The 122,840-nt window shown below is 53.1% G+C and overlaps 10 protein-coding genes across 37 annotated transcripts; 5 read left to right on the top strand and 5 right to left on the bottom strand.

The window, feature by feature from the left end:
* Positions 1–2,635: 2,635 nt before the first annotated feature.
* Positions 2,636–6,189, bottom strand: Atf5 (activating transcription factor 5). 2 transcript variants are annotated; one of them, XM_021633957.2, is made up of 3 exons: positions 6,051–6,189; positions 4,664–4,957; positions 2,636–3,890 (listed from the first exon to the last, which is right to left on the bottom strand). In XM_021633957.2, the coding sequence occupies exons 2-3, from the start codon at positions 4,839–4,841 to the stop codon at positions 3,223–3,225; spliced, it is 846 nt and encodes a 281-aa protein (XP_021489632.1). In that variant the 5' UTR covers positions 4,842–4,957; positions 6,051–6,189; the 3' UTR covers positions 2,636–3,222. The 2 variants fall into 2 exon arrangements, with proteins under 2 accessions (XP_021489632.1, XP_060235788.1); XM_060379805.1 differs by lacking the exon at positions 6,051–6,189 and adding an exon at positions 5,254–5,409.
* Positions 5,993–21,753, top strand: Nup62 (nucleoporin 62). 2 transcript variants are annotated; one of them, XM_021633956.2, is made up of 2 exons: positions 5,993–6,132; positions 19,407–21,753. In XM_021633956.2, the coding sequence occupies exon 2, from the start codon at positions 19,483–19,485 to the stop codon at positions 21,046–21,048; it is 1,566 nt and encodes a 521-aa protein (XP_021489631.1). In that variant the 5' UTR covers positions 5,993–6,132; positions 19,407–19,482; the 3' UTR covers positions 21,049–21,753. The 2 variants fall into 2 exon arrangements, with proteins under 2 accessions (XP_021489631.1, XP_060235625.1); XM_060379642.1 differs by lacking the exon at positions 5,993–6,132 and adding an exon at positions 9,212–9,358.
* A 5,334-nt stretch (positions 21,754–27,087) lies between these two features.
* On the top strand, positions 27,088–31,527 carry Il4i1 (interleukin 4 induced 1). Its single transcript, XM_021633911.2, has 7 exons — positions 27,088–27,314; positions 27,405–27,619; positions 28,111–28,223; positions 28,750–28,951; positions 29,931–29,999; positions 30,101–30,237; positions 30,364–31,527. Exons 1-7 carry the CDS (start codon positions 27,302–27,304, stop codon positions 31,505–31,507), a joined length of 1,893 nt encoding a protein of 630 aa, XP_021489586.1. The 5' UTR covers positions 27,088–27,301; the 3' UTR covers positions 31,508–31,527.
* Positions 31,528–31,750: 223 nt separating this feature from the next.
* On the bottom strand, positions 31,751–39,361 carry Tbc1d17 (TBC1 domain family member 17). 2 transcript variants are annotated; one of them, XM_021633874.2, is made up of 17 exons: positions 39,200–39,361; positions 38,793–38,891; positions 38,625–38,699; positions 37,532–37,655; positions 36,598–36,805; positions 36,018–36,129; positions 35,767–35,928; positions 34,995–35,123; positions 34,811–34,914; positions 34,157–34,251; positions 33,719–33,835; positions 33,540–33,640; positions 33,354–33,453; positions 32,928–33,025; positions 32,708–32,824; positions 32,253–32,339; positions 31,751–32,135 (listed from the first exon to the last, which is right to left on the bottom strand). In XM_021633874.2, the coding sequence occupies exons 1-17, from the start codon at positions 39,269–39,271 to the stop codon at positions 31,938–31,940; spliced, it is 1,998 nt and encodes a 665-aa protein (XP_021489549.1). In that variant the 5' UTR covers positions 39,272–39,361; the 3' UTR covers positions 31,751–31,937. The 2 variants fall into 2 exon arrangements, with proteins under 2 accessions (XP_021489549.1, XP_060235590.1); XM_060379607.1 differs by lacking the exons at positions 38,625–38,699; positions 38,793–38,891; positions 39,200–39,361 and having other exon boundaries at positions 36,598–36,799; positions 37,528–37,597.
* Positions 39,362–39,544: 183 nt separating this feature from the next.
* Positions 39,545–45,649, top strand: Akt1s1 (AKT1 substrate 1). Of its 14 annotated transcripts, none has more exons than XM_021633877.2 (7): positions 39,577–39,697; positions 40,181–40,308; positions 41,019–41,111; positions 42,943–43,331; positions 44,097–44,174; positions 44,256–44,419; positions 44,847–45,649. In XM_021633877.2, the coding sequence occupies exons 2-7, from the start codon at positions 40,256–40,258 to the stop codon at positions 44,988–44,990; spliced, it is 921 nt and encodes a 306-aa protein (XP_021489552.1). In that variant the 5' UTR covers positions 39,577–39,697; positions 40,181–40,255; the 3' UTR covers positions 44,991–45,649. The 14 variants fall into 14 exon arrangements, with proteins under 14 accessions (XP_021489560.1, XP_021489552.1, XP_021489553.1 ...); XM_021633878.2 differs by having other exon boundaries at positions 39,579–39,697; positions 40,189–40,308; XM_060379773.1 differs by lacking the exon at positions 39,577–39,697 and adding an exon at positions 40,412–40,895 and having other exon boundaries at positions 39,720–40,308.
* A 1,335-nt stretch (positions 45,650–46,984) lies between these two features.
* On the top strand, positions 46,985–51,711 carry Pnkp (polynucleotide kinase 3'-phosphatase). The gene is made up of 16 exons (XM_021633895.2): positions 46,985–47,226; positions 47,926–47,972; positions 48,219–48,518; positions 49,191–49,270; positions 49,352–49,409; positions 49,547–49,654; positions 49,788–49,859; positions 50,217–50,265; positions 50,343–50,413; positions 50,506–50,598; positions 50,683–50,779; positions 50,865–50,926; positions 51,020–51,129; positions 51,205–51,292; positions 51,417–51,478; positions 51,557–51,711. The coding sequence occupies exons 1-16, from the start codon at positions 47,076–47,078 to the stop codon at positions 51,678–51,680; spliced, it is 1,572 nt and encodes a 523-aa protein (XP_021489570.1). The 5' UTR covers positions 46,985–47,075; the 3' UTR covers positions 51,681–51,711.
* Positions 51,712–52,114: 403 nt separating this feature from the next.
* Positions 52,115–58,634, bottom strand: Ptov1 (PTOV1 extended AT-hook containing adaptor protein). Of its 2 annotated transcripts, XR_009590655.1 has the most exons (13): positions 58,266–58,634; positions 56,345–56,482; positions 56,165–56,247; positions 56,032–56,089; positions 55,790–55,897; positions 54,489–54,644; positions 53,899–53,988; positions 53,749–53,822; positions 53,605–53,662; positions 53,380–53,484; positions 52,579–52,776; positions 52,427–52,491; positions 52,115–52,243 (listed from the first exon to the last, which is right to left on the bottom strand). XR_009590655.1 is itself a non-coding variant. In XM_021633860.2 (12 exons), the coding sequence occupies exons 1-12, from the start codon at positions 58,434–58,436 to the stop codon at positions 52,480–52,482; spliced, it is 1,251 nt and encodes a 416-aa protein (XP_021489535.1). In that variant the 5' UTR covers positions 58,437–58,634; the 3' UTR covers positions 52,115–52,479. The 2 variants fall into 2 exon arrangements, 1 of the variants encoding a protein (XP_021489535.1); XM_021633860.2 differs by having other exon boundaries at positions 52,115–52,491.
* A 4,477-nt stretch (positions 58,635–63,111) lies between these two features.
* Positions 63,112–79,977, bottom strand: Med25 (mediator complex subunit 25). Of its 9 annotated transcripts, none has more exons than XM_021633851.2 (18): positions 79,780–79,977; positions 79,657–79,702; positions 79,349–79,473; positions 72,637–72,735; positions 72,318–72,438; positions 71,873–72,035; positions 71,617–71,747; positions 71,308–71,395; positions 71,043–71,227; positions 70,592–70,723; positions 69,630–69,715; positions 69,501–69,558; positions 69,305–69,412; positions 67,396–67,584; positions 67,012–67,083; positions 66,693–66,911; positions 66,372–66,546; positions 63,112–64,662 (listed from the first exon to the last, which is right to left on the bottom strand). In XM_021633851.2, exons 1-18 carry the CDS (start codon positions 79,911–79,913, stop codon positions 64,397–64,399), a joined length of 2,397 nt encoding a protein of 798 aa, XP_021489526.1. In that variant the 5' UTR covers positions 79,914–79,977; the 3' UTR covers positions 63,112–64,396. The 9 variants fall into 9 exon arrangements, with proteins under 9 accessions (XP_021489526.1, XP_021489527.1, XP_021489528.1 ...); XM_021633852.2 differs by having other exon boundaries at positions 70,592–70,720; XM_060379569.1 differs by lacking the exon at positions 63,112–64,662 and adding an exon at positions 65,828–65,977.
* A 3,705-nt stretch (positions 79,978–83,682) lies between these two features.
* On the top strand, positions 83,683–88,051 carry Fuz (fuzzy planar cell polarity protein). Its single transcript, XM_021633905.2, has 11 exons — positions 83,683–84,112; positions 84,336–84,457; positions 84,704–84,788; positions 84,947–85,015; positions 85,192–85,296; positions 86,172–86,369; positions 86,447–86,542; positions 86,689–86,795; positions 86,875–86,939; positions 87,012–87,086; positions 87,804–88,051. The coding sequence occupies exons 1-11, from the start codon at positions 84,002–84,004 to the stop codon at positions 88,013–88,015; spliced, it is 1,245 nt and encodes a 414-aa protein (XP_021489580.1). The 5' UTR covers positions 83,683–84,001; the 3' UTR covers positions 88,016–88,051.
* Positions 88,052–88,108: 57 nt separating this feature from the next.
* On the bottom strand, positions 88,109–117,472 carry Ap2a1 (adaptor related protein complex 2 subunit alpha 1). Of its 3 annotated transcripts, XM_021633848.2 has the most exons (24): positions 117,270–117,472; positions 105,173–105,241; positions 104,933–105,075; positions 104,601–104,794; positions 97,670–97,799; positions 97,182–97,283; positions 95,574–95,682; positions 94,668–94,818; positions 94,075–94,243; positions 93,836–93,973; positions 93,381–93,563; positions 92,376–92,473; positions 91,950–92,181; positions 91,702–91,869; positions 91,454–91,614; positions 91,159–91,224; positions 90,834–90,890; positions 90,653–90,735; positions 90,433–90,522; positions 89,261–89,384; positions 89,051–89,167; positions 88,891–88,960; positions 88,626–88,760; positions 88,109–88,461 (listed from the first exon to the last, which is right to left on the bottom strand). In XM_021633848.2, the coding sequence occupies exons 1-24, from the start codon at positions 117,334–117,336 to the stop codon at positions 88,384–88,386; spliced, it is 2,934 nt and encodes a 977-aa protein (XP_021489523.1). In that variant the 5' UTR covers positions 117,337–117,472; the 3' UTR covers positions 88,109–88,383. The 3 variants fall into 3 exon arrangements, with proteins under 3 accessions (XP_021489523.1, XP_021489524.1, XP_060235527.1); XM_021633849.2 differs by lacking the exon at positions 91,159–91,224; XM_060379544.1 differs by lacking the exons at positions 88,109–88,461; positions 88,626–88,760; positions 88,891–88,960; ... (1 more) ...; positions 89,261–89,384; positions 91,159–91,224 and having other exon boundaries at positions 90,378–90,522.
* Positions 117,473–122,840: the final 5,368 nt, after the last annotated feature.

Here is a 122,840-nt window from a genome sequence, read left to right as displayed (position 1 = left end):
GTCAGAGGTTCACACAGGATCCCCTCTGGGGCGTGACTCTCCCACTGTCCTCCCAGAACTCACACAGTTGCCAAACATTCACATCCTGTAGCCCCTGGATTCTGGCCACGTGGAACCTGATGTGTGATGTGTTCCATGCTGGGGGCCTGCAAGCCCTTACCATCCCCTGGGGATCAGGGCTACCCTAACAGATATAGCCTAGGGCTTTAACATCCCAGAGTTTTGAACATCTGTAGGGAGCTCAGCAGTAGCCTCAGCCTCAGGTGTGAGCTGTGATGTCCACAGGGCTTAGAATGCCTGTTGTTAGGACGTATTGGAGGTTAAGGGTAGGCCCTGGGACAGTCCCTGACTTGGCTGCATGGGGAATGAAGAAGCTGAGGGATAAAGAGGGTGGTGAGGGATGGAGGACCTCACAAACTACTGCTCTTTTGCCTCAGGCCATGGGGTCAGCCAGGATGGCTGCTTTGGTTCCCCTCTCTCTCTCTGCCTCAGGTGAGTGTCATTCTGGCTCTCAGAATCCCACACAGCTCAGCTAGGGCACCACTCAAGGCAGAGCTGGCCAGCACTCAGCCTTGGGCCAGAGCAGCACGGCATCCTTCTTTGACCCCAGCCAGCAGGAAGTTCTAATATTTCTTTGCAAGTCACCTGGTTGATACATCCCTGTATCACAGCAGCTCCTGTTGGTTCTATGTGTGCGTGTGTGCTGGGGAGTGGGGGGTACCTCCTTTCTCAGTGTGCGGAGCTGCAGGGAGGCAGCTGTCATGAGGAATAACACACCCTCTGCTCTAGGGCCTTTCTGCAGGGTAAGGAGCCCGCCAGTCACATGCAGCCAAGGATGGCCTCAAATATCATTTACAACTGAAGATGAACTTTGGCTCTTGACTGTCCTGCATCACCTCCAGAGTGCTGGGATTACAGATGCCAGCAGGCCTGGTGTGTGCAGTGCTAGGGATAGAACCCAAGGCCTTGTGCCTGCTTAGCAAGCACTTTCCCAACTGAGCCACATCCCAGCTCTCCTAAGTGGATTTTGCTTCGGGACACATGAACACAGCCCTAAACCTGGTTGTCAGGATTTTTTTCCATAACCCTTAGGCAAAAGCCAGCCAGGCCAGTGATCCTTGCCAGGGCTTTGAGTCATGCTGACCTCTCCTGATGTTCCTCACTTTACTCTGGATCCTTGGCCCTTCCTCTCCTTCCTTCCTCTCTGCACACACAGTTCTGAGCATCCTGTAAATCATGACTGCTGCAGACAGGACCCAGACTCTCATGGACGCTGGCTATGCAGGGCTTCCCCAGGCCATGCTTGGGGTTCACACAGACAGTAGTTCTAGTGGATCTCATTTGTCACTTTGGGGAAGTTCAGAACAGAACCCGGGTAGAGTCAGGGAGTAGGGACCTGGTGGTAGGAGGTCCAATGAAAGTGATCAAGTCTCCTGCAGTCATGCTGACTCCACACAAAGGACCACTGTCAACCGTGATCCATAGCTGTACCCAGGGGAACCTGCTGCACATTCAAGTGTTGCTGCGTGTTGACCCCAGAACTCAGTCCTTAAGAGGACAAAGTGATGCTATGTGGCTCAGTGTGGCCACTAGAAACCACACTAACCCAACTCTACCTCTTGGCTGGCCAGTTACTGTGGGAAGAAAGATCCCACAGCAGACAGGACTTCGCAGGTACTTCCCCTAAACACTGGGTCCTTCCCAGAGCTGGGAGCTAAGGGTCAGACCTTGCTTTGGGGAACCCACTCTCAGGAATCTTTGTTTGGGCTCATAGCACCATGTGCAGAATCTGACTTCAGCTTCCTCAAGATAGTCCCAGTAGGACACAAATGTCCTTAGACTGTGACTTCACTGACCAGCAGTCTTTGGTCAGCTTCCACACTGCTTGGTCCAGGGCCATAAACCACCCAGTGTAGCTGCTATAGATCAAATTCAGGTCTTCTGGAAGTGCAGTACGTACTCACAGCTGATAGCTCTCTCTCTCTTTTTCAAGACACGGGTTCTCTGTGTAGCCCCAGCTGTTAGCACTCTGTAGACCACAATGGCCTTGATCTGCATGTCTCTGCTTCCCAAATGCTAGGATTTAAAGGCATGTGCCACCACCGCCTGGCAGCTGCTAGACTTCTCTTCAGGATCTATTCTGGAGACTGAAGTCAGGGTCTCATGCCTGCTGGACAAGCACTTACCAATGGAACTGTCTCCACAGCCCTCTGCCCACTCCTGCAGTGGTCTAGCCCTGCTTGAGATATCCTTCTTGGTGTATATATGCTTTAGTGCCTTTGGTTCGTCTTTCTTCTACTGCTGGTGTAAACAGTGACCAGCCGCAGTCTCAACGTGGTGCCATGTCTTCACCGATGGTCACATCTCACGTTCTTGCCAACTAGATGGACTTGACAGTGCACAAACACTACTACCTTTTGTTTGTCTTCACTGTTTTGGTTGAGGTGAGTTCACTCTGTAGCCCAGGCAGGCCTCCGACTCCCAAATGCTGAGACACCACACCCAACTTCTTTCTCTTGTACTAGGCACATGCTGCCCAGTGCAGCTTCAGCCCCAGCCCTTTGGTTTACTCTCGTCTCTGTGACTGCCCTGAGCCTCTCTCCCCAGTCTCCTCTCGAAGATAAGACACACAGGCCACGGGGAAGTCTGCCTTTTATTTGTTCTCATAGCTCCTGAAGGATCAGCCCCGCCAGATGAAGCCTTCCCCCGAAACTTCACAAGACACTGATTCTCTCCCAGAGCTAAAATGACCCCCTAGATACCAACTACAGCCACCCTTCCTATTCCTAGGCCAGTACCCTACTGTTCTGAGGACTTGGTTCCCTTCCTTTGGCTGGCTTCTCACTTATGTTCATATGCCCTCCTTAAAACCCACGCTCCCTGACTAGGTTCTTATCAGTACAAGTCACCCTGAATGGCTTCCTGCCTTACCCCCATGCCAGGCCTGGCAGCCCCCCCCCCCCCCACTCAACTAGGACTACCTGCAAAAACACACTTGTTTTAAGACTCCAGAAACCAGATATCAGGCTGGCTCTTCAAATTCCCTGAGGGCCTTGGTTCCTTAGTTGCACTGAAGGGGTACAGAAACTGACTAAGCCAAATAACCCATAATGGGGGTATGTGGGAGAAATCCAGACATGAATGGGATAGGAGAATGAAATAAAGGGTTAGAGTGAAGCTGAAGGCAGAGGTGCAGCACACCTCCCTCCTCTGGCCTGGACCCTAGGTGCTGCGGGTCCTCTGGCTTCGGGCCTTGTACACCTCAATTAGCAGGTCCTTCACATACTGGATCTCTCGCTCCACTGACTCAGCCCTCTCCCTCAGCTCCCGGTTCCGTGCCTCCAGCCCCTGGCACTCGCCCTCCAGGGCCTCGCCCTCTGCCCGCTTCCTCTGGCGGTACCTGAGAGCTGCTGACTTATTCTGATCTCTCTTCTTCTGCTTGCGGTCCCCTCGGGTGCTGGCAGGACTAGGATAGGGAGCTGGGCGGGATGGTGAAGGCTGAGGGGCCAGAGGGGTAGGAGGAGGTGGCTGCTGGGGGACAGGGAGGGTTGCCAAGCCTGAATCCCCTGGCCCAGTCTCACTGCGGCAGTAGACAGCTAGCAGATCCAGAGTATCCAGGGTAGGGGGCTGAGGAAGGTCAAAGGTGGGCAGGGGCAAAGGTAGGGGCAGAGAGGGTGCTGGAGGTGGTGGGGAGGGTGGTGGGAGGAGTGGGGCATCAAGGAAGAAGTCTTCCATCTGTTCTAGTTCCTTCTTGAGTAGGGATGTCATGGCTTCCAGGTCAGGGGGTGCTGGGGAGGGTGGGGGAAGAGTTCCTGGGGGGAGAGGTGCCTCCAGAGGTAGGAGGGCCGTGAAGTCAACCCGCTCTGTCATCCAATCAGAGAAGCCATCACCTGAGGATGAAGGGGAAGACATAAAGGTCCCTGGGGTCTGTGCTTTACCCACTTGGTGTTCACTCATGTCCCCATCACCCCACCACTGAATCTATAGACCTATCATCAGACCAGTAAGTCAGGAAGAAACCAGTGAACCAGGCAACCAACCAGTCAGCCCACTCATAATCAAGCAATCAGAAGACCAGCTAGTTTACCCACTAAGCTAGTAACCAATGAACTAACCAACCAACCAATCTACTACATAATGAATCAGGCAGCCAACCAGTCAGCCAGTCGCACAGTTCACCAGCCAACCTACCAACAAAATCATTAATCACTGAACAAGCCAGCCAATCAACCAACCAACCACAGCTGACAGCCAGCAGTGAATGAGCCAACCAGCCAGTCAGCCAACCATACAGGTCAGTAGCCAACCAAGTAACCCATGAAGTCAGCCATTGAACCAGTGACCCAGAGTGCTCACCAGCCAACAGTCAGCTAAAACACCATCTAACCAATGAACCAGCCAGTCAGCCACTCAGACAGTTCGACAGTCAGCCTGGGGGTGAACTAATCAACTTACTAACCAATCAATGATTCAGATCAGTCAACCAACCAGTTAATTTGCCAACTGAGCAATGAGCTAATCAGCCAGCCTCGATCTGAACCGTGCATACCTAGAACAGGCTGGGAACCCTGCAGGCCCTCGGTACCGATCTCGTGTACGAATTCTTTCTTTTCCGTCCCCTCCCCACCAGCTCAACCCGCCTCTACTCTTTAACTGTTCTTACCTGCCAGGGGCTCTCCCCCCCCTGGAAGCCCGCCCTCCAGGGCTCCCCCGAGGACCTCATAGGGGCCTAGGGGGGCAGGGGCCAGGGGGAGTTTCCCATAGTCTACGAGCCAGCCCAGGCCGCTAGCTGGGAGCAGGGCCCTGTCCAGCTCCAGCCCCAGGGTCGCCAGGAGTGACATGGCTGAGGCACAGGCGCAGGGCACCAGTGGCAATGGAGGCTGCACCAAGAGTCGGGAGGCAGCTTGGACGACTGTTCAGCTGGGTGAAGACAGGCACCAAGGCGATGGTGGAGGACCTGCAAGAGAGACAAGAGTGAGTGGGACTGGGGTCAAAGGCAGGCAGACTCAGACTTTCTCTCCCCAAATTCCATAGCTCCGCGCATTCCCAAGGGAATTCTTGGAAACTCCCAAGCCCCATGACCTCCCTCAACACAGAGACCTAGTGTTTTCCCATGGGAATCACCTCCAGCCCCTCCTACCCACCTCATCTTATTCTTCCTAAAGATTTCAATCCCAAGGGAATTTTCTTCTAGTCATGCCCCTTCCGCATCAATGTTTCTTTTAAGCTACGCTCCCTTTATTGTCCACTCACCCCACAGAGGTTCCCAGAGGAATTCTGCCATGCCTGGGCCCTTCATCAGTGTCACACACTCAATTCCCACTCTTCCCTTAGAATTTTAGGTGACTTCTACAAGCGCCTGCAGGAAGCCCCGCCCACTCGCCTGTCTGTCTCAGTCAGTTCCCGCCCTCAACGAGCGAGTCGTCACAGGCCCCGCCCCTGTAGCCCTACCGTCACCTATATCTAAAAGGGCTCGCTGAGACTTTCCTGTCAATCTAAAAGAGTCCCTGCCCCAGCAGGTGCCTGATTGGAGGGAAGCTGGGCCAGAGTGAGCCGCAGGGAACCCCGGCCGGTCTAAGCCCCGCCCTTTCGCGCACGGGCTCGCCAAGCGTCAAGGCGCATGCTCAGACCCTAGACAGCTCTCTTGTTACGCCACTAGCGTCCTGGGGACCAGAGCGCATGTTTAGTCAATTACTGGCCGCCCTTCGCAGTTCAGGCATCGGGATGGGCTAGTGCGCATGCGCGACAGGGTGTGGGCCACAGTCTCCAGCACGAAGGAGAAAAAGGAACTGGGAACTAGCGCGCAAGCGCACCGGCGCTCGAGCCGACCTTAAAAGCCCTCAAACTCCGGAACACCCTACCCTACGGCTCGAGCCCAGTACGCATGCCCAGCGGACGCGCCGGGACCGTCTTCTCACTTGTGCGCCTGCGCGACCGTGGTTCCTCGCTTCGTTTCCCCACCCCCCCACGAGATCGGCTCGTGAAGCCCCGCGAGCCCAGCGAAAGGGCGGGAAAGGCGGTTGGAGAGGGAGGGGCGAGCGGTTACTCACTCCATGGCTGCGGAAGGAAGAGGGGGCGACGGCAGCGGCGGCCTCGGCTGAAGAGACGGCGGGAGCGGAGAGTGCAGGCGCGGTGAGCGCGGAAACGGGGCCGGGGCACGACGGGAGCGCGGCTACAGGGCCATGGCGGGGGCTGCGCGGGCGGAAGCGGCGTGGCGGGAGCGCTGGGAGAGACTGCCTAGAGGACTGAGAATGAGGCGGCCCCGGGGCCGGGGGACAGATATACCGAGGCGGCGCAGCGCGGGCCGCCCGGATCCCTCCGCGCCCCGCCCCCGCGAGGCCCCGGCGGGGCGGTGGGGACCCGGGGCCGCCATGTCTCCCGGATCCTCTCTCGCTGCTTCAGGCTTGGTGCTCGCGGACCCGGGGCTCGGTCTGCTGCTTCGGTGGAACCCTGTTCCGTCGCTCATACCCGCAACCAGCTCATCTTTCCCTGCTACATGAATTTGCCATCAGTCCCCAACCGCTGTCGCCTCCGGAGAGCCCACGTGGGATGGCGAGTTCAACCTAGCTTAGGCTTCATAGTCGAGTTCGAGGCAGCTACTGCGAGATAATGTCCCCGAAATGTTTATAAATAGGTGTATACATTCACAAATATACCAGCTTTGGAAAGTGGGTCACGGGATCCTAATCACAGGGCTTCTGCGGTTTTTTTTTTTTTTTTAACATTTTAATTCACCATGTGGATTCCAGGGTTGGAACTCGGATCATCATGTTAGGCAGCCTTCACCCACTGGGTCATTTCACCTATTTATTCGGTGTGTTTTTAATTAAGAGCCCTGAGGTCCTGATTTCTCCACCCAGATCCATAGCCATCCAACATGTCCATTTGATCGTTCTGTGTGTCCCACCTCCAAGGTTTCTGTTTCTAGCCATCTCTCTTGTCCTCAACCTACGTGCTGGTGGTCATCCCCTGCTGATCTCCTCTAGGCTCTAATCTGATCAGATGGTTCATTGTTTTGCCCCTTGCTCTGGCTTCTTTGTGGTCCTTGCTTTCTTACTACCCCACTAGATAAGTGCTTCCTGATCCTGACCAAAATAGGATGTGTATGTTACACTTAGTAAAAGAAGGTGTCTTGGGGGCTAGAGAGATGGTTGGTTCAGTGGTTAAGAGTACAGGCTGCGCTTCAGGCCGCCTGAGTTCAATTCCCAGCACCCACCTCAGATAGTTCACTTCCTGTAACCCCAACTCCTGTAAAAGAATAGAAATTAATATTTTCTTAAATTTTCTGTTGTCCTTCCCTAGACTGACATATAAACCCTGCTTTGCGCCCTACGTCCATCTATATCCGAACATTCCATTTGGAAGTATGTAGTAGCTGAGAGACTGAAATTAAGGGGTGAAGGTGGAGTTCAGTAGAATGCTTGCCTATTTCACACAAGAGTCTCAGGTTCTGTCCCAGCATTTTGAAAAATGGAAGCATAAGAGATCATGAGTTCAAGGTCAAACTGGCTGCTTTCAGTATGTTTTAAGAAAGGGTTCAAAGGCCAGGCCTGTTATCTTACCTACTTAAGAGGCTGGATAGGAATATTCGAAGTCAGAGCCAGAGCTGCTGCCTGATTTAGAGGTTTACCTGAGTGGTAATCTCTAAACCTGACCATCTGAGTTCCATCCCTGGGACCCCATGTGGTAGAATGACAAAAACAACTCTAGAACAGAGGCTGTCCTCCGACTTCCATCACCTGTGAGTGGTGGCATGCCTGTTTTCTGAGTAAGAGTGTAACTTTAAAAGAGAAGAATAGGTTCAAGGCTTGCCTGGACTAGAAAGTGAGTTCTTAGCCATCTAGGAAACTTACAAAGACCCTGACTTTAAAAAAAAAAAAAAGTGTGTGTGTGGTATATACATACATACATACATATATAACACACACACATATAATGGGCTAGGGTTGTAAGTTGGTGGTACAGTGCTGCTGGCCAGGCCCTGAGTTCTATCCCTGCTATTGTAAAAAAAAGATTCAAAGCAGGTGGGGGAACTGGCTTTGAAAGTGACCACTTTCCCTCAGAGTGATCAATTTTGTCTGCTGTCAGTGTTTGAACACTGGTTCTGTAGCTGCCTGATTTGTGTTCACTTGCCAGCTGTGGACTGCATTAAGTCTGTGTGGAGTGTGCTTAGGTTAGTCACACAGTAGGTGCTACCTAAAGGCTGCTACTAATACAGAATGGATGTGTTCTGTCTCCTGGTGTACCTTAATTGTCACTGGTCTTCTACTTTTTTTGGGGGGTTATGTATTAGAGATTGAATTTGGAAGCCTTGCAACTAATGAGCCAGGCCCTCTGCTGCTAAGCTTTATCTCCACCCCATAGGGTTTTTGTTTGAGAGTCTCTTGCATTCCAAGATGCCCTTGCACTACCAAGTCTTCTTGCCTTTACTTCCCAAGTGCTGGGATGGCAGATGCGCACCACCAACCACCAACCTTTTTGTAGGCAGTGCTGGGATGGACCCAGGGCTTACTGCATGCTAGACAGGCATGCTACCACCTGAGCTGCATTCCCGGTCCCAGTGGGTACCTTTTTTTTTCTTTTCTTTTCGTTTCTAGTCCCCAGGGACTATGGTGCAGTGCCCATGGTGCTCCTTCCCTCACACTTAGTATTTTGAAGCAAACTTTTGGGATAATCTGAAAGATTGCAAAGACAGTGCAGAATAGGATGCCACACCCATACTTTTCCCCATGGTGCATTTGTCGTACCCTTTTTCTGTCCCGGGGCCCCACCCCCAAATCCACTTTGACTCAGTCATGCTGCATGGGTGCTGGTTTTCACATTTAGCTGCCATGCCCTTCCCAGCATGTACACAGCAATCACTTTATGGTGGTTATGGTGGGTGATCATCCATGGAGGCTTACCACCCTGAGCCTTGGCTAGTACCCAGGCCTATGTTGTCATGTATCCATCAGTTGTGTTATTGTCTCTATCCCTAACCCTTACCCAGCCTCACATGACTTCCTCTCCTCTCAAAAAATGAGTAAGTAAATAAATAAATAAATGAAGTCCTGTGGGGAGCCAGGAGCAAGGGTGGAGCTGCTTGGAACTCTTTTCCAGTGCGGAGGGGCCTGAGCTGGGAAGTGAGTGATGGGGAAGGTTGCAGGCAGTTGCATCAGCCCTGGCTCTGATGGGTAGGAAGGAGTGAGGGAATTCTCTAGGGGTCACACAGCACCTGGCAACCGCTCCTAAGTAGCAAATACCTGGATAGGAGGCCCCTGGGCAGAACACCATGAATCTGGGGCTTTGTGCTGAGAGGGGGCCTTTCATCCCAAAGGCCTATCTTGGTTGTGAAAGACAAGACTGAGGCCTATGAAGGGTAAGAGAATTGTGCATGGCCACAGTTATCTTTGGTAGTGCAGGGCTCCCCACTGTGCCCAACTTTGGGGGCCTATGAGGACTTAAACTTGGACTGTTACTTGAGCATTTGTTGTTGTGTGTTGTTTTTGTTTTTGGTTAGTGTACAAAGAGGGGTTTCATTGTGATACTTTCTGTGTATCTTTAGCCTTGTACACCCAGCTGCCTCCCTCATCAGCAAGTCCTGGTTTCCCAGTTGAGGGAACAGCCTTATGTGATGGAAAAAGCTTGGGCTTTATGGGCCCTGTCTATGAACAGGGATTGGTCTGCCTGCCTATATCTTGATGGGGGCACCAGCGATCGTGCCAGTTGACTTCCCCGTGTGAGTGCACATGTCATTATGTCTGGCTCATTTCCCCTGGTACTTGAGCACAGTGCAATGCTTGTAGACTAAGGGTGTCATCTCATCCAGCAGCTCAGGTCTGCTGTGGCTTCTTTTCTCTTCCACCACACTAGTACGTTAGGACCCGCCTAACAGGTGGATGTCTGTGTCCATGACCATCTCCTCCAGTATGTAGAGGATAAGGTTAGACCTTTGTTCTTTCCCACAATCCTCACAGCCCCCAGCACTCTGCCACCCGCCACCCCCATATGCAGCTAAATGAGATGCCTGTATGAGGACAGGAAACTTGATACATAAACCCCACACAGTGCTAGGGAGCAAGTAAAACTGGGTCACTAAGTCCAGGGGTTGGAGGTGGGCGTCCTGGCAAACAAGGGCAGGAAGGCCAAGGCCAGCTCAACTGGGGAAAGGGCAGTGCCACGTGGCCAGGCGCCCAGAGTTCTCCAGAGCCCCTGCCTTTCTGTTACATCACCTCCTCCCCTTCAGTAGAGGTCACTGTTGCAGCTCAACACAGCTGAGCTGGCCTCGTGCTTCTGTACTAGCTCCCACCTTGTGAGTGTCACTTGACTAGTATGTTCCCTCTTGCTGCTGTGACAGGTTAAAAGACTCGGACACAACGCACTTGGCATACCAAGTCCTGGGCATACTAGTCTCTAAAGGCTGCTTCATTTTGAGGCTATGGCCTCTTATGTCCCCTCAGGCTTCTCTGCCTCCATCCACTTGTAGCTTCTCCTTCCTCTGAGTTTCCTGCTTTCCTTATAGAAGCCCTGTGTTTGTGCTTTGGGATTATCTCCCAGATAATCCACTTGAGTCTTGAAAGGAACCTTCACATGACTTATCTACACTGAGTGCTTTGCCATGGGATAGTGTTCACAGGCCATGGATGCTGGTGCGGTTGAATCTGGGTGGTCATTATCCATATGCCATATCTTTCCGCTCAGTCTGTGTCCTCATCTAGGAGATAATATACTCTTAGACTGGATAAAGGGAAAGAGCAAGGTGGCAGTTAACACTGTAGTGGCCTGGAACCTAGGAGCCAATCCTGATTACTCCGTGCCTGGCACCTCATTGAAGAAAGCAAGGACAATAACTGCAGCATCAGGGCAGTAATGGTAGAGGGTTAGTGGTAAAAAGGCCCAGGCATTCATTACGACTGAGCTGTTCCAGAGGGTCAGAAGGGCTTGCTGAGCACCCCAGTCACAGCTGAAAGGGATTGTAGGTGGGCCTAGGCAACTGCTGAGTTGACAGGAAAGGTGGAAGTCTAGACTGTCTGAGGTTCGATTTTGGACTGCTAGTGAATACTTAAAAATCTCCAATTTGTATCTCTCCCCTTGCATCTTTATCGTGGGTGGCTTGGAGTCTGTATTTCTGGCTGCACCACAGCAGTTAGGGACAGGAGATGCTCTATGTTACTGCTGAGTGGGTAGGATGTAATCTGAGACTGGGATTGGAAGACTAGAGAGGTGTCTTGGCATTGATGGGGTGGAAGGTCACAGGGTGAGGGAGGGGTGCCTTATGGAAGAAGTTCTGCAGGCCGCTACTGGAGTTCTCTTGGCTTCAGTGGAACAATAGTAAGTTTCCACCTCATTTGCTGGGAGATAGTGACACAGGACATTAGGTACCTAGCCTTGTGACACAGTCTTGTAATTCTTGCACTTGGAGATGGAGACAAGGATCAGAAGTTCCATCATAACTGAAGTAACTTATTTTAAGGCCCTGATAACTCTGAGACTCTGTGTCAGAAATAAAATTTAAGAGGGGCTGAGGATATGGCTTAGTTCAGTGATAGTTCAGTACAAGGCACTGGTTCTCCCAGAACCACAGGAAGGGAGGGAGGCCACCCTTCCTTTGCCTATAGCCTGCTACCACCTGATCCCTACAGAAACTCCTCCATACAGCCTAGGTGAGCCTTGCCCTACCTCACTGCTGCTTCAGAAAGCTGCTGGTGCCTCCTGGTGTTCATTCAGATGACTGGTGCATTTTAGCCCTTTTCCTCCTAACCTGGCCTACCCAGCAATGGTCTTATTACTCTTTGCTTTTGGCAGAGCTATGTGGGTGCTGTGCTGCCTCTCTGGTTTTTTCCCCCCATTTATTTATTTGTTTATCCATTTATTTATTTATATTTTGTGGCATATTTATATTTTATAAATATAACTTAGGCTGTATAACCTAGGCTGGCCTCAGACTTTTATCAGTCCTCCTGCCTCAGCCTCCCAAGTGCTGAATTTACATGTATATATCACTACAACAGGCGGCCTTACTCTCTTTGAGGCTGATGGATATTTTGGGTTTGCTTGGCCCTTCATTGTTTTTTGGTTTGGTTTGGTTTGGTTTTTCAGGGTTTCTCTGTGTAGCCTTGGCTGTCCTGGACTCGCTTTGTAGACCACAGCAACCATGGGCTGTAACAGCAGCTGGAGTAAGAAACAAGCTAGAAGGGGCTTACAGGGACAGTCTGTGATATGCAGAAGAAAGAATGGCAGTCTGTCCTAAGGGGAGATGCCTGTGGGTGTGCTGTATGGTGGGACTTACTCTTTGTTTTTGTCTTTGAGTGTGTGAGCCTTTGTGAGGTTATGTGCACCATGTGTGCCCAAGGAGGCCAGTGGGCAGTTCTGGAACTATAGTTACAGGAAGTTGTGAAGCTCTTAACTCCTGAGCCAGCTCTCTGGTTCTTTGCTTTTCTTGCTGTGTGGTCCTGGTTGGCCTAGTATTCACTGTATAGCCTAGGCATTCCTCCTAAGTGCTAGACTATGGTCTTGAACCATCGTGCCAGGTTGTGAAGACTGCTTGAATATTAAGGTCTGATCAGATATGTTGGCTGCAGGGGATGAAAGCATGGGAGAATTTTGAGTTCCAGATTTCCTTATCTCAAAACAAAAAATAGGGTTGGGCATAGGAAAAAAAATTCAGTGCAAGAGAAAAACTGTTTCAAAACAGTAGGAACAGACACTGGACAAAGCAGGGACTAGACTTTAGCTGGAGCCACTGCGCGTTGTGTAGCAGTGCCCTGTCTCAAACAGAAGGGCCCTTCCTTCTAGGGCCTACTTGAGCTGGCTGGACGACGTGCGCCTGTAAGGGTTGCTGCCCGAGCCCCAGGACGCAAGTTTATCCCAGCCCACTGCAGGGCCCTAGTTCAAAACCCTTCTTTTCACCCTCTCTGCTGTAGGCTTCTGGTTGCCGGTTAGGTTTGGGAGTGGGGCTGTTTGTCACCTAAGCTGGTGGAGGCCCTGGGGAGTAAGGAAGGATGTAATTGCTAATTAGCTTTGGACTGACTTCTAGGGTACAGAATGTTTCCTCTGGAGGAAGAAGGGAGAAGGCTGAGAGCTTACTGGTGCAGTCATTAGAGGCGCACAGGCATAGGATTTAGTCGGTGCCCCTGAAAGCCTCATCCCTTCCTCTGCCCAGTGAGAGATATGCTTGCTTCAAACAGTATTTTCTTTTTTCTGTTATTACTTGAAACAAGATCTTGTCAGCTGGCATCGAACTTTTGATTTTCTTGGCTTTTTCTTTTCTTTTCTTTTCTTTTTTTTTTTTTTTTTGAGATATGAGGGAAGTGCATGTGGGGAAAAGAAATATGGTGACATCTTGGTGCCTGCTGCTAGGGAGTGAGGAACCAAAAGGGAGTAAGTGGTGGCTTCTCCAGGGTCTCAGGAGAAGCCACCCCTTGCCACTGGGCAGCTTTAGCATAAGGTCGGCCAGAGCTTGTGTTCCAGGTGGTGTCTGTGTGGTGCTTGGTGTGTACCTCAGTCAGGTCATGAATGCCAACCTTGAAGTCAGTGAGATGCTATTGGTCGCCAAGATGGATGCTGCACTTGGTCTTGATGGTGTCACATTGTCATCTTGGGGAACATTTCAGTATTGGTACAAACAGGTTGTAATTTCTGAGATAAATGCAGGGGAGATGGTGCTGCATGGCAACCTTTTTTTTTTATAAAGATTTATTTTATGAGAAAGTCAGAGGACAGCTTTTAGGAGTCAATTTCCTAGGGGGAAACTCAGGTCAGCTGGCTTTACAAGTATCTGTATCCTCCGAGCCATCTCCCCAAGACCTTCATTGTTATGTTTGGACAGGGAGAGTGCAGAATGATGTTTGCCTACATGTTTAGAAAGTTTCTGGAAAAGCTGGGTGTGATGGTGACCTGTGATCCCAACAGCCAGGGCAACAGAATCTGGAATTCAAGGTCAAGTTTCCATTTAAGAGACCCTAGGCTGAAGCATAGGCCTAGGTCAGCAGAAGCTTGAGGACCTTAGTATTGGACTAAGCCATGTGAATAAAACACCAGATGTAGGGTGTAACCGGTGCTTGTCTGCTTGTTTATATGCAGGTGTGAATGCAAGTACACATGCTTGTGGAGGACAGAGGTCCACGTGGGGGTCTCTTCTGTCTCCACCTTACTGAGACAGGGTCTCCCACTTGACCTGGAGCTGAGGCTGACTGTGATCCACATTGCCTCAGACTGGGAAGGTACCCTTTTGCTTGCCTCAGCCTTTCCCAGCAAAGGCACTGCCTGCTTTGCACTGGAGGAAGTGTGTGGTTGATTTGTTCCCTGGGGACTGGAGGGTTTTTTTTCCATGAGCGAGACTGCCGTGTGGGACCTACGGGGCACGGGGTGTGGCTGAGCCTTCCAGGGATCAGGTTCTCCCTTTTCTTGCCTCTGCCTTCACTCTTTGCCTCTCTGGTGGTCTTTGGTCCTGCCATGGCCCTTTTCCTACCGGTTTTTGTTTTGTCTCAGCAAGGCAAAAACTTCTGGCTAGAAGGCCACTCACAAAAGCAGAAAAGCAAGTACCCTAGTTTGTTTTTTGTTTAAGAGCTCACGTAGCCCCGACTGGTCTGAAGCTCACTGTGTAGCTGGCATACCTTGAACCTTTATTCCTTCTGATTCCACTTTCTAAGTGCTGTAATTACAAGCATGTGCCACCATGTCCATCCTGTTGAAGTTCTTAAAACTATTAAGGGGTTGGGGATCTAGCTAGGTAGGTGGTAGAGCGCTTGGGCAAGCCCAAGGCCCTGGGTTCAGTCAGTTCTGGGAAAAACAAAAACAAAAAACTTAAGAGTCTCAAACCAGAAGGTCCCCTCAGAACTAGCTGCTCTCCAGTCCTTCTCTGGCTCTGTGTTGTCACAGCACCACCTGGTGGCCATTGGTTGTATGCCAGGGTCAAAACCTGACTGATAAGTTGTTTTCCCAGCAAGTACCCGACAGGGATCTGATTTCTATCCATTCTCTAATACCCTTTCTTTTTCTGGTGGAGAATCTGAGGCATAGGGGTACCTTAAGACTCAGATGCCAGGGCCAGGAGTGGGGGGCTGGGTTTCAGATGGGTGGTGGGGTCTGCTCTTGTCCTTGTGTTATGCTGTGTTGTACCAGGAAACAAATAGGAAAGAAAGCTCCCATGTTCTTTTGGACCTCAGTGATAGCTAGAGCACTGTAAGAAAGCAAGTGTTTGGATGCCATTAGGGTTTCATTTCCATTAGATGGCTGGCCCGGGGCTAGTGCTGTGCTGCCTTGAAAGGTTACATCCCCCTCTTTGATGTGCTTTTCCCTTCAGGAAGGTTCCAAGGCCTGCTGAGTAGTGGTGCTCTAGCTAATGCTATGCTAGCAGTTACCAGCTCTTGTTCAGACTAGCCATGAACACTTACATAGTGCCTAGAACAAAGCAGACGGGTGCCATCCATGGTCACCCTGTTTTGGGTGGCCTGTTGCTGCTGGAGTCCCTTGGTGGACAGTGCTCACTGTGTTCTGCACATGTGACCCTGGTGGAGCAGCATCCACACCTTACTCTTGCACATTAGACTTCCCAGCTGTGCCTCTTGAGAAATGAGCTCTAGTCTACACACGGTCTCTCCCTTGTTCTCTCTGGCTACTCAAGGACTACCACAGATGAGGATTTTGAACCAGCACAGGTAGTTTTATACCAATTTGACCCAACTCTCTGGGCTTGTGACCTCTTCTGCCTTACTCCACTGAGGGACATGTGTGATGGCTTTGGGTCCAAATGGGTCATCCAGAGCCATCTTCATTTTGAGCTCGTCTTACTTCTGTCAAGCCCTCTAGCCACATAAAGCACACCCTACCTTTTCTTTCCCCAGTCACACTGGCCTCATCTGTTCCTTTGGTGATATCTGTTGCTTTGTTAAAGCCCAGCAAGTGCTCAGCTTTTATGTGGACAAGTGTTCATGTAGAGTTTGTTTGTGCTCTACCACTCGTGTTCAGAGGACAAGCCCTGATTCCTTGCCTGGTAGCCACCTAGCTCAGGATGGTGTTGAGTGTGAAAAATAGTCTGAGTGACTTAGGCACGGCAGGCCAGTGGTAAAGAAGTGCTTAGGTGTTGGCAGGCTGCCTGTGACCTGGGCACACAGATGATCAGGAAGCAAAAAGGACCTACCACTATCATCCATGCTCACATGGGAAATCCCAGCGCTCAGGAGGCAGGAGCAAGGTGGCCAGCCTGCCTCGGAAAACTATCAAGAGATGGATGGAAAGACATTGTGGAACTAGGAAGAAGGCTGGGGAGGACACAGCAGCCTGGGCGACTCCTGTGGCCCCAGTGGCTGCCTAGCCCCATGTGCCATGTTGCGAGGAACTGGCTGCTTCCTCACCCCCATGCTTTCCTGGGAGCCTCTACTTTGATGTAGATGGAAGGGCTATAGCTAAGATGGCCTGCAGCTTAAAGTGTTCCCAGGGCTAAGGGAATTATCACTTGCTCACTAGGGCAGACCTTACCTTATGCTTATTTCTTTCCCCAGAGTTCAGTTAAAGTTCCCGACCTTACTCATCACCCTACCTTCCTCCCAGCCCATTGCTTCCAACTTTGTAATTTAGCTCCATACTTGTCAGGCCTCTGCAGCTGCTTCAACAAGGAGTCGGAGCTACCAGAGTGTGGTGGTACACAGGTATAGGCAGGCAGGTCTCCGAGCTAGTGTACATAGTGAGTTCTAAGCTGTGTAATGAGAACTCATCTTTGAAGAAAAAAAAAAGTGAGTTGTTGGCATAATGTTTGTGGCTGTGCCAGCACTAATGCCAGTAAGACCTTTGTCTCCCTAATGTCTGGCAGGACTCAGGTGGTCCTCACCTTTCTGGAACTCACACATGATGCTGTGTATTTCATAGGATAGCCATCCTAGCAGACACAGTACGGGTAACCAAGCCATCAGCATCACCGGAGGGGTGTGTCTTGGGTCATTAGGCTGAGAGAGTGTAGCTCTGAGTGCCTGTGTGAAGACAGGGAAGCTCACCTGAGTCATGAGGGTCACCCACCATAAGTCACATTAGCATAGACTGTTTGGCAGAGTGTTCCGGGGACTTGGGTTCCCACCCAGGAGCCTCCTGCTGTTCAGACTCTGTCATCTCCAGGCTGTGCTGCCACAGGTCCCTGGTGGCTTTCAACAGTAGGCGTTACAGCATCACAGAGGCTCCTTTTTTTTTTTTTTTTTTTTTTTTTCAGTAATTATAGCGAACTTTCTGTAAATGAGAATTCTCAGCTGCAGTTTACTAATAGCAAAAGTTTTCCACTCTGTTTTAAGAACTGAGGTATGAAATATAGCTGATTTGGTGTTTGAGCAGCTATGACTCGTCTGGTTCAGATGCTCACCAGTGAGGAAGTCTCCATCATACCAGAGTTGTCCGGGTACAGAACAGGGCTCCAGTGGACCTGCTACAGCCTCCTGAGAGTGAATAACCTTCTCCCAAAGGTCCTGAAAACTCAGCTCTGAGAAAGCCAGCACAGTGTGGGAGGGAGTTAAATACTCAGGTTATGGGAGTGGGAGAGCACCAGGCACTAAGCTTCTCATTTGGGACCTTGGTGATTCATCATAGAGGACATTGGAAAGGAAACGGGTGCTACAAGCTTCAGTACCCACACAAGTAAGGGCCAGGCCAGATGTCAGAGCAGGCCTTGGCAGCCTTCAGTCAAAGAAAATGATATCTGACTTTGCTGCCTACTGAGTCCCATTACCCTTCTGTCCTCACACAGACTCATCTCTCCCAGGAGAACTGTGGGCTAGGGAGCAAGAGTGCCACATGGGTCTGCTGCCCAGAATCTTGTAGACTACTGTTACTGCTCTTGTCATGGCCTGATGATTCACTGAGCAGAGGCCACAGACTAAATTCACAGTAAATCTGAGGTTAGCCACAATCAGGTCTTCCTAGGAACTTCACAGCTGAGTATTGACACAATCCTGCATGCTACCTTCTTACCCTGAAAATGCCTCAGGCACAGCGAGCACCCTAGTCATTTTCTTATGTCAGTTGCTCAGCAAGCACCTAAGTGCCATCCCCACTGAGGCAGGGTCTGAACTCAGAGAGGCTTAATGATCTTGCTAATGTTGAGGGAAGGACAGGATCGCTCAAACCTGCTATACTCTGCATCTGTGTTTATTCCCTCTGGTTACTATCACAACCTACCACAGACTTAGGGCTTCAGAACATGAGAGGGTGTAACAGTGTGTGTCTGTAATTTCTACATATGAGAGATGGGGCAAAAAGATTGCAAGGTTGAAACCAGCCCGAGCGTCATACTGAAATTCTGTCCCAAAGAACAAAATGTCAGTGTTTGGGGAGATGACTTGGGCATGAAGACCTTGGGTTAAGCCCTAGCATCCACATAAAAAAGCTGGACATAGTACCTGGAGCTTTCTGGCCAGCCACCCTGCCTGCTTAGTGAGTTAGAAGTCCCAGTAAATGATGACTCCCTCTCAAAAGATGTAGATAACTGGAAAAGATATATTTACCACCTACACACACACACACACATGTATACAAACATAATTCGGAAGCCCACTAGTGGTGCTTCTCTACTATCGAATAAGCCTTTGGCCAGTGCTGCCCACAAAAGGGACAGCCCCTATCACCTTGAGAGGCCCCAGCAGGGGTCACACAGCTCTGAAGGGTGCACTCTGCTGCACTCTGGTTCCACTTGGAGTGTGAGTCTGTGGTATACTGTGTGAGCCATTCAACTTTGCATCTCTGTCTCCTTGTCCCACACCTGGATAGGGGAAGTGCCCTATGAGTCCATGAGATCCATTGAATCCACTGCTATCTCATCACCTGCTAGCTTGTGGCCCTGGGGAGATGATGCAGCTTTCTACATATCTCCATAGCTCTGATGGGACAAGTTTACCTCCTAATTGTTGCCTGCAGTGCTCCCTGACACCTTCCTCACCACATAAGCTTTGGAAACAGCAGCTGGATGGCTCTCCCTGGAGCTGATCCAGTCAGAGGTTCAGTGCTCTGTCCCTCTTCCCTTTGTTTCTCCCACCCATCATTGGTTTCCACCTAGGGGAGAACCCTAAGTAACATCTGCTTGGCTGACCTGGGTCTCCATTATTTATCCCTGAGCACTGTGGTCTCATGCCCACCCTGATTTAGAAGGGCACAGGCCGAGGCCTGCTCTGCCACAGAATTGAAGTCGAGTGCTGGCAGCCTGGAAAAGCTGGTCCTGCGGGTGTTCCTTGTGTCCTGGCCCCAACTCACTAGAGTGCCTTCTTGTGGACTACCTAAGACCTTCCTGGTAGTGGGAGTTGTGCATGCCCCAGGAGCACTGAGGAACTGGTTAGGTTAGCGAAGGAAGAGGCAGGGCTGCTGCCGGCTCTGCATCCATCCCGCTACCCTCCACAGCACTGAGCTTGCTTGTCCTAAACTGCCATCTGACCATGTCACTTCCTCTGCTCTAGAAACCTCCCCAAGGTTGCAGACGCTGACGGATTTGCCCCAGAGTCGGAGTAGCTGCCATCTGGAGATTCCACAGCCATGAGTGGGTTTAACTTTGGAGGCACCGGGGCCCCTGCTGGCGGTTTTACATTTGGCACTGCAAAGACTGCGACCACCACACCAGCCACTGGCTTTTCCTTCTCTGCTTCCGGGACCGGAGGGTTTAATTTTGGGACTCCTTCCCAGCCAGCTGCGACCACCCCTTCCACTGGCCTCTTCTCACTCACCACACAGACCCCAACCACACAGACCCCAGGGTTCAACTTTGGAACAACACCTGCATCTGGAGGATCTGGCTTCTCCCTGGGGCTCAGCACCCCAAAGCTCAACCTGAGTAACACAGCTGCCACACCAGCCACAGCCAACACTGGCAGCTTTGGGCTTGGCAGCAGCACTCTCACCAATGCCATCTCAAGTGGCAGCTCCTCCAGTCAGGGGACAGCCCCCACTGGCTTTGTCTTTGGCTCCTCTACCACCTCTGCTCCATCTACCGGCTCCACGGGGTTCTCATTTACCAGTGGCAGTGCATCCCAGCCTGGAGCCTCTGGCTTTAGCATTGGCTCCATGGGTAGCTCAGCCCAGCCCACAGCACTGTCTGCCTCTCCGTTCACTCCAGCCACTCTGGTGACCACTACAGCAGGAGCAGCACAGCCAGCTGCTGCCACACCCACAGCTGCCACCACCAGTGCAGGGTCTACACTCTTTGCTTCCATAGCTGCTGCTCCTGCCTCATCCAGTGCCACAGTGCTCTCCCTCTCAGCTCCGGTGACAACTGCAGCCACTCCTAGTGCTGGGACTCTGGGCTTCAGCCTCAAGGCCCCTGGAACAGCTCCTGGTGCCTCCACCACCAACACCACCACTACTACCACCACCGCCACCACCTCCTCCTCCTCTACAACCACTGGCTTTGCCTTGAGCCTGAAACCCCTGGTGCCTGCTGGCTCCAGCAGTGTGGCAGGTACTGGGACTGCTCTGCCTGCTTCCAGCACAGCAGCTGGGGCTACCACAGGTCCCGCGATGACCTATGCGCAGCTGGAAAGCCTGATCAACAAGTGGAGCCTGGAACTGGAGGACCAGGAGCGGCACTTCCTGCAGCAGGCCACGCAGGTCAATGCCTGGGACCGCACACTGATTGAGAATGGGGAGAAGATCACCAGCCTGCACCGTGAGGTGGAGAAGGTGAAGCTGGATCAGAAGCGCCTGGACCAGGAGCTGGATTTTATCCTTTCACAGCAGAAGGAGCTGGAAGACCTTCTGAGCCCGTTGGAGGAGTCAGTGAAGGAGCAAAGCGGCACCATCTACCTTCAGCATGCCGATGAGGAGCGTGAGAAGACCTACAAGCTGGCTGAGAACATCGATGCTCAGCTCAAGCGAATGGCACAGGACCTCAAGGACATCATTGAGCACCTGAACATGGCTGGTGGCCCTGCAGACACCAGTGACCCGCTGCAGCAGATCTGCAAGATCCTCAACGCGCACATGGACTCCCTTCAGTGGGTGGACCAGAGCTCTGCCCTATTGCAGAGGAGGGTGGAAGAGGCCAGCCGAGTGTGTGAGGGCCGGCGCAAGGAGCAGGAGCGCAGCCTTCGCATTGCCTTTGACTAGCCCCACGTGAGTGGGAGGGGCTCCTTGGGTTGCAAGGGTGCTGGCTTTCTTTTGGGTGGTTGTGTTGAGAGAAACTTTCTTTGGTTTGACTCCCTGTTAGCAGAAGTGTTTTTGCGAGGCATGGCACTCATGGATGAAACTGTGGGCTCTGGAGACTAGCGTGTAGGTCACTTGAGCTCCTGGCCAGCATTTAAAGGCAAGTGTTGAGTCAAGTGCCGCCTCACAGCAGCTCAGTTCTCTCCTGTTTGTCCAGCTCACCTTTTATCTACTCCAGTTCGACTGTGATAGTTGGACAAGATACTTCAGAGGAGATACTGCCCAAAAAACTGGGGTGGAGACGTGGTGGGTTTGAAAGCCCAGTGCTTCTGTGCTTCTCCAACTCCCATCTAGCCCATGTCCTCCAGAGCCTCTGCCACACAAAGCAGAGTGAGTCGAGGCACACTGAGCTAACACCTGTTTTGCGCGGACTACCTCTGTCACCCCTAGCTTGTAAGCTCCTATGGCAGGGACCGGCTGCTATGCCAGGGTTGCTGCAGACTGCTTCTGAGTGTCCCGGTGTCATCTCAGACACGGTCAGATCCACAGTGTTGAAGGCCAGCAGTCATGTCCTGGTCTGTTTTATTTCTCTGTACTCTGTCTGCTGTAGCCTGTGTGGCCTCTTACTGAAATGTTGCTTTTCTAAATAAAGAAAATGTTGTGAAATCAGACCTGCTGTGAATGTGGATAGTGGAGAAAGGTCCAAGATTTGGTGGGGTGGGGTGGGGTACTTCTGGTTTGGTATCTAGTCCCGTGTCACTGGGTTGGAACCACAGGCTGAGTGAGCTATCTTCCTGGGGTGGGCAGGTTGCAGGTGCAAGAGGAGAGTCCTGTCCACCAGTGTACATAACTGGTAAGTCATCCATTCCTGCAATGGGTGCAGGTGTCATTGTGATGTCATCAGCAGTGGGGTACAGGGAACCCTCGGAGGAGGTTTCCAGATGCTGGGCTCACTTTGGCTGCCTTTCTAGAGGACTTAGGGACCTTGGACCAGGAGTGGGGCCATAAGTTATTTCCTTGGATCGCGTTGGGCTTCAAAGCACAAGAGAAAGCTGAGGGACTAGAGATAGATCTCTGGCTAAGAGCACCAGCTGACGCAATCCACCGACCCTCAGCATCCACATGGTAGTTTACAACTACCTGCACTTCCAGTCCCAGAGTATTGGGTGCCCTCTTCTGAGCTTCTTGGGCACTGTACATAGTGCAGATATAATACATGCAGGCAAAGCCATGCAGTAAATGAAAGCTCACAGATTTCTTTAAAAATGAGAAAGCCTGCAATTGTGATGAGCACCTGGAACCCCAGCACTCTTCAGCTACATAGCCACATGAGACTGTCTTGGGAAAGCTACGTAGAGTCAGGGCACAAGTCCTGAGGACCCCAGTGGCCTCTTTGACTTTTAGTTGGTTGGTTGAAGACAGGATCCCCTGCCCCAGCCCAGGTTCTCTGAATTGGTGTGATCTTCCTGCCTTAGCCTCCTGAGCACTTAGGTTTATAGGCAAGCAGCCACATCCCAGTTCTGTACTCCATGGCTTGATCCTAATTGATCAGGACACTTAGGCCTCAGTTTCTCTCAAGGTTTGTCTTACACCCATTATCAGTTCAAACAATAAAGGTGGTCAGCATGCATTTCTAATGTGTGTCCTCATTTGGGGTTGTATGTTGGACATAAACTGGATTTTGCCATTTGGGCTAGGGGCTGCATGCTAAGTACATGCCCTAACACTGTTGTATTTTAAAGCCTGGAAATGCCCTGAAGATTTGTCCCACTGGAAGAAAACATCTCTGGGGGATGGGGAGGGTACCGGGGGGGCAATATTACTGGCACCCTGTTGGGCACTGTTGCCTAGGCTACACTATAATTCCAGTTTCCCTCTCCAGGAAGAACATAGGCAAATGTCCTGCCTCGCTGACCGGTTTCATCATTAACCACCATGAAGACAGCAAAGGTGACTGCATGAGGAGCCTCTTCTACATGTCTCCCTGCATAGCCAGGGTCCAGCCTGTGGTCCAGCATGGTGGAACTAGCCTGGCCTAGTATGAGACTGTCTGAGAAGGGGCGGGGAGCAGTAGTGAAAAATGTCCAATGAAAAGAGACCAAGAGGGAGTCCAAGTTCAAACTCTCCACTTGTCTGTCTTTCCCTGTTTTCTCTCTAATGAGCTTTGCTCTGTATTCATTGAGCAGCACAGAGATTACTGTGGGGAAGGAATGGGTGATAAGGGGCTTGGGGGGTGGCTCTTTTTCCTCCCTCTCCTCTCTACCCTGGAGACAGGCTTTCTCTGTGTAGCCTTGGCTGTCCTGGACTCAACTTTTGTAGATCAGTCTAGCCTCTGCCTCCCAGAGCGCTGGGATTGAAGTTGTGTGCCACCTCACCCGGCTGAGTGCTAAATTTTGTTTTTGTGGTTTTGGTTCTTTTGTTTTTTGAGTCATGGTCTCTCTGTGTAGTCCTGGCTGTTGTGGAACTCAGCCGGGAGTTCCTGCCTCTGCCTCCCAAGTGCTGAGAATAAAGTGTGTGCCACCACCACAGAGATCCCTGAAAGTTTTCTAAGGAAAAAAAGAACAGCTCTTGAAACTGCACACAGATGCTACCAATTTATATGCACATGTTGCTTCCAGCATTTATGGGATGTTTTAAGATTGCCTTCAGCCAATGACTACCACAAATCAAACTAGATCCCAGGCTTTAAAGAGTACAGCATGTTTGCAGCAGCTGATTGGGTGGGAAGAGCAAGGCTAGAAAGGTTGGTTACCTTGTTATCTTTAAGGGCCAGTTAAATTGGAACCGGCTAAAGACAGTTTTTAAAGGTCTCAGGGCACATTATTGACCTGTTTAAAGGGTCTGGCAAAAGTTCAGCTTCTGAAAGAGAGATACTTCCTGAAAAAAAAAAAAAAAAAATGGTTCCACAGAAGGAGTTTCAGATAGTCATCGGTAGAATTGTAAATGCGTGTTTTGTTTTGAAATGAGGTTTCTAGCTGAGTGCTGTCATTGCTGTACCACCACATCTGGTTTATGTGGTGCTAGGAAACCCAACTTTTGTGCGTGCTATACAGCCTACCAACTGGATTATATATTCAGTCTGTAGGTCATCAGTGTGATGCATATCCCCCCTCCCCCAAATTGAGTGCACATATATTTTTGAGACAGTATATAGCCCTGATTGGCCTGGAACTCAGATCTCAGATCTGCTTGCTTCTGCCTCCAAATGCTGGGAAGTTCGCATTTTAAAGGGTAGAAGTTGGCTCTCTGTGGCCTTTCTTTTTGTCAGTAAACACAGCCATATCCTTATATACTATGCTGGCTGGGCTGTAAATCCTCAAGTGTTTGCAGGGGAAGTTTGACCATTCCTGTCATAAAGAACCATCTAGGAAAACATCCTACCAGAAGAGTGTGTCTGAGATGTGATTCAAAATAGTACCATGTCAGGGAAGACGGGTAGGGGGTGAGCAAGGGGTAGGGTGGCTCATACCTGTTAGCCCATAGTTTGAGAGGCAAGGCAAAAAGATGGCCTCAAGTTTGAGAAGAGCCTAGGCTACAGAGTGAGACCTTGTCTCAAAAAAAAAAAAAAAAAGCATTCTCTTAAAAGTGCCACAGCCTCCCAACTGCTTTTCCTACCAGGATCTGGCTTCCCTGGCCTAACAAGGCAGTAGGACAAAGCTATCACCATTCACCCTGGTTCTGCCTGCGCCAGAAGATGACTTCCGTTCCAGGCTGACCAGAAAGGCCATGGGCGCCAGGAGAGCCCCCCAAAGGCCAGCATGCAGTGAGTGTCCCCTTTCTGGGGTGGGGAGGCATGGTTGAGGCCACAGCTGCTCTGTTCCTGTCCAGGCCTTGGTCACCATGACCCCTCTTCTTGGTGACAATGACTTTAGACTGAAAGCTATATAGTTAGTGAGGTCCCAGGGCCTCTCCGAGCAAGCCCTGCCTGTAGGACCCTTGGGAGGCCTAAACCAGGTTTGCTCATAGCACTCTTCCTGTGGATCAGAAACTGAGCCACAGTGGCAGGGAATTCCCAAAGACCATTTTTACCTAGAAGGCCCATTATGAAGCTGGGTTTCCCAAAGCCAGCAGTAGCTGACAGGTTTGCCTGTGGCCATAACACATGTACACACTAGTTTCTGGGCTCCTGCCTTTGCTGCAGGACACCTAACCTCCTTGAACTTCTTGCTCCCAACTCCTGCCTCCCTGGTCCCATTCTCACATGCCCTGCCTTGTTCTCAAGACCTCAGCATAACCAGAGAAGGACAGTCTATTTCAATGGTAGCCCAACCCTTGGCATTCTTAACTCAGGTTCAGTAATACTGCTTGGCACTAACATGGGGTGTTTGGAGTTTTAAGTATATAATGTTTTGAGATAGGGTCTCATTATGGCCCAGGCTGGTCTTGAACTCCTGATGATGGGGGTGGGCTGGGATGACAAACATGTGTGATCACACATACCTCACCACTGGATCACTAGCTTGAGATTTGGCAACCCTACCAGAACCCATTCTGGTTGCTCGCCAGAGTTCCTTAGGGCAATGGGAGCAACTCCAGTCTACTTCAGCCAGGGACCCAAAAGCTGTTGCCCTGGGGCAGGAGAGGTGGCTAGGGGGTCAAGAACACTGGCTGCTCTTCCAGAGGACCAGGATTCAATTACCAGGACCTGAATGGGGATTCACAACCATTCATAACTTGAGTTCCAGCAGGTCCAGCATCCTTTTCTGGCCTCTTTGGGCAACAAACACACACATGGTATACAGACATACATGAAGGTAAAACACTCAAGCACATAAATTTTTAAAATGTTAAAGCTGTGGTCCCTGTATGCCAGGCCCTACCTTTGTCTGTTCTTAACCATGACAACTTCAGGCTCCTGAAGTTCAGGTGCTGAATGGAATCCAGAAGCTAAGGAAGAGTACTGGCCATAGTGATGTTGACATTGTAGCATTCAGGACACCAAGGCAGAAGGATAATAGGCGTTTGAGGCCAGCCTCAGATACAGAATGAGATCCTGTCTATAAATAAATTTAACAGTGGTGGCACATGCCTTTAATCCCAGCACTTGGGAGGCAGAGGCAGGTGGATCAAGGCCAGCAAGGGGAAAAAAAAAAATGTTTTTTCAAGGCCATGAGGAGGCTATGCCTACCCCACCTTGCTGAAGACTGTCAGTTTCTCTGTAGGGTTGAAACCAAGTACTGTGTTGAGCCATGGGACTTGGCCTGGGACCTCCAGCTTGCATGGCTTTGCACTTCTGGCCACTATTTGGCCCAAGCCACATCGCATACATATACTAACCACCTCCCCTTAATGGGCTCCGGAGTTCCCCTGTCTGCTCCCTGTGTGATTTCCCACCCTGGCTTTTCTTCTGATCCATCTTCTCCCCGACCCCAAGGAAAGTCCCCCCTCCCCCTCCCTGCACCCTCTTGCCTCATATCAACGGCTTTGGGCCACACTGGTGTCATCTGCTCATGACCTTCTAAAGGCCAGAGGCAGAGGCTTCTAGGGACATTTCTCTGAGGTCTGCTGCCCATCAGTTGTTCCTGCACTGCAGCAACAGGTTCTGGCCCTGGCTGAGTACTGTATGCAAGCCCTGACCTGGCTCCACTCCTGCTGTAATTGTGCTGGACCATGTTACATTAGCAGGCTGAGATGTGCATCAGAAGGTGGAAGCCGCAGCCTTACATGTGCCAGTCTATAGAGTTGGAGACAGGCCTGTAGAGATGGGGAGGGGAGGCCTGACCCAGGGATGGACAGGCCCAAGTCCAGGAGGCCTAGAGCACAGAGCCCACCAACAAGATGCCACCTGGATGGGCAGTCCCCACCCCCAGCTTCCCCACAGCTATTTGGGGCAGGAGGAAAGAAAATAGTCTGAGTTACTTCCTCCTGTGGTCTTTTTCCCCACCCCACCCCTCACCCTACTCTAGGAAAGCACTTTTAATTCCCCAGGGAGGTGAGTGGGTGGGACTGGCTGCTTGCTATAAGGGGAAAGCTGCAGAGTCTCTGCTCTGCTGTCCTGTCTAAGAGAGCTGAAGGAAGAGCTACCTGGAGAGTGGTGGCAGTGACTGGATCCCAGCATCCAGGACTGGGAGGCAGGAGGGAAAGGAGCTCAGAAGGATCAAGATTAGATCTGGGGAAACACATTCTCGAGGAAGGCAGGGGATAGGCTGGGGGGCCTGGTCCCTGGTCCGATCACACTGCCCTCAGCTTCACTCAGGCAGCAGCTGCCCCTTGAGCCATGGTTGGACTTGGTAAGTGAGCAACCAGGGGGAAGTGAGGGTTCTGGGATAGCTGATGTCTGTACTCTTGCTGACTCTGCACTGACCCTGTCCTTTTGCCAGCTGCACGTCTTGCCCTTATGGCCATCCTGCTCGGTCTGGCAGCCTCTAACATGAGCATTTTTGAGAAGTGTATGAAGGACCCTGATTATGAGCATCTACTCAAGGTGGTGACCTTGGGCCTCAATCGGACCCTGAAGCCCCAGAAGGTGATAGTGGTTGGTGCAGGTGCAGCCGGGCTGGTAGCTGCCAAGGTGCTCAGTGATGCAGGACACAAGGTGAGAAGAGTGCCTGCAGTCTGCCTGGAGCCTGTCCTGCTGCGGGTGTGAAGTCCTGGGTTGGGGGAGGTGCAGAAGCTACTCTTTCCCAGAGCTCCCATCATTGACCCGCTGCACTCCACTCATCCCGGAGGAAAGGCAGATTTTCTTCTAATGGAATTTTTAAGAGTCAAGATGGGGATTTGTATTGGAGTGTGTGAGAAATTCCCAAGGGGAAGTGTCCCCTGAAACCCAGCCAGCCCTCAAGTCTTCGGCACAAACCAGGAAATCTCCCTACTTCTACCCTAAGCTGGCAAGTCCTCCCCAGTACATCTGGTGGTCTTCCTGCTGCAGTCTTGAAACCTTACCTTCTGTTCTCCTAGCAGCCCCTTCTACCAGAAAGAAAGGTCCTTCTAGTCTAGGTGTGCCTCTCTGAGGGAAGCAGGACAGGCGGGGGGCTGGTGTGGGTATAGTGAGCGGAGATGAGGTCACTGCTTGCCCCTCATCTTTAGGTCACCATCCTGGAGGCAGATAACAGGATTGGAGGCCGTATCTTAACCCACCGGGATTGGAAGACAGGCTGGATAGGGGAGCTGGGGGCCATGCGAATGCCCAGCTCCCACAGGTGAGGTCCCACCCAGACAGCAGAGCCCAGTTCCATACCCACCCCATATTCAGCCAACTCCCATCCCTGATTCAGGCTCATCCAATCCCAGCCCCATTGCTCTGGGCTCAATCAGAACCTAGCTCTATCCCTAGTACAGGTGCCAATGTCCTTGACTTTTGAGGTCCTATATATGGAACGTTGGGCCTTAAGCTCTACCCATAACTTTTCTCCAGTGTCACCCATATTTCTACCAATTCAGAAGGTGGGTCTAGACCTCACTTCCCACTCACATCCCGTAGTATGTCCATCCTGGCTAATGCAGCTTGGCTCAGCATTCTACAGCTACATCTGGCTGTGCCAGCTGTGCCTTCTGGAAGGCTAGGGATCTGTGTCCCTCACCTGCTGCCTGCCTGAGTTCTGCCCCTATTCTCACCCCAGCTCCTGAGACAGCCCTCAGGTCCCCAGTTACTAGCTTTATGCCCTTCCTCAGTTGGCTCTCCTGTAGTGCCAGGCCAGGCCTCCCCAAGCAGCCTTCCCCTTTCAGGATCCTGCGCAAGCTCTGCAAGACACTGGGCCTCAACCTGACTCAGTTCACACAGTATGATGAGAACACGTGGACGGAGGTGAATGATGTGAAGCTGCGCAACTATGTGGTGGACAAGATGCCAGAAAAGTTGGGCTACAACCTGAGCTACAGGGAGAAGGGCCGGTCCCCAGAGGACATCTACCAGATGGCACTCAACAAGGTGGCCACCAGCTCTCCTGCTGAGCCCAGCCCTGCCCCCAAGAGTCTTGTCTGTCCTATCCTGTCGATGTCTGTTCCACACCTCTGCTTACAGCCAGTTGATATTCCCTGACTCCTCCCAGCACATCTGCCCCTGTAGGCCCTGGCACTCTGGCCTCCACAACACTGCTACTCTGCCCCCTGTCTGGTTGCCTCAAATAATGCTGTCATCACCCTCTTTTCCACACCACTGACCCTGACCACACTCCATGTGGCTCTCCAGTGCCTCTCATGCCCATGGGCCAGACCTGCCAGATAGCTTCCCCTCCTCTTTGTCCACCTGGTAATCCAGGCACACCCTCCTTGCTCCTGGAATCACATCTGGCTTCTATCATCCCTAAGTCTGCATCCTGGATATGTCTTTGCCTGAGCACCTTCCTCCTTATCCAGGACAAAGGAGGGCAGGGTAAAGAGGCTGGAGGCCATGTTCGGAAGGAGCTTGAAGGAAGATCACTAAATGCCAGGCAGGAGAGCCTGTATGCAGAGGGGGAGGTGGCCCTGGACTCCATACTTTAGAACCACTACTGCCTGCTGCAAGAAAGGGTGAAGGAGGATGCTGGTCCTTGGGGACAGGCTGCTGGGTTAAGGGTTGGGACTCTAGTGCTTCCTCTTGTAGCTGGGAAGCCAAGGAAAGCTGTGGGTGAAGGGGCGCTGCTGGTAGTAGTGCCCTGTTGGGGTATGAGAGTCCTCACCTGCTTGTACCCACAAAGGTACAATTACTGAACCTCTAAGGATAGCAGCGCCTCCCTAGCCTGCACAGAAACAGACGCCACTACTGACTGGGTGGGCAAATGAGGAAAATCCAGCATTTAGGGGGGCCTGGGGGGCGGAGTCTATCAGCTTTAGAGGAGGCACATGTAGCATGAGCCAAGGGCTGGGACTCGAAGGAGGGTGAATTGCTTTTCCCACTATAGCCAGGGTCCTCTAATTGTCCCCCACAGGCCCTCAAAGACCTCAAGGCCCTGGGCTGCAAGAAAGCCATGAAGAAGTTCAACAAGCACACGCTCCTGGTGAGTGAGACATGGCTGCTCCCCTCTCCTGTCACAAGAGATAGTTGAGAACCAGGGCTCAACAGGGAAGGGTCTGACCAGGGCTCCTGCCCACTGCATAGGAATACCTCCTCAGGGAGGGCAACCTAACCCGGCCGGCCGTGCAGCTCCTGGGAGACGTGATGTCCAAGGAGGGCTTCTTCTACCTCAGCTTCGAAGAGGCCTTACGTGCGCACAGCTGCCTGAGCGACCGAATCCGGTGAGGGCAAGTCACAAGGAGGGGCATCCTGGGAGAGGCAGGGCAGGTGGGGATAAGGCTTTCCCTAAGAGCCCGTGTGCTTCAACCAGGGTCAACGTGCCCATTCCGCTTTGCCCTGCCCTCCAGGTACAGCCGCATTGTGGGTGGCTGGGACCTGCTTCCGCGCGCACTGATGAGCTCGCTGCCTGGGTCGGTGATGTTAAATTCGCCAGTGGTGGCGATCACTCAGGGGATACACAATGTGCACGTGCACGTCGCTACCTCGCTGCAGTCTCCCAACCTGAAGATGCTGACAGCCGACCAGGTGTTGCTGACGGCCAGTGGGCCTGCTCTGCAGCGCATCACCTTTTCGCCGCCCCTGTCACGTAGGAGGCAGGAGGCACTGCGCTCGCTACACTACGTGGCAGCCAGCAAGGTTTTCCTGAGTTTCCGCCGGCCCTTCTGGCGCGAGGAGCACATTGAAGGCGGCCACTCCAACACCGACCGCCCATCGCGCCTCATGTTTTATCCAGCGCCGGGCGAGGGCGCACTGCTGCTGGCCTCGTACACATGGTCGGATGCCTCAGCTCCCTTCGCTGGACTGAGCACTGACCAGGCCATGCGTGTGGCGCTCAAGGACGTGGCATCCCTGCACGGGCCAGCAGTGTTCCGGCTGTGGGACGGCACAGGCGTCGTCAAGCGCTGGGCAGAGGACCCACACAGCCAAGGAGGCTTCGTGGTGCAGCCACCATTGTTCGGGCAGACGGATGAGGACTTTGACTGGTCATCCCCCTATGGCCGCATCTACTTCGCGGGCGAGCATACAGCCCACCCGCATGGCTGGGTAGAGACTGCTGTCAAGTCTGCGTTGCGGGCCGCAGTGAAGATCAATAACCATGGGTTCGGGGCAAGCAGGCCCGAGAAACCGGTGGCCAGCCTCCAGAAGCAGAAGCTGACAAAGGCGGAGCCAAAGCCCAGCTCTGTGGAGCAGTTGTTCCGGGGAACAAAACCCTCCAAGCAGCAACCTATGTTCATGGAGGCTATCCCTGCACTGCAAGGGCACATGTTTGAGGAGCGCATCCCCCAGAAGGGGCATACGCATCTGCACCAGAATGCCAACCCCAAGGTGCATGTACATGGAGAACACAGCCAAGTGGGATTTGGTCCCCAGCAACACACACATCTGCATGGAGAGGCGGGCCACTCTTCGTGGAAAGGGGATGTGGACACCCAGCTCCCAACCCAGCCCTTCTCTCTAGAGCAGACCACCCAGGATGATAGCCCACAATAAAGTTATTTTTGTTAAACCCAGAGGCCTAGCTCCTCCCTCCCTTCTCCACTGCTTCTCTGGTTTCCTGAATGTAGAGCTGCCCCGGGTGGGGAAGACACTGTGTGAATACTACAATACACTGTGGTCAATGGAGAGCGGAAGCTACTGGAGGCTGGGGTGCTGACGTGTGTTGTCTGGAACAGAGAACCTGGCAGTCTTGAGACCGTCCTGGGCTATGGGCAAGATTGGAAAAATAAAGCATGCTCACGCCAAACAAGAACGGTTTATTGCCCCACATGGGCAGCAGTTGCTAGGCGGGATCTCAGGAATCCCGGACCTCTAGGAGGACCTTCCTCCATTTCATTGGCCAGCTCAGGGTCTCGGCTTCCTTCCCATGGCCATGAAGCTCAAGACCTGTCAATCTGCGGGAACCCGATCAAGCTGAAGCGGGCTAAGTGTCGGTGCCATCATCGTCCTCTGGCAAAATCTCCAGGCTGCTGTCAGGCTGCGGGACTGCCTCCTCAGACGGTGGTGGAGGCATCGGGGCCCGAGTTGGTGACAGTGGCAGTGGGGATACGGGAGGAGATGGGGTGCCGGGCTCTCCGGGCTGTGCCAGCCCCAGGACCTCCTGCACGTTGTGTGGCAGCTCCTGTAAGGACAGGGGTGGTCCAAGAGGCTAGCTGACATGTCAAGGTAGAGTCACAAGGGGTGGGGGATGAGGAGGGCTGGGCAGGCATTCATCGGGCAAGAAGCACAAAGGACTCACTGGGCAGGCCATGAGCTGCCTGTATAGAGCCTCTGCCCGAGTCAGCACATCCTCCACACTCAGCTTCATTGTTAGTTCATTGATGTGCTGCAGGAAGGGGAAGGTCAGATGCACACATGCATTCTGCTGATGGAGGGAAGAGGGCTGGTCCTGGAGTTACAGGGCCCAAGCTAGGGGATTCCTGGATTTAGGATTCCCTGGACTGCTGCAATTTTCCATAGCACTCCCCGCTGGCACACTCGGATGCTGAAGCACAGTAGGGAGGGCCCGCACTGAGGAGAGACAGGCTCCTCTACTGCACTACTATCTAAGGTACAGGGCTGGTAACCTGGTAGACAGGGGAAACAATTCCAACCCCACCCAGACACGTTGATCCACTGACAGCACGAAGGCCAGCACCACACACTGCCACTTAAGTAAGTCAGGGCAGCGGGTGGGAAGTGCCCTCACTTCACCTTAAGGATCTCATTGGAGCCAAAGCCAGATAGCATCAGCGTATCCCGCTCCATGTCCAAGATGGCACAGGCCACCAGCAGGTGTAGATTGGGGCCAGGAAGCCCAGTCCACAGCACCTGAGGTGTCAGAAGGAACCTCTAAAGACCCATCCTGACCTGCCCATCTCCCTTCAACCTCCCAGCCCTTCCACCAATCCTCTCACCCGGACTGGCTGCTCACCTCCCACAGCCGAAGGACATCAGGAAAGGGGAACTCCCTCTTGAACCAGATGAGCAGCCACCGGAAGCAGAAGCACAGCGAGCCTGAGTCCTGAGAATCTAGAGGAGGAAAGGAGGACCACAGGCAGTCAGCCTTGCTCACAGTTGGTGTGTACTGAGCAGTGGGACAGGCAGATGGCAGGCATGACTTGCACCCCTTAGCTCTCCTAGTGCTGCAGGACAGTGCCACCGCTCACTTCCTCCCAAGTGAGCCACATTTCTCTTATTAAACAAGCAACAAGGAACTCACAGAATGCTGCGGTTCTAGTTGAGGATCCAGAGAAACATTACCTGGTCCAAAGTGGGCAGGCTTCCCCATGGCCCTAGCTTTGAATGCCAGATTACCTGAGATGTTTTTCTCATTCAGATGGTCTCACACAGGACTTACCCAGAAAATCACAGAGTGGCTGATCCAGGACCCGCAAGAGAAGCAAGAGCTGCCCAAGCTGCCGCTTCATAGTCTCCTGACTCTCTTCAAAGTTCCCGTGCTGCAGGGAGCAGGAGGAAGTGTGAGAGCACTGTGTAGACTTAGTGGCTGTCCCCGCCGCTCCCTCTCTCCCATCCTGTGCCTCACCACACGTTCCATGAAGCCACAGAAACACCAGAAGGCATCCACTTCGTTCTGCACAACGAAGAGGATCGGGGACAGGAGGTCACTCATGCCCTGAACATAGCCTGGGGGAACACAGGGTCAGCTGCCATTCCTTGAGCACCCAGGGCACCCAGCCCTTTCCCCACCAGTGCAGCGCTCACCCAAGTCAAAGTGGTACATGCAGTAGGTAAGGAGGATGTCATTGAGCAGGCCCAGCCCAGGGTTCTCGGGGCCTTCGTAGAATTTGTTAGTCCTGTCAGTGCGGCTTACGTCTCTTTCTGTGGGGGCCCAACATGGTAGGAACATGAAAGGTAGTTGGCTACCTTCCTAGCTAGTCAGAGGTACTATTCCTCCACACGCTGGCAGCCCTCAACTTCAGGGCTCATGCCACAGTGAGGATGGGGCTTCCCCAACCCATGACCACCACCCCCAGCTGAGACTCTGTCTATGCCCTCTGCAATTGGTGAAACAGGAACGGAGAGACGAAGATCCATATTCTCTTAGCTAGAGCTGATTAGGCCCCATGACCTCTTCCCTGTTCCCCCAAACCCTACCCATTGCTTCCTGTCTGCCCCCCACCCCCCACCGACCCCACCCACCAATGAGGCTTCGGTATCCATGCAGCAGTGAATTCCTCCGCTCTTGCTCAGCACTCACAGACTTCCACTGCAGCTTCATTCGGAAGTACTCATCCCTGAGTGCAGAGTGACACAGAAGCTATGAGCCCCGCTAGCACAGTGCCCAGGAACACCTGGAGAAACATCTGCCCACACCATCACTCCCTAAGCCCTGCCCTGCCCATAGGCCACATGGTCCCTGCCTGTCCCTTCTCTCTCCTGATGTTTCTCTGCAGAGAACACTGTGGGCTGTAATACCTGTCACCACCCTTCCCTCTGCCAAAAAAGCATATCCAGGGGCACTGAGCCACCCTCAGGTGCTCACAAGGGGCAGACACAGCAGGTGGCTCATAGCCACAGGCACGAGCCAACAGCCACTGCAAAGCTGCAGGAACTGCAACAGTCCAGCATCATAGTGACAGGGACACCACTCAGGAGACAGCCACACGGGAAAGAGGCTGCTCACTGCATACAGTGACTTCAAATCAGCATTTGTGGGAGAAGCCCCAACACAGCTCACACCATCCCTACAACAGTAGGGGCTGTGCTGGCTCCAGGACACACTGGTCTGCAAGACTGGGAGAATCAAGCTGTGGGGCAGAAGTGTCCAAAGGCTGTGGGGCTGCACTTTCTCACGTTTTCCTCCGCACGTGGGCTTTGTGTTCTTCAGCTGAACCCTCCCAGCTAAGGTACCCCAGGAGGAACTTCCAAGCCTCCCGCCGCAGGCCAGGGCTGAGACCCTGGGGGTACAATAAAACAGACAGGTCAGAGGGCTTTCTCCTGGCCAGCTGCCACCCCATCCCACACCACTGACACTCACTCCTGAGAAGATCCGATTTTTCAACTCGGGGACATTCTGCAGGCGACCCTCAGGACCCACATGGCGGGTCCATTCTTCCTCGGTAACTGGAGGACCCCGCTCCACTGAGGGCCGCTGCCCCAACTCCACCTGCAGGACACAGGGCAGGTGAGCCAAGCCCTCCCAGGAACCCTGGAGGAACCCTAAAGAGCAGGGGCAGATAACACCACCTTCCCTGGCCAGCAGGAAGCTTCCAGGAAAGAAGGCACCTGAGAGCAGCAGCCACAGCCGGGCCTGAGGCAAGAGGATCACATAGTCCAAGGCCACGCTAGTAAACTGAGACACCCAGTCTCCAGAAATGGCTGGTCAACTAGTTCAGGAGGGCACTGCCTAGGTCACCAGTGAAGGTCTGGAGGGTTAGGAAATGATAGAGCATCTGCCTAGCAGGTAGGAGCCTTGGGTCGGATGGCTCCTCAGCACAAGAAAACCATCCTAGGCCACTGGCCTAGTACGTGAGATTTCTGTGATGTCACTTGTTTGTTTTTTGTATTTGTATTTTTTGAGACAGGGTTTCTCTGTGTAGCCTTGGTTGTCCTGGAACTCACTCTGTAGAACAAGCTGGCCTCGAACTCACAGAGATCTGCCTGCCTCTGCAACACCATGCCCTGAGTAGATCACTTCTTAAGCAGCTCCAGATACTGTTTTCATGTTACCAAGGAGAAAATTGAGGCCGTGAAGTCACATGCCTGTGTGACACAATAGAAAGTCCCAAACAGGATCACCTGACACTCACGCAAGAGATGACCTCAAAGCCAGGCTCTGGCTCATCATCTGGCAGTGGGGGTAGGTCAGGGGAGGAAGTTCCCTCAGGGTGCGGCTGTAGAGCTCCCCGGAAGAAGTTGGTCACACGAGAGAAACTACTGAAGGTGGTGGAGTAGGGATCCTGAAGGAAGCGCTGGGGATAGGCAACACGTGTCAAGAGCTGTCCCTCCAGATCTTCCCCGTCATCCCCGCATGCCCTGCATCTGAGTCAGGGACACTCACAGACACCACATTGGAGCTGTCCTGGTCAAAGAGCTGCAGGTGATGGAAGGAGCTGGAGAGGGCGGAGGAGTCATGGGGGAAGACCAAGTAAAGGCGGGAGTCCTGTGGAGAGCTGGAAGGGAACATACAGGTGACTCCGGGTGAAGGGCCCTGATGTCCTGGGCTAGCCTGGCCACACTTTCTCCAGATGCCGCAGTCCCCTTCTCTATCACCAAAATGTTACTGCAACAAAAGGCACTTCTGGCAGGGAAGAGCCAATGGGTGGCTCTGTGAGGGTGACTGGCGAAGGTAGGAGCCAATGAGTAGCTATGTGAAAAGATAATTTCTATGTTGTAGGAGATGACTATTGAAGTCCCATGAAGATGGGCCATTTCTTTCCTCCCTGTCCTCACTTTCAGTCTCACATAGTTCACAGGGGCCCTGAACATCCTCCTGTCACAGCCCTCCAAGCACGAGGACAGCAAAGGATCTTTTCAGCGCCGTGCAATCAGAACTGTGCTTTGCTCACTGTCCAGAAGACTCCAGCTGTAGCTGCAGAAGGACATGCTGGCTCAAAGGTTTAGTGGGGACAGAAGCTTACCTGGCCAACAGCAGGTAGTGGCTGAGGACTCGGAGCAGGGCTCGGGTACCCCCTCTGTGGAAGTGTAAGGCAGGCAGGGATCCTCCAGCCTGGGTCACCAGGACCAGGTAGGCCCAGCTGAGGCCTGGCTTAGACCTTCGGATAGACTTGAGCTCCCCCAGGCTCACAGAGAAGGCCCAGGAGCTCCGGGGGCAGCTAGGCTCTGCGCCTGGTTGGGGGGCAATAATTGTTGGTACAGTGTGAGAAAGCAGGTCATTTCTGTGCTCTCAACAGCCTGGTCCCGAGTCCTCCCTGGGAGCCGCCCTCTGCCAAGCCTCTGAGGATTCTTGGGCTGCCTAAGATTGGAAAGAAGCCTGGTGGACACCTGTCTGTCCCAGAGTGTTCCAGAACCTTCCCAGGCTCTCCTCAGTCATCAGTATGAAAACTGTATTCCTCTCCTTGGCACTCAAAGGTAAATGTGTCCCTAGTCCTCTGGCTGTCTCACCACTTGTGGCCTCCGCTCCAGACCCTACCTGAGCCACAGCAAAAGGTTTGGGAGGCTGAGCATGGTGACATACACCTTTAAGCCCAGTACTTGGCAGGAAGAAGTGGGCAGATCTCTGAGTTCAAGGCCAGCTAAGGCTACATAGTGAGACCAAGTCAAAAGAAAGAAAGAGAGAAAGGAGAAGGAAAAAAGGAAAAAAGGAAGGAAAGAAATTGCCCTGTGATTAGCTGCCTGTCAGCCCTCCCACCACCCACAAGCCTGGAAACCTTTAGGAGCATAACTCATGGAAACACCTGGAGTCAAGCCATTCTTTCCTAGCCCAGAAAGGAAACATCTGGAGGCCATCTTGATTGTGGGCAAACAAACAAACAAACAACAAACACTTTTGGAACCATGATCACTAAGGGCAAGATGTGGTCCACTAGACCCCGGTGGCACAGTTTCACCTACCTCTCCTGGTCTCTGCCAGGTGGGGCCGTGGCCGCACTGTGCTAATGACAGCCCAGTCAGGTTCATAGCCTGGGTCGAAGGTAGGCTCCTCCTCTGAGGTGCTAGGTTCACCTCCACTTGAGTCCTTGGGAGAAGAAATAACAGAATGAAGAGTTGTCTCAAGGGTTTCCAGCTTGCAGCCTGAAAGCCCCAATGAGAGCAGCGCTTCAGAACAAAAAGGGGCAGGAGAGGGAGCAGTAAGTGAATGAAGAGCTTTAGCTGATGACCACTGTCACTGTGCCTAGCGAGGAGTCTACAGAGGACACTGCTGGTGATAGTTCCATGATGGACAGAAAGAGCAAGGCCAGACAGATGGTTCAGTGGGAAGATGGATGACCTGAGTTCAGTCTACAGAGCCCACAAGGAGGAAGGATTGACTCCAAGTAGTACACGCACACACATACACAAACACATACACACATAAGTAAATAAGTAAGGCCAGAAAGGTAGTTTAGTGGTTAACATGCTTTGCTGCACAAAGGCCAGAGTTCAGATCCCAGTACCCACAGCAAGGGTCTGCAGCGCTATCTTCCGGCTTCTGCACGCACCCACAGGTAGTGCACACACAAGCCCACACACTCACAGCACACCCACCTCCCGACACACTACACTTAGTGAGATGGCTCAGCACTTGCACACCCGACCACCTGAGTTCAGCACTCAGTGCAAGGAGAGAACCCCCTAACTTCCACACACCCGCACACAGCATCTGAATGCGCCCGCAGCGAGCCACTCTCACCCCAAAGTAAACAAGTACGAGAACCCATGATTGCTACCCAAAACTTGTGATCGCTTGGGAACACACACACACAGAGCAAATAAATGTAATAAACGTAAAACAAGCACTTGAAACTGTAGAACAGAGGGAAAAGACAGCTGCCTCAGAACAAAACTAGGCAATACCCCTTAGGAAATGGGAACCCAGTCTTTCACCCAACGGTCCCCTAAGGGGCCAAGAGGACAGGGCATCAGATCATTGCACAAAGTCTCACGGGTCCACGAGAAGCCAGCCCCTGCCTTCCACTTGAGTGGGTTAGGGGTGCGGGATGCCTACCTTCTTGGAGAAGAGGATCTGGGTTGGGTCTCCAGCCTCCTCCACCGGTGCCCAGTGCAGGACCACGTCGCCGTCCTGTGGGACATGGGAGGACTTAGCAGGGTCGCCCCACTGGCCCTCAGCCCCCAATTCGAAGTTCCCACAGATGCCACCTCCATCCCAGCCAACCTTTTCCACCACACGGATGACGCCTGCGATGAGCGAGTCCGGGTCTCGGTGCTTCCGGGCGCTGGTGTGCAGGTACACGCCTCCCTTCTCAAACACCACCTAAGGGCCGTTTAGAGAGAGGACGAGGGAGTAGCTTTCCCAGGGGCGGGGCCCACGCACCCTTGACTGACAGGGCGTGCATGACGAGCCTACAGCCCCGCCCCGCGCCTGGGTTTGGAGTGCGTTTTCACAAGGGGCGGGGCTAAGGTAGAGTCTCCCTGCGGATTGTGGAGGGTGACAGCGTATTTACTAGGAAGCAGTTATTGCTAAGTTAGCTCTGCTGAGTCCCTGCCCAGCGGAAAGTGGAAGCCGACCATCAGTGGGGGCTGTCTCCTATAGATAAACGAGGGAATGGATTCCGCTCTTACCCTGTAGCTGGACCCTTCCATAGCCGCCGCGGAGGTTCCCTGCCCTGATCTCCTCCTTTTCCGGGTCAACATAGTGTCATATCCGGAACGAACACGCCCTTCCAGGCCAGATAGTGGTAGCGCCCCTAATGTTGTAGAGCTGCGGTGGATGAAACCATCTTTCTGAACAGGGTAGTTGAAACCCCAAGATTCAGGTCACGTGGTGTAAACAGAAAAGTTAGTACCGGGCAGGGAGGCTGCGCAGGCGCAGCGCGCCACTCTCGCTACGAAGTAAACAAGTAGGAGGACCCACGTGCCCTACCCAAAACTCGTGATCGTTCGGGAACGCCTCCTCCGCCCTCTCCATGTTTTATATTGGCATCGAAGCCAATACTATGCCATTTTTCTCGAGGGCAAACTCTAGCGGCTCGGTGGAAGCCATGTTAATGAGGGGCACTACCCTCTCTTTGCGGGGCACGAAAGCGAGGTGTTGGGAAAGCGAAACGGAGAAAGGAAGAGGTGAGAGAAGCTGTGCAGTACTGGAGGCGCTGAGGGGTTGGGGTGAGACTCAGTGCCCCAAACTCCTGAGTCACCGTGGAAAGAGGGCTGCGCCACCATCTTGAAGCTGGGCAAACCGAAGCCAGAAATGCTGCCGGTCTGAACCTCTGCCAGCGTTGTGCTAAAGGGGCGAGCCGGGGGTGGGGAGAGGTAGGGTGGGCGGAAGGAAGCGTGCTTTATAGGCGTTGTCGGCGTATAAAGCCGCACTCCAGTCACGTCGGGACGGACCACTTTTTCTACCCGTCTGAGCTAGAAGTTGGTTGCGAACGAGGGACGCCGCGCTGCTCGCCTTCGTGCGAGCGTGGGCAGGGAGCCGCGTATGTTGCGGCAAATCGAAACGGTGTAGCTAACGTCTTTTACCAGATTTTCCATGCAGTGGGCACTCTGCTGTCGCCATTGCTCAGCGCTTGCCCATGTAGCTTCTGGTTGCTATTTTGATTTGAGGCATCCAGGAAAAGGGAGGCGGAGTGTACACAATGAAGGCGGGGCAGCCACACGGAAGTGACGCAAGAAGCCGCCATGCCTTTTGAGGGCGGTGACGGCGCCTGGCTGGCCATGCTGGCTACGGGCACGTGAGTGGAGGCGGCGTTGTGAGCTGGGGTTTGGGAAGGGTCGGCTCTTCCTAAGGTTGAGGGACTGTGGGAGGGCAAACCGCTATGGGTACGGTCTGCATAGGTCTGGGGCGGTAATCGTCCTGCCACCCTTGGCTGAGTGCTGAAATGGCTAACGCTCAGCCCCATGTATCTGACTCGTGACGAATCGTAGACGACCTCCTCTCCGAGGGTGCAGAGGTGCTGGAACGCTCACACTGCCGGTGAACCCTGTCCATACGGCTATGTGTGTGGGTCGCTGATGGGTGAGGGGGCGCCCCGGGCGGGACTTCCGGTCCAGATTCCCAGCGGGGGCGGGATTTCCTGTTTTCTTCCTAGAGAAGGGGCCTCGCTGGGCCGCGGGCGTGGTGCAGCCCCGCTCCCCGACCTTCGGTGGTAGGATCCTCCTGGGACACCCCGCTCCGTGTCCCGTGCTGCAGCCGTTTTCTTCCCTATCTCCCTCCACACCTGTCCTGGGAGGCCTGCACCTTCCCGCTGGACAGCTCCCCCTTGCTGGTTTGCCCCTATGAGTCTCACCTCATAGGAGGCCACAGGCCTAGGAGGTCTGAGTAAGTTGCCCTCCTTTGAGCCGCCTTCACAAGCCACTCGCCCGGTTTTCACACCGCTGCTGTGGCTACCCCGAGATCTAAGAGGAGCTAGGTCCTGCCATTTGCTCTCTTCTGTTCCCAAAGAAGTGAACCTAAGCTAACAGTCGTCCAGGCTGTGTCATCTTGGACCAGTCACCTAAGTTTCCAGCCTCCTTCATCAGCTAGGAACAGTGGAAGGTGTGTGGAGGAGACGGTGAGCGCCTTCTAAAGCTTTAGGTAGGACTTTGAGGCCCAGCAGACGAGAACTATCAAACCACTGCAGCTCTCATCTTGGTGTGTCGTGACAGGTGCCTACAGCTTTCTCCCTCTCGAAGGAAAGATGGGATGGGGAATCTAGTGTACTCAGATAGGCAGGGTGAAGCTCAGGGTTGTCAGAGGACTCCAGACACCAATTGCCCTTCTCACTGGCCAGTTCTGCCAGTGTAGCAGTCAAGGTCCTGTCTTCCTGGGTTTGGAGCCCAAGACGGTGGGGTGGCCACTGCAGCTTCATGTTGTAGGAAGCGAGAGGTTGTTTAGAAATCCTCTTCTGGTCCAACACTGCGCAGTTCCACTTTGCTGAGGCAGGTGGAGGCGACCAGTGTAAGGTCTGGGAGCAGTCTGGCTTTTTTTGGTTGTGACAGAGAAGCTTGCAAACTACATGCAGAACTCTCCTTTCTCTTCATTTTGGTCCTGGTGGGCTTGAATCCTTCCAGTGGTCAGTTGCTTGCTAGCTCCCGAGGAGAATCCTCAGCTGCCTAGAAGCCGTGGCTCACACACCTTGGTTAATGGGGAAGAGAGGCAGGCACAGAGAGCCCTGAGTGGCCCAAGGTCTCACTACAGGTTTGAGTCAGTCATGGTAGGGACCTGGATCCTTGCCATCCACGAGTTCCCAGTATGAGTGGGGAGGCAGGCAGCTCCACAGTCCCTGCACAGTGTGAGCCGAGGGAATAGGAAAGTTGATGTGATTCTGGGCACAGACCAGTTTGCATCATCCTTTGCCCACCTTCAGCCCAGAGTTCATGCCTCCCCCGAGAGAATGACCCTGGAAGCCCAGCAGAGGGGCTGGGTAGACCCACCCAGGGGAAGGGGTATGTCCCTCACCAGGTGGATGGAAGGCTGGCAGTGACCTGAGGGCCAGTGAGCTTGGGGTAGGGTCCCTCTGGTCCTGGAGACTGTGGAGGGCAGAGTCCCACTGCAGCGGGAAAAAGTGCCTGCTGGACCAAGTAAAGGGTGAGGACTAGCACTGGCAAGGGTGCTGTGGTTCTGAGTGTGGGGTCTCTGTATGCTAGGCTGACCTCAAAGCCATGATGGTCTTGCACAGCATCTGAGTACTGCAGTTTCAGGTGTGTACCACCATGCCTGGTTCACATGTGAATTAATGTCCTAACACCATGGGAAAGATGCACATGGAATTTGTGTAAGTCCTCAATGACAGGCTGGGCGTATGGCATATGATGCTTCACACCTCTAATGGAGGAAGGAGGGCTGATTTCTAGGGCTGTATGTCACCTTATCTTAAACACCTAGCCTGGCCTTGATACAGCTCAGTTGGTGCTTGCTGGCACTCAGGTCTTGGGTTCAGTCCCCTGAACCACATAAACCAGGTGCAGTAGTGTATACACACAGAACCCAGCACTCAGCAGTTGTATGCATTAAAATAAGGACTTCAAAGGCACCTTTATTCACATAGTGAGTTTCGGGCCAACCTGAGTACCTGAGATCCTGTCTCCAAAAATACAAACTAAAATAACCACAAACCATGAACTTGGATACAATTCCCATAGTCAAAACAGATGAAGACTCCAGGCTTTGGGGCAGTTACTGTGGGATACAGGATGGGGATAAGAAGAAACCTAGGACTGGAAAGGAAAGGATGGTGTCTGGTTCAGGTCACGAGGGAGGCAGGTTTGGCAAAGGGGTGTGAGGGATGGGAGCTCAGCTGGGACAGCTGCATGCCATGGAGGGGGTGTCACGTTGAATGGGTAGTGACAGGAGCAGCCTCAGTCCTTTATCCTGCTTTGGCCCACAGGGCTCGGATGGCGTCTGGGCGGCCGGAGGAGCTGTGGGAAGCTGTCGTGGGGGCCGCCGAGCGCTTCCGGGCCCGCACTGGCACTGAGCTGGTGTTACTGACTGCAGCACCGCCCCCGCCGCCCCGACCAGGGCCCTGTGCCTATGCTGCACATGGCCGCGGGGCCCTGGCAGAGGCTGCCCGCCGCTGCCTCCACGAAATCGCACAGGCGCACAGGGCTGCCACTGCCACCCGACCTCCTGGTCCCCCACCAGCACCACAGCCGCCTAGCCCCTCTCCTAGCCCTCCACCTCGGCCAGCCTTGGCCAGGGAGGATGATGAGGAAGATGAGGACGAGCCCACTGAGACAGAGACTTCTGGGGAGCGGCTGGGCTGTAGCGATAATGGAGGTGAGCTGGTAGGGTTGGCACTGGTGTGGGGTTGCTGGTTACTGGGCACTTGTGCATCCTTTGGATAGCATTCCTTCCAAGCCTCACACGAGGTCCAACAGCTGCACAGGAGCAGTAACACAATCCGTTGAACAAATACAGCACACCGTGGTTGGGCATTTCCTTGAGGGCTTCTGGTCTGCCAAGGAACTCGAGCATGCTGAGAGCTGTAGATGTCTCTGGAAAAAAAGGGGTTGGGACTGCCACCCTGGCCGTAGAAAGTGGAGAAGTTTCCCGGAGTGGAAGCTGAGGAAGCCAGGGCCAGAGATGGTTACAAGCACTCCTTATGAGGCATGTTTGGGCTCAAGACAGCATTTTCCATGTCCCATGAAATCCCTCTTTGGGCAACTGGATCTAGAGACAGCTGTTTGGGGAGCACAAGGGAGGTTTCCCAGAGAGGGTAATATTACCACAGGGTTTTGAGGGGTGAGTAGGAATAACACATTTGCTATGCAGCTCGCCACCTGGTCCTTTTTGAGAAAACCAGCATGCCACGAAGGGTGTGGGCTCTAGAGTCAGGTGGTGTGGCATCAGATCACCAAAACCTCAGCAAGTGGCATGATCTCAGGGTTTTTCATTTGTCCCCCTTCAGGAGCTATTTGGTCCCGAGCACCAAGGTGAATCTAGCTGTTAACCCTTGATAGTGGAAGGGGCCCTGAGTGACCAGGCAGGCAAAGGAGGAGTGTTGAGCATAGGGACCAATTGTAGGGCCTGTCCCATCCACAGGACTCTTCATGATGGATGAGGATGCCACCCTCCAGGACCTGCCCCCCTTTTGCGAGTCAGACCCGGAGAGCACAGATGGTGAGGATCCTGGGTTGGCCGAGCCCTAACAGGCCAGGCTGAGGGTAGGGGGACAGAAGCTGAAGCTTCCCTGTGTCGCAGACGGCAGCCTGAGTGAGGAGACCCCCGCTGGTCCCCCAGCCTGTCCTAAGCCCCCAGCCCTGCCTACCCAGCAGTACGCGAAGTCTCTGCCCGTGTCGGTGCCAGTGTGGGCTTTCAAGGAGAAGAGGACAGAAGCACGATCCTCGGATGAGGAGAATGGCCCGGTGAGGGGGGAACCAGACGGTGGGATGGCCCAGAGCAGTCTGCTGCAGGGTTAGAAAGGCCCCCATCTGGGGTCAGATAGGGAATCTGAGACTCGGGGTCAGATTATCTCCCAGGTGTTCTCAGGCTGGCCTGACCACCCTTTACTGGAAAACTGCCTGGAGGAGCGGGAAAACAAGGCATTGAATGGTCAGGCGACAAGGAGCCCACACACACCACTCCCGCGCCGCTTCTCTTATCCCATGGGGCCATTTCCCTATATTGACACCCCTTGGGATCTGGGCAGGGGCCTGCTGTCTTTGCCGAAGTGCGGCCGGGCGCACCCAGGCCTCTGCTCCTTGGCAGGGCCGGCAGTCTTGTACCGGAAGGTGCGGGAGGGAGGACTTCTGGGAGGGAGTGCCTGTGCACTGACCCTTTCTCCCTCCACAGCCCTCCTCGCCCGACCTAGACCGAATAGCGGCTAGCATGCGCGCTCTGGTGCTGCGGGAGGCCGAGGACACCCAGGTCTTTGGGGACCTGCCGCGCCCGCGGCTCAATACCAGCGACTTCCAGAAGCTGAAGCGGAAATACTGAGTGTGCAGGACGCCGAGAGGGCCGAGGCGAGCGAGAGGACACTGTCCGCTTCGGCCATTGGTCTTTGCTGCTCCTTCTGCCCGGCAACAGAACAATTCTTGACGGGATTGGCTCGCTCCGGCTGGGCGGGTCTAGTTGTAAAAGCTCAGTGGGTCGACTCCGTTTCTTGCCTAGCAACAGCAGCTTCGCCCGCCTTGAGTGGCGGCCCGAGGGCGGAGCCCAGCTGCGGGAGCCGTGCTGCTCCGCCAATGGCCGGAGAGCCACCGGCCGTCCTTCCTGAGATTCCTCCCCGCGATTGGCCCGGGGCTTTGAGTTTATTACACTACGGGGCTGGGGTTTTGGTCGTTTTTTTTTTTTTTTTTTTTTTTTTTGTCCCGAGTCCTGGCACTTGTACCCTGGGCCCCTTGGGGATGGTCCCGTCGTGCTCTGCGTCTGACGCCCTCCTAGGTCCCACCGCCAGACAGCCTGTTCTCAATGTCCTGTACCCAGGACGGCACCAGCTTCCTGTCCCCCGACCCCAACAGGTGCCTTAAAAGGCCCTCTCCCGCCCGAGGTGGGGGGCAGGGGCCTCACTCTCCGGCCCTGGCCTGGGGTGCGGGAGTGGGGTGGAGCGGGAGTCAGGAGGGCCGCTCTGAAATTAAAGGTTTTACCTCTCACCAGCCGACGTGTGGCGTGCGCTGTGGGTGTGGCGCTGAGGCCCGCGCGAACGCTCAAGTTCGGGCTTTCGGGGGCGAGTCTGAGAGCGCGTGCAGGCCGACCGGGGACTCTCCGCCTGCCACCCCGATGAGAAGGGGACGGGGTCGTCCTCTGTCTAGTCACGCGGGTTGCCTCCCCTGTCTTTGCTGAGATTTCCCATCTGCCCCACCACACCCAGCTCTAGCGCATTTGCCCCAGGAGGTGGGAGCGAGTTTTACACTTTATTGCAGAGAGCCCGGTATCATGGGAGCAAAGGAATGATGCGTGTTGGGCACACGAGCTTTGAATACTAAGGACAGCCCCATGACACATCTGCCCTTCCAGAAACTGGAAGGCGGATTTAAGAGACGGGAGTTAATGTCAGTCTGGACTACTTGAGACCCTTCCTCAAAGAACCAAAACCGGGCGTGTTGGCGCACACCTTTAATTCTAGCGCTTGGGAGGCAGAGGCGGGTGCATCTCTCGAGTTTGAGACCAGGCTGGCAATCTGCAGAGCAAGTTCCAGGACAGCCAAGGCTACACAGAGATAAGCTCATACTGGGAAACATAAAAATAGCCCCACCGATGACCAGGTGGGTTTGGTTTGGCTTTTTCTTTCTTTTTTTTTTTTTTTTTTTTTAAGACAAACCCTTACAAACAGCTATATACAATTCTGCCCTAATTGCCTGTGGCCTGGGAGGGGCTCTATCTGTGCCGTGTGGGACTAGGGAAAGGCTGCCCAGCGCGCCTTTTGCGCATGGCCCACGTCTATTCTCTGTAAGTCAATAAACTGGCTCCCTAGAGTGATCTCTGGTGGAATCGTATTTCGGTTTATCCTTCAGCCCTTAGGAGGATATATACACTGTTTAAGTCTTCCCCTGGAAAGCAAATTCCTCTATTATTTATTTTGCGTCGGGGCAGGGTCTTACTGAGCTATGTAGACCGGACTGACCTAGAATTCACACAGATCTGCCTACCTCTGCCTCCAGAATGCTGGGATTAAACTAGTGTGCCTCACACACACACACCTCACGAAGAAATTTTAACACGGCTACATTCTGAGACCCTAAGAAGTAAAACAAAACCAAGTAACCTAGAGATCAAGAGCCCCCGGATCCGCCCTACGGCTGTCCGCAGGAGCTCACGGAGACGCGTGCGGGTCGTAGGCGGAGCCGGCGCTGTTCCCACCGCTGTGGTGAGCTTTGGGATAAATTTGGGAGGGAGCCCAACCGTAAGCAATCTTCGCTACGTATCATCACCGCTGTGGTATCCTGGGAAACGTGGAACCAGCCCCTGGGCAAGGGGAGGGATTTCCGGAGCGACGCTCTCCGAAGGCAGGACTTCCGGTGGCGGAACCGTTGCAGTCTACCCGGCGAGCAGTGAGTCGGTTCCCTTTCCCAGCGTCCGGAGATGTCACAGCTTGGATCCCGGGGCCGCCTGTGGCTGCAGAGCCCCGCCGGAGGACTGCCCCCTATATTCCTGCCGTTGGATGGCCAAGCCCTGGTCCTCGGTCGGGGCCCCCTGACCCAGGTGACGGACCGGAAGTGCTCCCGAAAGCAAGGTGGGTACGGGAGTGGAACTGGCTGCGAGCGCTGCAAGGGAGCTTGTGCCTAAAGAGGTGCTAGAGGAGGCCTTAGGGGAGGGACAGAGCGGATCCTGGAGATTGTCACCGGGGAGGAGGATGCTTTCAGTCGATGGGCAGAATGCATCAGGCCTTGCTCAAGACCCAGTGTATCTCATGGAGCAAGCCGACCTTACAGAACTATCCTCAGCAAGCCCGCGTTTCTGGTAGTCCTAGGGATTCGCCTCTACAAGTGAAGGACCCGGTCCTTTTGAGGAATAAATTGCTTCAGGTCGAGGGTGACGCACACCTATCATCCAGACTCTTGGGTGGTAAATGCATGAGAATCAGTTCCAAGCCAGCCGCCAGTATGTAGTGAGTTCTAGGCTATCCTGGACTACTTGAGGCCTGCGTTGCGGGAGGGAAGAAAAGGAGAAATTGCCTCTTTCATCGAAGAGCAAGATATCGTCTGTAGCTGGCCACTTGGAGAAGCGAGTCCCTAGGACTACCAGAAAGCCGGGCTTGCTCAGGATAGGGTTTTTGTTGTTTTGTTTTGTTTTGTTTTTTTCAAAATCTGTAAGGTCGGATTGCGCCATAAGATACAATGGGTAGACCTACCTAGGTCTTGTGCAAGGTCTGATGCATTCTGCCCAGCGGATGTATGTGATGTAAACCCTGACTCCACCCCCTTACCCTCAGTGGAGCTGATTGCAGACCTTGAGACCCGGACAGTGGCAGTGAAACAGGTACCAGTGTCTCAGTGGCGTGTAGCAAGGACTTGGGAGAGGCCCGGGTGGATCACAAGCCTTCAGCTTTCCCCTTTCCACCTGCCAGACTGGAAGCCTGTAACCTTTCAGAGTTCTGATTGGTGGCAGGAAGGAAATAGGTGGGAACTGAGGGTCTGGTGAGCTGGTGGGAGCTGGGGCATTGGACTTGGGGAGGGGGCATTCTCTGAGGGGTAGAGCCAACTCTACATCCTCCTTTCTCTGCAGCTGGGTGTTAACCCATCAACTGTTGGGGGCCAGGAGTTGAAGCCAGGATTGTCCGGCTCTTTAAGCTTGGGAGACATCCTTTATCTGGTTAACGGCCTGTACCCCCTGACCCTGTGTTGGGAAGACACTGGCACACCAAGAACCCAGCCAGATGCTCCTCCGAGCACTGCTCCTGTGCATCCACAGGAGGGGGAGGATGCTGAGCCTCAGAAAAAGCGGGTGCGGAAATCATCCCCTGGCTGGGAGAGCTTAAAGAAGTTACTGGTGTTCACCGCATCTGAGGTGAAGCCCCGGGGTAAGGTGAGGCCACCACCAGCTCCAGTTGTTTAATTAAAAGTTTGCTGTGTAGCCCTGGACTAGTCTTACCCATCTCTGGGCCTGCTGAGACCCCAGTGGTGGCTGCCACCGCTGAGGTGCAGGGTACAGAGCAGGCCTGCAGTCGGTGTCCACCAGACCTCTCCTGCGTGTTTACGAACCACTCTGAAAAGGTGTGGTCTAGTCCCTGTGGGCACTCAGCCAACACTGAGGTTTGTTTTAAAAAAGTATCCATTTATATGGCCTTCATGATTGTGTGTGTACCACACGCATGCACGTGGCTGCAAAGGCCAGAGAGCACTGGGTGCCCTGGAGCTGCAGTTACAGGCCGCCTGATGTGTGTGCGCCTGACCGTGGAGTCATCTCTCCAGCTCTTCCTGCAAAGGCCTTTGCTCTTTCTGGGCTGTTAATCCTCCAAGGATATGCTCAGGAGAAGAGGGCAGGTGGGACACTGGTTCCCGATCAAGACTGGAAGTGGGGAGCAGAGAACACAGGATTAGTAAGCTCCTATGCTGAGTCTTCCCCTACCTGGACTGTGCACACTCTGTGACTTGGGACCCCTGTTCCTAAGGGTGACCCATTATCAAAAGGCTGGTGTCAGCCTGTCAGGAAGGTCAGAGGTGACGGTAATGCTGTCCCTGTTTTTGGTGATACCAGGTGGCTGCCTTTGACCTAGATGGAACCCTCATCACCACCCGCTCTGGAAAGGTCTTCCCCACTAGCCCTAGCGACTGGAGGTGAGGTGGGACATGGGAAGAGGCTGGAGATCCCAGAGTCCTTTAGGCTACAAGTCACCCGCTGCTTCCCACCAACCTTAGGATCCTGTACCCAGAGATCCCAAAGAAACTCCAGGAGCTGCATGCTGAGGGCTACAAGGTGTGTGTGTGTGTGCACAGCTGTGTGCTGGACTCCAAGAGCCGCAGGGGGTGGGAGCCTGCGCTGCGTGAGCGTGTTCGTGTGGAGTTCAGGTTGGGCTGTGGTAAGGGGCTCCAGTGTGTACTTGTCTATCCCAGCTGGTAATCTTCACCAACCAAATGGGCATTGGGCGAGGGAAGCTGTCTGCAGAGGTGTTCAAGGCCAAGGTGGAGGCTGTGCTGGAGAAGCTGGGAGTCCCATTTCAGGTACAGCCCGAAGGGCCACTTAGAACATGCCAGGGTGGAGGGTGGAGGCCTTGGCTGGGGACGTGTTGACAGGAACTGTCCTCGGAGACCCCAAGGGAGCACTAAGGACCCTGTGGCCTGGCCACCTCCATAGGTGCTGGTGGCAACGCATGCAGGTCTAAACCGAAAGCCAGTGAGTGGCATGTGGGACCATCTGCAGGAGCAGGTGAGTGCCTTCCTGCTGGGATGCTGACCTTCCCAGCCTAGAGGTGCTGGAGTGGTGGTGGGGGGTTGGGGAACCAGGTATGGCCTCTGAGAGGTAAACAAATGCTCAGGGCTGAGGGGGAGCCCGGTGGTATCGGGGACCTGGGAAACAGGTGGAGAAGGAAGAGCCCCATGGGTACAGATCCAGGAAAACAGACCTTAAGGCCACAAGTGGGAAGAGTAGGGGCTGCTGAGGGATGTGCGCCCTCTGGAGGCCACTGGGGGAACAGGCGGGACACTCCCAGCAAAGCCTTTAGATGTGGTGCGGCCAGCCCCTCTGCTGTCCCATAGAGGGTCTTCTGACTGCCTCTCTTTGCAGGCCAACGAGGACGTGCCCATCTCCATCGAGGACAGTGTCTTCGTGGGAGGTAAGAGGCCCAGGCTTCTGGGGTTGTCAGAAACCCTCTGAGGCTCAGCGGTGGACAGTGTCGCCTTCCTCTTGTAGATGCAGCAGGGCGCCCGGCCAGCTGGGCCCCAGGGAGGAAGAAGAAAGACTTCTCCTGTGCAGACCGCCTAGTAAGCCCGGTGTCCGTCTCCCCGCTCTGCCCACCCGTCCGTGTCCTCCCTGCCGCACCCCTGAACTCTTCTGACCTCTGCTTTCCCCCCAGTTTGCCCTTAACGTTGGCCTGCCCTTTGCCACTCCTGAAGAGTTCTTTCTTAAGTGGCCAGCAGCCCACTTTGAGCTTCCAGCTTTCGACCCGGTGAGGCCCAGAGGGAAAAGGCCCCAAGGGAAGCGGCTGTTGTCTGGCTCCCTGGGCTCACACCCCCTTTTTGTCCCCTGCCAGAGGACCATCTCCAGTGCTGGGCCCCTGTACCTCCCAGAGTCCAGCTTCCTCCTGAGCCCCAACCCAGAGGTGGTGGTCGCAGTAGGATTCCCTGGGGGTGAGACGCCACAGCCCGACCTCTGACTTGCCCCTAACACTCACTGGAGTCCTAGGCACTAGCTGATGCGACCCTGCCCCCACAGCCGGCAAGTCCACTTTCATCCAGGAGCACCTGGTGTCTGCTGGGTACGTCCATGTGAACAGGGTGAGTGGACGGCGCCACCCTCCATGTGGCGCTGCTCTAGGGATGGGGTGGGGGTTCCCCAGACCGGCCCGTGACCGGTCCTGGGTCCCACAGGACACACTGGGCTCGTGGCAACGCTGTGTGAGCTCTTGCCAGGCTGCACTGAGACAGAGGAAGCAAGTCGTGATTGATAACACCAACCCAGATGTCCCAAGTCGGGCGAGGTACTGTAACCCGTGCTGGGGCTGGGAGCACCGAGCGCGCTAGGTGTGTTAGTGACGGCAGGCTTGCCTCCACAGGTACATCCAATGCGCCAAAGACGCAGGTGTCCCCTGTCGCTGCTTCAACTTCTGTGCCACGCTGGAGCAGGCTCGCCACAACAACAGGGTGAGCCCCGCCCTCCAGGCCCCGCCCCGCCCCTCACCTAAGCCCCACACACCGCCTTCTGACTCGTGTGCCTCTTTTTTTTTTTTTTTTTTTTTTTTTTTTTTGTGTGTGCCTCTTTTTGCAGTTCCGAGAAATGACCGACCCGTCGCATGCGCCAGTGTCAGACATGGTCATGTTCAGCTACAGGTCCAGAGGTTCTGGGGGGCTGGAGGTTGCAGGAGGTGGGGTACAGAGCCTCACACACCCACACCCCCCGTCTCACAGGAAGCAGTTTGAGCCGCCCACGCTGGACGAGGGCTTCCTGGAGATCCTTCAGGTTCCGTTCCGGCTGCGGGCGCATCAGGACCCTGCGCTGCAGCGATTGTACTGCCAGTTTTTGGAGGGCTGAGCCCGCAATAAAGGCTGCTGCTTTGCTCATAGGCATTTTGCTGGAGTTGTGGGAGGCAACGCAGGTGCCACAATGCTTGGTGCGTGGGTTTACAAGTGGGCTCTTGTGCACCCAGCACACCTGGTGGCTTGAGCAGCCATGGCCATTTGGCGGTGGGGGAAACCAGGATCTGACTGGCCAGTCAATGGAGCTGAGACTGGAGTCTCAGGATGCTCTGTTTGCCCAGGAACAGGAAATTATAATGTGTCATCAATGAAAGGCTTCATATGGACTAATTGGCCTGATGAGCCTTCCTTTCCACCTACTCCTGGAATAGCACACATCCCCCAGACTGCCAGAGTCCACAGCCCTGAACTTGGGGTGGCCCCACCCAGGTGATCTCTGGAGCTACAACCATATTGCGCCAAACACAGAACCAGCAGGGAGGGATGGCATGTGGGTTAAAAGGCTTTATTAGGGAAACATACAGGGGCTAGGACCATCCAGGGGAGAACTCGGGACGCTGTCCTCCAGCTGGCTGGGCAGGCACAGTCCCCAGAAGCCCCTGCTCAGAAGCATCTGACCTGGGAGGCAGGAGGGGTGGCTTCTACTAGTGAAACTGCACCCTACCCTCAGGCCCTGAAGCCGCGGCCCTGGCATCCATTCCTTGGCAGGGATACTTGTACCAGGAGGCAGTGCTTCATGCAGCGGGTCTCCCTAAGGCCAGGGCCACCCAGCTGCTTCCCGCAAATACAAGTACTGCTCACCAGTCTCCATTGGGGCCTCGTCTGGGACTGTGGCCCGCCCAGCCTGGGGTCCACTAGCCACCCATCTGCAGAGGAAGAAGCCAGGGCAAGTTCAGAAATGGGCACCCAGGGGCAGGGGCCCAATGCCGTGTGCATGGCAGAGCCAGCCTCACCCCTCTCTGCTGCTGCTCCTGCTCCAGACTTCGCTGCAGGACCTGCTGCTGGTTGGCAATGACGCGACGGATGCCGTTGACAAAGTTGCTCTGGTCATGTGGGATGAGGCCGATGAAGATCTTCTTCTCCGAGGAGTACAGGAGCATGAGCACGCGCACCTCGCAGGAGGCCTTGTAGGAGAAGTGCACGCAGCCCGCCTAACAGCAGACCCGAATCAGGACACTCAGTTACGCACACTCGGCCTCCCTAACGGCAGGTCCAGAGGTCCAAGGCATTCGGACAAAGGACTCCGAAGCTGCCGGGCTACGGCCCCGGCCTCGGCAAGCCCCGTTCCTTCACACTGAGGACAAGGCCCCTGAGACTCTAGACCTGGCTGCGTAACAGCATCGACAACCAAGGGCTCCCCAAGGTTCCGGGGCACCCTCCCTAGTTCCAGCCCAGGGAATCGCCTGCTCACAGAGGAAAATGAAGCCACAGAGCTGGTGGATCTGGATCTTGGGTGCTCCGGGCCTCCCACATTTTCTGGAAATGCTGGGCCCAGCTCAACAGCACGTAGTGGTTGGTAGTGTGGCACTGAGCTGGGGTAGGGACTGTCATGAGGCAGGGCCCTCTCTAGCTAAGGGGGCTGTCTGACAGTGTCTCCACGTGTTGCTGACAAACGTGGCGCCTCAGTTCTCCAGGGAAGCCTTGGTCAGGGCACGAGGGCTGGGGGGTGGGGGGGACCGAACATGCAGGAGGCCCCAGCGCAGCTAGCACAGTAGCTGCTATGCCTGCCTCCGAGACTTCTGCCCTCCACTCACAAAGCCATTGTCCATGATCCGACACAGGCTCTTGAGAGTCTCCATGTCCTTGGTGAAGTGAAACTGCACCAGGCGCGAGTTCCGGAACAGCGGCACCAGAGTGGTCTGGGGAGGGACGAGGCCCGCTGAGCCCTGGCTCCCGCACTCTGGACCAGCCCGGCCCGGGGCCGCTCCCCACCCCCCGGCCGCTCCCCGCCCCCGGGCCGCCGTCCCCTGCACCCTCACCAGCAACTGCTGCGGGATGAGCTGCATGAAGAGCCTCCGAGGCCACTGATCTGTTCTCCTGCCACACGACAGCAGCCATCAGTCAGGAAGGCCCTCCCCCGGGGACTGCAAAGCAGACGTGCCCACCCGCCCGCCCCCACTCACAGAATCTCCCCTTGGTTCACGTAGACATGGGATGGCAGCCACCGCTTGGACCGGCTGTTGGGCTCAGGCCTGGGCTTTGGGGCAGAGCGAGAGGGCACTTCAGGGGCGGGCAGTGCAGGGCCAGCAGCCCACACAGCCCCCGCAGCTCACCTCCTGCCACTCCATGACGCCGCTCCAAGCCAGGAACTTGTTGTTGACGATCTGGACAGGTCCAGAGTGCACGCCGCCAGGGCCCACGGCCTGCGGGACAGGACACCACCATACCACCGGCAGCTCCAGCTCAGAATCTCCCACGAGCTGCCTCAGCCCTGACTTCAAGCCCAGCAGGCCGAAGACTGGTCCTGCCTTCACTGCCAACATTCTGTGCTCCGAAGTAGCCCCAGACCAGTCTCCGGCCCTGGTGGCACAGAGGCCCACAGCCACCAAAGCCTGAGGATGCCATCAACACCAGGCAGTTGCTTGCCGGGACACACGTTTTCCCTGCAGAGATGTTGGCCTCTTGCCAAACCTGCCCCCCCCACCTCTGCTCTACAGGGCTCTACGCCCAGGACCCCACCCTCCGGTCGTCCCGTCCCCTCATGGCCCAGGAAGCTACTTTCCCCATCAAGCCCTGTCCGGTGTGCCGCTGCCTCTTCACGGCTCCTCTGGCGGCCCTCAGCCTGCTGTCACACCACACCCTACAGCGGTCAGAGGCAGTCCACCCACAGCGGGAGGAGGCACAGGCTGCACTCGGGGCACACCTGTTTGCGGGTGGTGATGACCTGCCGTATGGCATTGACGAAGCCGCTCTGGTCGTAGGGGATGAGGCCCATGAAGATCTTCTTCTTAGACGAGTACAGGAGCATGAGCACGCGCACCTCGCAAGGAGAAATGTGAGGGAAGAGCATGCAGCCGGCCTGTGGGGACAGGGCTGCGGGTCAGGGGCCTGACCCTCCAGGCTGACCAGCTCCGAGTGGAGAGCCCAGGCTCACCAAAACACAGCCCAATCAAGGCTTTCCCGAGAGCAGGTGAACCACTCTTTGCCACCTCCTCAAATCCTGATGACTTACAGGGCTGGGGCATGGGGAAGCCCAGAGCCCCGTATAGCTGTGTCTCTCCCCAGCGCTGCTGCTGGCTCAAGGGCAGGGGGCTGGGAAAGGCTCGGTAATGAGAACTGGCTGCCCTTGTTTGGGCTAAGGTTTGGTTCCCAGCACCCACATGGCAATTCACAACCTTCCATTCTTTCCCATGGGATCGGATGACCTCTTCTAGTCTCTGCAGCACCAGGCACACACATGACACACACATAACATTAAAAAAAAAAAAATCAGATTTTTTAAAGAGCAGGCGGTAGCCAGGCTGCTATGTCACCTAAGGCAAGCCACTTCCCATCTTAGGATTCCAGTTTCCCCATCTGTAAGACACCGCAACAGCACAGTGACGCCACGTAGCTACGACCACATAACACTAACGGAGGTGCCAGTCCTTCTTCACTGGGAGGACAGCTACCTGTAGGCTAGCCCATCCTGTGCCAGGGCGTAAGGCACATCTACCTCACCGGCCAGCCATTCTCCAAACCCTGAGCTCTGGGATGCTACCCCAGTGAAGCTGCTGCTGGCACAAGGCTGCAGCCACACCGTGTCCCGGGCACACCGGGGCCCAGAAAAGGGACAAATCCTTGCAGGTGGTCAAGTGGGAGGGTGTACCAGCCTCGGGCGGAGCTGGGGAGGAGTCTGGGATCCAGTCCCCTGCACGCATGGGCCAGTGAGTTCCTCCCACCCTCTCTTACCACCTGCCACAGCCCAGTGGCCCCAGACTGGGTCCACAGCAGTGGAGGCTGGCCTCTGCACCCTCCTGCCCCTCCCCACCCCCACCAAGCCCCCGCCAAACACACATGCCCTGAGAAGCAGAGGGCTCCACTTCAGAGGCAGAACCCACAGGCTCATGTGCCGGTCACTTCACAGTCCCATCAAAGTCCTGGGATGACCTCTTAAGGGGCACAGGAAGACTCCCATGACAGGGCAGAGCTGGGTCCCACCCCACTGGCCCCCAGCCCACTCACGAAGCCGTTGCCCATGATTCGGCAGAGGCCCTTGAGGGAGTCACAGTCTCTGTTGGTGAAGTGGAACTGGGCCAGCTGAGAGTTTCGGAACAGGGGGCCCAGTGTGGTCTGTGGACGACAGGGGGAAGCACTGATCACGGTGAGGCAAGTGCAGGGAGATGCTGGCGAGATTTTGCTGGGAGGGGGGAGCTTGGGTTGTGTGGGTGGGGCCGGGATTTGGGGGACACAACCCCGAGTCTCACCAGCAGCTGCTGTGGGATGAGCTGCATGATCAGCTTCTGGGGCCACTGGTCCGTCTCCCTGCGGTAGGGGGAGCATCAGAAGCCATTCCCTGCATCCTAGGCCGCCCCGGGCTCTGCCCACTCCCACACTCACAGGTTCTCGCCCTGGTTCACGTAGGCCTGGCAGGGCAGGGTGCGCTTCAGCTTTGCTGTGGAATCCGAGAAGGGTCTACGCTTCTGCGGGTGGGAGCGGGTGGTCAGGGCTCAGCAGAGCGCCCAGGCTACCCATCCCCTCCACTGGCTCAGGGGTCTGGGTGGACCTGGCCAGGCTCACCTCCTGCCACTCCAGCACACCACTCCAGGCCAGCAGTTTGTTGCTGAGCCGGTGCTCATTCACAGCAAGTCCCCCAAGAGCAAGCCCAGGTGAAGAGGGCCCAATAGGCCCCAGGGCCCCAAAGACTCGAGCCCCTTCCTGCAGCAGAAGGGAGAATTCTTTGGTCATTCAAGGTTAGGGCATTCCACACACCCTAGAGAGGACGCCCTCAGGTCTAGACTCAGTCCCTTGGTACACACTCAGGTCCCAATCCCTTCCCCAGCGGCCAAGACTCTCAAGCTGGCCGTCTACCACAACCCTTACGGCAATCTGTCACAACTGTGAGTAGCAGCCCCAGTGCTCGGAGCAAACCTAAGGCTACTACCGCCACCCTCCCTGGGGACCCCAAGGAGGCAGCGACCAGAAACCATGCTCCAAGAGCATCCTGGAGAAAAATGGGGAGATTTGAGGAAGCCTAGAGGCTATCCTGCACCGAAACATTTGGCCTGAACAATGTTGCCAAGCGAAACTGTGGATCCGCCCTCCTCTCAGCCCTAACGTGCAAGCTAAACTCTTTTTTTTTTTTTTTTTCAGCCAAAACATTTCCAGAGAAAAGACCCAGATCCTAGACCAGCCTTTCAACAGTCAGAACCCTTTGCGCTTCCAGGCTGGAGACCGTTCTGATAATCACCAGCGCACCCCTTGCTCATTTCTAAACTCACGAGGCCTTACTTTATGCCCTGCGTGATGAACCATAAAGTGTACTCTGGGTGTCTTAAGTTGTAGACCAGTCTAGGTCTTCATCTAACGCCGCAGCAGGGCCTCCCGATGAACAGAGCCCTGCAGCACCGAGCCCTCGGGATTACAGCAAACGGGCACCCGGGCTACCAGGCCTGCACGTGTGTCCAGAAGAAACTACAAGTGGCCACAAGAGTCAGCGCGTGAACCACAACACAGCCGGGCATAAATGAAAATCAGGCAAACACACTTCGGGACCCAAACAAAAATGGGATACGGGGGACCACTGAGATGCTTGTGACACGTCTGTACGCGCACAACAGCCGGGGGACACACTAGGAACAGGGAGCCCGCCGAACGAGGCTCCGAGTTGAGTTAGCCTCTGTGCATGCCCGATTTGCTGAGAACCGAATAGCAGCTCGGAGTCGCGTCTGCATCTGAGGACCCAAGGAGCAGCTTCAAACAATGAGGGAAAGCTTCGGGCCCAGGCTACAGTGAGGGGCGTGTCTGCGCTCCTCAGGTGATCCAAGTGGCGGGGCCACCTCCGCTCCGCCAGGGGCAACGTCGGCCACAGGGTACTGAAGCGGCCGGAGCCAAGCATGCGCAGGTGTGCCCACGAGTCAACCATCACAATAGCCAGTTCTGTTGCCCCAAGAAAACCTCAATGTTTCTAGAAAGTGCGCGCGGGTTTACAGTGTGGACAAAGTGGTGACAACCCTACGAACTAACCCGGCTGGATGTTCGCCGTAGGACTTGAGGTCTGGGCTCACTGCGGGGCGGGCATGAAAACAGAGCGACCGTCCACAGTCGCCATCCGGCCCCGGGGGACAACGCCCCCGCAAGCAACAGCTGGGCGCGCGTGTATGCACCGGGCTCGGCGCCGGCCGCGCATTTCCAGACCCGGAGGCCGAGCACCAACTTTGCAATTGGAAAAACAAGCGTGCACCCCAGGCGCCCCCCGCGCGCGTGCAGCCGCCGCGCGGTCAGCAGTAATTCGAGCCCGCCCCGCCTCCGTACCCCGCCCCCCGCCCGGCCCGCCGCGCAACAAAGGAGAGAACCCGGCGCGGAGTGAGCGCGGAGCCGGGACCCGGGCGCGCCCTCCCGCGGGAGGCCCGTGGGCGCCGCGGACAAAGGCTCCGGCCCGGGGAGGGGCGGCGGGGCGGGGCGTGCGTGGAAGGCTCTGGAAGCGGCCCGGGGGACTCACCATGGGAGGGGCCGAGCGGGCCCGGATCCGCGGCGGCTGCGGGCCCCGGGGGACGGCGGGCCAGGAACGCGAGCGCACGGCGCGCACGACCAGAGGCCGCGGCGGCCGGCCGCGACCTCCGAGGGGGCCCCCGGCGCCGGAACGGTGCGGGGCGCGGCGCGGGCGGACCATGGCGGGCGGGAGGCCGCGGGCCTCACGGAGGGCTGCGGGGCCGCCGGCCGACGGGCACGGGCGCGCGGCTTCGGGGAGGCGCGGAGCGGGACCGCGGCGGGGGACGCGCCGCTGAGGGGTCGCCGCGGCCGAACCACTGCAGCGAACGGGGAAGCCCGGCGCCAACCAACGCGAAGCTAGGGGCGGGGAGGGGGGCCGGCGCCTACCAACGTGGAGGAAAAGGGGAGCCGGGAACCGACCAACGCGGGAGGAGAGGCGGTGCCGGCGAATCCAACGGGCTATGCAGAGGGGGAACCGGCGCTGTCAACCCTGACGGAGGACCGGGAGGGGGTGTGGCTGGACGCTACCAAGAAGGTCAGGGAGGGAGGATTGCAGACTTGGAAATGAGAGGGAAATCTGTGCCTCAGAGTTCGGGTTTTCAGGCTTATGGCACAACACCAAGTCCTCATTACTGGAGGGACAGGAACCTGCCGATAGGCTGGGGGACAGATGAAGGAGCCAGGCGTTCTTGCGCCTTGGAGGCGGTGAGGTGGCAAAGTACAGAAGAATACAACTCCCAACAGGCCTCGCGCGGCCTGGGAGGGACCTAGGGGCCAGGCCTAGCTGCACGCCCATTTGCCCAGGGTCCACCCACTGCCCCTTGCGCCTTCCAGCAGTTGTCTCTTCCAGATCACTTGACCTGAAAGGACTGTGCAGTGGTAGCTGTTGCTTCGGCTTGTTTTTCACCTGTGACATTATCCAGCCCTAGAGTACCTGAGCCCAAATTGATAAGTGTTTGGCGTTGTATCTACTCAAATGTTAGCTTATGTAGCCCAGGCTGACCTCGAACTCCTAAGCTCCTTCTTCACTTTGATTCTACGGTGTTCTGCCTGGCTACTTGATACACTGCTTTGACCAAATTGTATCCGGTCCTCACAGCACTTACCACAAGCTACGTCGGTCAACTGGAACAAATGCCCCGGGGCTGTGAGCTGGCTTTCTTTAACCCCATGTTTTATAACTGATTAAAGGATAACCTGGAAGGGGAACAGCAAGATCAAGGCTTGCTGGTAAAGGTCCTTGCCTGCCATCGGGCCTGTCAGCCTGCTTCAATCTTCCTAACCCGCATGTGGGAGGAACAAGCCGAGCCCCACACGTGTCCCGTGACACATGCGCTCATCGATAATTCTGAGTCTGCCTGGACTACAAAATGAACAACTAACTGAGCATGATGGCCTTGCCTCAAAAAACAGGAGAAAAGACTCGGGAGTAGCAGAAACAGCATTAATCAAAAAAAAAAAAAAAATCAGGAGTTGAAGGTCATCCTCAGCAACCTAGTGAGACTGAAGGCAGTCACAAAAATAACTCATCTAGGCAGTGCCCAAGACTGGTTGGTGGAGGGCAGGATGGCTGCAATGGAGTTGGTCAGTGTCAACAGCTGATTTTGGAGCTGAGCCCAAAGGCTTTGCAGGGAGCCTGGGATAAAGGTGAAGCCTTCACTGAGGCAGGAAGTCAGACTGAAGAACAGGTGGGACAGAACTGTCAAGGGGAAGCAATTTGTTTTGTTTTTCGAGACAGGGTTTCTCTGTGTAATCCTGGCTATCCTAATAACTTGCTCTGTACACCAGGCTGGCCTCAAGATCACAGAGGTCCACCTGCATCTGGCTCCCAGGTGCTGGGATCAAAGGCCCGCACCACCACTGCACAGCCCACTACCCACTTTTTTAAGCCTTTCAAGTTTGTGGCCTTCCAGGGCCACACATTTGAGAGTCTGAAAAAAGGGAAGCAGTGGAGAAATGGCTGGGCGGTTCCCGCCTGCTGCTCTTCAGTACCCAGGTTTGATTCCCAGCGTCTATGTGGCAGCTCACATATGCCTGTAATACCAGTTCCCGATCTACAGGCAAGGACATACAGACATACATGCAGGCCAAACAACCACAAACAAGAAAAAAAAGAGAAACATTTAAAAGAGATTACAGAAAGAAAAACGAACATGTGGAGTCTTTGTGGACAACAGTAAATGAGACCACACAGAACATGTGTTATGAGTTGTGGACACAAACTAGGTCACTCTGTCCCTGTAGCAACAGCCATGGACAAGATGCAAAGACAGGCATGGCCGGCTTCCCGCTGGAATATAGCCTGGATTAAGGCCAGATGGCCAATGGGTGTTTAAAGACCCCACCAGAAGTTAAGCACTAACAGGAAGCCAAGTCCCATCACTAACCTGTGTCTGAGCACCCCTCACCAGCAGCAGGGAGAAAAGCCTGCCCCTCTACTCCAGCCCTCATAATTCCTAACTAGCCTCTCTACTCTAATCAAGATCTTAAAACAAGAAGTAGGAAGCCTCGGTGCTCATGGATCTTATTCCTTTGTCTGAGACAAGATCTCATCCTTCTGTAATTACAAGACTGCGTCACCATGCCCAGCATGAATCTCTGACTTCTCATTTAACAGTTCAGGGGCACTTCAGGGGCTGGCAACATGGCCAGTTGGTAAAGTTGCTAGCTGCCAAGCCTGGGGACCTGAGTTTGGTCCCTGGGAACCCTCTGACCTCCACATGTACATCTTGACACATGCAGTAAGCGAAATAAACAGTAAGCAAAAGACTCTCCAGTCTCCGGTTAACCAACTTCTACCTTTTAGCTGACAGTCACACAAGTCAACTGGCACTTTTGGCCACTCCTGTCTGGTCCAGAGCCCCTGTGGGTCATATGTCCTAACTGAGGAAATAAACCTGCTAAGCAGATAGGGGCCACCATCTCTACAGTCTACCCAGATCCTGAGAGCAAATATGGCCTTCTACAGATAGGCCCTAGGGAGAGCTGGTGCTTGGCTAGATCAGCTTACACTTTAGTTTCTTTTCTTAGAAAAGGAGCAATAGACAGGCGATGATAGTGCACACCTTTAATCCCAGCACTCGGAAGGCTGAGGCAGGTGGATCTCTGAGTTGAGGCCAGCCTGGTCTACAGAGCAAAGAAAAAAGAAAAAAAGGAATAATACCTCCCAAACACCTCAAGAGCCATGAACCTGACAACTGTTCTCCACTTTCCACATCCTGATGTGCGCATGCTGCAGATGGGAAGACCTTGCAAAGAAAGTTCAAACCTACACAGCCTTGCCTTGAGCTCCTTACTGGGGAATTCTACGCAGAAGCTCTACAATGACCACATCCTGAGCCTGCAACCTGGTTGGCTGGATAAGAGAAAGGGAAGTATGAAGAGACTGTCATTTTGTTATCTAGTCTTTCTTTAAAAAATATATACTTAATGGCACTTTATGGCGCTCAGGACTTTCTGACAACCGGAAAATGAGTTTTAGAGACTTGATGTATATTGAAACATTCTTCAAATACCCCTTTGTTTCTTTTTTTTTTTGTTTTGTTTTGTTTTGTTTTTTCTCCTCGGCTGGCCTGGAACTATGAAGGCTTGCCTAAAACTTCCTGGTACAATCCAACCAACCACACTGCGAAACTCTAAAGAGGCAGGCCCCTTGTCATGCTGGCTGCAGTGTCAGCTAACTGGTTGGTTGTACACTTGGGCCCCTTCTTGCTGTAAGGGTGTTCTGGTCAGTGGCCGCAGTCCCCAGCTCTCCCATGTGCTACGACACAACCTGTCTGTCTTTAGAGCTCTGGGACGGGGCACTACCGACCTGATGAAAGCAAGGCTGACGCGGCACCCTGTCCAGTAGCTGGGAGGACGAGTCAGTGCCTCAACTGTTCTTCTCTTTTTGTGTGTGTGCATGTGTGTGGGCGTCCTTGGAGGCCAGCGGAGTCAGTCCCTCCTGGAACTGAAAGTTACAGGTGTTTGTGAGTCATGTGACATGGGTGCTAGGAATTGAACTTGGATCCTCTGTAAGAGCAGTACCCATTTTTTTTTTTGTTTGTTTGTTTGTTTTGTTTTTCTCTGTGTAGCCCTGGCTGTCCTGGACTCCCTTTGTAGACCAGGCTGGCCTTGAACTCACAGAGATCCATCTGCTGCTGGCTCTCCACACACTGGGATCACATGCACATGCCACAGTGCCCGGCGCAGTACTCTAACAGCTAAGCCCTTTCTCCATCACAGTCATTTTTTTTTTCCAAGACAAGAGTTTCTCTGTGTAGCCCTCATTGTATTGGAACTCACTCTGTAGACCAAGCTGGCATTGAACTCACAGAAATGCTGGGATTAAAGGCTTACGCCACCACCCAGGCTTTGAGGGCAAACCTGCGTTTCCCTAGAACTTCAGCCTGCTGCCTCTCCCCCTACTGGTTACTCAGTTCACCTTCAGAAAATCTCACTGCTTCTCCGGGCTTCCTGCTCACTGCCCACACCTCACAGATGGGTCTCCACTGAGGCTGTGTCCTGGTTCTGGAGTCTCCTTCTTCCAGAAGTCGCAAAATGGTGGCCTAGTGGTCTGTTGAGACCCACAGCGGATTTTGTTTGGTCCTCGGTGTGTGGTTTTGGTTTGAAGGCCACCAGGCGGGGCAAGCAGAGGTTCGCCACAGTCCCTAGCACCGCACGTCTCCGGGCCACAGGCCCGCCGGCTGCACAGCCATGTCACCACCTTGCCTTCAGGTCTTCAGCACACCTGGGTCCCCTGTTCTTTCATTGTGAGAATCACCCAGGGCGGGTGCAGAAGAGAACCAGCCCTCAGGGGCCAGGCTGTCACACAAGTGGGTAGATTAGTTAGGGAGAAGAAAGCCCACGGCCAGAAAGATAATCAAATTGGATCTTTACTGAGCTATGGTGAACGCATGGAATACAACACAAACACGTATGACACCAGAGTTCATACTTTAAATTCAAAATTGAAAAAATACAAATTGAAAAATAGAAATATTTCGGTATTAAAATTTCTCTCTTGTAATTCTCTTGTGCCTTTGAGTGGAGGCTAGGAGGTTGACAGCTGCCGTCCTGCACCCAGATGTCAGTACTGGCACCGGATGGGAGAGATAGGCAGACGAGAATTCAACCCTGATCCTTCAAACGGAATTTTCGATTAAGGTCTGTAACGGAAAACAGTGACTGTCACGAGCGTGGGCAGCCAGACACTCAGGACACTGCTGGGTAGAGGCACAGGCACCTCACCATCTTGCAGAATTGCAAGCGCCCTGCAAGTCAGCACTGGGGTCTGCGTTCACACAATCCTACGGGTGAGCTAGCCAGCGTCAGCTCAGGTTCAAGTAGTGTACGGCCCTTTTGTTGGGGGGGGGCTTGCTTGGTCTTGGGTCTCACAGTGTGGGTAACGGGTCCTGGCCGCCTCTCTTTCAGAAACCAGCTGCAGCAAGGGTAGACAGCTCCACTGCTCCTTGCCAGTGGCTTCCATCTGCGAGGACCACCCGCAGTCATACATTCAGGAGCTGTTTGTAATACCCCATCTAGACAGACTCAGTGGTCGGAAAGGTGGGAGCCTCAACCAGAAGAGTCTAACTGACCTCCAGGGAACCAGGGCAGGGCTCTGCACACTGAAGTGAACCGAACATGCCAGTTTGGGTCTCCTGCACATCCTCGTCTCAGGCCATCGGCTCAGTTCAAGTACAGGAAAGCCAGAGTCAAGGCGTCGTGGTGTTTCTGAGAGTGTCTCAATTCCTGGTTATTGAGTCTAGGACCTGACCTGGGTCCTTACAAACAGTGCCACTTGGGATCGAGGTATGGGACAGCCCGATCTCCAGGATGGGACTATAGTTGTGCTTATGAATTCTGATGAGTGTGCATGAACAAGAGCAAGCCACTTCAACGTGAGGGACGGGCTTGGTGCCACCTCACAGACTTCCTCACTTGCATGGAGATCACCACCACCACTGATAAACAGAGCTAACCACGTGGTCGGAGTTTCTGCGCAGCCACTGAACAGCCACAGCTGTGGCTCAGGCAAGCGGATCCGTAAGGCCTCTGACTCCTGTGCATTTAAGCCTGCAAAGGCTTGTCAGACTCACAGGACAGCCTTGAGGATGGACTTCTTCAAGACACGGGAGTTCTTTCCACAGCACTCCACGGCTCCTAGTCCTGGGTCTCCAGCGCCTCGCTGGCTCCGAGGGCCCTTTTCAGCTCCTGCAGGAGCGTGTCGCGGCTCTGCGCTGTGTACTGGCTGTAGCTCTTACTGTGCTGGGACTCATAGTGGCGCTTCAGGTTGTACTCTTTCAGCACTGACACGTTTTTTTTGCATATTAAGCACGTAGGAATGCTCTTCACTTCCACAAAGAAATAGTCTCGCTCCCATTTTTCTCGAAACACGCGACCCTCTCCTTCTCTCTTTCGTTTGGCCACTTTTGAAGGAGACATGGGTACAAGAAAGGTTTCACTTTTCTCTGAATGCTACCACAGAACCACCATGGTGCCAGCCCCGTGACTGAGGCAAGGCCCCTGCCTCACCGTGGAAAAGCAAGAGAGAGTGGTGGGGACTGTGGCGAACCCAGAGCATGAGCCCACTGATGGGGGGGCAGCCCCAGCTACTCATGCCAGGCAGAGGGTAGGCCCTGGGTGTCAGTCTTCCGACACATTAAGAGGAACAAGACTGCAGATTGTGCATGTGCAAATTTTACTTGAGCTTTACAGCTAACTGGTAGGAAGGAAGTGACACATGCTAACACAGGGAAGGCCAAACAAAACTCATCTGTGGTGGCCCTGGGCCACTAGTTTGCAGCCTCTCTCTTGGAATGGGTGGGTGACCTGCACATTAACCAGCTTCACAAACCCAGGCAGTGGTGGTCCAGGCATGGACCACACTAAGGACAACAGGTAGGTGCCTGTGTGACAAGCATCTCACTCCACCTCCAGGGGACACCACCTCACACAGGCCTGAGGACACCCTGCGAGACAAGGGCTACCCCACTTATCCACAACCACAGCTGGAACCCAGTGCTCTGCGTCCAACCTTGACCGCTACGGCTTCAGGAACAGCACACTCGTCCCATGGGGACATCCTGATTTCCTGGTGTGGTGTGTGTCACCTGCACACTTCCATGACCTTGCCTCTTGCCTGCTCTGCTCCTACAAACCAGAGAGCCTTCCTGACACCTGCCCCACTCGTGGTGTATTTGCTCCTGCATCTGCATCTGGAGGGCAAATCTCCACCTTTGGCTCCTCCCTGAAACGTTCATGTTCCACGAACATCCACCTCCTGGCCCTGCATGTCCCTTCTCTGTGGTTTTGGCTATCTGCACCTAGGTCCCTCCTGGCTCCCAATTGCTGCTTCTCCTTCCAGGCTCCTCGGAACCCTGGCTGGGTCAGAGGCATTCTGGGCTCTGTAACCCTTGAGTGCACATGAGCTGTACACTACCTGTCCACCTGCCTCCAAGTCTCTCAGAACCAGGCCATACCATGCTGCCTCCAACTCACCCCAGGGCCCAGCATCACCCAGCCGGGGCCTTGGGGAGTCTGCAAGGCAAGAGCAAAGACAGCCCTAGGGGCGTCAGTGACGGGAGCCGGGCATTGTTAAAAGGAACTTTATTGGGTGTTGGGTTCAGATGAGGTCCATGAGGATGTCGTCCTCCATGACGCTGGGCTGCAGGCCCGGCTGGGGGACCGGGCCCCGGGGACCCCCGCTCAGCAGCATCTGACCTGGGGGGCAGTGGGAAGGGACTACATCTCCCAGTGGTCCCTGGGGCCACTGAGGACCCTGGGCCTCTTATCCCACCTCCTCTGGGAACCGAAGGCAGTCAAGTTTCTAGGAAGCTCCAGAGACCACCAGAGGTCCTTCTAAGCCCAACTAAACACAGATACTACTTTTCTTTGACCCTTTGGGAGCCCTTTCCCCACACAGCTTCACTGACCCTAAGACGTCTTCCAGCACCCTAGGACAGCACATAAGAATTTTGGGGAGTTTTCACCCAGTGGGGCCTTGCTCCATGGCTGAACTTCCCAATGGCCCTCTGAAGCCCCTCGAGCTATGGGAGGCCCTTTGGAAATGGGGTCCTTGCCAGTGGCTTTAGGGACTACAAGTCTAGAACCCTGCCCACCCCTGGAACACCCTTACCTGGCAGTGGCGCCCGCTGGGGAAGCTGTGCGGGCCAAGACTGGGCAGTTGGAGGGTGCAGGAGTTGCGGCCCCAGCTGGGGCTGCCCCAGGCTCTGATGTGGTGGCAGCAGTGCGGGGGCGCCTGGAGGCTGCAGGTGGTGGAGGGAGGCCTGGGGTGGTACCCCAGTCTGGGGCTGAGGCAGACAAAGAAGAGTTCAGTGGACCCAGTCTCAACTCCAGGAAGGCCCTCCTACCTGGGAGCCTGGTCCAGCCCACCTCTTCCTCCCAGAGACACTGGGTCAGACCCTGCAAATTCCCACTGCTCCATCCCAAGTCTCACCGGTGGTGGGTTAAGGAGGAGGCTCCGCAGCTGGGGGTTGGCCCCAGGGTTCTGAGGCCGAAGGATGGGTCCAGAAGGAGGTGGTCCAGGGGCTGTTCCAGGAGGACCTTGGGGTGCCCCTGTGGGGGCCTGGCTAGTACCTTGGGGCTGGGGCTGCCCTGTAGCCGCAGAGGCTCCCACAGCACCCTGAGGCTGGGGCTGTGATGCACGGAGCTGTAGCTGGGGAGCAGACAGCATGAGGAAGGCAGACAGCAGGGTGGCTGCCCCAAGTCCACCCACCTCCATCCCCAACCCCACCAATCCCCACCCCAGTCCTCACTAGATTCTGCGGGGGCCTCGCTTGGTCCTCCAGAATGGGGCCCAGGCCTGGAGGTGCCTGCTGTGCCCCCATCTGCACGGGGACAGAGAGGACAGGTCAGTGATGACAGGAGGCTATCTGACCCTGTTGGGAGGACCTGGTGTGCAGAAGGGTGCCTTTCTCTGGGGCACCACCTAGGAAGTGCATCATACCCTGCCTCATGACACAGGTGGGCCCTGTGTCAGGGATCTGAAGTGGGCACTGAGAAGGGACTAAAGCTGCTCTGCTGGGACACAAGGGGGCATGGGACTCAGGTGAGCGGTCTTGGCACTAACAGAGGAAGCCATGACTGGCTGGGCTCTAGGGAGCTATGAGAGAGCACTGGCTTGCCACCACCACACTCACCCCTCGCTGCTGCTCCAGCTTCTGCTGCTGGACCTGCTTGTGGTTGGTGATGACCTGGCGGATGCCATTGACAAAGCCGCTCTGGTCGTAGGGGATGAGGCCCATGAAGATCTTCTTCTTAGACGAGTACAGGAGCATGAGCACGCGCACCTCGCATGGGGCTGTATGCGGGAAGTGCACACAGCCCGCCTGTGGACAGACACTCTTCAGAACCTGTCTACCAGAGAACACCACAAACCCCTCCCCATTCCATAAAACTCTACAATACAAGCCCTATGGGCAAGAGGTGGGGAGGTCTCACTGTACAAAGAGGGCAGGTATGCTTGGTATCTGACCCAGAAACAAAGGCTGAGAGTGACAGGCAATAAACCAGGCACTCAAAGGGCATAGCAAGATCGAGGCACCTGCTGACCACTGAAGAGAGGGAGAGACAGTAGGCCACAAAAGACCCTGCCCGAGTGCCTCCACCTCAGCTCTCCCTGCCACACAGCAATGGCTGCCTCCCCAAATCACTTTGAAAAGGGCTCTGCTGAAAAGGTTACCAGGAAGGTAAGGCTAGGCCCTTGAGAGTGGCTATATCTCTGCCATGTGGCAGCATGGACCAGGAAACAGTGACATCCCAAGGCAGCCATTTTTGGAGTCGGAGTGGCCCCACATGTTCTCAGTCTGTGGCTATCTGGGTTCTCTCTGCCTGCAGCTGTGGCTCATTAACATACACCCTCTTTACCATCCAGCACAGAACTGGGGACTGCCACCCAGGCCAGCATACAGGTGAGTGCCTTCCCCTACAAGGGGTGCAGCCTAGAAACCCAACTCTGGCCAGATAAAAGGAGGCCCGGCCAGAAGTTTTGGACATTTCTCATTTCCTGAAGAAGGAGGTTACTGGCATTGCTACTTCCACATGCTTCAAGGGTACGCAGAAGCTGAGGTAGCTATCTTGTGCCCGCCAGAGGCCTGGACATGGCATGGCTGAGCTCACCGCTGGGTGCTGTTGTGCAGCAAGAACATCAGTTCCTATCACACCCGCTCTTGAACTTTCCCTCAGAGTTCAGCTGCGTTGATGGGCCATACCACCGAGGGTTCTGGGCCCAGCTGAGCCTCCTTGTAACAGCCCCAGCAGAATCCCCATGCTCATGCCCCACAGACATGAAAGACAACGGTGCTGGAAGAGGTGAAAAGGGCTGAGGGGCTGATGACACACAGTACTCTCTGCCTGGAAAAGCTGGGCCCAGAAGTCACTGGGCCTGGAGGGCTAGAGAGATGACTCAGTGGTTAAGAGCATCACTCTTCCAAAGGACCTAGGTTCAATTCCCAGCACCCACATGGCAGTTCACAACTGTAACCCCAATTCCAAGGGATCTGACACCTTCACACTAATGCACATAAAATAGAATTAAGTAAATTAAAAAACAAAAAACAGAGGTTGTCACTGGAACTAATAATGGCATGCACACTGATACCTGTGTCTTCCCCAAACCCAAGTTTCAACCCACTGGCACCCAGAACGATGAGGGGATTTGGACAATACCTCCACAACAGGTTAAATGAGCCATTAGGGCAGGCCTTATTCAACAAAGTGGAGTACAGATAAGAAAAAACCCAGCAAAGTCAGATCAGATAGCACACATCTACAAACACAGCCCTCGGGCGCTGGAGGCAGGAGGGCGTGCAGGTGGAGGCCCTGATACACAGCAAGACTTTTCCCAAGTCAACAGCCACCACCCAGCGCCACGGGACAGGGATGTAGTAGGCGCTAGAACACGTGGTTAAGCAAGACCCAGGTTCCATCTGCATGGTCACAAATGGAGCCCAGGGCGAGGGTACCAGCAGCCCCTAGGGCCTAGGGAGCTGTGGGGGCCTCAAGTCGGCAGAGAAGGCAGTCAGTGTCCACCCAGTGCCCACTACTCACAAAGCCATTGCCCATAATGCGATAGAGGCCTTTGAGGGACTCCAGGTCCTTGTTGGTGAAGTGGAACTGGACCATTCTCGAATTCCGGAACAGAGGGCCCAGGGTAGTCTGGAAACATACAGGCATCACATGGGGGCAACACCAGGAGTGGAGGACACGGGATGAGGGTCAGGCAGGCGTTGGCCTGAGGACTCACCAGCAGCTGCTGTGGGATGAGCTGCATGATCAGTTTCTGGGGCCATTGCTCAGTCTTCCTGGAAGATAAGATAGGGAAAGGAATCAGGAGAGTCAGGCTGAGCCAGCCCCACCCCTGACAAATACCTACAGGTTTTCTCCATGGTTCACATAGACCTGGCAAGGCAGAGACCTCGTCAGCTTGGTGTTAGCATCCACAGATGCAGGCTTGGGTTTCTGAGAGAAAAAGGATGAATCAGCCAAAGCCTACTGACTCAACCTTCACCAGCCCCACAGCTCCACCTCCTCAGCAACCCCACACTCAGGCTTCCAAAGTCCACAAATGCTGGGTCCCTCTTGAGGGCTCAAATCATATAATCATTATCTTCCACAGTCACAATATGTAGGACCCTTTTGAGAGCCCAAATTCTAGGTTTTGCTGCGCATGAGAGAGAAAGAGAGAGGCAGCAAGAGAGAAAGAGAGGGCAGGCACAGTAGCACATGCCTGTAATCCCAGCACTATGGGAGGTGGAGGCAGGCAGATATCTGTGAGTTTCAAGGCCAGCCTGGTCTACAAAGGGAGTCCAGGACAGCCAAGGTTACACAGAAAAACCCTGTTTCAAAAAAAAAAAAGAAAAAAAGAAAAAAGGAGAGAGAGAGAGAGAGAGAGAGAGAGAGAAAGAAAGAAAGAAAGAGAAAGGCAAGAAGAGAAAGAAAAGAGACAGAGAAACAGAAAGACTTGGGATGGAGACCTTATGCCTGGTGGCAACTGCTCAACCACTGAGACCCACATATATAATATATATACACACATAATAGATATGTTGTTGTTGTTGTTGTTGTTTGTTTTTTTGAAACAGGGTCTCGCTGTCCTAACACTCTCTCTCTAGAAAAGGCTGGCCTCAAACTCAGATTCCCCTGCCTCTGCCTCCCCAGTGCTGGCATTGAAAGCATTTGCCACTATGTCTGTCTTCAACATAGTTTTTAAACCCCAAATTGATACCAGGTGCACAAATCCCTGCGTCCCCCTGGACTAACCTCCAGCTGCATGTGCTGAGCACTCTGGGAGCTGCCCACTTCCCACACCACCACCAAGCTCTCAAACCCACTCACCTCCTGCCACTCGAGGACCCCACTCCAGGCCAGGAGCTTGTTAGTCACTGACTGTTGCCCACCAAGAGCAGGAGCCCCAAGCTGGGCTGGTGTAGGACCACTGACCCCACCTGGGGCCACAGTGCCTGCCTGCTGAAGAAGACAAATGGCAATGAGGGAATCATGCCATCTCTGAGAGTGGTCACCCTAAAAGGGGCAGGAGGAAGGTTCCTTCCTTCATACCTCCACCATGTTAAGGACCATCCATGCCAACCATGAGAAACCCGACTCCCCAAACTACAGGTTGCCAGAGTTCCTTGGGACAGTCCAGAGCCCACAGCCCTGGCCAAGAGCTGCAAAGCACAGCTATAAGCCTCCATGTTGTGCCCAGGCCCCTTGTAGAAGCCACATTATTTCACCCACTGTGAGCACATGGCAGGGGGTCAGGGCTGAGTACTTTGAGGACACCTACCATAGGAGGAGCCCCAGGCTGCGCAGGGGGTGCCAGGCCTGGTCCAGGGGCCACTGTGGACACTAGGCTAGGCTGAGAAGCAGGAGGTGGCTTTGGGGCTCCAGGGGGCCCAGAAGCCAGTGGGGGTGCTGGAGCCTGGCTGAAGGGGGGTCCCACTCCTGAAGCAGCTTGCTGGAGAGGGTTGACTGTGGACAAGACAAGCATGAGTGGGGAAAAGGGCCAAAAAGCCAGTGAAGCCACCCCCTCTGCCTCTTCCAGGACTCACAGCGTTGGCCCAGCCCAGCCTTCTGGTTCTTGGCAGCCTCCACAGCGTTCTGCGCAGCCACCTGAGCAGCACTGAGGTTCCCGGGGACCTGTCACATGGGAGAAGACCACATACCCCTACAACTGGGTACTGTGGCACACAAGGCAAATACAGCGCTCTGACGACCCCAGAGCTTTGCCACTATCACCACAGAGGCCATTCCCGTCCTGTGCAGTCCCTTCACACAGCAATCCCAATGCTTCACTGGGTCCTCCCAGGAGGCCACGGCTCTGCAAAGCCCCAGGAGCTGGTCCCTGAGAACATCCATACCTGGTACTGTGGTGGGACAGGGGGCAGAGCCTGTTGGGGAGCTGCTGAGAGTGTGGCAGCTGAGGGTGGAGCTGTTGGCAGGGGGACTGCTTGCTTGGACTGCAGAGGGCCTGGGGCTGAGCTGCCACCAACTGAGCGCAGGAAAGACAGCCGAGGTCCGAGAGGAAGGGTTGGAGGTAGAAAGAGAAATTTTCAAAAATCCATGTTAAGAGAGTGCCGAAGAGGGCCCCCTCCATGTCCTGTGCCTAGGCCTCACCAGGCAGCACGAGCCCTCGCACCAGCACCATGTGCCTCGGGTCCTGGCTTACATCTGCTGGTGGCTGCAATGGCTCTAGCAGAGCAGGAGGAGCTGCCTTCTCGAACAGAAGCCGAAGGGCCGGCAGCTTTCTTGGAGAAACGATGGAGAAGTGGATGCCACGCTGCAGAAAGGGACAAGGTAAGGCTGGGGTCTCCAGAAGTGTGTTGGGGCTAGCCTCTTCCCCACTGCATGGTGGGACAGCCTGGGCCTAAACCCACGATGCTCATCAGACTGTTGGGAAGTGGATGGTGAGACCTGGCATTAGTTTCCGCAGAGAATTCTGAGTACGGACAATCCTAAACAGGCATGGGGTTTTTGCCTATGTTTTGTCTGGGTTTTCAGACCCCAGCCTGCTTCCTGGGATCCAGAGGTGTAGGCCCTCCTACACAGCACCCCACCTCACCTCTCCTATCTTCTGCACTAGGCTCTCTGTTGTACAGCCTGAGTACGTGGTGCTCTCCACAGCAGGCAGGAGGTACGGGGGCGAGTTGCAGATGAGGAGACAGACTCGGTGTGTCTGGCCACTGCAGGGACAAAGTCATGGTATGGAGCAGATACTCCAAGCTAGTGGCAACTGAAGGTCACGTCTGCATCCACTGACACTTACAGCTCTTGGAACATGAGCTTCTGGTCAGAAGGCACAGGCCTGCCCTGGCCTACACAGCTGCTGTTCCCTACCCTGGGTGAGGACTGAGGACTTCCCAGGAGGCGGGCACACTCACATCTGTTCACGCATCTTCTTGAAGTCATCAAACAGCTGCAGGGCCGTGCTCAGACCCTCAGCAATGAGGCTGCAGCTCTCACCACCACCACCCATGAACCTGAAACAGCCAGTCAGACAAGGAAAGGGCATCAACAAGGAACAGAAGGACCCAAGACCGTGAGCATGGTCTGTGCTTCCAAGTCCCACTGTGCCCATGCCCTGACCATCCTCCAGAGTGTCCCTTCCTGAATGGGTCATCTGTTTCATTGTTTTTTTCCCTTTCTTTCTCATTCTTTCTTTCTCTCTCTCTTTCTTTCATTCTTTCTCCCTACTCCCCCACAGGGTCTCATTCACTACGTAGCTCTCGCTGTCTTGGAACTATGTAATCCTGGCTGGCCTTGAACTCAAAACATCCACCTGCCTCTGCCTTCTAAGTACTGGGAAGGAAGGTGTGCACACTTGGCTCCCAGTGGACTCTGTCTCTGTCTTATGTGTGTGGGTGCTCTGTCTGAGCATATCATCTGCACACTACACATATACTTGGTGCCCTTAAAGGCCAGGGAAGGGCAAGAGAGCCCCTACAGCTGGAGTTACAAGTGGGCGTGAGCTACCTCTTGAGGGCCTGGAATCAAACCTGGGTCCTATGGAAAAGCAGCCACTGAATGCTCTTAACTACTGAGCCATCTCTCCAGTCTCTTTTAGAAACAGCTGGCAATCTTCCTCAGTCTCCTAAATGCTGGCAGGAGCAGGAGCATGATACAGCCTCCCGCTTCCTCCCATAGTGACGTGGTCAGGAACCACAGGAACTCAGTGTTATCGTCCTGGAACAGGCTCTCTACACAAGTAATGGAAGAGACAGAGAGGAATCACAGGACTCTGATCCAAAGACATGTCTATGTCTATGTCTATGAAAAAGGAGAAAGTGGCAAGCAGATGTGGACAAGACACTAGCAGCCAGACAGGTCAGGAAGGAGCCTTTCCCCAAAGTGCCAGCGGCTTTTCACACAGCCAGTACTGTGACCTTGGACTTGCAGCCTCCACACTGTCTTCAAACATGGCTTCTGGTACTTTTCTATGGCAGCCTAGAAAGCCCAACCCATGTCCCCTCCATGGTGACCTGGAGAAGGCCACTGTTCTAGCACAACTGTTACTACCACCATTCTCTGGGCTGCCTCTGCCACAGAACTCCTGCGTGGACACCACAGCCCTACACTGCTAAACTGTGGTCTCATGTCTGCCCCTGTTTTCCCCCACCGGCAGGGTCAGGGTCTGAGCCCTGTCATTTCTTGCCCCCAGCCTGGCCCACCTGTCTGGCCCATTAAGAGGCCTTCGGTAGAAATGTTTGGTAAATGAATAAATGGCTGTCCGGCCAGCAAAGCCTTTAGTTTTGCGTAGCCTTTAGCTACCCTCCTGCTCTGTGTCCTTTGACAGGCCTGCAGAACGGCTGATGTACCTATCTTTGCCCAGACTCCTCCCCAAAGCTACTACACTCTGGCTAGGTGAAAACCCAAGTTATCTATCCTGACATGTGCTCAGCCTGCCCTCCACCAGAAAGCCCACTCACCTGACTCCAGCAGCACAGCACAGGCCATCCCTGCCCTGTGGTGATGCTACCATAGCCACTCCTCTACTTCCACCCTTCAAAGCTACCTTTGCAGCCTTCACTGGGGGTCCAGCCACTGGAGACAGCTCTCCGATCTGTAGAGCTCACACAAGGCTTTGCACATGCCTGGATGAACAGATGTGCCTGAAACCTCTCGGGGTCCCACACCATCTCCTGAGGCTCACGCACGCTGGGGCTTGCTGCTTGCCCCATCCTCTCACAGGGACCCTGCCCTGGTCCTTCACCACCTGCTGCATGACCCTCTTCTTCCTCAGAAGCAAGAATTTTTATCGTTGCTTTCTAGTTTTGAGACTGGGTTTAGATGGCCCAAACTGGCCTTGGACCAATCAGCCTAAGGCTGGTTCTAAACTACCACACTCAGCTGCAGCAAACATTTCAGGGCTGCAGAGTGAGAGCAGAGCCACAGACCAAGACAACCCCACATGCAGTCTACTCCCTAGCTTCCGGCTCCTGAAGAAAGCAAACCACAAATTACTCAGCCTCCCTGAAAGCTGCCTGAGGCAAGGGACCAGGAAACAGCTAACTGGGAGTTGCAGGAACATGCTATACGGTAACAGAGGCTGCGCCTGCCTGGATCTGAGGGCACTGGAGGTTGCACAACTGCACCGCTGCTCAGAGCTGTCCACTGTATTTTAATAATATAATTTAAAAAGACTCTCAAAACATAAGGTGATGGATCTACAGATGACTCAGCAGGTAAGAGCTCAGCTGCTTTTCTAGAGAACCCAGTCCCAGCATCCACATGGCAGCTCACAACCATCTGTAACTCCAATTCCAGGGACTCTGATGGAGAAGTGGGGGACACAGTGCCTCTGAGGCCAGGTACATGTGCGATGCACAGACATAACCACAATCATAAGCTTAAAGGAGTGGACCCAGGTGGCACAGTGTGTACCAGAGAGGCAAAAGATTAAGGGTTTGGGGCCAGACCAGTCCTCCAGGATACAGCTCAATCAAAGCGCTTGCTTAGCCAATGTGGACAGCAAGTGAGCGGCCATATGCTAAGCTTCCAGACACAAGGCCTAGGTTCTGTTCCCAGCACAGAAAAATAAAAACATGGCTGTGAGCCTGATGACCTGAGTCAGATCCCTGGAACCCAGCCAACTCCTGCAAGGAAGTAGTTTGCGTGCATGCACACACACACACATGCGTGCAAACACTTTTAAAAATACGTTTTAAAAATCACTCAGGTGGGGCTGGAGAGATGGCTCAGTGGTTAAGAGCACTGTTTGCTCTTCCAAAGGACCTGGGTTCAATTCCCAGCACCCACATGGCAGCTCACAACTGTCTGTAACTCCAATTCGAGGGATCTGACACCTTCACACTAATGCACATAAAATAAAATTAAATAAATTTAAAAAAAAAAAATCACTCAGGTGATATAGCTGCCTTTGTCCTCTAACCCATCACCATGTCCTGCCCAAGGGGCCCTGGCCGAAATGAGCAAGTGCGAGTGCGAACAGCAGCTCCACAGGGCCCAGGACAGCGCCTGGACCTGGTGACTCAACGTGGTGCCACACACCTTTGTGAGTCAGTGAATAGATGACACCCAAGAAAAGGCACTGTCAGCTGAGAGCCATGGGACACACACTGTAACCTCAACCCTGTCCTTTCTGAGTCAAAGCTGTGGAAAGGGAAGCCTGGCTTCCTGGCGGGAAGAAAAGGTAACATCAGACTTCTTAGCAGCACGGCTACTCCCTAAGTGTACTGTACACCTTGTCCCCAAGCGGGAACAAGTCCTGCGACTCTCATTCCTATCTAGCCCTACCCAGAACATCTTGGACATGGATCACAGGCCCTGATCAAAGCAGCAGTCCCAGGAAAGCTCAACAATGCCAAAATGCCCAGCAGCAACAGAGGCCTCCAGAGTCTGTGTTTGCAGGCTTCTAAGTGGAGAAGGGGGAACACAGTGCACTGTCCAGGCGGCATCCCCCTCTTATCTTCAGCGCCCATGGCAGCCTTTTCCCTGAAGAAGGGGCCTGCTCTTCCTACAGCCAGCACCATGGAAGTCTGATCTCTTTGAGGGTTTTTTCCAGCAGTCATCACTCACTGTTTACAGAAATAAGACCTCTTCAAGCCTCGTGGGGTCAGACGCTACTTGGAAGCAGCCCAGAAAAGAAACAGCAGGCACCTGGACTGCCAGAGAGGGCCAGGAAGTAGTGACAGGAACACAGGAAGTCACAGAAGCAGATGGCACTGGCTGCACTGGTTCCCAAACTCATGTCTGACCAAATGTGATGGAAACCTCATATGCAGCAACCCCGATGTGCAGCGATGATGGCCATCACTGGAGTCTCACCTTAGTCCAGACAGCTCCCAACTAAAGCACCACAGGCTGTCTAGGAGTCACTTGACAATGCTACTTCCCAGGGTATCACTGGCGGCTAGGAGGTAAAAGCCTCTGCTACTTTGTGGGTTCCTCTTTTCCCCACCCTTATTACCCCCCACTTCGTTTCACCCCCCCCCCCATCACTAGAAAGGAGAGAAAGAAGGATGCTAGAGCTTGAGGCAAATCATGGTCAGCTGTTGCCAACAGTCTGAAGCAGCCTCATACCCCCACACCTGGGATCAAGACAAAAAACATATTCTTATACTTCTGTATTTTTTAAGGAAACAGAAATTCCAGAATTCTCACTATAGAAGCTGTTAGACAGTCTCCAAGGGCTGGGATACGGCTCAGCAGCAGAGGACTCACCTAGCTGGACAAGGCCCTGGGTTCCATCCCCAGCAGCAGCACCAAATAGTATTCCACAGTACCCAGGACAGGCCTCACAACAAAGAAATTCGTAGTTTGGGGGCTGGAGAGATGGCTCAGCAGTTAGGAGTACTGGGTACTGCTCTTCCAGAGTGTCCAGGTTCTTTTCCCAAAACCCACATGGCAGCTCACAACTGTCTGGAACTCCAGTTCCAGATGATCCGGCACCCTCACACAGACATACATGCAGACAAAACACTAATGCACTTTGTTTTGGGGGGGGGGGAGGTTGCAAGGGTGGAGGGTGACTACAAGGGGACGGGGAGATGAGTGGGACTAGGATGCATGATGTGAAACTCACAAAGAATCAATTAAAAGATTTTTAAAGAATAATAAAGCTTAAGACATAAAAAAAAAAAATCAATGCACATAAAAATAAAAATCTTAAAAAAAAAATTATCTAGTCCAAGCCAGGTATAGTGGATCAGACCAGAAAACTTAACACTGAAGAAGCTGAGGCAAGAAGATGAAAAGTTAAAAGCCAGCTCTTGCTACACAGGGACTTTCTGGCTAACCTGGAAAATACAATTTAAAACATAGATTAAGGGCTAGAGAAATGGACCAGCATTCAGAGCACCACTGAGATAGTATCTCTGCACACTGTATAAAGTTGGTCTCTGTATTACTCAAATGCTGACTTCTGTGACTGCAGATCTGATGCGGGCCAGACTTCGGCACTGTCTCAATGTTCTCCATCTTCTCTGATTGGTTACTAAAGAGCTAAACAGTCTATAGCCGGGCAGGACAGTTAGGGTGAGACTTCCAACTCCAGTGACGGGGCGAGTCTCAGGTGAGGACCAGAGGGAGGAGATCCTCATTGGAACACAGGTCCCAGAGAGAGAGACTAAGATGGCGGGGAAGGGCTGAGTATCTGTCCAGCTATAGTGCCTGAAGCTTTTCGTAAACACAAAAGCCGTGTCATTACTCAGGAGTTAGGGCGAACACAGAAAAAAATCTTGCATTTATTTTACAGAGTACCGGCTGTTCTTCCAGAGGACATGGATTGGACTCCCGACACCCACACGGCAGCTCACACTGCTTAACTCCAGCTCCAGGGGACCTGACTTCATCTTGGCCTCTAAGGGCACCAGACACACATTAAACAAAAACAAAAACAAAAAAATTCGAGTGCCAAGAATGGGAAGCCATGCTTCCCAACAACTTCCAAGGAGAGTGTAAGAGCCAGCTTTCCATGCCACCTAGCACATGTCACACAGGCACACACAGCAGACATTTAACCCACACCTGCTTTACCAAAGCAGGAAGGGTAAGAACCGATAGGGAACTAGAGCAGCCCCTTCACATGAACCACAGCCAGACTGTGGGATCCACGGAAGAGAGCTTTGGCGACCCTGCCAGCACTCAGCACAGCCTCACTGTCACTCGCTCATCTGCAAACCAAACAAGAACAGGCAAGCAGCAACAGCAGCTCACCCGCTGCTCACTGTGTGGGGCACCAGCGCCCCCAGGGACCCCCTGCTCACCCATTCTTGTCTGGGACAGACTCATCCAGCAAACAGCTGGGGACAAAAAGAACAGTGTGTCACTTCCTCATCAAAATAACCTGGTGGCTTCACCTCTGCCCTCTGAGTTTGCTCATTCATTCTGAGCAGAGCCAGCTGCCAGTCTGGGCATCAAACCGCCACATGTGAGGGCATGGTGGCAAAGAGCCAGCAAGGAACTAAGGCTCTGTCGTCACGGGCGACAGAACAAGCCATAGTGGATCCTTGGCATGCAGGGAGTGGCCAACTACAGTCCTCTGAGAGCAGACCATCAACACGGCCTGCGTTCCTGACTCACACATGACTTCACAAGGCGGCAACTGTTTTGTCTGAAACCATTAAACTGGTGGAAACCTTATATGCAGCAACAGAAACCCAAAAGCACAAAGAACAAATACAAGTACTACTTGTATTTCTGAATTTCTCCAATTCAGAAAGAACAGGCAGCACAAAGGAAGGAGCCTGGGACGCTGCAGCAAGAGAGCTCTGTTTGAAGAAGCCGTGGCTCTACTCCAGGCTGCCTGGCTCCACAAGCCAGGCCACTGGTGGCACACATCTGTAATCCCAGCAACCAGAAAGTGGAGGCATAAGGACCAGGAATTCAAGGCCAGTCTCAGCTACACTATCAGCTATGACCCAACCTACAGGAGAAACTCTCTTGGCCTAGACCCTTCCTGCAGACTCCTCTGGAGTAGACGAGGAGGCAAGAGGGGAGAAGGGCAAGCTGATATGGCACACTCAGGCACAGACCGTGTTCTGCTCAGTCAGCAGCTTCTGCAGCTCAAGCACAGGCCACGCCCACAGTCTGTCCTGGGATCCCCAACCAGCCCAAAATGAAGGCAAAGCTCACTTGATGCCATCGAGCCAGGTGACAAACTCATAGGCGCTGCTGGTAGGAGCGTGACATTGTACGTAGGACTCTGGGGCGCAGTCAACTGTGTTGAACACCACAAGGCTGTACTGGGTTCCACCATACTGGGAGGACAAAAGAACTCTAAAAGTGAGAAATCTTCGGCAAGGGAAAGGGCCTTCCAACTTCATTTTAGAAATTAATTCTGAATCCCTCTTCCCTCAGACCCAGGCCTCGGGACTCCATCTTTCCTCCCTCAGACCCAGGGGTCTAGGGGCCTCCGCCCCGTGACTCGGCCGCACACTCACGTCGCCCCCGAAGTCCGTCTCTGCGGGCGGTCCCCCGTTGAAGTACCTGCAAAGGAGGGGTAAGGGCGGCGTCGGCGCAAGCTCAGGTTAGGGCGGCGGGGGGCGACCCGGGCTCTCACTCACTCTATGGCGGGCAGCAGGTAGTGCTTGCGGAGCTCCTCGAAGTACGGCCCCAGGTTTGCTGTCCCCTCGATCACGAACACCACGTCCGCCACCAGGCCCCCGGCCCGGGCCGGGCCTTCGGATCCGGGGACCATGCCCCGCGCCGCCGCCGCCAGCGTCGCCGCCGCCGTCGCCGTCCCGGGACGGGCAGAAGTGCGCTTGCGCGGAGCGCGCACCCCCGCCGGACGTCTGGCAGCTTTTGCGGATGCTGGTGCGGCCATGTTTGTGCGGGGCATCGGGCTCTTGGTGGTTTTATCCCTGCCCTGGTGCATACCCATACCACGAAACTCTCAGAACGGGCACAGCGAGCCTCTTCAGGGGCCTCCTGAGCTCGAGCAAACTTTTATGCACAACGTCAAGCACGAAATTAAGCGAAAAAAGGCACATCCGGCCACCATCTTGGAGTCGATCTCGAGTTTCCGACTCCGGGCTAAAGGGAAGGGTCAGGGAGCCTGGTTGCTAGGCAACGCGTAGCCGGCCTTTGTGTTCTCACACTTGGATTAAGTTAATAAATTCTATTCTTTCTGACCGGGAACCTATAGGAGAGAGTCGCCCAATCACATCACCCGAGATGACGTTGCCAGGCAACACTGTAAAGTTGCAGTCAACTTGGAAGCCAAGGCAGTTTTCGCTGGAAAAAGAAGCGAATTCCAACTTAAGTGGAGGTTGCTAGGCAACATCTGAGCCTTCTTTTCTGGGAAAAAAGCCAGAAACCTACTCAAAGCAAATACATTTTTTTTTTTTTTTTTTTTTTTTACAAAATAACAATACTAAAAACAAAATAACAAATGAATAAAAAGTGTAATAGAAATACATGGTATATCCTCAGCTTTGCAACTAACACGGCGTGAGCCAAAATGAATATAAAATGACCTGGAAAATAATTGTGACATACGTGTGAACAGAAATTTACTAAATAAACCTTACTAATATAAAAAGATACAAAGCCGGGCCGTGAGGAGGCACGCCTTGAATCCCAGCCCACAGCGATGCAAGCTGATCTGAGTTCTAAGACAGCCCAGTCTACACAGAGAGGTTCAGGACAGCGAGGGCTACACAGAGAAACCTTGTTTCTAAAAATAAAACAAGAAAAAAGATACAAGCACATTTTTAAAATGCGGGTGATGGGTGTTAGCATTTAGACAGCACGGTTCTCGGTTGCCTAGTAACCTATGAAGTCATCATGTGTGCCGGACAGATGTTACAGATGCGGTTAAACTGCGCAAGACCTATAAATGCGCCCCGGCCCAAGGCCCATTACCTTTCTCTTGCACTCTCCTGCTCTCTCCCCTTTCTCTGTCAGGGTGCCCTTTCCCCTCCCACCACGTGTCTCTCTCTCTCTTGTCTCTCTCTTTTCCTCTCTCTCTCCATCTCCATCCAATAAACCTCTATCTGTTGTGCCCATCATTTCTAAAATAATAACAGTGTGGATCTGAATTCAATCCTCAATTGCAAACACTATAACAATGAGACATTTTCCCTGCCCTGGTTTTTAGTGAGTTTCCCTTCCGCTCCCCCCACCCCCATAGGGTTTCTCTGCAGCCCTGTCTGGAAACATTATCAATAGACTAGAATCAGCAGCTTCCCAGAACTCAGAGATCCACCTACCTCTGCCTCCAGGGTGCTGGAATTAAAGTCACGTGCCACTAGCCTCCCAGCATGATAACCCCAACCCTAATACATAAACTAAAAATTTTCCATGTACATTTTTTTGTTTGTTTGTTTTGTTCTCTTTAAGACAAGTCTTCTCTGTGTAACCATGTCTGTCTTGAAACTTGCTCTGTAGAACAGGCTGGCCTCCAACTCAAGAGATCCTCCAGCCTCTGCCTCCTGAATGTCAGGATTAAAGGTGCACGTATAATTTTTTAAAGTTACATTTATCTATCTATCTGTCTGTCTATTTGTGTGTTTGGCAGGAGATTGGGGGGAGTAGGCCAGGTTGGCCTCAAGGGATTGTGCCACCCTGTATAGGCTTTTAAATATTGTATGTATTATTTTTTCCATGTACAGAGTACATTTGCTAATTATTCCTTATGAACTATAGGAAATAAAATCCAGAATGGAAACAACATCCAAAAAGAGTTACTTTAAAATGTTGTCTTGTTAAGAACATTGGCTGGTCTTTCAGAGGACCAGGGTTCAATTTCCAGTGCCCACAAGGCAGCTAAAAACTGTTTGTAACTCCAGTTCCAGGGGATCCAATACCCTCATACAGACATGCATTCCGGCAAGGCACCAATGCACATTAAATAAAAATAAATCAATTAGGGTTGGAGAGATGGCTCAGTGATTACTAGCACTGTCTGCTCTCTTCCTGAGGTCCTGAGTTCAATTCCCAGCAACTGTATGGCGGCTCAGGACCATCTATAATGGGATCTGATGCCCTCTTCCGGTGTGCAGGTGCACATGCAGACAGAGCACTTGTACATATAAATAAAGAAATCATTAAATTACTAATTGAGAATGTTATCTGTAATATGTATAATACATGAAAGCAGCTGCTCTCAAACATATAATCAAGCAGCCATGCTCTCAGGAGCATAAACAGAATCAGCAGGGTTTGGTGGTGAAGACACTAGGGAGGATTAAACATAAGGATCAAGGCCATCCCACATAACACAGGAAGATTTTGTCTCAAAAGAAATTCTATTGTTTTATTGTATCATTTGAAACACACCCGAAGGAATCTAGAATTTCTCAGGGGAAGATTGTTCAATTCCTTGCCTTCATGAAAACTGATTACAAAAAGACCTAGGAGATGTTGGAAGGAGGATCAAGCCCCAGGTCTGCATGGGCTACAAGAGACCCTGCCTCAAAAACATTAAAACAAAACAAAAAAGAGAAAGAAAAAAAGAATGAGAGGGTCTGTCACAGAAGATTTGAGCCAAACAATTGCACCGAGCTCCAGACCAGCCTGGCCTACAGATTGAAATTCTCTCAGCAAATAAAGACATAAAGATGAAAACCTACTATTTTTTAAAAGATTCACTTATTTATTTTATGTATATGAGTGCTCTATTTGGACATATACCTGCACGCCAGAAAAGGGCGTCAGATTCCAATGTAGATGATTGTGAGCCACCATGTGGTTGCTGGGAATTGAACTCAGGACCAGTGCTCTTACCCTCTGAGCCATCTCTCCAGCCACCCCCCTGACATACTATTTTTAATTAAAAAATAAAAATGTATTATTATAGCAAATGAGCCATGGCATGTGTCTGAAGGTCAGCTTTGTGGAGGGTGTTCTCTTTTTCTACCATGAAGATTCCGGGGATCAGAGGCCTGCTTGTCAGGCCTTCCCGGCAGTCGCTGTGATCTGCTGAGCCCTAGCCATCCTCTCGGTGAGGAAAGCTGTGGACGTGATAGTACAATGATCTTATTTGTGAAGGCCTGTTCTGGTACCTGGTGCTAACTTTTATTGTTTCATAGATTGATGCGTTCAGTACTTTGACTTACTACACGATATGCCGTCAAAGGCAAGAATTCATTGCAGAAGTTATGTGGTTTCCATTATTTTGGAAAAGTAAGGTTTTCTTTTGCCTTTAACTAATAACAAAAACAACCATCTCATTTGGCAGTTACTAGGCAACGCTGTCTGGACCAAACCACTCTGAAAAAGTGAGAGGGAGGTACAGCTGTTTATATTTTCGAAAAGGAAATTAGTCTTAATAGTGGTTGCTAGGCAATGCCTGAGCATACCACCATCTTTGATTCGGGCAAGATATTTACCACAATGGAATGAAAAAGCCACGCCGACCGTCGTTGCTAGGCAATGCCTGAGCACTGCCCCCATCTTCAACCAGTTTTTTTTTTTTTTTTTATAAATTAGCATGTCTATTATTACAGCACGCAAGAAGGTTTCTAGGCACCACCTTGGCACCATCTTCAAGCTAGACTCTTCATTCGCGTTTACAAAGGATGTGAATCTGCCCAGGAACAACTCGAACATTTGGCAAGCAGTACCTGTCGCCATCTTTGTTAGGGTCACGATGACTTCCGGCCGGGGCGGAAAAGAATCTAATCCATTTGTAGGGTCTGGGTTGATAAGGGCGGGAATTTGGCCCGGTCGCTCCTCGCCCTCTGGCGGCTCCAAACAGCGGGCCGGCTTGCTTTGACTACCTGCCTGCTCCCAGATCCAAACGGAGAGTCCCCAGGGGGTGACTTTCGGGGTTCGGGCTTACAGATGGGCGATGAGGGGCCGGGAAGCACGGTGCATCTGCTGTGCCTCGCAGCCTCCAGCGGGGTCCCCCTCTTCTGCAGGAGCAGCAGCGGCGGCGCCCCCTCCCGTCCACAGGTGGGACACTGAGCTCCTGCATCTAAATAAGAAAGGGTTTGGGACGCTGGGGCTGCGCAGCTCTCCGGGAGTAGAGGCTGGGGACTTTGGCCGAGGCGGGGACTAATAAGCTCGATTTCCTGAAGAACTCTGAGGGAATAGGGGTGAGGCTGCCAAGTGGGACACCAGGGTTTCAATGGGGAGGTCTCGGGAGCTGCCGCAATGCTTCCCCACTCCTCCACAGCTCCCTTTCTCTGTCATCGGCTCCCTCAATGGAGTCCACATGTTCGGGCAGAATCTGGATGTGCAACTGAACTCTGCAAGAACGGAAGACACGACCGTGGTGTGGAAGAGCTTCCATGACAGGTCCCCTGGCGGAGCAAGGGAAGAAGAGACAAAACCTGGGCAATGGTTCCTGGCTTAGTGATCCCAGAGCCGTGTCGTCTGTAACGTGTCTGTGGGATCTTTGAAAAGCTGCTCACTCTCTCTGAGCCCTGCCTTTCCCTGTCAGGATGTAGGCAGCAGTGTGGGAATCGCTGGCAGACACAGAAGCACTTGGCCCCGTTTCCCAGGCCTGGCCTCATTCTTGCTTCTCCTGTTTCATCCACACAGCATCACGCTCATTGTGCTGTCAAACGAGGAGGGCACCTCTGAGCTGAGGCTAGAAAGAATGCTGCACATGGTGTTTGCAGCCATGGTGAGACTGGGCTCTCTTCTCTCCAGAAGTCAAGCGCTCTGCCCTCCATGCCCCTTTCCCGCAGTCCAGACCTCAGCCCCAGGGATCCAGGCCCATTTAAGCACTGTCCTCTGACCAGAACCTGCTAAGGATCCCACTCGCCTGTGTGCCTCTTCTAGGTTCTCATCGTGGGACTTGAGGAGCTGACAAATATCAGGAATGTAGAGAGACTGAAGAAGGAACTGAGGGTGAGGCTGTGGGCCACGAGGGCCTCTGGCTGGAACTACAATTCCCAGTAGGCACTGGAACAGCATGGGCACATAGGTTCTTTGGGGGGGGGGTGTTCAACCCTGGAGCTGGCCCCTTTCTCTGGGCTGATCTGGGCCCACTTGAGTCCTAGACCTCTCTTTTTGTCTTGAACTAGGCCAGCTACTGCCTCATCGACAGCTTCTTGGGGCACTCGGAGCTCAGCGGGGACCTGACGCAGTGTGTGGACTGTGTCATTCCTCCAGAGGGGGCCCTGATGCAGGTACTGGGGCAGCCAGGGGAATACCTACACCTGTGCCCTAACTCCAGCAGCCTCATTTCCTCCCCTCTGGACGGCGGGTGTCCTAGACCCTCTTATCGTCCATCCTGAAACCAAGTTTTTCCTAAAAGAACTTCCTTCACCAGAGTGCCCCGACTGCCCCTGCTGCAGCTTCCTCTTCCGTAGGACAAGCTCCCTGATTCTCTGTCTTGCAGGGAACTCCTCCTTATCTAAGCAAATCCCTAGCTCCCTTTTTTTTTTTTCCTTTTTCTTTCTCTCTCTCTCTCTTTCCTTTCCTCAAGACAGGGTTTCTCTGTGTTTAGCCCAGGCTGGCCTTGAACTCACAGACATCTGCCTGCCTCTGCCTCCTGAATGCTGGGATCAGAGGCACGTGCTCCATGCCCTCCCTATCTTCCTTAAAGTTCTGCCTCTCCTGGCAGTGTGCCCTGACCTCTCAGGCAAGTAGGGAATCAAATTGTAGATGCTGTTGTTAAAACTATGGCGCTGCAGGGCTTCCTGGTGCAGGCCTGTCACCCCAGCTACTCTGGAGGCTGAGGAAGAAAGTGGATGCCAAGTTTAAGCCCAGCCTGGTCAACTCAGTGAGCACCTGACCCCAGAATTCAACATGGCTCAGCCATGGAGCCATCCCAGTTACTGAAGAAAAATGAGAGGGAGGGAGAGGGGAGAGAGAGAAAGCGGTGTATGTATAGGGAATGGAGAATGCTGACTGAACTGGAAAGCTAGGGCCTGAGAGGGTGTGACACGGACAGCATCGAATGCTGGAATGTCTCTGTTGGTCTCCTGGCTGCTCTTCACCCCCTTGCTCAGCCGGGGAGGTCCCTGTTGCTCCATGACTCCTAGTCTGACCCCCTCACTAGGAAACACTGTCAGGGTTTGCAGAAGCCACTGGCACGGCCTTTGTCAGCCTCCTGGTATCAGGTCGAGTGGTGGCAGCAACCGAGGGCTGGTGGCGCCTGGGCATGCCTGAAGCTGTGCTGATCCCTTGGCTGGTGGGGTCCTTGCCACCGCAAGCTGCTCGTGACTACCCTGTGTATCTGCCCCACGGGAGCCCCACGGTGAGTGGGCGGGGATAGGGTGGGCATCCACTTGGTGAGGCCAGGTCATGCTTAGTCCCACCCTGTGCCCACTGAAGGTCCCACATCGGTTGTTGACACTGACGCTGCTGCGGGGCCTGGAGCTGTGTCTGCTGTGTGGGCCACGCCCACCCCTCAGCCAGCTGGACCCACAGGTGAGGTGGACCGTGGCTCTGCTGCCCCTGGCACATCCCTTCTGTGAGCACCACCTGCTGAATGCAGGCCCCAGCCGCCAACCAAGCTCCACAAGGCACTAGCCCAACCCGGCCCTGACTGACCTCACTCCCATCACGCCCTGCAGCTGCTGGACCGCTGGTGGCAGCCACTACTAGAACCCCTCCGAGCCTGCCTGCCTCTGGGCCCTAGGGCGCTGCCCGATGGGTTCCCACTGCACAGTGATATCCTTGGGTAAGGCTAGACGGTGGAGTTCCGGGCGGGGCGGGCTATTTGCCCCAGCTCCCCACCGCCTGATAGTGCCCTCTCCCAGGCTGCTGTTGCTCCACTTGGAACTGAGACGCTGCCTCTTCACAGTGGAGCCCTCGAAGGATAAAGGTGCGTGGGGAAGCGGCGGGTGGAGGGCCTAGAGGCAGGGGCCCTCTAGTCATGGTGCTCGCTTTTCTCTAGAGCCTTCTCCTGAGCAGCGCAGGCGCCTCCTCAGAAACTTCTACACCCTGGTGGCCAGCACGCACTTCCCACCAGGTGAGTGGTGGGCATGAATCCCACGTGGCCTGCACACCCTGAAGCAGAGAAGCTACCACATGCCTGAGTTGCCCCTATCAATCTTACTACCTAGTTCCGGGACCTCTCCAGCCAGAGCTTTTACAGTAAGGACTGGTTCCAGGCTGGGCATTGTGTCCCACTCCTGGAATTTCAGCCCTGTTGTGGCCAAGGCAGGATAACCATGACTCTGAGGCCAGCTGGGGTATACAGTGCCTCAAAAGAAATGTCCTCACTTGCTGCTCCATCCTCCTAGGCACGGACTAGTAATTATGTTGATCCTGAATGCTGAGCACCCTAAGTGGCTCCTGTCACCCTCCACAGTGCCGGCCAGAGCTTTGCTCAAGCTGAGGGGAGTCAGGATACTGTGGGCTCCACACTGGAAAGTTGTCCAAAGTTGTCCTAAGGTCCCGATGGTGCCCCGAGGATAAAGACCTCAGCCTGAGAAATGGAGCCCTGCGCTGAGGAGAGTAGGGCGTGATCCTCAGGAGGGTGATGGCAGTGCTGGTGACACTTGGTATCGACTACATTAGGGCTGTCTGAGCACACAGATCACAGGCAAACAAAAGGCCGGGTAGGAAGAGGCTGATCCGGGAGCTCCTGCCAAGGAATGGAGCTGAGTGGAGGGTTCTGGACCCTCTGACCTGGGCTGTGGTTTCTAGCTGTGCTGCTCACCACAGGCCCCCTGTCCTTCCTCAGAACCAGGGCCTGCAGAGAAAGAAGATGCAGTCCACCCAGCCCAGACGCCCAGAGCCTGCTATCTTGTGCTAGGGCCAGGCACGGGGTGGCAGCTGGTGGCTCTGCAGCTAGGGCTGCGCCTGCTACTGCTGATGCTGTCCCCTCAGAGCCCCACCCATGGGCTTCGGAGCCTGGCCACCCATACTCTGCAAGCCCTTACCCCGCTCCTTTGAGCACCTGGGGGTAAGCAGTAAATAGACGGGATAATATTAGCGTCTCTCTGTTTATTCGCTCACAATAATACACGGCCCCTGGAAGGGGAGAGGGAAGGAGGGGGACAATGGGAGAGAGGGGAGGGTAGGAGGTACCTACTTCCCCGGCCCTCTCCCCTCTGTGCTTTGGGGGACAAGGGAGGGAGGGTGCTTCCCTTGACCCCCCTAGAATGTAAACAGCAGCAGATGAACAAAAATAAAATACAAAAGGCCAGAGGAAGCTCCCAGGCATGCCCCCACTCCTGGGGTCTCCTCGCTGCCCCTCCGTCACAGCTGCCTCCATCCCAGGGCTGCCTGGCACCGGCCACATCCCAGGGCAAGTCCAGGGCTCAGAACTGCTGGGCCAGCAGCTCACACAAGTGACGGGAGACAGGCTCTTTGCTGGTGCGCAGGGTTAGGCGGTACATCTGTGTGGAGATGGCAGCCATGTGAAAAGAGAGAGCCCAGGAAGGGGTACGAGGTCAGAGAGGTAAGGTAGGTAAGGAAAGAAGATGGGAAGGCGAGTGAGAGGTACAGGAAGGAGGGCTGGGGGCAGTGAATGTAGGGTCACAGGGAGGTCCTCAGCACTCACTTGGGCCTGGGCATTGGGCTCCAGCCGAAGCAGACACCCCACCTGCAGGGCTTTCGTCTGGATGATTCCAGCACCCACGAAGTTCTCAGGGTTAGGGTCCACATTGTCCAGAAGAGCAGAGCCAAACCCCAGAAGCTAGAATGGGTGGGTATCAGAGAAGCAGAGCTGAGAAGCCTCTAGCCTATCACAGGTCAAACCTCATGCGTGAGAACTGGTCCATCCAGCGGTCAGCACCCAGTAACCAACCGCCCAGCCTCTCTCTCACCTTGGCCTTAGTAACTTCAGCATCCATGGGGTGGTTGGCTTTGAAGATTTTCTGTGCCTCCTGCAGGGGGCTGGGAGTTGAAAGCACTGTCAGGCCCAGGGGCCCTGCCCCCCCTAGGGCAGACACCCCCACACACAAGCCTGTCAGCCCCACCCCTCACAGGCTCAGCTGCTTCCAGCGCTGGAAAAAGTCTTGGGCGGCCATCTCTGTGGGCTGGAAGAATTTGTTGATGGTCACTGGGAGCTTCAGCGTGAGGGACTGGGCGGTGCCGCCATACCTGAACAGATGAGGAGCAAGCAGCTCAGCCAGGCCCCTCCCTGAAGACCCTGCCTCACTGCCCCTCACCCCACAAGGCACTGCTCCCACTCACCGGAAGCGCACCGACAGCAGCGGTGGCGTCAGGAAGTCCCGCAGACACTCAATGTTGAGCACTTGCTGCACTTGGGCACCCCCGTCCACCTGCGCAGCTACGCGCTTGGTCTGCACCGCCAGCTGTGGCCCCGGAGTCAAGGAAGCCAGGGCAGTGGTGGAAAAACAGCCTGCTGAGGGCTAACCTCAGACTGAATTCATCTCGCTCCCACATCCTCCTGGGACACCTAGGAATCTCCTTCTCCCACCTCCACACCAGGTTCACACGGGTAACAAGAATGTGGCCAAGCTACTAACTGCTTAGCCTCCAGTGCAATCTGGGGACATGGGAAACATCCTGAGGAGCCAACGAAATCCTCCACCCCAGAACACGCCTGCGTCAGTGTGGCCATGCACCCAGATGGAAGCAGTTGCTGTCATCCTGACTTCACGTCAAGGACACGTGCAAGGATGGCTGGTGTCTACACCCCACCTACCCTGCCCTACTTCAGACATAGAGCTCTCTACCCTGGGCTCTGGAAAAGCTGGCGAATGAAGCAGAGGGGGAAGGGCTACTTGTTCTAGGTTCACACATGGGGACTGAGGCCCATATAAGGGCGAGGGGGCCTGGCTCTGCATTACACTGTGCAGGACACCCCAACTGCTCTCTCTGAAAGGCCTCTGAAGCTGCCTTCTGGCATACACCTCTAATCACAGCACTCCGGAGGCAGACACAGAAGATTCCCTATGAGTTCAAAGCCAGCCTAGTCTACAGAGTGAGTGGAAACCAGCCTAGGCCACATTAAGCAGTTTCAGAAACAAAAGATCCTCGTAAGCAGAAAGAGGAGGGTCTACTTCTGGAGGGTCAGGAGGCGCGTCACTCAGCTGAGGGACTGCAGGGCCAGCAGAGTGGGGCAGCCCTGGCTAACCTGGCGAAGGAGCCCCTCGCTCCTTCATGAAGCCCCACACAGAGCCATGTCAGCAAAGGCAGGGCACCTGGGAGGGCGGTGCGGTGCTGGAGGCCACACATCCTGTACCTGGGCTCCTGTCATGTTTCATGCATATAGTTTTAGAATCGACATGTGCCTAAAGTCACAGGGTGAGGGGCTGCACAGGGATGGACCTGGGTGTGTCTGCTTCCCAGGGGCCTACAGAGGTGGGCTGGGCACTATCAGGGCCAAGAGCAGAGGATATGAGTCTGGAGGTCTCCAGGGTGGACCACAGTGGGCGAGAAGTTCTGGAACTGCACGGAAGTCTTGTTGCCATAGAAGAGATACATGCGGCCTGCAGCGGGTGGGTGAGGGCTCCATCCAAGCTCCTCTGCTCGCACCCCCTGCCGTCGACCCAGCCAGGGGATGCTGCCAACAACCCCACCCTCCAGCACCCCCCTCCACCTCCTGCCACCAGGACACACCCAGGTTCTGCCGGAACTCAGACTTGACTCCAATCTGCAGCAGCTGGTTCTCAAACAAGACCCCACTGTTCTTACACACGAACCTGGGCAGGGTAGTGGCAGTCAGAGTAGGGATCCTGATTGCCCGTCTCTGCGCTCCCCACCTGTCCCCACTGCCCTGCCCACCTCTCCCAGCACTCACTTATTCAGCAGCTCATCTGCCTCTGGGATGGGAGGGCCTATGTCCTCAGGACCTGGGCTGCGGGGAGGAAGAAGTGAGATGTTCAGGGCCTTGGGGGTTGGAGGTGATAGGTATAGTAAACACTCTTGAAAGGCAGACTCCCCAGAACTCAGAGGCCAAGCTTCCCCAGTGACTCTCAGGAATGGAAGTGGGACCCTTGGTAGAGGGATCTACCAAAGAACCCCGACTTTCACTATATCTAACCCCCGAATTTGCTAGTCATCAGGAATCCCTGAAGCCCACCCTGGGGACATCCATCAACCCATAGGCAGAGGCCACCCCTTACTCAGCAGCTGGAGCTGGATCAGCCAACAAAGCCATGGGGCTCTCAGGGGCAGGCGGCTCCAGCTCGCTGGGCCATCCAATCCCAGAGCAGACAGAGAAGACAGGTGTGGCAGGCAGCCAATCCCAGAGAGGCAGCAAGGGGGCCAGAGAAAGAGGAAAGAGGGAGGAGAGAAGGAAGAGTAGGCTGAGATACAGCTATGGGAAAGACAGCACAGGGCAGCCTAGACAGCGGAGTCCAGAATGTCAACCAGAGGCCAGGGACAGGAGGGAGATGAGCAGAACAGGATGGGAGGTACCTGAGGAAGGCCTCCTCAGGGGTGGGCCCCAGGCCGGGCTGTGCAGTGGGGCCGTCAGAGAAGACATCCACCAGGAGGTTCCCGCCTACAGGCGCCTGGGGTGCAGCAGGGGGAGGGGCTGCCCGCAGCCCCAAGAGGTCCGCGGAGGGTGAGGGCGTCGACTGCAATCAAGGTAAGGCAGGGTATAGGTGAGGCAGGGTAAGGCAGGGGGGACCCAGCCTGAGGACGTGGTCCGTAACTGGGCTCACCACAGTGCTGGGAGTGGGCTCCACACCCCCATTGATATCGCTGCTACTCGTGTCCCTGCGGCTGTCATCCAGGGCACTGGCTGCCCCAGGGCCCTTCTTGCGCTTCAGCTTGGCCAAGATGGACGACTCACGCTCAGGAAATGGGGGCATTTCTTCTAGCACAGTAGCCTGTGGGCAGGACAGGAGGTCAGGGGGCACTTCTGGCCCAAGAGGCGGATGGTCCCGAGGCCTGGGGCATGGGGTCTGACCAGAACATCAGTGCTGGCTACAGAGCTGAGGGTGAGGTACTCCACTGCCCGCTGCTGTAGCTCCACGTCAGCATTGCGCAGCTGCGAGCCGGCACGCAGAACGCCTTGGATGGTGGCCTTGGTCTCAGGGAAGAGGTTGATGAACTTGATATAGGTGGACAAGAGCAGGGCACGAGTAGCCACACTACACAGGTGGAACTTGGAGTGCAGCAGTGAGAACTGCACAGGTGGGCTGTGGAGGAGGTGGGGTCAGCAGAGATAGGCCCCCGTCACCCTCACGCCCCGGGGTGTAGCTGTGTCCTCACCCAGGTAGGTAATCACATGAGAGGGTTCCTAGGAATCCCACCATTGCTCAGCTCTGAGTGTCATGGGGGTGGGGGGGCTACCCAGACCCCTAAGTGGTGCCCCAGAATGAGGCTCCCTCACCTGGAGCGTGGGTCCCCAGCAATCAAGTTCCCAAACTCCCCAAGGATGTAGCCACCGACCTTCACCATGTTCTCATGACAGGCTGGAGCCTGGAGGGCCTGTGAGGGAGCAAGGGAGGGCAGGGTGAGGAAAAGGATAGGAGAGACCCTCTGGCCTCTGCAATGTACATGGGTCATACATGGGGAGACCGAGGTACGGGGCTGATAAATGAGTGCCATGACTCAGTGTTAACAGTGACTGTAAGATCTCCCACACATACTGTGCTTGCCATGCTTGATCCCCAGCTCTGGCAATGGTTGGGAATGTCCTAAAAGCTGTGGGAGGTGAGGCCTACCTGGAAAAGGGAAGGGGCTAGAGGGTAGTTTATTCCTGATCACTTCCTGGACATCCCTGACTAGCTTCCACCCCACACTTTGTTGTGTGCACACAAGAGCGCATGCCCGTGTGCACGGATGTGGAGACCAGGTGTCAGGTGTCTTCCTCAATCATTCCCTACTTTATTTTTCGAGACAGGATCTCTCACTGAACACAGAGTGCCCATTTTGGCCACACTAGCTGGGCAACAGGACCTGGCTGTCTGTCCCACAGTGCTGGAGTCACACAGGCACGCTCAGCTTCTGCGTGAGTGCTGCGCCTGAAAGTCAGGCTCATGCACAGCAGGCCCTTTACCACCTCGCTACTGCCCAGCCCTAGCCACACATTCCTGCAGCAGCACGTGCCCGCCTGTCGTGATGGACGGAACCCCCTGAGCCTGGGAATCGCACAGGGGATAAAGCAGCCAGCTGTCCTGGACAAGGACCAAACCACAGAGATGACACCGGTGCTCTGTACGCTTCACACCAGGAAGGTCCCAAGGTTGCAGCTTTCTCATGTCCCTTGGGTGACTCAGAGGCCAAGCCTGAAGCTAAACAGGATGTAAGGCCCTGCTGGTGGGGTGTATTACTGCCCAGCGGCTCTTCACTGGCAGCTGAGGTCCATCATGGGATCAAAGTAAAGGATGCTAACCTCAAACACTGTCTTGGCAGCATAACCCTGGACATCGTCACGGTTGGTGACAATTTGCAGCACTCGGTACCACACTTCCTCGCTCACATAGTCGCCTGCGATGCGGATGAGGTTGAGGATGGTGTCCACATACCAGCTGTAGTCCACTGCATACTTCTCAGCCAGGATGGCCACCTTCAGCACCTGTGGGGGGAGGCGGAAGCTGGGAGTGACTACGACCACTCCTGATCTATGATCACGGCTGACCCCATATTAACACCAGGGGCTCACTCTGAACCCCTCCCTAGACTCAGGATTTCTAACTTTTAGTTTTCTTCCCACTGACCTAGAGGTCTCGGCCACCCTCCTTCAAACCTAAGGGGCCAGGCCCCAGCCCTCCTCTCTCATACTCTGTGGTCCAGGTCCTGTCCCTCCTCCTTCATACCCAGGTGCCCAGCCCTGTCCCCTAGGCTCACGATCTCCTCTCGGATGGCATAGTCAGCAGTCTCCAGGTACCGCAGCATCTCTGATACAATCTGCTTGGCATTGCTCCGGTCACACATGGCATACAGGAGGTCAGCCGCCCGCTGCCTCACACTGACATCCCGCTCCGTCTGAGGAAGGGAGAGCAGGCCAAACTGGCGTCTAAACTGCACTGGGCCTACTGTAGGGTCAACAAGCACCCGGCCAGTCCTAGCAGGGCAGGGGGCTGCACCTTGAGCGCATTGATGACGGTATCAATGTGGGTCTTGACAGCCTCATGGGAGAACTCAGAGCTGGCCAGTGTGCACATGCTCTCCAGGGCCAGGTAGCGCAGGTTCGTCTCTCGGTGCTGCAGGAACTGGCCCAGTTGGTTGCAGGCGCGGACCAGGAGGTTGGGCTCACTGCCAGGCACAAGTGAAACACAGATGGAGATGAGACTCAACTGCTCCATCTCATAACTCCCTAAGGATCCAGGTCCTCACTTCTGCCCACCCCAACATTCTGTTCTGTCCCTTCTTGGAACTCTCATGAGCCCAGATAAAAATATGCACTGGAGTGGGGATACAGCCAGTAGAAGCAAGATTTCAATCCCCAGTATGCAGGACCAAGCTGAAAAGATATCCAGCAACTCTGCGTCCACCTGAGGGGAGCCTTCACACCTTGGCCTCTTCCCAGGCCTCAGTCTCCCCCCTAGACTGTGGAGATCCAGGCCCTGCTGCCCCTCAGAGCCAGGTGTCAGGTGCCAGCCTTCTGTCCTCAGCATCCCCTGTTCTTTCTCCTCCCTCAGGCCAGCGGCCCTGCCTCCCAACGCACTGCCCACAGCACCTGTCATAGTGGATGATGAGGCTAATTGTCTCAAAGAGGATAGCGTTCTTGGCATTGGAGTGTTGCACCTTCTTGGACTTGGGGGGCTCCTGGGCCTTGTTGAGCACAGTCTCAAGACACTCCACTAACCGCCCTTTCACAGCCGCGTCCTCTGGGGAAAGGGAGGGCAGGTGGCTGAGCTCTCTGCCCAGTGGTCTCCAAAAGCAGCAGACCTGCTCTAGCGCTCAGCCTCCTCGGCCTCTGCAGGATGAGCTCAGCTGCCTTCAACTTGGCAGGCCCTCTGGCTGGGCCTTCTGAGGTAGAATAGCTGTTCGGGTCTAAGCTCCCACTCACACCACACTGACTCTGCTGGCAATGAGCCTCAGTTTCCTCTCCTGCTGCACTGATACTCCTTAGGTTTCTCACATAAGTATGGAAAACCCAGGAGCCTTCTCCAGAGCTACCATGGAGCTCAAGTCTTCCTAAGGAGCTACCAATAGAGATCAAAGGGCTCACCCTCAGCTACCAGCCCAGAAGGCCACTGCACCCTACTTGGGAGCCGGAAGTTATGAGTTTAACAGAAGGGAAGCTGACCAGCATCCCTAAGCACCTCACTGCTGTGGTAGAGGGGTACTAGCCAGACCCCGTTGCCCAGGACAGCTGCCAGGCATTCTAGTGAGGCAACTCTGGGCTAGAACTCCCTGCTCTGGCCTTGGCCCTCTTCTGTAAATAGGCATGATAACTAGGTCTCTCCACAGGAGAGAGGGCTGTGAGAAGGAAATGGGCCCAAGCCAGGACCAGCTGTGCCACCGCAGGTGCTGCACGGGGCAGAGCAGCAGGCTGCCCCCACCCCCCACCCCCCGTGGCCACCTGTGGTATCGGGAGAAGAGGGAACATGGAGGCCGGCAGTGCCCAGGCCTCCCTTACCTGGCGGCGGGTAACACTGCAGCAGCCTCAGCAGCTTCACAGAGAGCCAGGGGGCAGGGACAAAGTAATAGGTGTAGTCCTGGAGGTCGGTGGAGGCAGAGGAGACGATCTGCAGGAGGAAGGGACGATGGGTGGAAGGGGCAAGAGGGGCCTGTCCCTGAACAACACACATCCACACCAGGTACCGCACGAGCCTGGTTACAGAAACCAAGGCCTGGATGTACTGTGGCCTGGGGGTGGGATCAGAAGTAAGCTTGAGGTTGGTGGGGTATTTTTCTCTTTTCTTTTTCAACTGGAATTCCACTAAATAGCGCAGGCTGGTCTCAACATCAAGATCCTCCTGCCTCAGCCTCCTGAATGTTTGCACAGTACAAGCATACCCAGTTCTGAGTTTTCCAAGGAATGCTGGTAACAGTGGAGCAAAGTCTCAACTACTTCCCTGGGTGTGACAGTCCAGAGGGCAGGCTAGAGCATCTCTGACTTATTCCAGGGCTCTGCCACGGTCGTCATCCTGAGCACAGGGGACACTACTGAAGTGTCAGGAGCTGGGTCTGATCCTTCCTGGGCTCCTGGTACAATACAGGTCAGAGAGGAAGACACTGAAAGATCTTATGACCATCACTCCTCAGCAAAAGCACCTAGTCTACCTTGAAAATCCTTCTCCAAGCTGGGCAGTGGTGGTGCAAGCCTCTAATCCCAGCACTCAGGAGGCAGAGACAGGTGGATTGCTATGAGTTCAAGGCCAGCCTGGGCTATACAGCAAACTCCAGAACAGCCAGGGCTACACAGAAAGACCCTCACGGGGGAGCGGGGGGCAATCTCCGCAGTGCTCTGTGCAAGTGGCATGGCTGCGTGCCACACACTGACCCCTCACCTCTGCTCCCTCCTCGGTTTGGCACCTGACACACTCAGATGTGGTAACGAGGCGCTGGGGAAGAATGAATGGGGGGGGCACAGGCATTCTTTCTGCCTGAGGATCTGGGTCACTTCTGGCCTCAGACAATATTTTCATGTTTTCTGAGTCTCCATTTGGGGTTGCCACCCCTCAGCTCTCCTGTCTCCCAGTCTGGGCTAGGACCTCCAGGAGGTCTCCATGATACTGAGCTTGCTCCATGACACACAGCCCTTCTCCCCGGTCTATGACTGAGTCACCATCCATGTCACACTTGCCCTCCCAGCAGGACAGGGGCCCCTTAGGCTCTGACTCAGACAGAGAGAGCCAGGCGCTCAGAAGGCTCAGGGTGCTGTGAGCACAGGAATGGAGGTGTAGGAGGCAAAATAAGGGACATGTGGACCAGCAGGAAGAAGCGGAGCAAGCCGGAGAAAGCAGGGGGGAAGGGCCAGGCACACAGCCTCTGGGTTTTGCCCGAGGCACCTTATCCACAGCAACTGTGCTGCACACAGCACTAGTGTCAGCCCCTAAACCAGGGAGCAAGCGCAGCACAGAAGTGAAGTCATTTGCCTGTGGCTGCACAGCCTGGATAGAACCAGCACAGAGCCTTGGCTTTTTAACACAGGATGGCTTACCATTTAGGAAGGGAGGACAGCTGGGTACCACAGACCCAGGGAAGCCAGTACCTCCCACAGCCAGTGTGATAGCATACTCACCCGGCTTAAGCGAGACACAGCCAGAGAGATGCAGGTCTTGAAGTCATCTGGATTCTTTTTGCAGAGACAGGTGATGAGACTGACAGCAGCTGTGACCACTCCCTGCAAGGAGGCTCAAGCATGTCACTGGGATCACCTGGCATCAGGGCAGGTCACCTCAGGAGTGAGGAGCAGGGTGGGCTCCTGGGAGTCTCAGGTGGGACAAGGGTCAGATCTTTGCAAGACAAGCAGGTAATAGGCCTTGCCAGATCTCTAGGCTCAGAAATAGGCAAAACTCTTTAAGGGGCTGGGTCAGAGATAGGGACAGTCCCAGGCAGCCAAGGAGATGTCAAGGACATAAGAAAGTTTCTGGAAATCTGTGCAGGGCATAGGCACTGGGGACATAGGATCTAGGTTGGAATGTCAGGACAACGATGGAGTCCCTGGCATCAGGGCAGAGGTGAAGACGGGCTTCAGGCACTTGGGGGTGGGGCAGTGGGGCACCTCACCATGTGCTGGTCATTGAGTAAGTGCACCACACGTGCTGTCCACTCGCCCATGGGCACCAGGTCGGGTGAGGCCTTGTAGAGGCGCAGCAGGCACAGGGCTGCACTCTGCTTCACACTGTCCATGCTGTCTCTGTGGGGACACCATGGGGCAGTCAGGGCTCCCTGGACCCATTGTGCCCAGCCAGGATAGGACAGGCAGCCAGGAAGACCCCAAAGCACCTGATACTGCCCGGGCTACTCCAGGGACTTTGTCTCCTCATCCACACAGCTGGCAGGGCCAGGCACTATGTGAAGGCTCTGCCCAGCATCATGAGGGCCTGCGTGTCCCCTGAATTGTTTAGGATTACGAAGAGACCGGCAGACATACTGGGAAGCACACCTGTGCCCACAGGCCTTGCCCGACTGCCGAGTCAGAGACAGAGCACATCAGAAGAGACACGGGAAATGGTCTCTCTGGAGTCTTAGAGGCCCAGTCCTGACCATCCAGGATTTCAGGCTGACAACAGTGGACTTTTAGCCTCTTGCACTACAATCAGGGCCACAAGAACCAAGGCTGCCCTTCAACTTCTGATCCTTTTGCCCTCATCTGCCCAGTCCTGAGATTACAGGTCTGCCCAATTTATGAGAAGCCAAGGACAGAACCCAGGCTTCGTGCATACTAGGCAAGTACCCTGCCACCACCCAGCCACATCTCAGCTCTCTGGCTTTCTCTTTAATACTGGTTTATGACACTTGATGGATGATCAATCGATTGATCAATTTGGTTTCTTAATCCAGGTTGATGTGGTCTCTTAATCTAGCCTAGCCTGGAAACTGACCCCCTGCTCCCTACCACCACCATTTATTTATTTATTTTCCTGTTTTTTTGTTTTGTTTTGTTTTGTTTTGAGACAGGGTTTCTCTGTATAGCCCTGACACTCCTGGAACTCACTCTGTACACCAGGCTGGCCTCGAACTCAGAGATCCTGCCTGCCTCTGCCTCCCAAATGCAGAAATTAAAAGTTCGCACCACCACCTGGCTGGAACTCACTCTTCAAACAAGAATCACCTTCAACTCCTGATCCTGTCTCTAAGTCCTGCCTGGTAAGAGATGTCCAGTACCATACATGGTTTATGCGGTGCTATGGATGGACACCAAGTCTTTGGCCATGCTAGGCGAGCATTTAGCTTAGCCGCAGCATGCTTCCATGTATCAGCTAAGGAGTGAAGGAGGTGGAATCCCTTGTCCTGTCTGTTTAAGAGTGATAAACTAGGGCTGGTGACACACACCTGTCATCCTCGCCCTAGGGAGGCTGAGGCAGCAAGACAGTAAATTCAAGGCCAGTCTGACTAGACTACAGAGTGAGTTCAAGGTCAGGCTGGTCTTAAACTCACAGAAATCTACCTACCTCTGTCTCCAGAGTACTGGGATTAAAGGTATGAGCCACAACCACCCAGCTTTCTTCCATGTTTTGAGACAGTCTCTTACCACGAAGCCCTGGCTAGCTTAGAACGCAATATGTATTTTAAAGTAGCTCCAGATTCACAAAAATCTGTCTGCCCAGTGTCCTGGGGTTGACAGCATATACCACCACACCCAGCAAAACCTTGTCAAGGCAAGAGAGGAGGTGGCTCAGAGGTCGACAGCTCACAGCCACCTTGTTAACTCCAACTGCAGGGGATCTTACTCCCTCTTCTGATCACTGAGGATGCCTCTACTCAAATGCACAAACCTACACATACACAGACACACAATTTAAACAGATCTTCACTATGAGGGAAAAGGGAGTCTGGTATCTGGAGACAGGTTTGGTAGCTCACCCAAGTAACTGTAACATTGTGAGGCTGAAGCAGAAGGTTGAAAATTTAAGGACTACATATTGGGTTCAAGGTCAGCCTGGGCTCTGAGACCCGGTCCCCAGAAACAAACAAAAAAATCCTGTCTCAAAACAAACAAACAAGTCAACCCAGGCTGGGCACGATGGCACATGACTTTAATCCCAACACTTGGGAGGCAGAGGCAGGTGGATCTCTGTGAATTTGAGGCCAGCCTGGTCTACAGAGCTAGTGTCAGGACAGTCAGCGCTACACAGAGAAACCCTGTCTTGAAAAACAACTACAACAACAAAAGTCGACGTAGCAGTTTCAGGCCTAGGAACCAACACAAGAGCACTGCGGACACCCCTCAGACGAGAACAGCACAACTGGCAGAAGGTAGAGTTTTGTGACAATAGACAAATAAAACATGGTCTGTCAGGCTCGTGTGCATGTGCCTGCATGTGTGTGCAGAGACTGTGTTCATGTGTGCATGTGTAATATGCATGTGTATATGATGTGTGTATAATGTGTATGCATGTGTGTATAGTATGTGCGCAATGTATGTTATGTAGAGTATGCAGTTTGTGTGTGTGTGATGTGTGCAGGGTGTATGTGAAGACTAAAGCTCATCACTGGTAACCCCCAATGTACCTCTGTCTTTTTTGTTGTAGTTTTTGAGACAAGGTTTCTCTCTGTGGCCCTGGCTGTCCTGGACTCCCTCTGTAGACCAGGCCAGTCTTCAACTCACAGAGATCTGCCCGCCTCTGCCTCCCAAGCGCTGGGACTAAAGGTGTGTGCTACCACGGCAGGCTTTATTTTTTAGATAAGGTCTCTCACTGATAAGGCTGAGGGCTGGCCAACCAGCCCTAGCATCCTTTGGTTGGGGTTGTTTGTTGGGATCATGGCTCCAGTAGCTATAATCACAGGCAGCTCAGCTATCTATGTGGGCTTGTGGGTTCTAAACATGAGGTTCTCATGCTTGTACCACAAGCTCTTCTGCAACTGACTCCTCTCCCCAGGGCATGAAGGCTGACACCCGCTAAAGATAAATAAACTCAAAAAGCACCTTGCTGACAGAAAGCCAGCACTCCTCGTCAGTGATTCATTGCCACTCCATGCCACTTTGGACAAGTCCACAGGATGGACTAGTGGTCTACAAGAGAAAAGGGGTCTACAAGAGACAGACCTGCTGACCTCCACAGGGCTTGCTTCTTATGGAGTGACAACGATGCTCCAGAACTGGGTACTGGTAATGCTCTTACACATGCTCTTTGACTACATCAAAACCACTGCCCCGTGCACAGTAACAGATTTGAGCTAGGTATTGTGGTACATGACTGCATGGCAAAACTCAGGAGGCAGGGGCAGGAGAATCATCACAAGTCCACACCAGCTGGGGCTACATAGTGAGAGCCTACGTCGAAAATAAACAATAACAGACACTGCATTTTTGTCTAAATTCAGTAATTTTGCTTGACAGTGTAGCACACTGTCATGCCAGCACTCCAGAGGCAAAGGAGCAGTTCAAGGTCATACTCAGCTACCTAGTGAGTTCAAGGCCAGCCTGGGAATGGACCATGTCAACAAGCAAATCAAACCAAAAGCACACAAGCAATCAGCCTGGGTTCCCTAGTGAGAGCCTGTCTCAAACTTTTTGAGGTTAAAACTATTAACTAATCAATTAGGAGACAGGATGTGTCTATGCTGCTCAAGCTGGCCTTGAATTCTTAATCCTCCTGTCTCAGTTTCTACAATGCTGGATGGCAGGCCTGCATTCCTAAGAGCACTTTCATCCTTTTCCTCCTGTGTGCCAGATCATCCTATAGCCCTGCCAGGACATAGCACACGGGGGCCCTCAGGGCCCATCCTCAGGCTGCTTCTCTTCCCTGTGCACAGCCTCACATCTTGGATGCTGCACACACATGGGGCACATAAACACACACAGGCAAAAAACACTCATACACATGCAACACAAGTAATAAATCCTTGAGTGACCCTATGGGACAGCAGGTGGCCTTGCCTGGCTTTACTTCAAAGGTAAACTTGGGGATGTTTGGTGACACAGACGGAATAGAACAGGTGTGGTGGTACATGCTTGCAATGCCAGCATTAAGGAGAAAGCTGGAGGATCAGATCAAGGCTAACCCAAGCTACATGATACCCTGTTTGAAACAAACATACATAGCAGGCTGGCAGCCAGCTTGGTTGCTCTGTACAAAGGATGGAGACAGGTAATTTTGCAAACAGTTCCCAGAGGCATTTCTTTCTAGGATACCCACACTTTGATGTGTGGCTTCCCACAGCCTCTGTTTGGGCTGCCTCCTCTCCCCCATTACGACACTCAGCTCCCCCAGATCCCCAAAGGCCTTAGAAACTCAGGCTGCCTGAGCCCAGCTCTGTCAGGGTGGGCTGCTCCTAGCCGGGCCAGTGCACACCACATTTACTGGCTACCTTGAGACTTCATTAACCAATATTCTCTTGCTCCTTTGTCCAAACCAAAGTGTTTCTTTCCTTTTTGAGAAGGGGTCTCACTGTGTAGCCCAGGCTGGCCTCAGGCTTGTCACAGCCCTCCTGCCTCCTACAGCCTCCACTATACCCAGATCAGCCACACTGTCAAGTAAACCAGAGGCACCTCACCTACACTGCCAGAAATAGAAATCTCACCTCTGCGCACAGCCGCCGCAGTGATTTTCCTAAGACAACACTGATCCTGTGATTAAGCTGCCTCACACACACCAGTCACCCCAGCTTCCATGGGAAGCAGAGGCGGACTCCCTGAAGTCTCGCCTATGCTCACCACGCTCCATCTTCAGCATTCCTGCTGGACCGCACACCACACCATGAGCTCTGGCACCTGCTGGGCCTTTTTGCAGAAGGCCCCCACAATATCCAGTGATCACTGACTCCTGCCTGTTCTAGTACATCAGACATCGCCACCATTCTGACTTGTTAATGAAAGTGTTTTTCAGAGCCCAGCAGTTAAGAGCACTTGCTGCTCTTCCAGAGAACCCAACTTTGGTTCCCAGTGCCCATGTCAGGTGGCTCTCAACCTCCTGTGGTCCAGCTCCAGAGGGTCCCATGCCACTAGCCTCCAAGAGCACCCACACTCACCTACACACACCCACATACAGACACACACAGCTACACATGACTTGAAATGATAAAAATAATCTAGGGGGCTGGAGAGATGGCTCAGTGGTTAAGAACACTGCTGCTTTTTCAGAGGACCCAGGTTCAATTCTCATCAGCCTCATGGCAACTCACAACTGTCTGTAATGCCAGTTCTAAGGGGGTCGGGCACCCTCACACAGACACACATGCAGGCAGAACATCAATCAATGTTCATAAAATAAAAATAAAATCTAATAGAGAAATAAATTGATAAATCTTTAAAAAATGGTAAAACCACTTCTCTCTCTCTCACACACACACAGTAGGCATTTCTTTTACTAGGAAAAAACAAACACTGTTTTGGGCTGGAGAGATGCTCAGCTGTGAGGAGCACTGTCTGCAGATGTGCACACAACTTTAATCCCAGCATTCTGGAGGCAGGCGGATCTCTTCCAGCTCCAGGCCAGCCTGGTCTATAAAGCAAGTTCTAGGACAGTCAGAGCTACATAAAGATACATTGTCTTGGGGTGGGAGAAATAGTTAAGAGCACTGGCTGCTCTTGCAAAAGGGCTGGGTTCAACTCCCAACGCCCACATGCAGCTCACAACTGTCTGTAACTCCAACTCCAGGGCGTCCAACACCCTCACCCAGACACACAGGGAGACAAAACACCACTGCACATAAAAGGAAAATAAGTCATTTTAGAGACAGAGCGAGCCTCAAAAAATTTGTTCTGGTATATACATATAATACATAAATTTTAAATGACTTATTTATCTTTATTTCTCATTTTTATGTGCACTGGTGCTTTTCCTGCACCTATGTCTGTGTGATGGCATCTACTCTATCAGAACTGGAGTTACAGAAGTTCTGAGCTACCATGTGGGTGCTGGGAAGTGAACACAGGTCATCTGGAAGACCAGTGCTCTTTTGTTTTTTGAGACTAGATTTCTCTGTGTAGCCTTGGCTGTCCTGGACTCTCTTTGTAGACCAGGCTGGCCTTGAACCCACAGATCTCCACCGGCCTCTGCCTCCCTGAGTGTTGTGATTACAGGTGTGCACCACAGCACCCAGTTCAGCCATTGCTCTTAAACTACTGAGCAATCTCTCCAGCCCCATAAAGGTGTTTTTTAAAACCCAGAAAAGGCTCGGTATGGTGGCACAGGCCTTTAATCCCAGCAGATGGAGGCAGAGGCAGGCGGATCTCTGTGAATTTGAGGACAGCCAGGTCTACACAGAGAAACTGTGTCTTGAAAAAATGAAACAAAAAATTTCTTTTGAAACAGGGTCTCAACGTAGCCCAGGCTTGGCCTTACAACCCCTGAGTATCAGGGCACGACCTTGAACGTCTACTCCTCTACCTTCTATGAACATTTGCCTTCATACCTAGTGTACAGGTGCCAGGACAGAAAGGACCCCAGACTCTTTTTCATAGCAGACGAGCACTCTACCAGCTACAGCTGCAGCCCAGCTGTGCCTCTTCTTCAGGTACCCTGGCACTTGGGAACACAGTGTCCCGCCACTGCTGCTTCAGGAGTCAGAGCCATGTTACAAATTGATGTAGACTGCTCAGGAAACAATGGCTCAGAAGCTTTCTGCAGCACTCAACATTACACAGGGCCATAACAGACCCAGCTGGCCTGGAAATCCTGCCTTTCTTCACCCCACAAATGCTGCAACCACTGGGAAAAGCTTCCTGGCTGTAAACACTGAGACTTTCAACCTCTGGTGGTGGCACCATAGTCACCCAGCAGTGCTGCAGGCACAGGGCAGATGCTGGCTCTTGAATGAATGAGATGAGGGAACGAGATCATCACTTCCATAGGTCACACTAATGCTGGGTATCAGACACAGGACCACCAGCTGGGGACAGGTCCTTACACCTGCTAGGCAGCCTGTGACACAAGAGAGACACAGCCACTGTGATCTAAAGGCCAGGTAGGAAAACTTAGGCAGGTGCCATAAACAACGCTGGCTCTTATCTCCCGTGTCTGCCCTTTTGCGGTGGTCCCCAGTGACTCACCCGGCCACCAGGATCCGGGGAATGTCGGCAGCGAAGGCCTCGCCCATTTCACGGCTTCCCACGTTGGCGATGCAGTGCAAGGCCAGGCACATGAAGGTGGGGTTGCGGCTGGCCAGGTCGTTCTTGATGGCGTTGTTGATGAGACGGATCAGCTCTGAGTTCGAGTTCACCAGGACTGAGATGAACAGGTACCCCTGGGGCAGAGGGGGACAGCTGGGAGCCTGTGGCTGAGACACTAGACTAACATGCAGCAGTGCAGACCTAACCCTCCTTCTCCAACACCCAGGGATTCGGAGCCCAGCCTCCTCCCTCCCCAGGTCTTCCACACTCACTATCTGCTTCTCTGTGTACTTGTTGGAGCTTAGCAGGTTCACAGCCTCCATGTGTCCAAAGTCAATGTCATGGCCAAGCAGGAAGATGAAGAGCAGCTTACACACATACTTCTTTTTACTGTAGCCATCCAAGGCCTTGTCCCCTGAGGCAGAGGAAGGGAAAGGGAGCCATATGAGGAAGACCCTCCTAAGTACCCTGAGCCCTGGCTTCCTCCCCCAGGCTCTGGGCCACCAGCCTGCCTTTGAACTTGGAGCGGATGTTGGCCAGTTCCTTGTTGATCCTCTTGATCTCAGCCTCTTTGCTCTTGCCTGTTGAGAGAGAGCAAGGCACTCAAGGAATGTTCAGGTACCTGCCCTCACTTTCCATGCAAGGCTGGGGCTGAAATGCCCATTCCCCATGCCTCACATGGTCCCTAGGGCTTGCTGACTGTACCCAGGCAGCCAGCAGTGGCTAGGTTATAAGTTTTCTGCCCTTTCTTCCTCCTCCTCATGTCCCATGAGCTGTAGGGTGCTGGGCTGGTTTTGGAGGGGTCTACATCCTGCCACGGGAGCCTAAAGGCCCAATTCTCATGTCCTGTCCTTGAGCACCCATGGTAGAGCTGTGGCCAATGAGTGTCTAAAAAGCTATGCTGGCTCCTGTCCCTCCCTCAGGAGCAGCACCTGATAGCAACCTCCCTACAGCACTCTCCTCCCTCGCATGCCAGCTCTCTTACCCCATGTCTGTGCTTTCCCTAACCCTCTGCTATGACACAGATTCCCTTGGTGACACCAGCCTATGCTGCATGCTGCCTGTTTTTCAGCCATTCTCACTGACCACTGACGCACCCGGGGCCACCCCTCCAGACTCCACCCACACAGGGGATCTTCAGTGTCCCCCACTGTGACCCACCATCACCACCTCAGCAAACAGCCCGCACTTGCTCAGACTGCGCTCCTCTGGCAGCACCCTGCTTCTCTGCCTCCTTCCTAGCCCCATCCTCTGGGCTGGGAAGCACTTGCCGCGGCCAGCCACCTCCTGCGTTCTATTACTTTGTTCTCAGCTCCTGCAACTTCCTCAGATTGGCACTTGCCACGCACTTTTGTACAAGAAATTCATCACGGTTTATTATATTTTTCATGTGTATGGGAATGAGTACTTGCAGGGGCTTCGGCAAGTGCGTGGCATACAGCAGGCACTCCATTAATAGCTGGTCAGTTACAGGGTGCAGTAAGTGAATGAGCAGGGGTCTGAGAATTCATACCATCCTCCACAAATCCCCCTCACCTCTGCCCTGAATTTCCAAGCAGTTCCAACAAGCCTCACTTCAGACAGTGCCTCCTCCAGGGAGTTCCTGGGGTTAGCACCCTGATCCCAGGGGGGCATAGTCTGTGTGGCAATGGCAGACGGGCAACTCCTGGGCATCCAAAGGTGAAGCTACTTCAAACTGAAACAGGTAGTTCTGGACAAGAACACATGGGGCTAGAATGATGTGGCATGCCTGTCATGGTGGCATGCCTGTGATCCCAGCATTGGGGAGATGGAGACAGGTGGCTCCTGAGTATGAGGTTATCCTGGGCTACATACCTAGTGAGACCTTTTCTCAAAAAACAAAATTAAAACCCAACCAATTCCCAAAGGGCTGGGAGCAGACTCAGTGTGGGCAAGCTTGCCTAGTTGGCATACTCAATCCACTGGGCTGCATTAGCAGCTTTGGAAAAACAGAGGGGGGATGTTAAGACACTGACTCCAATGGTAGTATTGTGAATATGCTGGGTTACATAAACATATGGCTAAAATCAATTTTGGGAGTGAAGAGGTGGCTCTGCGGGTAAAGCGCTTACTGTGTAAACATGAGAACTTGAATTTAGGTGTCTAGCACCCATATTGCTGGGCTTGGAAGTGCTGGCCAGAGGGGCCGCTGGCTCAGCTGGTAGGCCCCAGGGTCAGTGAGACCATTTCCATCAGTAAGGTGGAGAGCAACTGAGAATGGGTACCTGTAGCCTTGTCAGTCACGTGTGCACCTGTGTACATGCACACATACTCAGAGTAGAAGACTTGACTGCGTCTCTCTAATCCAGGAACATGCAGCTAGCCAGTCAGAACAGCAGCAGTCAGCCCTGCCTGTGTGCAACCCTGGGAAGGAGCCCTTCAAGTAAGGTCAACTTCCTCCCTGGACAGCCTTCTCTACCAAGGCCTCAGTAGGGCACCATGATGGCGCTGACTGTCCCACTGGTGTCCACCTGCAATCCCAGCTTTGGTTAGTTAATTTGTTAGGTTTGGTTTCTTGATAAAGAGTTTCTCTGTATAGCCCTGGCTGTCCTGGAACTCCATCTGTAGACTAGGCTAGCCTCAAATTCAAGAGATCCATCTGCCTCTGCCTTAAAAGCACTGGGACTAAAGGTGTGTGCTACCACTGACAGGCTTTGGTTAATTTTAAACAGGGTCTTGCCTGGCTTTGTTGGCATGTGCCTTTGATCCCAGAATTTTGGAGGCGGAGGCAGGCAGATCTCTGAGCTTGAGGTCAGCCTGGTCTACAGAGTGAGTCCAGGACAGCCAAGGCCACACAGAGAACGCATGCTCTTAAATATTGACCTACTTCTCCCTCTAGCCTTTACGTTAATATGTGTATTTGTGTTCTATAAGGAACCAAACCCAGGGCTTACCCCCAGCCCCTCAAATGGATTCTAGGCAGGAGCTCTACCACTGAGCTATACCCCATATCCTCACTGGGGATCTTGGCAGGGGCTCTACAATGGAGCCACACCCTCAACTCCTCACTGAATGGTACTAAGTAACTTCCACTGTTGAGTTATATCCTTAGTCCCAGACAGAATTTTGCAGAGAAGGGAGAAATGTTTTTGGTCTGTGGCTGGTTAAATCCAGATCTGGACCTCACCAATACAGAGTCATCTCTGTGTGAATGTGTATTTGTTTAGTCTTTAAACTTTCCACATCAGGGAGAGGCTTTGGCATAACTGATATACTCTGCTATTAAAAAGAACTCAGACAGGCTGGAGAGATGGCTCAGTTGTCAAGAACACTTGCTTTCTGCCTAAGGATCCAGGTGTGGTTCCCAGAATATACATGGTGCCTCACAACCATCTGTAACTCCAGTTCTAGGGGATCCAATACCTTCTTCTGTCCTTTGCAGACATCCGACATGCACACATACAGGAAAGCCTTAAATGCATCCATAAAGACAAATGCACCCTGCTGGGAGTGCTGGCACATGTCTTCACTCTCAGCACTTCAGAGACAGGCAAGTGTATGCATTTGAAACCAGCCTGGTCTATATAGTGAGCTCCAGGACAGCCTGCCTCAAATGAAACAAAACAAAACAAAGATAAACACATCTTTAATTTAAATAGAAAAAAAAGGGGGTAGGGAGGGTCAGCAATTTAAAAAGTCCAAAGGTACTAGGCATAAAAGTGTGCACAGACACACATGTAGGCAAAACATCCCACACACATACATTTTTTTAACGTATTTATTTATTCTTATATGGTCTGGGTGAGGGTGCCAGATCCTCCGGAGCTGGAGTTACAGACAGCTGTGAAGCTGCCTGTTGGTGCTGAGAATTGAACTAGGGTCCTCTGAAAGAGCAGCCAGTGCTCAACAGATGAGCCATCTCTCCAGCCCCAGGGGGGAAAAATTTTAAATTTAAAAACTAAAGTGTGGACTCTCCAAAAGAGCCATGCTTGGTAGTGGAGACATGTCATCCTTACTACTCAGGGGACTGAACGAGGGCAATTACAAATTCAAGTCCGGCCAAGTGGCAGTGGTGCACGCATTTAATCCCAGCACTCAGGAGGCAGAGGCAGGCAGACTGAGTTCCAGGCCAGCCTGGTCTACAAAGTAAATTCTAGGACAACCAAGGCTACACAGAGAAACATCTTTTTGGAAAAAAAAAAAAAAACAGGCTGCAGGGATGGGTTAGAGGTTAAGAGCACTGACTGCTCTTCCAAAGGTCCTGAGTTCAATTCCCAAGCAACTACATGGTAGCTCCCAACCATCTATTAGAAAAGAAACAAACAAACTTGGGCCAGAGTGAGTTCAAGGATAGCCTAGGCTAGTTAGTGATGTGCTACCTCAAAATGAAAAGTAAAAGAGCTGGCACTAGGTGTAATGGCTCCAACCTATAATCCTAGCATTCTGGAGGCTGAGCAGAATAGATAGAAGCTCTAGGCTACCTCGGACTAGAGTGAGACTCCATCTCAACAAGTTAAGGAAAGGCTGGGAGTGTAGCGCAGTTGGCATCATGCTTGCCTAGCACACACAAGCTCCAAGTTCAGTCCCAGCACTACATGAGCCAGGAGTAGCACACTGTAACCCCTGCACACGGAAGCGGACACACTCGGGAGTTTAAGGTCATCATGGCGAAGTCTGGACTACATGAGACCCTGTCTGGGGAGGGGGGGCACTTGAGTGTGCTTGGGAGCAGAGCTTAGTAGAGATCCCTTGCACAAGGCCCTGGTTACCATTCCCAGTACTAAGGGGCAGGGACCCGGGAGGCAAAAGGCGGACATAGAGAGTCGAGCATTCAGGGGCTGGAGACAGCGCACTGGGGCTGCTGAAAGAATGCACGGTGGGAATGGCCCAAGGCCACTAGACACACGGGGCACTGGGAAACTCGCCTGTGCGGCAGTCAAGATGAAAGGCAGTGATCTCACAACAGGGGCCATGCAAGTGTGTCAAGAGGTCCTCAAAGCAACTCTCATTCATAAAGGGATTTCCTTCCTTCCTTTCTTTGAGATGGTCTTTGGGAGGGGATCTGCACTCAAAGCTATGTCGTCTTGGTTGTCTTGGAACAGCTCACTGTATGAAGGAGGCCAGCCTCGAACTCATAAAACATCTGCTTGCCTCTCAAGTGCCATCACATCTGGCATGAAGGGATTCCTTTAGCAGGCTTGGGCATGAGCCACTCCTGCCCTAGTCCTGCAGTTTTGGTTTGGTAGAGAGGTAGGCAGGGACAATGCTGAGTAACAGAGGCAAGCCAGTGAAGGCTAAAACTACAACAGGGAAGGAAGGATTCCTGCTTAGGATCAGAAATGAGGCAACAGAAGGCTTGGAGAGAGCCAAGCAGGCAGCTGGGAGGATGGGAGGCAACAGAATGGGACCCATGCTCAAGCCAAAGGGCTGTATAAAGAAAAGAGGGTCAGGAGTAGCAGGGCTGTCTCCCCGGGAGGGGCTGTGAAGGTTATTTTCCTTCATGATGGAGGTCTACTCTGGCATGGTTTCCAGCCTGGAGGTGTGTAGGGTGATGACTTCCGTAGTGGTTAAATAGAAGCACCGCATCAGAGTGCGTCTGTAATTATCCTCAAAGGAATTTGGGCCAGCCTGGCCCTGCCCTGGAGGACCCTGTGTGACTTCATGGAGAAAGTGTTTTCAGCTACTGCTTCCGGACCCTGGACTGCAAGAAAATTGATTGTCTTGATCTCTCCATGGCCAAAATATGGCAACGTGCCATGTGCTGTGATGCACTAAAAACAGGACAGTTGTCACAGTGTGTGTGTGTGTGTGTGTGTGTGTGTGTGTGTGTGTGTGATCAGTTCTCTCTGCTCTCTCACCTTTACGTGGAATCTAGGCTTGAACTCTGGTCTCCAGGCTTGCACAGCAAATGCCTTTACTGCTATGCCATCTCGCCAGCCCTGCTTTATTTCGCTTTGTTGGAGACAGGGACACATGAAGTCCAGGCTTCTAGCCAAGGGTGACCTTGGACTTGTGCCCCCTGCTTCTATTCTCAAGTGCTAGGATGACAGAGTTGTACCATGACACCTGGTTCCCAGTATTCTTTCTTGATCCCCGGTACTGGGGTGGGGAGGGGGGACTGGCTTCCACCTTCAGCAAACACCTGCTAATGCCTCCCAGGGGCCAGGACCTGCAGAGGGCAGAGCTGAGGATGAGCAGGGGGAGACCCAGGCCTTGATCCCAGGACTGAAGCAAAAGTTACTACCACAGTGGGTCTAATTTGGGACAGGATGTGCTTCCTGTTCGGAGTAGCTTTGGGCAAAGGGAGTCAGCACTCCAAGGCCTCATTCATGGGCCTGTTCCAGCACAGGGACTGAGATAGGAGATAGCCCCAGCCCTGCAGCTCCCCTTTGATAAGGCTTCCCTGCTTTGGGAGAGCAGGACCACGCCTTCACACAGCATGGCCTCATCATCTGTTATCCCCAAAATCTGTGTGCTTCCTGTTCACAGCCTGCTTGCTGAGCCCCATGGTACCCATCTGAGGCTTCCTCTCTCCCAACCTGACCCTATCCTTTTCCTGCCCCTGGCATACTCTTAGGACAACTCCCTGACCTCAGGACCTTCGCACCACCCCTGGCTGGACTCAAACCTCTACAGCCCACTGCACAACTCCCAGTGTGTCTTGTAAAACACAGCCCAGACAGAACCGTACAAACCTCTCCCTCACTGGACTTACAACAGTTGCATATGTATCTTAGTTTAAAATAAATAAATACTAAGATAGAAATCGCAAACCTGTTATCTCAGTACTTGGGATGTGGGGTCAGGAAGGTCAGAGGTTGAAGGTTATCTTTTATCTACACAATGAGTTTAAGATCAGTATTGGTTAGTAAATGAATCCCTGTCTCAGAAATCCAAAAGCTAAGAAGAATCTTAGTTAAAGAGTAAGAGGGGAGCCAGGCAGTGGTGGCGCACGACTTTAATACCAGTGCTCGGGAAGCAGAGGAAGAGGCAGAGGCAGATGGATCTCTGTGAGTCTGAGGCCAGCCTGGTCCACAAAGCAAGTGCAGGATAGCCAAGGCCACACAGAGAAACAAAAAACAAACAAAAAAAGCAAGAGGAGATAAAATTCACATGCAGCAACGTGGACAAAAGGTGAGTCCCTCCTTCCAGTGGACAACCGCAGGCAGATGATGAGGGAAGGACGTTTCAGATTAGACATGCAGTCTTTAGTACTGACAATCTCACTTCAAATCCTTAGGGACTATCCAGAATCGAAAGAATAAGATAAGCTGAAATAATAATAGCAATATATATCAAATAGAATTTTGAATGGTAATAAAAAGAATATTATATACTTAAAAAAACCCTCAGCTTTTTAACATTGAGGCTAGGTGTGGTGCACGCACCTTTGATCCCAGCACATGAAAGGCAGAGGCAGGTGGATCTCTGTGAGTCTGAGGACAGCCGGGGCCACACATAGAAACCCTGTCTGAAAAAAAAAAAAAAAAAAAACAAACAAAAAGCTACACACCATGAAACTCTATCATTCCACCACGTGGGATCCAAGATCTGGAGGCATTCCCTTGATGAAGTATGGATTTCTACCCTTATGAATTTATTATGTATGTGTGGGCACAAGTGTAGAGGTCAGAGGACAGCTTCTGGCAGTCAGTTCTTTCATTCTACCATGTGGGTCCCCAGGATCCAGTTCAGGTCCTCAGGATTGGCAGCAAGCACCTTTCCCTACTGAGCCACCTTGCCAGCCCTGTTACGATTTTGGTTGGTTGGTTGGGTTAGGCTGGCCTCAAACTAAGATTGTCATACCTGGGCAGATCTGTGATTTCGAGGCCAGCCTGGTCTATAAAGTGAGTTCTAGAACAGCCAGGGATACACAAAGAAACAAATAAACAAAATTCTTGAACCCACCCCCCACCCACAAAAATTGTCCTGCTTCAGTGACAACTGTGAGTGAGCCCCCGTGCTTGACTCTTTAGAGATGGATGCTGGGGTCCCACATGCTAGTGCTCTACCTCTGAAGTATGCACTAGCTCCTTTTGCTTTATTTACTTACAGACAGGATCTCACTACGTAAACCAAGTTGGTCTTGGACTCACTGAGATCTGCTTGCCTCTGCCTCCCAAGTGCTGGGACTAAAGGCATGCACCACCACACCTACGTTATGCATATGGGTATTCTGTCTGCCATGTGTGTCTGTGTACCACATATGTGTAGTGCCTACAGAAGCCAGAAGAAGGTATCAGATGCCCTGGAAGTGGAGTTACAGATAGCTGTGAGCTACCACTGGTGCTAAGAATCGAACCCAGGTTCTCTGAAAGAGCAGCCAGTATTCTTCCCTGCTAAGCCATCTCTCCGGACCCTATTACTTTTTGGGTTTTCAAGATAGGATCTCTCTGTATAGTCCCGGCTGTCCTGAAACTGATTGTGTAGACCAGGCTGACCTCACGCTCAGAGACCTGCCTGTCTCTACCTTGAGTGCTGTGATTAAGGGTGTGCCCCACCACCGACACCACACAGTCAGCCCCTACTTGTTATTGTAATACAGGATGTCTTTAAGTTACTCAATCTGGTTTTGAACTCACTCTATAGCACAAGGTGACTTTTAAAATTGGTTATTACTACCAGGCGCAGTGGCACACGCCTTTGATCCCAGCACTCAGGTGGCAGAGGCAGGTGGATCTCTGTGAATGGTCTATAAAGACAGTCCAGGAGAGTCAGGGCTGTTGCACGAAGAAACCCTGTCTTGAAAAACAAAAACAAACAAAACCCCTTGTTATTATTACATTTATTTGTGTCTGGCCCTGTTTGCACTTCTTGTTTGACTTGCATCAGGCCACAAAGACACATGTGTCTGTGAGGACAGCTGTGAACATCTGCTCAAAGCACCTTCATTCCATGGGGTCCTAGTACACTCATCTGTCTTATTTGTCGCTGTGCCCCCAGGGCCATCACAGGGCTTGAAACACACCAGCCAAGCATGGCTGCTGAGCCAAGGAGAGGGCAGTGCGAGGTGCTGCGGCGGAGGCCAGGGCTAAACCACGCAAGGCCTGAGCTTGTGTCTTTGGTCTGTCGCCTGGCTCCTCTCCAGGATCCTACACTGTGATACCTACTCTCTTCCCTTTCCTTCCCCAAACCCAACACAAATTCTCTTTGCCAGTCCTTCAAAATGAACCTAAAACCTGACCGATCCTTTGGTTTTGTTTGGGTTATTTGAGTGTATGTTTGAACACGTGAATGCACATGCCCTTGGAGTCCAGAAGAGGGTGTGAAATTCACTGAGACCGGAGTCATGGGTAACTGTAAGCCACCTGACGTGGGTACCAGGAACCAAGAGCTGGTCCTGTACATGTGTTAACTGCTGAGCCATCTTTCCAGGCCCCTCGGGTTGTTTTTTTGTCGTTCAGTTTTTGTTTTTTGAGCCAAGTCTTGCTATGAAGGCCAAACCAGGGTGGCGCTGTAGCCTTCCAAACGCTAGGTTGATAGGTATGCAGGTCCAGCCCTTTGCTTCTGCTCAGATCTTAGCAGACCCTTCTCACTCCACTGGCCACCTCTTTAGCCTGAGGTCTGTGAAACTTTGGTTGGGTTCCCAGCTGCCGCCCCAGCTTCTAAGGTCTATTCTCACAGAAGCCAGAGCAATCATTCAAGAGTTCTGATTTCTTCTTGAGACAGGATCTCCCCTAAGCCAGCCTTAGGATGGAGATCACCATCCTCCAGCGCTTTCCCACTTCTGTGCACAACCAGGCCTAGTTCTAGAGAATTCAGTGAGCCACTTCCTACTTCTGCTCAAAAGCATCCTACAGCTCTCAGTCTAATCACAGAAAGGCCATAATGGCCAGAGCTCCCCAGCCTCCCTGTCCCCTTGGTCCTTGCTCATGTCCTGTGCTTACATGGTCCTGGGCCTACACATGCTGCAACCTCAGGACCCTTGAACATGCCATCTTCCTGAAGGTAAATGCACTTGCGGTCAGAGATGACAACTTGAATGTGAGAACCCACACGCCTGTAATCCCAGCACTTGGGCGGAGAGGCGGACAGATCTCTGAGTTTGAGGCCAGTGAGTCCAGGACAGCCAGGGCTACACAGAGAAACCTCTCAAGAAACCAAAAAACAACCAAAGGCAACCATCTGCATGCAGGTGGTTGATGGACCCCGTTCATCCAAAACATAGCACTCACTCCTTGCTTCTCACTGTATGAGCTGACTGAAATGTCAAGAGCAGCAGCACCTGGTCAGCAGCCCTGATGCTCCTTCACAGCACCGGCCGCTGGCAGACCACCCTGCATTCCCTTCTGTTTACTGCCTCTTAGGGACTGAGTGCTTCAAAACCCATGGCTTTCTGTTTGTTTTGTCTTGCAGTGCTAGGGATGGAGCCCAGGTTGCTGCCCACACTAGGCAGGCACTCTTCCATCATGCTATGCTCTCAGCCCTTTACTGAGAGATGTCGGCCAGGTGCTCTACTGCTGAGCACCAGCACCAGCCCCAAGACTAGGAAGTCCACATAGCTGTGACCCCAATACTTCAAATGGGACTGATTACAGGAGTAATCAAATAGTATTTATTTGATAAATGAGTAAACAAATCTCTGTGGGAGGAATATTATTAGGAATGGAGATAGCCAAAAGGGCTAAGTAGGGTGCAGAGGGTTATCCCACCAATAAAACACATCCTTTTTGCTTGTTTGTTTGCTTTTTGAGACAGGGTTTTTCTGTGTACACCAGACTGCCCTGGGGACTCACTGTGATCTATGTGTCTCCGCCTCCCTAAATGCTGGAATTACAGGTATGAGACAATGGGCCAGCAAGCACACCCATTTTTAACAGGTAACCATGCCTAAGTCTACAACTCTTCCTAGCTCCATGGCTTCTTAGCATGGTCCGAAGCATTTCTCATAAGGGTGCACACAGTTTCCCACTGTCATCTTGCTGACACCTACTGTGCTCAAGATGCTTCCCTGAGAAGTTTGGAGGAGTTATTTTTTAGATCCTAGCCAATGCCAACAGCAGCTACCAGGACCTAGCTTAGCGCCTCACCCCACATCAGCCAACCACCCCTCACTGAGAAGTCATCAGCAGCCTCTCCTGACAGGTGAATAGACTGTGAGGTGAAGTCCCTCATTCAAGGTCACACAGTGATGTAGTACAGTCTCAAACACAAAGTCTGGCTGCCCACATCCATGCACGGAACCTTTGAAGGCTCTTGACAGCTCCAGGCACCAGCATCTGCTCCCAGGAGTTGTGAGCTGACCAGCAGCCAGGCTATCCCATTGTTACAGTAACCCTTCCTAGCAGGGATCATGGTTCCCTCATTGCCAGGCCTGCCCTGTTCACTGACCTATTGCTTTCCTCACATACTTACTTCCCCTACCCCAGCTTTCCAAATCTCTTTCCAACAGAGCATTCAGATGTCTTGCCTCCCTGATGGAGGTCTGCCTCCATCATGAACACTCACTCTGTAATACCCTCCCAGGCCCTGTTGGTATCTTGGGTTCCCCTCAAGATTCTATCCAGTATTCCATCTTTCCCTGTATGTAGCCTCTTGAATGCCTGCCATGCTTTGTTGTGTTTGGTTTTGGCTTTTCCAGACAGGGATTCTGTGTGTACCCTTGGGAATCCTGGAACAGGATTTGTAGACCAGGCTGGCCTCGAACTCAAAAGAGATCAGCCTGCCTCTCCTCTAAGTGCTGGGATTAAAGGTCTGCACAACCACACCCAGTGCCTTCCATGTTGTTTTGTTTGTTTGTTTGTTTTTGTTTCTCTATGTAACTGTAACAGAGTTCTGCCTATCCTGGACTCACTCTGTAGACCAGGCTGGCCTGGAACTCAAAGAGATCCGCCTGCCTCTGCCTCCCTAGTATTGGGATTAAAGGCCTGTGCCACCATGCCTGGCACCTTCCATGTCCTTTAAGCATCTTCCATTTAGAGTCTTTCCATACCTCACCCTCTACTGTCCCTCATTTCCATCTTTGGTCCTCTGTCTCCCCACTTCATCATCTCTGATCCCTGTGCTGTCCATCCACTTAAACTTCCATTTTTGGTCCTCTGTCTCCCCACTTCATCATCCCTGGTACCTGTGCTGTCCATCCACTTAAACTCCTGGTCTCTCTACTGTCCCCCAACCTTACCATCTCTGGTTTCTCTGGTATGCCCTCACTTTATCATCTCTGGGCCCTATGGTGTCGCCCCAATCTTATCATCTCTGGGTCCTCCGCAGTTCACCAACTTCCATCATTGGTCCGTCTGCTGTCCCCCACCTTATCTTCTCTGTCCCTCTGCGGTCCCCCATTTCTATCTGATTCCCCTGGTATCTCCCTACTTTATCATCTCTGGTTCCCCTGATGCCCTCCACGTCCATCTCTAGTCCCTCGGCTGTCCCCCGACCTTATCATCTCTGGCCCCTGGAATGCTCCCCAACTTCTGACCCCTGGCCCTAGGTGGTCGTCAGCCTCCCACCTCTTCTGCGACCCCGATTTCCTTCTCTAGGCTCGGTATGGTACTGAATGACCTATCTAACCCGTTACCCTATCCCCTCCACCTCCTCCTGCCACGTCCGCCCGCGCCGCTCCGGTCCTTCCTACGAGGACACCCCCGCGCTTCCCCGCTCCCTCCGCCCGGTCCCCGCGTGACCCCCAGGCCACGGTCGTGAGCTCACAGTTCCGGATGTCGGAGATGAACACGGCGAGCCCGCGCATGCCATCGCCCTTGGATACGGCCGGCATGATGGCGCAAGGCTCGGCTCCGGGCCTGGCCGAACGGGCACGGGGCTGGCTGGCGGCACCGGGCGGAAAGGACCCCAGGCGGCGCCGAGGAGCCGGCCGGGGGAGGGCGGGCTGGCGGCGGGCTGGCTGCAGGCCGACGCCCCGCCTCGGATCCGCCCCTACGGGCTGTCATCCGGGAACGTCTGCCACTTGTTGGCTGAAAGGCCTGCCGCTCACAATAGAACGCCCGCCCTCCGCTCTCTATGATTGGCTAAGTGGTAAAGACACACGGCGATGATTGGTGCAGGGCCGTGCTATTTCCGTTCGGGAGTAGGGGGCGTTGCCCTAGAGACAGGCGGAGTTCGATGACCACCTGGGACCGCCCCCTGCACGGCCGAGACCAACGCTAATTGGATGGACCGCTCGCTCCGCGACAGGAGGGCGGAACGTAAGAAGGGGCTGGAGAACCGACCGAGGAAGGCGGAACTTCGGGCAAAGAAGACCAATAGGTGAGGAGATAGCAATCCGCAAGGCGCTACCGATTCGCCGGAAGTGTCATACTTCCGCCCTCGAAGGGGCGGTTTAGGGGGCCGGGCAAGAGGGAGACGACCCGTAGAGAAGGAGAAAGAGGGCCTGTCAGTCAGCTGAGCTGCGATAGGTGGAGCGACGCCTGCAATTCCCTGCTGCAGAGAGGGGCTGGGCAGGGCTTTGGAGCGTGAGGTGTCCACTGCGCAGGCGCGCCTCTCTTCCCGGTCTGTCTCCACTCCTGCATCCTACGCTGCTTCAAAATGCTGCCTGGGAGCCTTCCTCTTCTTTTCCTAAAAACAACACCTATTTAACATGAGAGGAGGGACTGCCACTCAACGCCTGTCCTCTTAAACACAGAGGTCCAAACAGGTTGAAGGCTACCTCAAAGCCACACAGCTCAGAAGTGAAAAACCGTGGAATTACTGCTTTCGTTTTTAAACATTTTTTCATCTAAGTTGCTCTTTTTTTCCTGCCTGAACCCGAGTACCCAAGACAATCTGCATATAGCGGTCATAAGGTCAAAACTGTTTCGTCCATTAGTTCTGGAGAACCACCCAGGAAAAGCTAATTACAACCATGGCTGAGGACTGAGTCGGTTTGGCCGCGGTGCTTATCCACGCAGACTCCCTAGGCTACTCGGTTCACTGGGTTGCAGGGAAGGCAAAGCCCCAGGATTGCCAATGTCCAGGGCTATTGAGAAATTTGGGGCAAAGAGAATTGTAAGGGTACATGTCTGTCATTCCCATGAACAAAATGCCATCCCAGACAGGCTTTTTTTCTAATCTCTGACACCCCCAGAATGGGTCTAGGAGATGTATTCTGGGACCTAGGAAGAGATGTCGGGGTGAGTCCTAGGGAATATGCAGTTTTCTGTGAGTTTGGCGTTAGCGTGGTCTATGTAGAGTTCAGGATAGCCACGGCTGCATTGAGTCCCTGTCTCAAAATAAGAAAAGGTTAAGGATAAAACCTTGAATCCCCCAGTGGGGGACTCAGTGTGTGTGTGTGTCCCAAACTCTGGGTTCAATCCCAAGTATTAAAAAAAATAATCATCTCTATTTTTAAAATTATTTATTTATTTATTATGTGTACATTGGTGCCTGTCAGCATGTATGTCTGGAAGGGTGCCCAGGAATTGGATTACAGACAGTTATGAGCTGCTGGGAATTGAACCCAGGTCCTCTAGAAGAACAGCCAGTGCTCTTAACCACTGAGCCATTTCTCCAGCCCCAGAAGGGATATTTTCTAGGGAGCTTTGACATTTATAAGATACTTAAGGATACAGACTATCACTGTAGACTGAACTAACCCTCCATGGAGGGATGTGAACAAAGGGCAGAAAGGATCCCAAGAATACAAAGCCTGTCCCTAGGCTAGGAAAACATTCCCGTCCTCTGCTCAGGCAGCCTGGAACGGACAAGTGGAGTGAACTGAGTTCTGGAAGTAAAGAAAGGCCTTCATGATTCCAGGTCCCTCATGGGTAGATAGGTCAATGTTCCCCCGCATCCCATACTCTTGTTGTTGTTGTTATTTGCCTGCTAGTTTGTTTTTGAGCTGGAGACTCACTATGTACCCCAGGCTGTCCTGGAATCTGATCCTCTCACCTGACTTCAGAGCGCTAGGGTTAATGGTGTGTACCAGCATGCCCAGCTCACAGGTTTAAATTAAGACCTAAAGCAACAGCTTTCTGAGGCCCAAGAAGTGTCAAGGGAAAGAGCTGAGACTGCCTTCTGCGAAATCCAGCAGTATCAACTGCAGAAAGCATAGCTTAGAGTAAGCATTGGAGAAACCGGCACTATTTTCTTCAACAGAAAGAAATGAATGAGTTCTGATCACCTGGAATGCTGGAGTGATGAAATAAAAAACAAACAAACAAAAAAAACCTGATGATCCTGTACTGTTCTATTAGGAGCCACCTCCACCTGAATTATGTAGAATGATTATTAATGTTTATTATTGATTTATATTTTTAGCAAAGCAGTGTTTACTACCTAACCAGCTAGATAACCAAATAATCACAGAGAGACTAGGATTTATTCCCTTAGCCTAGAGCACAACACTGGACAATAATTACTCCATCCTAAACCTCCAAGCTAGTATAGCTTCCTCCCATTCAGATTTCATCATATCTACTTTTTAATCATATCGTAGGTCCGGTTCATTTCTCCTGGTGTTTCCCAATCTTCCCTAATGTAGTCCTCTTCTACTCTTTCCTCTCCAGGATGTCCCACCCTATTCTCTGCATTGCTCAGCATTGGCTGGTTGGCTTTTTACTGGCAATACAGAGAACAACTGCTGGGGATGTTTACATAAAGGTGAGGAATAAACATCACAATGCAATGTCTGCATTGAAACCAGATAGTGGGGTAGAGAAATCAGCATTCGAATGAACACAGGTAAACTAACAGTCCACAAGAATATTATTGCCAACATTTCCCCCTTTAAGTCCAATAAAAGGCTCCTTTTCTTTCAATAATAAAACTAATATGCAACAAATTATGAAACAGTTATGAAAACTATTAGGTAAGATTTACATTCATAATGTCCAGTCCATGTACTGGCAACTTAGGATAAAGTCTTTTAATATCTATCGTATCTTGAGAAGGAAGATATTACCTGAGTAAGCAGGAAGTGCAGGCGAGCAGCTTCCAAAATACAGAAAAGACAGAGACAGTTTTCTACCTGGACAGTCACTCAAATTTTCTCTATAATGTTGGAGCATCAATCTTCAGCCTACTGGCCCAGTATATCTGACAGACATATTTGTAAAGCAGGAACAATGAAGGACTTGCTTACCCTGTCTTGACAGAGCTTGCAATCGACTTCCCTGCATTCAAGTTTAGGTCACAACTGACAGCATTTTGTCTGCAGTTCAGTAGGGACATTACTTTTTCCCAGTGGCCAGCTTGCCACATTTGAGACCATCTCCTAATGAATACCCATCATCTTCTTTGAAGTAGGCTAGGGGTGCTGCCAGGAGCTGACATGTCTTATCAAAGAATCCTTAAAAAAATTAAAAACACCCTTAAATGCCATATTCTGTAGGTCTCTGAGGTTTTTGAAAACCGCCTATCTATACACATTTACATAGTATTTAATCAAATGAGCTAGCTTCTTTGAAGTTATCTTGGAAGCAGGTTTTAATAAAACAGCAACTGAAGCAGCTGAGGCTGGAACATGCAGGATGCTGGGATAAATGTGTCACAGCATCCTCAGGGATGAGTCTGTCAGCTCTGTCTTCATTCTGTTGATGTTTGGTCCTTTTGTTCTGTAAACATATGAACTCTTACAAGTAACACACAGTTCTGTAATTGCATATGCATGGGATCCACAAGCCACATGGAACAATTAAAGAAGATTTTCTACTCTTCATATGAGCACAAGAAAGAAATCTGTCCTTTTTTTTTTTTTTTTTTGAGCTAGTCTGAATTGTATACCAAACTGTAATACCAAGTTTTATCTATGCCATTTAAAAGAATGGCATGATAAATCCTGAGGATTTTGTAGCCAACAAGATTTATTGGCTAAGCATAGACATTTTTGTCTCAGCCATTTTAAAAGTTGTTCCAATAGAGACACCAGCATATACATTACCTGCTTAGGTCTTCATTTGTTTCTTCTTATGTGTGGTTAAGATCTTCAGGGTGGGGAGGGCTCCCTTTGTCAAATCTGATTTTTATCAGTTTGAATGGAATCCAAAACTTCTCTTCTTCTGTATGAACATATACAAAGCCCCTACCCCAGTGTAACACATTCCCTGCTCTCCATTCTGAGGTCAAAATGTCCTTGAAATAGACAGACTGATATAATTCAGCATTTTTTTTTCTAAAATCTAATGCCTCTCAGCAGCCGTTTTTTTGTTCATTAGCATTTAAAAAATTTAAATTCAATAAAGCCTTATGTAATCTATCTCTGAGGGTCTTTGATACCCCTCTCTGTTTGATAAGCATCTCTTTTAAGGCACAACTGGATCTTTCAATGACAGCTTGTCTTACAGGATTGTAAGGTATACCTGTAATATGTTTCATATTAAAATATGTAAAAAATCATTTCATTTTGTTAGAGACATACGCTGTAGCACTATCAGTTTTAATCTGTACAGGCTGCCCATAACTGCTATAACTTTTAAGTGTGAAACAACAGAATCAGCGCTTTCAGAACTTAAAACTGTTGCCCACTGAAATCCTGAATGTTTGTCTATAGTTCGGTGCACATATTTCAGTTTACCATACTCTGTAAAATGAGACACACCCATTTGCCAAATTTCATTTATTTGGCTACCTTTAGGATTACTTCCTGCAGGTAGTGGAGTGTGGTTATATAAAGAACAAGTAGGACATTTTCTCACAATTTCCTTTGTTTGTTGCCAAGGGATAAAAATTCTTTCTTTGAACCTTTGCTGTTAACATGGTGTTTTTTTTAATGAAATTCTGAAGCCTCTAACATACTTCCTATTACTAGTTGATGAATTTCATCATTGCCTTGTGCTAGAGGGCTAGAAGAACCAAATGGAATCTTATGTGTGTTATATACAGTGGATGATTTTTATTTCAGATCATTTGTTGTAATTGAATAAACAGTGAAGTTAGTTCTGAATCATCCTAAATTATATGCAAAACAACTCTTTCTGCACAGTGAGAGGCAGTGACTACATTAAGGGATTCTTGAAAATCTATAACACCATCAAAATTGCATATAACTCTGATTTTTTAACTGAATCATAAGGACCCTGAACCACCTTATATTTTCTGACTTATAACCTGCCTTTCTTGATTTATTGGCATCAGTATAAAATGTAGGAGCTCCAGAAATTGGAGTCTATTTATTATACAAGGGAGAATCCAATTAGATCTTTTAAAGAATTGAAGTCACTTGCCTTTTGGGTGTCTGTTGTTAATTTCTACCAAAAAATCATTGAGCTCTCTGCCAGTGTTCATTGTATGTCCATAATGAGGCAATGTCAACATTAATAAAAGGCACCTCAATCTCAGCTTCATCTA

Source organism: Meriones unguiculatus, chromosome 1 (assembly GCF_030254825.1).
Source record: "Meriones unguiculatus strain TT.TT164.6M chromosome 1, Bangor_MerUng_6.1, whole genome shotgun sequence".
Taxonomy (NCBI): domain Eukaryota; kingdom Metazoa; phylum Chordata; class Mammalia; order Rodentia; family Muridae; genus Meriones; species Meriones unguiculatus.
This window is presented reverse-complemented; position numbering and strand designations above follow the sequence as displayed.

What these genes read in the sequence shown, in the direction of transcription:
- Med25 (XM_021633851.2), bottom strand. Translation starts at nt 79,913, where the DNA reads ATGGTCCCCGGATCCGAAGGCCCGGCCCGGGCCGGGGGCCTGGTGGCG. An exon ending in AAGAAGATGCGTGAACAGAT is followed by an intron (nt 72,439 to 72,636) that starts GTGAGTGTGCCC and finishes TTGTCCCTGCAG; the next exon opens with TGGCCAGACACACCGAGTCT. An exon ending in TCCTCCTTAACCCACCACCG is followed by an intron (nt 66,547 to 66,692) that starts GTGAGACTTGGG and finishes TGTCTGCCTCAG; the next exon opens with CCCCAGACTGGGGTACCACC.
- Pnkp (XM_021633895.2), top strand. Translation starts at nt 47,076, where the DNA reads ATGTCACAGCTTGGATCCCGGGGCCGCCTGTGGCTGCAGAGCCCCGCC. An exon ending in GGACAGTGGCAGTGAAACAG is followed by an intron (nt 47,973 to 48,218) that starts GTACCAGTGTCT and finishes CTTTCTCTGCAG; the next exon opens with CTGGGTGTTAACCCATCAAC. An exon ending in CGCAGTAGGATTCCCTGGGG is followed by an intron (nt 50,780 to 50,864) that starts GTGAGACGCCAC and finishes CTGCCCCCACAG; the next exon opens with CCGGCAAGTCCACTTTCATC.
- Ptov1 (XM_021633860.2), bottom strand. Translation starts at nt 58,436, where the DNA reads ATGGTCCGCCCGCGCCGCGCCCCGCACCGTTCCGGCGCCGGGGGCCCC. An exon ending in TCATCCCACAGCAGCTGCTG is followed by an intron (nt 55,898 to 56,031) that starts GTGAGACTCGGG and finishes TGTCGTCCACAG; the next exon opens with ACCACACTGGGCCCCCTGTT. An exon ending in GTGAACCAAGGGGAGATTCT is followed by an intron (nt 53,663 to 53,748) that starts GTGAGTGGGGGC and finishes GTCGTGTGGCAG; the next exon opens with GAGAACAGATCAGTGGCCTC.
- Akt1s1 (XM_021633877.2), top strand. Translation starts at nt 40,256, where the DNA reads ATGCCTTTTGAGGGCGGTGACGGCGCCTGGCTGGCCATGCTGGCTACG. An exon ending in TCAGCTAGGAACAGTGGAAG is followed by an intron (nt 41,112 to 42,942) that starts GTGTGTGGAGGA and finishes TTTGGCCCACAG; the next exon opens with GGCTCGGATGGCGTCTGGGC. An exon ending in AGACCCGGAGAGCACAGATG is followed by an intron (nt 44,175 to 44,255) that starts GTGAGGATCCTG and finishes CCTGTGTCGCAG; the next exon opens with ACGGCAGCCTGAGTGAGGAG.
- Tbc1d17 (XM_021633874.2), bottom strand. Translation starts at nt 39,271, where the DNA reads ATGTTGACCCGGAAAAGGAGGAGATCAGGGCAGGGAACCTCCGCGGCG. An exon ending in GCCCACGTGCGGAGGAAAAC is followed by an intron (nt 34,252 to 34,810) that starts GTGAGAAAGTGC and finishes CTCTGCACTCAG; the next exon opens with GGATGAGTACTTCCGAATGA. An exon ending in ATGTCCTTCGGCTGTGGGAG is followed by an intron (nt 32,825 to 32,927) that starts GTGAGCAGCCAG and finishes CTGACACCTCAG; the next exon opens with GTGCTGTGGACTGGGCTTCC.
- Ap2a1 (XM_021633848.2), bottom strand. Translation starts at nt 117,336, where the DNA reads ATGCCGGCCGTATCCAAGGGCGATGGCATGCGCGGGCTCGCCGTGTTC. An exon ending in CGCTGGAAGCAGCTGAGCCT is followed by an intron (nt 88,961 to 89,050) that starts GTGAGGGGTGGG and finishes TTCAACTCCCAG; the next exon opens with CCCCCTGCAGGAGGCACAGA. An exon ending in CTGAAGTTACTAAGGCCAAG is followed by an intron (nt 88,761 to 88,890) that starts GTGAGAGAGAGG and finishes CACCCATTCTAG; the next exon opens with CTTCTGGGGTTTGGCTCTGC.
- Il4i1 (XM_021633911.2), top strand. An exon ending in TCAGTGATGCAGGACACAAG is followed by an intron (nt 27,620 to 28,110) that starts GTGAGAAGAGTG and finishes CCTCATCTTTAG; the next exon opens with GTCACCATCCTGGAGGCAGA. An exon ending in TGCCTGAGCGACCGAATCCG is followed by an intron (nt 30,238 to 30,363) that starts GTGAGGGCAAGT and finishes CCTGCCCTCCAG; the next exon opens with GTACAGCCGCATTGTGGGTG.
- Nup62 (XM_021633956.2), top strand. Translation starts at nt 19,483, where the DNA reads ATGAGTGGGTTTAACTTTGGAGGCACCGGGGCCCCTGCTGGCGGTTTT.
- Fuz (XM_021633905.2), top strand. Translation starts at nt 84,002, where the DNA reads ATGGGCGATGAGGGGCCGGGAAGCACGGTGCATCTGCTGTGCCTCGCA. An exon ending in ACATGGTGTTTGCAGCCATG is followed by an intron (nt 84,789 to 84,946) that starts GTGAGACTGGGC and finishes TGCCTCTTCTAG; the next exon opens with GTTCTCATCGTGGGACTTGA. An exon ending in TGCCCCACGGGAGCCCCACG is followed by an intron (nt 86,370 to 86,446) that starts GTGAGTGGGCGG and finishes TGCCCACTGAAG; the next exon opens with GTCCCACATCGGTTGTTGAC.
- Atf5 (XM_021633957.2), bottom strand. Translation starts at nt 4,841, where the DNA reads ATGTCACTCCTGGCGACCCTGGGGCTGGAGCTGGACAGGGCCCTGCTC. An exon ending in GGGGGGAGAGCCCCTGGCAG is followed by an intron (nt 3,891 to 4,663) that starts GTAAGAACAGTT and finishes CTTCATCCTCAG; the next exon opens with GTGATGGCTTCTCTGATTGG.